Here is a 141,720-nt window from a genome sequence, read left to right on the forward strand (position 1 = left end):
TCGAATCACTGTGGACCGTTCAGGAACTGGTGTAGCTGCGTTTCAGATGGCCCGTTTCCACCTAGATAGCCAAAAATCAGTTTTTCTCAAAAGGATGACATCGGGTTGCAAGGACAGGAAGTTCAGTCCACTAATTCATCTGCCATCTACCACCCCCAGCTCCAAATAGTGAAAATTCAGTTTCCTCTAGCTAAGCATTAAAGTTTTTCCGGCAGGGGAAAAAGAACTAATGGAACAAGCATGGTGAGGCACAACAGCCCATTCTCACGAGAAGCCCGAGATGTCTTATCCACAGACCCTTAGCCTAGCGCCATTACAAGAAGAAGAAGAAGAGTTTGGATTTATATCCCCCCTTTCTCTCCTGTAGGAGACTCAAAGGGGCTTTCAATCTCCTTGCCCTTCCCCCCTCACAACAAACACCCTGTGAAGTAGGTGGGGCTGAGAGAGCTCCGAGAAGCTGTGACTAGCCCAAGGTCACCCAGCTGGCGTGTGTGGGAGTGCCCAGGCTAATCTGAATTCCCCAGATAAGCCTCCACAGCTCAGGCAGCAGAGTGGAGAATCAAACCCGGTTCCTCCAGATTAGATACACGAGCTCTTAACCTCCTACGCCACTGCTGCTGTAGGTAGTCATTGAGGAGGACTGTGGGGTATAAATGAAGTAAATACATACATATGGGTGGCACATTGGGGGTTGATACATATTGCTTTAGGTGTACTTTGGTTGGCAGCCGTGGTGGCTCAAATATTGTGCTCCATTGCAGCTGTGCAGCCATGGAGTTATCCTGGCATAGCTGTGCGGTGATTTTATACTGGTGTAAAAAAAACATACGTTGGCCTTTATTGGCACAATCAGAAAGCAAAATGAATACATCGGTAATAAAAGCAAAAAAAAGCCCCCAAAGGACCATAACAGATACATATTATTTGATACTCGCAGCTATCTCCATAATAAAATTGGAAACCTCTTCACAAAAACCAGGGGCAAAGTTATTCAACAATAAAGATCACCTAATCAGATCTGGCAACCCAGGTTGGAAAAGAGGCATTTTATACTGGTGCTGACCAGCACATCTTTAAGCCAGGGACTTGAAACGGCATATTGGCTTTGCTTCCTGGTCTGTATTTTGTGTCTGGTTGTTGCTAGAACAATATGCGCGACTCTGGCAGCATTAGAAAGCAGAGCAGTTTCACAAGCAATCATACCTTTGTAATGTGATATTTCCCCGCCCCAGTTTGTTTTGCAAGCTTTTAAAGGTCTTGTGAGTGTCCAGTTTGAAATGGAGTAAAAACTACAGCTTTCATGACCTGTGACAACGAGGCTCAAAACATGTTGAGAATATATTTTAATGACTTAAATTGCTGGCTTCTAGGTGGTCTTCCTGGCAGTTGTTTTTAATTAGGTTCTCAAAATAAAGACAAGGAATTAATATGGTATTAAGACCATTACAACCAAGTTGCTCCAGCGCATCGTCATGTGGTGTTGGGGGTGGTGGGGTGTCTGTTATTGTAGCACAGTAGCACAAACCTGTGGATTTGAGCCTTTGATACAAATCGGGGCTATAACACTCACTCGGTATTTACAACCAAAAATATTTAGCAGACCATTTCAGCCTTGGATGGAGCTGTTCAAATGCATGAGAAAACCTGGTCTTGAGTCCTTTACCAATACAGACAGGGTTACGCCCTACACAGGGCCAGTGAGGTGTGGTGACTTTTGGACTAGGATCTGGGAGACCCCGGTTTGAATCCTCACTCTGCCACAGAAGCTCCCTGGTAGCCTTGAGCTGGTTGCATACTTTCAGCCTAACCCACTTCACAGGGTTGTTGTGAGGATAAAATGGGGACCAAGAGAGCCATGTCAGCAGTTTTGGGTCCCCATTGGGGAGAAAGGCACGGTATAAATGAAACAAAAGCACACTTGATAGTAGCGTGCCCTAAAAATGTTTAGAGCCTCACTGAAGTTGAATCATCCTTGACTCCAGGGAGGAGAGTGTCTGTAGAAGTTGTGGACTTGCAATTCAGTGCTGACTATGGAATTTGGGGGGCCCTGAATAAGATCTGCAAAATTCAGAGGGGGAAGTTGCGTAGCAAAAGTAAGTAGCAATTTAAAGAGTTCCTTGAAGGTCTCCCATCCAAATATTATCCACAGTCAGGGCTGAGAATGACTGATTGACCCAAGGACACTCAGCAAGCTTGCTAGTCTTGACACCTAAACCCCTACACCAGCGGTGGAGAACCTATGGCATGCGTGCCAGAGGTGGCACTCAGTGCCCTCTCTGTGGGCACGCATGCACAGAGTTCATCCTGTGGGGGGCAGAAAATCGGGGCCCCCCACACTTCTCTAGGCTTGTCTGGGCCGCTGGGCACAAAGTGCGTGCACCACAGCGAGCAGGGAGGACGCAACTGGCGGACCTGGTGCCTGTGCTCTGGGTGGCCTGATGCCCGAGGTGGGGGCAGAGGCGGCGGAGATGCTAGAGAGGTGCAGAGTGGAGCCAACCGTTTTTTCCTAAACTAAAACCTCAGTATTCAGGTTAAATTGCTGTGTTGGCACTTTGTGATAAATAAGTGGGTTTTGGGTTGCAGTTTGGGCACTCGGTCTCGAACAGGTTCGCCATCACTGCCCTACACCATGCTGGCTCTCAGTTGTTGGCCTACTGATGGGGAAATGAGAGATGCAACAGAAATGCTATTTCTTTCAAAAGTGGAACTTCTATAATGAAGCGACTAAATGCTAACAAATAGGAAGCATCGGCCCCCTTCTTTTCTTTATGTTGAATCGGAAGAAGTCATTACAGCCTGAAGATGGTTCTCCTTTCCTGGACTCCTCCTCCTGCCTATCACAAGAAGCCCTTCTGTCTCTACCGTTGTGAGACTACTGGGGACAGCCTTGGGGGACCACCTTTCTTTTTGTAGTTACAGAGAGTGGCCTTGTTGGTTTGCAGTAGAAGAGCTGCACTCGAGTCCAGAAGCACTGTAGAGACAGGGTTACCAACTTCTAAGCAGTGGCTGGAGATCTTCCACTATTACAACTGATCTGCAGGGAATCAGTTCACCTGGGGAAAATGGCTGGTTGGAAGGTGGCATCTATTGAAGGCCCCCCCCCCCCCCTCAGATTTCACACCTAAAATCTCCAGGTATTTCCCAATTCAGACCTGGTAAAAGTCTTCTAGAGTCAAATCTCCTTTTGTCAGGTATCTCAAAAAGGGAGTTTTGACTCCCAAAAGCTTATAGAGGTCTCCATGATGAAACTGGACTCCAGTCTTGCTCTTAGCTTGTCATGTCTTGTTGCAAACTTTCTCCCCCAATTTCCTACTTGGTGCTACAACCTGCATCATTGCATGAAAGGAAGAGAAAATAAAGCAGCCAAGCAACTAGGCCCGCACCAGCCTTCCCACCGGGCTTTCATTTTTGTATTGTCGAAGGCTTTCACGGCCAGAATCACTGGGGTGCTGTGTGGTTTCCGGGCTGTATGGCCGTGTTCTATCAGCATTCTCTCCTGATGTTTCGCCTGCATCTGTGGCTGGCATCTTCAGAGGATCTGATAGTAGGAAAGCAAGTGGAGTATATATGCCTTTGTTACATTCTCACCCCCGTGACAGGGTGGCGTGTGCTTTACGGTTCCCAACTCCCTTGTATGGAAGCAATTCTCCTTAAACACAGTGGGACTTACTTCTGAGTAAGCACAACCCAGGAATAGGCTGTGGGTTATTCGCTCATGTGAAAACACCACCCACTCTCCTCACATCCTACTGGCGACAGGGCAACTTATGAGGCCTGCAACACTGGCCTATTTTCCTTGGCGGAAGTATCTCTAATAGTGCATTATCGAAGGATTTGCCATGATTGGAGAGGGGTTATTCTAGAACGGGTGTGATTGATGCGAAGGCAAGACCATCACTCCCCACCCCCATATGCATGTATAAGTGTGTGGATATTTATATGTGTGCATATGTATGTATACGTGTACACACATACACATGCACAACACTTACAGGCCAACCAAAAAGACGAACAGTAGCATAAGGCTGGGGGGCGGGGGATACTCCCCCTCCAAAGGGATGGACTATTTTATTTGGTAAAAGGATCTGACGGTGCAATAACCGTCACCACCGTGAAAAAGAGGGGAGGGGCCGCCCTCCCTTTCCCCCAAGAGAGAAGCAGCGAGGCCGGAACTTATTTCTTCCCCCGTCTTCTCCAAACCGAGGGGAGAAAACCCGGCGCGCTCACAGGGCGGCCTCCTCGCCCTCTCCGAAGGGAACCGTGAGGTGGCAGGGCGGCTCCCCGTGGCGGAGGGATCCCCTTCCGGGCCTCCTTTGCGGCGGAGGGATCCATTCGAGGCCCCATCTTGGCTCCGCTGGGGCGGCCGGGCGGGGGGGAGGCTCGGCAGCGGCGGCGGCGGGCATCATCATGGACGAGGCCTACGACGTGATCGTGCTGGGCACCGGCCTGACCGTGAGTCCCACCTGCGGCGCCAGCCCCTCCCCTGCCTTGCCCGGGAGGGTTGGCACCGCCTTTTGCAACCCCCGACCTGCAGCGGTGCAGGCGTCCGTCGCCCCCCGTGCACGGTGCAATGCGCGCTGCATCTCCCGCGGGCCGCCGCGCCCATTTCGCCCCGAGGCGCCGTTCTCTTCTTCCCTCCCGGCCACTTCGGTCCGTGTGGCATCTCCGCTGGTGCAACCCGACGCCATCGGCGGCCCTTCGTGCTGGATGCCCGCATGCCGGGGGTGGGGAGGGGAAGGAGGCAGGAGGCTGGGGTTGCCAGGCAATCGGGTGGGCCCTCCTGCTGCCCCCTCCCCGCTGAATAGCCGTGCATGCAGGTCAAAAAAGACGCTCCTTGCGGGATTCAGGCTGGAGCAGACCGACCTGCCCTGTCACCTTGCCCTGTTGAGTTGCAACCAGACAAGCGGGGGGTGGGGGGGGGGAGGCGAGATGCATTTCTGCCATCTCGCATGCACAGCATGCACACCCTCCCGCAGCATCCCCAGCCGGTGCTGCAGTCCCAGCGCACGCATCCCACCGGTGGTGCTGGGGACAGGGGGTGCAGCAGCAGCGCACGTTGCCTGCCCTTTGTCGCGCCTCCCTGCAGCTGGTGCAGATGTTTGGCTCCTGCCTGTGCAGCTCGGGCTCCCTCCATCAGCGCGACGTCCCCCTGCATGGGAAGGTCTTGTTCCGTCAGCCAGACGTGCTTCTTCTGGGAGAAGACACGGCCCGCGTGGCGTCTTCCTGAGGCCATCCTTGCAGTGTAGGAAGGGCATGGCGTTTCTCCCATGCAGGCGCCCTGAGAGGACAAGATCCTTCTGTTTCTCGCAAGCCTCCTGGCCCGCTCTTCTGGGTCTGTTTCCCTGGACCGGCACAGAACCAAACTAACTTCGCGCTTCTAGCCAGGCTTTCCTTGGTAGGATCTGCCCCGGGGAATGCCAACTGGCTGCAAATCTAGTTGGGTTTGACCCTGTTTCTGCTCTGCCTCCGGAGAGCGGCTCCTTATGCTGGAAACAGACACAAGGGCATCCTTGTTTTTGACAAGGCCTTTTTACACCTTTCCCGGGTTTGTAGCTGAGCGAAATCCCAGTCCTGTAGGAATGTAGCCTGTGTGTCTCTTTATGCTACACTCCGTTTCCTGCCAAGTGCATTCCCTGATCACCATACCCTAGGATTCATGCTCTGTGCTCCTTCGAATTGTAATGGGGGCTGGTGATAGCTGCAGAGTTTTCTGATCCCTTTCACCTCCCTCTTCAGATCTCCTGCCCTGTTGACGGGGGAGGGAGAACTCGCTGGGTTTTTTCACATTTCTGGACCCAGCCCATGTCTGGTTCGAACTGGACATTTGCCCAAGCAGACAGGCCTGGTGGGGTCTGTTTGTCCTTCTGGCTGAAACCCCTCCTTCCCCCATGCTGCAGTCCCAAACCCAATCAGGCTCTGGGGCACTTGGGATCTTTGCTTTGCTGATGTCATGTTTGACTGTGCTGCGTCAGAGACAGATTGAGGGTACCCCAACCCGACTTGTGTGCGGCATAATGTCAAATTTGGGACTGTGTCTTTTGGGGTAATTCTGAAGGTAGGACCAGCTTGGAGATACGGAGCTGACCCATGCTTCTGTTGCTTTACTTTTTTCCTGACCTCTCTTCTAAATCCCAGGTTGTCCATAGGGTCAGTTCACACCTTACATGTTCATTGCCTGTTTTGTCCTGATCTATATCAGGTCAAGCTTGCTTGGAAGTAGAGGAGAGACTGCAATCCTAGCTGATACCCTCTAGAACAGGGTTCCCCAGCGTGGGGTCCCTGGGCACTGTGGCCTGCCAGTATTTTCCCTGGCACCTGCCAGATGCTTCAGAAATCGAGGGGGGCCACTGGACACCAGTACCGATGAATACCATGGGGCCGTGGGCACCACGTTGAGGAACAGTGTTCTAGTCATAGAGTCCAGGAGCCCAGAGAGGAGTTGATTGTTCAGGAGTAGAAGCCCACCTCCTTCTTCTCTAGTCTTGCTTTCCTCCCAGTGACTGGTTCATGCATCCAACTAAAATATATTTTGCTCTGCCTCTTGCAGTAACCATTTTGGCATGATGCTAACCACCCCCTGTCAAAAACCTAAAGGTGCCCACAGGTGGAAGTGGCAGGTCCCTATTCTAGAGAAGACTCATCTCATTCTCTTGGGCCAAGTTGATGGCCCTCGTCTTCTCCATCATTTTCAGCACACTGGCTTTTAACAGCAGATCCACAGCACAAAACGGATTGGTTTCATACCAATTTAACTGTAATGGCTTCCTTACGAAATTCCAGAGGTTAATTTGCTGAAGAGGCTGAGTATTCTGTTAGGGATTTCTAGAGCCCATCATGGAACTGCAGCTACGGGGGATCTTCCATTAACTTTTCTGAGGAAATGCAGTCATTTCTCTAGCCAGCAAGATTTATAGTGATTTGGATTAATGTATAAGAATGTAGTAACACAGGGGTCACAGGAACCTATTGGGTGGGGCTTGTGTCGTCATGGATTACAAATGCCGTGATTGTGTTGTGACTGGTGCTTCGTGTACCAGGTGGGGCTGGCTTCAGGACTTCAACGTTACGGCCGCTTCTTGAATTCCAGGAATAGTGTAATTGTCACATTCCCCCAGGACTCTATCCAGTTCTGGTCCGGGATCAGACAGGGTGACTGAAATAACCTGTAAAGAATGGACTCTGTTGTCCTGACCTTCCTTAGCAGCTAGTGGCAATGACACGGGAGATTCTCAGATGGCTTTTTGCCCACCGCTGTTGCCAGAGTGGTATAAAGGGGGGAAGCCTTATAAGAGTAAGTCCTAAGACTCAAAAGTGTAAGGAAGCAACCCATGAGCTTATAAACACACATTGGGACCCAGTTTGATGATTGCTGGCAAGGCGGGGATGGGGGCCTAAGCCAGACCCTCCTGACCTTTTTGAGCCTACGGGCACCTTAGGGATTTTGACTGGGGTCTGTGGGCCCAAGAACAGAAATGGCTGTCTCAGGAGACAGAAGCAACCACAACAAAAGGTCAAGGATTGAATTACGTATAACTCTTCAGCTGTCATTATTAACATTATTAACATCTGAAACTCAAAAAGCCCCACTTGACCTCACCCATTTAATAGAAACACTTGGGTGCCATTGGATGCCATAGAGCCCACGGGCACTCTGTTGGGGACCTCTGCCCTGAACTCTTGAGACGAAACGGACAGGGGTGTTTTCAGGACGTAACCTGAAATCCAAATTGGGGTTGAGCACCAAGACTTTCTATCAGTAAATTTGAGGTTAGGGTACTATTGACTCGGTAAAGCTGAATCGAGCTGATATCAATTGGTTCTGTTTCACTCCTACTGAAAATATTTAGGGTTTTTAAAAAAAACCAAACCTGAACTTGTGTAAATTATCTCCTCCACTTTCCCAAGCCCGGGGGAGGGGGGTACTTGGGAAAGGGCAGAGGGGAGATATTTGCCCCTGTTGGTGTTTTCCAAGCCCCGGAAGGCTTGAACAGCAGAGGTGGTGGGTAGCATTCTTCTTGTCAGAGGGAGTGCGCTCCCTCCTGCAAGCCGGATCTTGCCCCCCACCCCGCTTTAAAAGGCGGTGGAGCCATGGTCCTGTTCGCAAGAGGGAGGATCGTGCTGCCTTTCAACATCACAAGCCGTGGAAAGTGTGGTGGGGGCTCGATCCTGCTTGCAGGAGGGAGCACACTCCCTCCCACGAGCAAGGTCGTGCTGCCTACCCCCACCCCCAATCTCACAGTCTCTCTCCTGCCTCTGCTGTCCCAACTGGAAAAGGCTGGAGACCGGGGGGATCATAGAGGATCGCAACAGCGTCTCCCCTCCTCCTGCTTGCGCTGTCTAAAAGCCAATAAAATCAAATCACGTTCAGCTTTATTGGCCCCCAGGCTATTTGGATCTTTTATTGGTAAAGTAACTCCCCCCCCAAAAAAGATAATTGGGGGAGGGTTGGTGATTTGAGTTTACCAAATCACCAAGCCTCGCCTAGATAGTTCCAGTGCCACGGACCCTTTCAGTTTCCCTGAACTACATGTTGCCAGAGTCCCAGCCCAGAGGCTGGAAGGCCTGCGAGAAACTGATGTGGACGTCTCCAGGTATTCTCAGGATGACTGAGTTCCAGTTTCTGAACCTGAGCTCTTCTGCGCCAGAGCACACGATGGGGTGATCAGCGAAAACACCAAGTGGCAAAGCGATCGGTCTGTTCTGTAAGCGCTTGAATATCTTGCTATTGTTTTGTCTTTGGGACTGCACAAAGGCAGACTTTGAACCAGTAACCTGGAAAATGCATAATCCTGCCCATCTTCTGTCCTAGGAATGTATCCTTTCGGGCATTATGTCTGTGAATGGCAAGAAGGTCTTGCACATGGACCGGAACCCGTATTATGGGGGCGAGAGCTCGTCGATTACGCCCCTGGATGAGGTGAGAGACCAGCAGCGCCTTGTGTCTGTCAGTTTTTAACACAGATCCAGGACGCAGCATCCATGAATTTGCTAGGTGTTAGTACGCCAGCCAGCCCCAGCCTCTCCCCCCAGGGCTTCCCATTCTGTTGGTCAGAACCCAGAAGTGGGTCACAAAGTTTTTGGAAGTAGGTGGCAGGCCAGCCCGTTACCCCTTTCATTGCTCCGTTATGTGTTTTGGAAACCCAAGATCTGACCCTACAAAATCTGCGTCACACATTAGTTGGTATTTTTTCTGTACACGCTGGTCAAGGAAAACCTGTCCTGATGGTTACTAGAGTGAACTGAATCTTAGCGGGGATAGGAGGGAGCAGTGGAGAAGGAGTGGTTGGTCAAAGGCTGGAATGTGACCTTCCTATGCAAAGGTTGTGAACATCTGAGTGCCACTTGCTAGAGGTTCATAGTGGGGGCAGCTCCACCCTTTGTGAGGTGTTTGTGGGTTTCTCAGAAACAGCTGCTTAGCCACTGTCAATGATGGAATGCTACACTCCATGGGTTTCTCTCATTTCTCTCTGCCTTATCTCTACAGACTCCAGGCAGCTAACAGTGCAAACATTGTGTCTGTAGATTGCAGCAAACCAAAAGAGATGATGTGAATTCTGTCTCCAGGAGGTTGGGATTTCCATAAGCCAGGGGAGGTGTAGCCCTGAGCTTCCCCAAGAGAGCCCCAGCTGATTGCAAGCAGGTTCATGAAAGTGAGGTGATGTTCAGGCTGTTCAGGCCTTTGAAAAATCGAACTTGGCCCTTTGAATTATCCCAGAAACAGTTTGGGAACCAAGGCAACAGATAAAGCCCTGCTGCTGTGTGTTCATCACAGCAAGTTCCAGATCCCAGGCACTGCATTTTGTACCATCTTGCAAATAAAAAATAAATTAGAAACCGACACGCTCCAACGGTAGTTCTACGACAGTGTATTGTGTTTAGGTGGCTAGAGTAGCGTTGGCGACAAACTAGAAACTTTATGGAGCTCAATTAAAGACTTCTTAGCTGGTGGTGAAGGCAGAGAACAGCGCTGTTTCTCAGCCTCTATCGCAGCCGCTGGTTTGCGGCCAGCTGAACTGTTTCGAATAATTGGGCAATTAGCCACTGCTTTTGCAACCTCTTAAGGGTGATAATAATTCAGCCGTTAGCTGTGATTCATTCACGACTTCCTTTGCAGATAAAGTCCCTTTGCTCCACCAGGACTTGGTCAGGCTTGGATCCAGTGGCAAAATGGAGCCTCTGCCTGAACAGTAATCGAGGTAGTAATCGAGGTAGTCAGTAATCGAGGTAGAGGGCCATCTAGTTGCAGCCAGCGTTTGGCTACCTCTCCATAAGGTTTTCAAGGCAAGAGAAGAGCAGAGGTGGTTGCTGTCACCTGCCTCCAGGTATCAACCCAGGAATTCCTTGTGGCTCCCATCAGAATGACCAGGACCGATGCTGCTTAGCTTCGAGATCTGATGAGAGCAGGCTAGAGTGGGCCATTCGGGTCAGGGTAATAATAATAAATAATAATTGTGTGCCTTCAAAAATTGTAACCAACACATGGTGACTCTTAACTCCATGAGGTTTTCAAGGCAAGAGGCAAGCAGAAGTAGTTTGCCATTCCCTGCCTCTCCATAGTAATGGATTTCTTTAGTGATCTTCCATCCAAGATACTAACTATGGCCAACTCTGCGTCGTTTCCAAGACCGTTTCCGCACGAAGGCGGAAATGGCCGGGTCGGCGTTTACGACGCCGACCCGACGACGCTGGGACTGTCCGCATGGACGGTCCTGGGAACAGCTGGGCAGCCGGCGCTGCAGAGCGCTGGCGCCCGGCCGACCCGGCATGTCCCCGGGCCTCCGGCGCATCGCCGAGGCCTGGGGACACGCCCCCTGGCCCTGCGCGCCTGCTCCAGCGGCGCAGGGCGGGGCGGCGTGTTCCCAGGCCTCGGCGACGCGCCGGAGGCCCGGGGACAAGGTAGGTGCCGGGTGGGGGAGGCGCCGTGAAGCCGCTGCCGTTCGCTCTGCAGCGGCTTCACGGCGGCGTTTCCCCAAAAAGAGCGCTGGGAAGCGCTCTGGGGAAACGCCGGCTTCAGGCCGGGCGGGCGGCGCGAGGGCGGCGCAGCTGCGTTGCAGCTGCGCCCCCCGTGCGAATGGCGGCCTGGAGACGGCGTTTTTACCGTCTCCAGGCCGCCATACATTGCCCATGCGGAAACGGCCCAAGATCTGATAAGATTGGCCTAGGCTGGACGATCAGGCTGCTTGTTGCTTTAGCAGGCAGATGGTCCTGAGCTGCCTGATCAGCAAAGTCTCAGTATAGATACTGAGGTCCTTCAGAGCTACAAGTCTGGGAGTTGACACCTGAGATCAGCTCAGGTGGGGAGACTGTTAGGTGGGCGGATGGGCGAAACACCATACCCTTTTCAGGATAAAAGGTGACGCCAGATTTGAGAATTCCATCCGCCGTCTTTGTTCTAGAATGCTCAGTTTGGGCCCTGCTGCCTACCTAGTTCTGACCCCAAAGCACCAGGTCCCAAGCAGAGCATTCTAGAACAAAGACGGGCCAGGAAATGGTGGATGGATTCTCACATCTGGTGTCATCTTTATCCTGAAAAGGGTGTAGCAGTTGTTAAATTTTGGGACCTGTTGAAAAGATGCTTCATGATAGAGGTGGAATCCTGGGGTACTGTGGCAATCAATTTCCCTGGCCTTCTAAAATGTCTGGTCCGCTGTTCTTCTGAGAAACCTGGCAGCCATTTGGAGAAAGTTCCATTCCCCCTTCCTACCTTTAGGAAGATCTCAGTAACTTTAGGAAGATCTCAGATCTGCCAGGCACCTACCCTTTATAGGTTTAGATGCCTGATGAAGAGTTTCCTCTTCTCCCAGGCATTTGGTTAGATTCCCTGGATGCCCCTCTAGGATGCTGCTGGTGTTGGTGGGTGAGGGTGAGGGTTTTAAGTTTTGTATGTTGCAGTGTTTTTAAGATATGATTTTTTTGTATTGGGATATTTTAATGTTGTAACTGCCTAGAGAGCTGTCATATAGTCAGGGGATACATTTTATAAATAAATACATAAATAAAACAACTCACAGTGTGCTGTCATGTTCATGCTGAATTACATCTTGAGCAGTGCTTGCTTTAGCATTTTGCAAATTGGCATTCAGCCACCAAAGACCAGATGGTTTATTGCCAAGGATTGGAAGGGAGGCAAGCTCATGGTTTTAAGTCCTGTGCTCCTAATCTGGCCTGTCCAGTTCCCATCGTGCCACGTTGACCAAGGGTGATCAACCCTTCCGTGTGCATCTTGCACCAAGATGCAGGAACGTACCAGCAGCAGCCGGAATAAAAGTTGAAAGTAGCTTTCTGACGCTTATGAGGCTAGCGTGTGAGGGGACTGTCGGATATGCTTCTGAGCCGAGAGGTGTTAAGAGTCTGGTGCCATCCAGTCCAACCACAGCTGAATGCTGTTGGATGTGGGCTGCTCTTCCTCAATTGTCTCCCACCTGGCTCTCCCCTGTGTGTTGCTTTCCTCAGCACCTGCTTTCCCTGGGATGAAAGGAGGGGGCGGTGCTTTGTCCTTGGCTGCAGTGCTGCTGGGCAGCCCCGAAGAGCTGTTGCCTGTGATATTGCCCTCTTCCAGCAACTCCAAGGAGACCTTCTCACCAAGCCCCAGATGTTCTTCCCCAGTGCTGGCCTTCTGGTAGTGGCTGTAAGACTGGAGGCATCTGGGACGGAGGCAAAGGTTCCAAAGGGCCTTGTGGAAGACCTGGCAGCTGCTCACCAGCTGCTCTTACGTGGCCATTTTCTGCACAGATAACAGGGTTGTACAAAATGGTTCACACACTTACTTGGCTAATATGATTAGGATCCTGTACTGCTGTGTGCAGCTTATTGTAAGTAGGATCCTGCTACGCAGCTCTCGCACTGCTTGAATCCTTATGCTGTGCTTCGGTTCTTTCTGGTGCTTCCAGGTCTTTAAAATCCTAGAGTATTGGTTACTGAATGCCCGTTTCTGTTGATTGTACTAATTCAACAGTGTGCAATTCACCTTGAATTCCTCTGAGAAAGGTGGACTATAAGTAATGTAATAAATCAGGGAAGTAGCTTCAAGTCACTGTAAGGGGGTAACAACATTTCTCTGACCAGCGTATCCGATTTTCTATGGCTATTCTTCTCCTGTATTTGGGAAGCAATGTCAAGTTAGGTGTTGTGTGGTTTCCGGGCTGTATGGCCGTGTTCTAGCAGCATTCTCTCCTGACGTTTCGCCTGCATCTGTGGATCCTCTGAAGATGCCAGCCACAGATGCAGGCGAAACGTCAGGAGAGAATGCTGCTAGAACACGGCCATACAGCCCGGAAACCACACAGCACCCAAGTGATTCCAGCCGTGAAAGCCTTCGACAATACAATGGCAAGTTATTTTATCTCAGTAAGGTGCAGAGTGGTTGGCCACAGTACTGCAGCTTACAGCCAGAGTTCGATCCCAGCAAAATCAGTTTCAGGTAGCTGGGCCAAGTGTGCCAACTGGGGAAGGCTGTGGCAAACCACCCTGTAAACGTAGCTTCCTAGTAAATGTCGTGATGACACCTACCTTAACCTGTTAGGTGTTTCTGAGTGGAAGTGCCCTGTTTGTGTGTATGTGTGTGACCCACTGTCTTTCCTTGGCCACCAGCTCTACAAGCGCTTTGAGATTGCTGAATGCCCCCCTGAATCAATGGGCCGTGGCCGGGACTGGAATGTTGACCTGATCCCTAAATTCCTCATGGCCAACGGTAAGTCCAGCTGGGACTGGTCTCTTGGTCAACTAGCCCTCGAGATAGACAAGGCAGACAAGGATGAACTGGCATGTCTTTAGCAGGATGATGGAGAAGAATGTAGGGAAGATCCGTACTGCACTACCCTAAGATGCATTGGCAGGGTCCAAGGTTTTGCCGGCCATTGGTTAGCCTGATTTCCAGGGTTGCTATGAAGGCAGAATGAAAGAGGAGAGAGCCACATATTCAGCTTTGAATTCCTTGGAAGAAGAGCAGGCCAAAACTCATAACAGACCTGGTGAATTAGTGTCCAGATACGACTTCCTGCAGTGCTTGAGGAGCCGGATTTCAGTCATGTAGCTCCTTAGAGATCAACAAGGTTTTCGCAGTAGGAGCTTTTCGGAGTCAGAACTCCTTTTGTGAGATGTGGGTAGGAATGGAGATATCCGAGTCCTTCTATCCTAGTTGGCAGGTGGATAGGAGTATTGCAGAGAAGGAAGCCAGGTAGAAAAAGTACTAAGCAAAATAGAATCAGCTTCATTAGAGCAGGAAGAAATGCTTAAGGGCAGAAAATTAGCCTCTGTGGTGAGATAAAGAATCCTGTGTCCTGGCTGATGAGGGTTTTGCGGGCTGTGTGGTTGTGATCTGGTAGTTTTTGCTCATCTCACCATGACATGCCTCTGAAAATGTCAGCCATAGATGCGGGCAAAATGTTAGCAGCAAAAACTAACAGACCCCAGCCCGGAAAATCCTTAACAGCTAGTTGTTCCTGGCCATGCAACAGTACAAATCCTATGTCCCTTTTCAGTCCTGGGGAGGGTCTGTTGTTTTGCAGTCCTTGAAGTTTTCTTGCACCCCACAGTTCCTCCTGTACTCTTCCATCCTGACAAACGTCCCGTTTTCCCGAAAATAAGACCTATCCCAAAAATAAGCCCTAGCATGATTTTTTGGGATTTTTGGAGGGTTCTTGAAATATAAACCCTACTCCAAAAAAGAAGCCCTAGTTACAGATTTCCCGGCGCAGCTGATCTGGTCACGTGGGGGGGCGCAGAATCATAGAAAAAAATAAGGCATCCCCGGAAAATAAGCCCTAACACATTTTTTGGAGCAAAAATTAATATAAGACCCTGTCTTATTTTCGGGGAAACGGTATCTGTATAGTGAGCTGATAACTTCATACCTGCTGCTGCCTATGAAAGGGCCTTCATATAATCAAATGTGAGCTTACCTTGCCCATGGAGTAAGAGAGAAGGGATTCAGGGACCCAAACTAGGCTTCTCTTTCCCCCATGCAGGCCAGCTGGTGAAGATGCTGCTGTATACAGAAGTGACACGCTATCTAGACTTCAAAGTGGTGGAGGGCAGCTTCGTCTACAAGGCAGGAAAGATCTACAAGGTGCCGTCTACGGAGACTGAGGCTCTAGCGTCCAGTGAGTGGGCCTGACTTAACATACAGCCCGCCCAGAGTTCTGCTGTGTGACCTCCAAGAGATCTTTGTATTTGTATGCATTGATTTTGTTTTGTCTGTTTGATTTTCAAAGTTTGTATCTTGCTACATAGGCCTGCAGTGGATCCTCTAACTCAGGTGTCAAACTCGCGGCCCTCCAGATGTTCATGAACTACAATTCCCATTGGTCCCTCCCAGCATGAACATTGGCTATACTGGCAAGGGCTGATGGGAACTGTAGTTCATGAACATCTGGAGGGCCATCTAACTTAAAAAAAGGGAGCAAGTATAAAAGCCCAAAGATAGCATTATTAGGAGGACAATCCTAGCACAGATTCTCAGCTTCTTCTATCTGAGGGGCGTTGTGCCCTGAATGAGAATTGGAGACACACTTCATTCTCACACCTGCTCAGGCTTTACTTTTGGAACGTGTAACAAGCTTTCCCTCCCAGGGGAGCCTTCCTTCTCGCTGCGAAGACACTGTAACAGCACAGATAAAGCTATGGTGGGCCAAATGAGCCCACCAGCCCAAAGCCATTTTGCAGCCCTGCTCAGTGAGATCCGTCTCTGTGTCTCCTGTGCCACTGACTCCCTGCCACCCACCCACCCACCCACCCCTCCCCACCGTAATAACTCCAGCCTCCCTTGCTGTCCTGCAGATCTCATGGGTATGTTTGAGAAGCGCCGCTTCCGCAAGTTCCTGGTCTTTGTGGCAAACTTTGACGAGAACGACCCGAAGACGCTGGAAGGAGTGGATCCGCAGAGCACCACCATGCGCGAGGTCTATCGACGCTTTGACCTAGGTCAGGATGTCATTGACTTCACGGGTCATGCGCTGGCGCTCTACCGCACTGACGAGTGAGTGACCTTTGGATTTGTATCCCTGGGGGTTTCGCCCTCCCCTTCTCTCTTTTTCCTCTCGCTCCCGATTTTGCAGACATCCCGGCATTACTCAGCCTTTTCCACCAGCCTCCTGTGACTGAGGCTGGATAGGTTTCCGTGCTCAGTTTTACTTTGGTTTGGTGTCCAAACTGAGCACTGGGGGAGTTAATATCCACTGGACCAGGGGTCTGCAACCTGCAGCTCTCCAGATGTTCACGGACTACAATTCCCATCAGCCCCTGCCAGATGGGATTTGTGGTCCATGAACATCTGGAGAGCCCCAGGTTGCAGACCCCTGCACTGGACGTTGTGCTCCTAACTGTCTACCTTGCTGTGTTCTTTTCCCAAGTCTAGTTTGCTATGATCTTTTTGAAATGACCTCAGTCAGAGTGGGTGCAGGTGCTGTGTGGATGGGAAAGTGTGCTATTCTGCAGGTCGTGCCTTCGTTAGCACCATTTTTCTAGCTTTGGCTCCCATCCCCCATCCCCCCCCGCCCCCCCGGGCAACATTGAAGGATTTTTTGGCACTTGGCATATTGCATTAGCATTATGATAGTGCTTCTGCTAGTTCCTTTGAATTCCTTGCTTTTGTTCTAAAAGGAAAGCAAGTTTCTAGCCCTTTTTGTGGCAGAGGTATGCCTTTCCCTTTATATATCTGAGACAGAAGGGGCTACATACTTTAAAAAGGAAAAGAAAGCTGGGAATTCACAGAATGTGGTAGATAAATTTCTGTAGTGGTATAAAAATGTGTCAATTGTTGATTTTTTAAAAGCCCTCTGTTGCCCTGGGGAGGGGAGTGAAGGGCAACCGTGGGTATGGATACAAGGAGCTTTTCTACCTGGTTTTTTTAATCAGTTCTGGCCCCCAGACTGCTTCTGTTTATTCCCTGATTTTAACATGCATTTTATTGCCTTTAATTTTCACTTTGGTTTGTGATTGGTTTGGTTTTTTATTTTGTTTCTGATTCTTTCCTGGCTCTTTGGAGACCACTTTTACCGCCATGTTTTGTCTGAAAGCTGATTCGGAGCTGGCTTTTTCCCAGGGGCGCAGGTGTTTTCTTGGTTCCACCCCCCCTCCAACCCACTTTTCAATTCTTTGATGGCCGTCATCTTCAAACCACTCATTCTCCCACCATCCTGAAGATGAATGGTTTACATTTTAATTTTTTTTAAAGTCCCTAAAGTATCGACACATTGATGTACTATGGTAATGATTTTCTGAATTCCCACCTTTCATTTTTTAATCAAGCAAGCCTCTAGTTCCGTGGTGGCGAACCTTTGGCACTCCAGATGTTATGGACTACAATTCCCATCAGCCCCTGCCAGCATGGCCAATTGGCATGCATGGCAGGGGCTGATGGGAATTGTGGTCCATAACATCTGGAGTGCCAAAGGTTCGCCACCACTGCTTTAGTTCCTTTTCTGGTGGGGATATGAGCAAAAGGAGATGCCTCTGCAGAGAAAGAGGCTGGAAACTTTCTTTCTAAAAAATGAAAGCTGAGAACATAGGAAACCTGCTTGACCTATCATCACAACACTACAGCAATATATTGGTATCGTAGAGCCATTTATATATATATTTTAAAAAAGTTAAGCAGGTACTTTGATACCACAGATAATTATGCCAATGCTGACAGCACTCAGCCTTGGAAATGCTCATTATTTAAGCCACGTGCAGAAAAAAATAAACTGACTCCACAGCAGTCCAAATGCACAGGAGCCACGCCCATGCTGGGTTCCAGAGCTTGTGGATTGACTGCCACGAAAATCAGGAGTAGCTCCAGCATGTGGAAAAGGTCAAGGAAAGGGTGGGGAAAAAAAACTGGTGCTGGGCTGCTCTGTTGCCATAGTGAACGTCTCTGCATTCACGACAATAATGAAAACTCTTGGACCTCTTCCACACAGGCAGAATAATGCACTTTCAATCCACTTTGCAGCTGGATTTTGCTGTGCGGAATAGCAGAATCCACTTGCAAACAGTTGTGAAAATGGATTGGAAGTGCATCATTCTGCCTGTGCGGAAGGGGCCTTAGAGGATCGTTGCCTGCGGAAGCGGTCCTGGAGCGTCCTGAAAGCTCTTCAGATACCCCTTTGGAAAATTGTTTGGCAGATTTGACGTTTCTTTGAGTCTACCTTATACTGAATGAAAGCTTCAGTCCGTCACAGCTAGTGTTGTGTTCTCAGCCTCCGGGGTCTTTCACATCACCCGCTGCTGCCTGGTCCTTTTGACTGAGAATGTCAGGGGTTGGATCTGGGACCTTCTCCTGCAAAAGCAGGGGGTCTTCCACTGAGCGCCTTCACAGCCCTTGCAAAAGCCCCATTATAACCATCAGGAGTTTTCTTTCTCAGGCCATGAACTGTTAGCCGCCTTGGGCAGGCAAGAGAAAGCCCCAGGCCCCCTCTTAAGAAACATCCAGTTCCCTTGCCTGCCCCTTGCCTACTTTTCTGTTGAGTGGGGCTGAAGTCAACGTTTGTCTCTGCTTCCCAGCTACTTGGATCAGCCCTGCTTGGAGACCATCAACCGCATCAAACTATACAGTGAGTCGCTGGCCCGCTATGGCAAAAGCCCTTACCTCTACCCCCTCTACGGTCTGGGAGAGCTCCCGCAGGGCTTCGCCAGGTACGCCTCTAATGGTTGCGTCTTCTTTTTGTATCTGTGTGCTTGTTACTGGTGTTTGCTTTTTCCCCTCCAGATTTGTTACCAATGAATTCAAATTGTAAATTAATTGGCCAAAAGAGTTTTTTGCAGTTTTTCTGCAAGTAGTGTCTACTTTGTTCTGAGCGTAGAATTGGAGGATTTTGTGACTGTTCCTTGCAAGGGATAAAAGAGCTAGAACAAGGAAAACAAGTACATGAAGGACGAGAGGGGATGTTCTTGCTTTGAGGAGGAGGAGGGCATCTTGGTACTTGGGTGTTTCCCATTGGTCTTCAAGGAGGTAGGACTAAAACTTGTAACTTCCTGACCTCCAGGAGCTGGGGGGGGTGGGGAGCAGGGCGCGCGAGCCAGGCAGGCTCCCAACGAGCCACAGAGACAATGTGGAAGCCAGCAATGAGGTGAAAGGGCGGGTTTTTTAGCCCTGATGAAGAGCAGAAAGGGGATCAAAGGCGGAAGGGGATCAAAGGCAGGGGCAGCGTGGTGAAAGGCAGGAGAGAGAGTGTCTGGAGAAACTGAGCAGAGCGAGTGGGGAGAAGGCGAGGAAAGAGCAAAGGAGTGGGTGTTCAAAGAGGGAGAGCGTGAAGAGAGCGAGGAGGGCAGTGAGAGAAGGGGAGGGGAAGGGACGATAGAGGAGGCTGGTGTTGTAAGTGAGAGGGGGAGTCCCAGAAGAGATGCGGGCAGGAGGGCTTCTCTAGCCGTGCTCCCCAGCTTCTGGCAGTCCTTAGGTAAGCTGTGGGCAGCCTAAGCAAGTTGTGGCTAAAAAGGCTGACTCACTTAGTCCACTCCCCAGAGAACGGAAGTGAGGCCGGAGGTTCCAGCATCCGGGCAGGGGAAGGAGGGCTGGCAACAGGGGCCCCAGCGGGGACCCCTCCTGGGGCGCAGGACATGCAGATAAAAAGTTTTGACTGTGAGGTGGATAATTGTATTTCCAAAACTTGATATGTATATGTGTTATGGATGTTTATGCTTTGAAAAATATTTAGGTGATTCAGTTAGTTTAGCCCAGTTTAGGTGATTCAGTTTGTCTTGAAGGAGGTATTCCGGGTGGTCCAGTTTTTGGACCATATTAACAATATCCACCCAAATATCCAATTTACTATGGAAAAAGAAAACGAGGGAAAACTACCATTTCGAGATGTCTTGGTCATCCACAAACCGAACCAACAATTGGGCCACACAGTATTCAGAAAACCTACTACACACTGATAGATACCTACATAAAAACTCCAATCATCACCCAGGACAGAAAAGGAGCACCATAAAAACTTTGGTAGCTCATGCAAAAAGAACCTGTCAACCTCACCTCTTTCAAAACGAACTGAATCGCCTAAACTGATCACTACAGGCTAATGGTTACTCCACTACAGACATCAGAAGAGCTGCAAGACCAAGAACAAACCACAGGAAGTAAGATAAACAGCCACCCAGAGGAAAAGTGTTCTTACCATACATCAAGGGAATCACTTGATTCATGGAAAACTCCTGAAGAAACATCACCTCAAAACAAAACAGACCCACTAAGAAAATTCAACAAATGCTACATTCAGCAAAGGATAAGAGGGATCCTCTAACTTCTGCAGGAGTCTACCACGTACCGTGCAGCTGTGGACTAGTCTACATAGGGGCCACCAAACACAGCGCCCAGACACAAATCAAAGAACATGAAAGGCACTGCAGACTAATTCAGCCGGAAAAATCAGCAATAGCAGAACATGTGATAAACCAAGTTGAGCACAGAATATTGTTTGAAAATACAGAAATTCTGGACCACTCTGACAACCACTATGTCAGACTACACAGAGAAGCCATTGAAATCCACAAGCACATGGACAATTTCAACAGAAAGGAAGAAACCATGAAAATGAACAAAATTTGGCTACCAGTACTGAAAAACACTAGAATCAAGATGGTGACTAATGAACACCACCCAGACAAAGGATGTTTCTAGGCAGTAAGCAGTCAAAGGGCTAGTGAACACCACCCAGAACACCACCCACCACTCTAGGCAGTAAGCAGTCAAAGGAATCAAAAGGCCAGGCTACTACAATGCAGATGCCCTCACTAATTGATCATACTATCTTCATGGTTACTCACATGCTAAATGGGTGGATCCCACCCAGCACATGCAAATCAAGCTTGCTAATTGCACCCTTTACACTTGTTAACAGGCAAATGGTTCTTTCTCCCACCCTGGACATTCCACAGGTATATGTACTCCACTGGCTTTACTACCATCAGATCCTCTGAAGATGCCAGCCACAGATGCAGGTGAAACGTCAGGAGAAAATGCTACTAGAACATGGCCCTACAGCCTGGCAACCACACAACACCCCAGTGATTCCGGCCGTGAAAGCCTTCGACAATATAAAAATATTTAAGTTGATGGGTTTCACAAGGTCAGCCAAGCAATTAAACTGTGATTTTCAGTTTATAATGAAAAACAATGCACGGACAGTGATTTAAATGGTTTAATTAGGGCTCAGAGTCCCATTCCAGCTGCTCGAGTGGGTGATCTAATGGTCCTTGGCTCAGTTTTGCCAAATTTTCATCCTCGAAGAAGGAGACTTCAGGCCGACTCAAAACGGCTGTCTTCAGACTGGGCGAAACATGTGGCTAACATACAGTTCCCCAACGCTACGAAAAAGCTCTGTTCTTCAGCCCTGCATACTATGGAAATGTTGCAGGTTTTATTTGTGGAGGCCCCCATTGCAACCTTCAGTCTGCAAACCTACGTTTGGAAGATGGAATGGAATCTATAAAGACTCCTGAAATAGAAAAGCGGATTTCACCTCTAGGACATCCCATGAGGTGTTGGCACCCGCTAAAAGAGCAGCGGCCACAGCAGCCCTCATTTTGAGGGCTTCAGTCGTCGGGGCCCAAAAACGGAGTCATCTAATCCCCAGTGACAACAGGAGAGCTATAGAGGGAGCAGATGCATCCTCATCTTCTTAGCAGTGCATCTCTAGACACTTTGACCTTTGTAGCCTGTTGTACAGCTGCAGCAGCTACCATCAGACATGCCCTGTGACTGAGAGAAGCCAACCTTCATTCCAAGTTATTGGTGATACCCTTTCCAAGGCGATAGGCTGTTTGGAGGCAAACCAGATAAAATCCTGGTAGAAACCAGAGGTAAGAAGTCCCTGCCAGGAAATCTGCAGAAAGATGACAGGAAACCCTTGTCGCAGACTTCCTTCCATTCTTACTACACACTACTGTGGTCCAGAACCAAACGGAGAAGAGCCTGGTAGCCATGTAGCAGAGGTCCCTTCCGTGGAGGCGTGGGCTTCAGCAGGTCTGTCCAGTTCCAATCCTGTCAACCTGACAAAAGCAATACATCTATCAAACGGGAATCAGTGACACCAGGCCGGTGAGGGGAATGCTACAACAATTCCAAATTCAGTGGGTACGTACGCAACCAGACCACTGGGTGCAACAAATTATTCAATTCAGTTATGTCGTAGAGTTCACCAGTCTCCTCCCCAGACCAGTTCCTTCCTTTTCCCAGATCTCTCAGGAAGCAAACGTGTGCAGAATCCTAACCTTCTGAAGATAAGAGTGATAAAGTCTCTGCCTCCATGTGAGCGATGCCCAGGGATTGTCTCCATATTCTTCACAGTTCCCAAGAAAAACAGGGACTGGCAAGCCATTCTAGATCTGAAATACCATATATACTTGCATATAAGTCGAATTTTTCAGCACATTTTTTGTGCTGAAAAAGCCCCCCTCGACTTATACGCGAGTCAGGTGTATTTTAAAAAATATTTTAGGGTTTTTACTTTGTCGGCCACCAGCAGGCTCAGTTTTTAGGCTAGCGGCACCAAAATTTCAGGGATTTTTCAAGAGACTCTCCTGATGATACCAGCCAGGTTTGGTAAAGTTTGGTTCAGGGGGTCCAAAGTTATGGACCCCCAAAGGGGGTGCCCCATTTCCCATTGTTTCCAATGGAAGCTAATAGTAGATGGGGCTACATTTTGAGGGTTCATAACTTTGGCCCCCTTGAACCAAACTTCACCAAACCTGGGTGGTATCATCAGGAGGATCTCCTAAAGATACTCTGAAATGTTGGTACTGCTAACATAAACATTCCTCCCCTGTCCAAAAATCCACCCAAAAAAATTTGAAGGATTTTAACTCTTGTGTTTTAGCTTGGTTGCTGATTGAGCTAAGGTTTTTGTTCTTTTAAAGTTCTTGTTGAGACCATATTGTTTTTGTTGACCCTCTTTTCCACTTATAGAGCTAGTTTACTGTTTTTCTTTGAAATAAATATTCAAAAACATTTAACCTACTGATGCCTCAATTAATGTAATTTTATTGGTATCTATTTTTATTTTTGAAATTTACCATTAGCTGCTGCTATTCCCACCCTCAACTTATACGCGAGTCAATACGTTTTCCCAGTTTTTTGTGGTAAAATTAGGTTCCTCGACTTATATGCGGGTCGACTTATACACAAGTATATACAGGTATATCCACAGGTTTGTGGCACAAAGATACTTCTGCATGGAGACCTTCCACTCAATTACCAAAGCCCTCATTCCTGGGACCTTTATGAGCTCTATCGATCTCACAGAGGCAAACCTGCACTTCCCCATTTGCACAGGCCATTAAAGGTTCCTCAGATTCTCATACCAAGATCAACATTTCCACTTTAGATTTATATCCTTTGGGCTGGCTTCGGCTCCTTCAATGTTCTCCAAGATGTTGGTGACATGAGTGGTTCTGGTCTGGAGACAAGGCATCCAAACTCATCCATACCTGGACAATATCCTGATTTGCTCCCCAACCAAGGAGAAAGCTATCAAAGAGACAAGCCAGATTATTCAGATATTGAAAACTTATTACTATCTTGAACAGCAATCATCTCCTGACCCAGAGACTACATCAACTAGAGATCACCATCAACATACAAAAGAACATGCTATTTCTTCCAGAGGAAGAAGTCAACAAGATATCAAGCTTGGCCAAGGCCACCACCACAGTCAAGTCAGAGCAGCTAATGTCTCTGGCCTGCCTGCAGAGACTCATGGTAGTTGATTCATAGGGTCAGTTCCATGGGCTTGTTTGCATTCCAGACCTCTTGGGTGGTTCCTTTGTCCCCACTAGTTTGCCATCTTACAAAAAAGGGACAAGAGATTGACCTTGTCTATGCTGGTAAAAGAAAGCATGATCTGGTGGACCAAGCCCAGATCAAGCGAGGACAACCAGCCTAGTCAGTTGAGGAGCCTCCCCAAGAGAATAGCTAGCCCATATCTGCTTTGTATCGGGAAATGAAGAGCATTCTCTTGTGCGTGGAAGTACACCTGTAATGGATATCTGGATATCTGTAGTATGCATTCATGGATCCCTCAATACGCAAACTGACTGGCTGAGCAGGAAGACCATAGGTGAGAATGAGTGGTCCCTCAACAGAGAGACATTCCAACAAATCACGGACATATTTGGTGCCCTGAGCTTTTCACCTTAACCTCCAGTCATCGAGTACCATGACCTTTTCCAGATATTGTCATCCATGGGCAGAACATGAGGATGCAGTTATCTCTCTATGACTCCAAGGTCTACTCTACGCCTTTCTGCCATTTCCAGTAATCCCAGAGGCATTGAGAAAGATGGATCAAGAATGGGCCTTGGTCATTTTTGTGGCTCCACAGTGGCTTTGTGGGTCCTCGTTCCCATCTCCAGTAGAACCATCAGTACAAGAGCCCTGGCATATTCTAGTGAGATGCAACATGCCACAACAAGGTTTGGTATAATATTGGGACCCAGAGTGGTTTTGTCTGACCATGTGGCTCTTGAGAATTGCTGGCAGTAGGTTATGCCCCAGAGGTGACTGAAGCTATCCTAGCTTCTGCAAAGCCGTCCATTTGACGCACATTCAGCTCCTCGTGGAAAGCCTCTGTGAGGAGGTGTCAGTGCAAAAATGTTGATCCAATAAACTCGAAGTTGGGACAACTGTTACCCTGTTTCCCCTAATATAAGACATTCCTGAAAAATAAGACATAGTAGAGGTTTTGCTGAAGTGCGAAATATAAGGCATCCCCCGAAAGTAAGATGTAGCAAAGTTTTTGTTTGGAAGCATGCCCGACAAACAGAACACAGAAAAATAAGACATCCCCTGAAAATAAGACATAGCGCATCTTTGGGAGCAAAAATTAATATAAGACACTGTAATATAAGACACTGTCTTATATTCGGGGAAACATGGTAGCCTTCCTTCAGAATGGGTTCTATCCACACCTGAAGGTGTTCACACTACGTCATCAGGTAGCGCCCATAGCATCTGTAGTTCCCCAGATTCTGACAAGGCACCCTCACGTCATCTCATTCCTCAAAGGAGACAGTGCAGAGCAGTCATGCCTCTATTTCCCACAGAGAGACTGCATGTAGCATTGTCTGTTCTTACCAAGGCACCCATCGAACTGTCAAAGGAGGTCTCACTGAAGTGGTTGTGCTTGAAGAGTTTATTTTTAAGAGCAGTGACTTCAGCACAAAGGGTGTCAGAGTTGGGAGCTGTCAGCCAGAAAAAGACTCTGTGTTTTCCATAAAGACTGGATCCTGCCTTTATTCCCAGAGTTAACTCTCTGTCCCATGGAAGTCAGGAAGTTCGCTTACTGCCATTCTTCTCATCTCCAAAACATGCCAAAAAGAAAGCTTGGTTCATGTTACATCTGTGAAGGGTGTTAAAGGTATGTATCCAGCATACAGGGACCGTCAGGGAAATGGACCTTTTAGTCATTTTCTTGACAGCTCCAAACAAGGAAAAGAAAATGTTTATGAGAGCAGGAAATGTCATCTGCATGCCTGTGAGGCCTGCAACATGCCTGTACCTCCAGGGGTCATGGCCCATTCCGTCTGAAGCACAGCCACCATCAGGCCTTAGTTGAAGAGATGTGTCAGGCCCCACATGGGTCCTCCACATCGACCATTGTCTGACACTAGAAGCACATCGCGTTCTATTCAGCCAGTGCAGCCTTCGGACACAGAGTATTGCAACATGTGGTGGACAATATCTAATTCGCACATGAATATAAAGGGACACCACTGTTGGATGTCCTGAGCTGCCAGGTGCCCTCCTCCTCCTCAGAGAGAGAACAGAACCTCACGTAATTGTCATGAGTGTTCCTTCTGCTCTGAGGTGAGGAGGGCATCTTGCCCACCTGAAAGGAACGAGAGAAGAACTGATGGATTGGATAAGACTCAGACAGAATGCAGAAGTAAGAGGCAGGACAAGCGTGTGGCTTTGACTGCAGGTGATTATATACCTCAGAACCAAAAAGGGGAAAAGGCTTGATTCGTCTCTTTCTCATGAGCTCTTGCTTCCTGTTATTCACTTTGACAGTGTTGTTTCATCTGTCCCTGTTCATGTTCTGTGTTCGCTGTTCTCCTTCTTGTTCTTATTAGCTTGGAAAGTATTTCAACTGAGCACAGGAGGTTCCACCTGGGGCCAGGAAATTTTAGCCCTGTCTGCCTGAATGACTGGTGGGAAACACCTGAACTCTTAAGAGGCCTACCTTACCTCACAGGAAGTATCCAAGGTTCTGTTTTCCTTAGCATAAAGACACTGCAAGAGAAGAGCACATGCCTTGAGGTCCCCAACATGGTGCCCTAGTGGCATCCACTGAATGTTTTTAGAAAGTAGGTGGAGCTAGACCAACAAGGCTTCTGATTGGCCAATAGAGAATTGATTAACTGGGCATATAATTTTAAAACGTTGCTTTAGCGGCAGCTGCCAACACACCATGCAGATCTTCCCTGAGCAACTGCGAATAAGCCGCAGCAGTGGTTGCATGGTTGGCTGTGCTTAATGCAGCAGCCATTCTTCCACTGAAGAAAAGACACCTTCACGGTGGGTTCCAGTGGGTCTTTTTGTGGCTCAGGTGCCTTCACAGAGGCAGACCAGCTCCAAACATCTCTTACCTTGAGAACCCTACAGGGTCGGCATTAGGCAGAAGCACCCATCATTTTTATTAGTATATTTCAAGTTTAGGGTTTTTTTAACCCAGACATTTGCGGTAGAACCGGCTTTATTCGACTATTGTTGAAAATATTCAGGTTAAAAAACCTGAAACATTTCAGTTCCCCAGCCCTGCCTTTCCAGCATCCTCAGGACTTGGGAAACAACCCAGGGGGGAGGGTGGGGGAGAGCTGCCCTGGCTGGCATTTCCCAAGCCCCAGAGGGCTTGAAAAAAAGCATTGGCAGCGGACAGACCTCCATGCTGTGCTGAGTCTGCCCAGCGCTGCATGGAGATCTGTCTCTCCTCCCCTCTGCTGGATCTCAAGTCCACATGGGCTTGTGAAATGGGAGCGGTGGTGGGGGTGGTGGGATTTAAAAAGCTGAATGTTATTCAGATTTTGCAGCCCCAGGGGTATTTGGCTTTTCAAATACACCTGGTTTTTTTTTTAATCAGTGAAAGAAAAACCTGAAAAAAGTTTATGATTCAGGTTTCCCAAATCACCAAGCCTAGTTCCCATCAGCCAATTGTGACTTGGCAGCAAAATCAAACGCGAGGAAAACATGCTCTTCTTGTGCCCGTGTAATTGGGAGTGCCAGAGGGGCAGAAGCCTTGGGGGATGGTATCCTCTTATGTGTTGGTTTGGCAGAACACTCCCATCTTTGTAGTCAAACCTCTGAGATGTGGATGTTTGGGGTGTGGAGAATAATCTGACAGATGTCTCCTCATTGTCCTGCTTGCCTATAGGCTCAGCGCTATCTACGGTGGCACCTACATGCTCAACAAACCAGTGGATGAGATTGTCATGGAAGGCGGCAAGGTGGTTGGGGTCAAATCAGAAGGAGAGGTGAGGAAAGGGAGTCAGCACTCTTACTCCTGTGTGTTTCCAAAAAGCTGTTGGGGGGAAGTCTTGGGTCACTCTTCGGAGTAATCGTAGGGGGAAGACTGCCTCTGGAATAGACCAAGCACCGCATTTTGGAAAAAAAACATTATTTTATGTTGGAAGAGTTCTTTAAGAGACCATTGGTTGATACATATGCACGCCTCCTTTGTGCCCGGATAGTTCGTGGGAACCGGCTGCAATCAGATCTAGAGTTTAGCCAAGCCGACAAAGAAGGACATTTTAATATTTGGGAAGATCTGATAGTGTCGGATTATAAATCCTTAATTCCTGATGGACCAACAGTTGTTACCTTTGCAGAACTCTCATCTTTAAGTCATTGGCAAATACTCCAGATATCTTTCAGTATTTCCACATTAAAAAGTCTCTTAGAGGCATTATTATGTAAAATGAAATGAGAACCCAATTTGTAAGTTTTGAAAAATTAGCAATTAATGGTGAAAGGAATATATTCTGTAAGCTACACAATCTTCTAACAGATGCTGATACTAAAGGTCAGAAAACGTTGTCAAACTGGACAAAAGATTTGAAAGGCCCAATTAACCCTGGGGTCTGAACATCAGTGTTGAGAAGTGGCCCAAGCTTCATAGCAAACCTCTCTGCAAAAGAAAAGTTCATAAGAATGCTAGATGAGTGGCACGTGTCTCTGTCAGTTAGCAAATATTTATCAAGGAGCTAACATAGATGGTTTGCATTTGGTGGGAGCCTAAGAGAGCAAAAGAGTCTTGGGATATGATCACCACAGCTGTTTCCAAAGCCGTAAGGATAGAGGTGCCATTATGCCCCGAGTGGGTTTCTCTGTTAAATGGTGTAGTTTTCCCTGGTGTAGTTATAATACTATCAACCACATCTTTGCATAACAAGTTCCGCCCAAACACTTACTGACTGGTTCCTCACCCTGGGACATGGACAATATATACCCCAAACATTTCCTTTTCTCTGAACACAGTGTGTGTAACAGACTTCCCTCTGCGATACACCTCTGAAGATGCCAGCCACAGATGCAGGCGAAACGTTAGGAACAAGATCCACCAGACCAGGCCACACAGCCCGGAAAACCCACCACAACTCACCTTCTATAGATGTTTGTAAATTTGTGCTTGATGCTGTAACATGTGCAAGGCTACTTTTTGCTCAGTTTTTAAGAACACATTTTTAAGGACTGGTTAGAGAAATTAACAGAATGTATTTGTCTGTGTAAACTAACTTGTCTACTATGTAGCCAAATGACTGATAAATTTGATGATTCTGTGAAATGTGATCTAGAATGAGGAATCAATTTTAAGCGTATGCATACAGTTCTGTAGTTTGTGTCTTAGGATTTTGTTTGTATCAGTTTCATATTGATATTTTAATAAGTGGTCACCCTGGGGGAGTGCCCCTTCGCAAACCACACGTTCATTCATGTCATGCATGGTGTAGTGGTTAAGAGCAGGTGGATTCTAGTCTAGAGAACTGAGTTTGATTCCCCACTCCTCCACATGTTATTTGGCGAACCAGATTTGTTTCCCCACCCCTGTATTCCTGCTGGGTGACAGTGGGCTAGTCACAGAATTATCTCAGCCCCATCTGCTGCCTCACAAGGTGTCTGCAATGGGGAGAGGAAGGGAAAGGAGTTTGTCACCCCCTTTGAGCTTCCCAACAGGAGAGAAAGGCAGGGTATGAATCCAGGCCCTCCTTCTTCGTAGCTTCATGCTGCTGTTTCCCCAAGATGCCAGGATAGATGAGTCTCCAGCCTTCCTCCAGTTGCCTCTTGGAGCCTGGATTTAGTGGGGAGGGGTGTTGGCTCCGCTTCCTCCCACAAGCCCCTTAGGAAAGGCCCTGGATCTAGCAAGCCTTCCTTCTGAGAGTTCTTTGACTCAAGGAGGGCTGTGGCTCAGTGGCACAGCAGCTGCTTGGCATGCAAAAGGTCTCAGGTTCAACTCCCGGCATTTCCTGTTAGAAGGACCGGGCAGGGGGCGATGTGAAAGGCCTCAGCCTGAGGCCCTGGAGAGCTCCTGCCAGTCTGCGTTGAAAACACGAGCCTGGATGGGCCAACGGTCTGATGTAGCATAAGGCAGCTTTCACGGGTTGTTTTTCTCTCCAGCTAGCTGTCTTCTTGCTCCTGTGGTTTCACCCAGCAAATGGCCCCAAATGCACTGGGATTTATGCATTTGTTTCAGAAAAGAACTCTCTTTTCCTCCTGCCTCCCTTAGTGTAACATCTATGCCTGGTAGGTAGGCCTTTTGTGAGCTCCAGGTTCTCTTCTAGAACCTTGTGGGGTAACATGCAGGACAGGAGGCCGGTTCTGTTGCGTATCCCTCCTGACAACGCCAACCCTTCCGCCCAGGTGGCTCGCTGCAAGCAGTTGATCTGCGACCCCAGCTACGTGCCAGACCGGGTGCGCCCAGCAGGGAAGGTGGTTCGTGTCATCTGTATTTTGAGCCATCCCATCCGAGGCACCAACGATGCCAATTCCTGTCAGATCATCATCCCCCAGAACCAAGTAGGACGCAAATCTGGTGAGTTTGGAGGTGGAGAGTGAGGTGGGAAGGTGGCTGGGATACCGGTGACTGGTCAGCAGGTCTTTGGGGCCACTGCAGTGTCTGGCAGGATGGTGTGCGACATGCCAGCTGCCTCCACGCTTTCTGCCTCTGACCCAGCCAAGGGGTTAGGATGAGCCATGCAGACTTCTGGGGGGGCCAGGAAAGTGAACTTGGGTTTCCAACGTCCCCTCGAAATGCTCGATCCTTCTGACTTTTCTGAGAAGGGACGTTGGCGGCATTTTGAACCTGGCCGGGTACATTCATCAGAGTTTGTGACACTTCCCTTGTTTTCCCCTCGCCCAGATATCTACGTCTGCCTCATCTCCTCTGCCCATAACGTGGCTGCCCAGGGCAAGTACATTGCCATCGCCAGCACTACAGTGGAGACGGACTCTCCCGAGGCTGAAGTGCAGCCGGCCCTCGAACTGCTGGAACCCGTTGACCAAAAGTGAGTTCAGCGGGGCGGACCAGGCTGCCTCATGGCCAGCGTTACCCGAACAGCCACCTCAGCTGCCACAAACTGTAACTGGCCACACGGCACTGCTGCTTGTCAGTGGCAGCCGTTGCCCAAACTGGTGCCGTCGCTACCTGAGCCCAAAGGCTGCCTTCAGAGGCCCCTCCCCAATGGGAGCTGTTGGCCAGGAGCACAGCTCGCCCCTGTTCTCGCCTCCCAAATCGTCTGACCATTTGGGGTGGCCAAATCCTTTTACCCCTCCCCAAGTACGAGAGGGGGCTCCAGATAAAGAGAGTGCCAGAGGGGCAGCCACGTTCGTCTGTTGCAGCAAAACGAAGCACAAATTGAGTGGCACCTGAGTGGCTGGCTTGTACTGCTGATTTCGGAACGTACAGTTCCGATTTCCCATCAAACTCTTTATTTTGACCGTCTGTTTCCAGAATGTGTTAATTTGGCCGTTGTGGCCTGTTCTCTCATTTTGTCTTCCCGGTGTTTAGGTCTCTTAGTTTTTCAGTGGGATACAACTGTTGTTAGTAAATGTCAACATAGTTCATTAAGCTTCTGTGGAAGATTTTCAGGCCTAATAGCCTAGTTTTAGCAGTGAAGGAAAATGTTAAAATATTTTTTGCATTTCCATGTGTACTTCTATCCAATACTCCTAGATTGTTTTTTGCAAGTCCACCCCATGTGAAAGAAAGACCCGACCTCTTATTTTAGTTTCTCTTCTGACATGCTTGTCTACTGCGTGTGGGAACCCACAAGTGTAGCATCAGCTGTGCACAGCGGTGCTGTAGCACTACCCAGTTTATGGCACGTACCACGTGACAGCTAAGCTCAGCCAGCATATCATGGCATCTGTTTTGGGGGTGGCAGGAGGGCCCCTTGGGACATCCAGCTCGAGGGAATCCATTCAGCTGATGGACAGTAGATTCAGGATGGACAAAAGGAAATACTTTCTCTACACAATGAGTGTTTTTAAAAAATGTAAAAAATTGCCTCCATACAATGTAGTGATGGCCAGATTAATGGAGCAGTGGTCCCTCAGCAGCTAAACGGAACTTCCACATTCAGAAACAGTCGACACCTGAGTCTCAGTGCCAGAGGATCTGGCTGGCCACTGTGTGAGACAGGGTACTGGACTAGATGAACCACTGGTCTGATCCAGCGGGGCTCTTTTGGCAGGGAAAGGCCTCGCCCTTTATGCCTTATTGTTGGACCTCCAGAGGATCTGGCTGGCCACTGTGTGAGACAGGATGCTGGCCTAGATGGTCTGATTTGTCAGAGCTCTCCCACCCAGCAGGCCGATTTCAGTGGATCTCTCCCTCCCCTTTTTTGCCATAGTCACAGCAGACTTATGGCGCCCACATAGGGTTTTCAAAGCCAGAGACATTGAGAGGTGGTTTGCAGTTGCTTGGTTCCGCGTCAGGCTCCTGGTATTCCTTGGAGATCTCCCATCCAAATAAGTGCCAGGGTCAAAGGTGAGAATGAGTGACTGGCCAAAGGTCACTCAGAAAGTTTACATGGTTGAGTTGCCCTTTGAGTTTCCCAGGTCCTGTTCCTGTGCCTGAGCTATTAAACCATGCTGGCTGCCAGATCTCCCACACCAACCCAGGGCTGTGTGTTGTTCTGATATTTCTCCTCTCATTCTCTGCAGCCAGATGCTGCTGGGATCCCCAAAACCGCCTCTCGTTAGTGGCAGCCAAGTCAGACGGCCCCGGACCCGAGTGCCACTGCCTTTAGTTCTGAGCCACACCGTAGTGAAGGACTTTCAGGGGCTAGTGCCACCCTGCTCCCTTGTTTTATCGTTATTTTGTACAGTAATCTGCAAGTAGGCAGTAAGTAGGGCAAGTAGGCTTATGCATCCTGAGATCCAACATAGCCTCACCTCGTCAGTGCTTGGCATCTTAAGCAAGGTTGGCCCTGATTGGTGCTTTCATGGGAAACCACCAAGGGAGACCTGGGTCGCTATGCAGAGGGAGACCGTGGCAAACCACCTCTGGACATCTCTTGCCTCGAAAACTCCACAAGGGGCCGCCATATGTCAGCTGTGTCTTGATGGTGCCTAATTATTTTGACTAGGGTTCACAAGGTCAGGCATTGAATCTGGTCTGCACACACTGGGCTGGGCAGATGACAGAAGCAGAAAAGACAGGGGGACCTACAGGGTTCATTTTCTTGCACGCCTTTCTTTCCGTGTAGGTTTGTGGCCATCAGTGACATCTATGAACCGACTGACGATGGGACTGAAAGTCAGGTGAGATCTGGGGAGGGGAAGGGAGCATCACAGCCAGGTCCAGGGAGAGCTCTGGAGAGGGCCTGCGGCTCAGCAGAGGAGTCTTTGCATTCAGTAGGTGCCAGGTTCAGTTCCCGGCATCTGTGGTTGAGACGGACCAGGCAGGAGGAGGTGATGTGGAAGGCCCCCTGCCTGAGACCCCCCAGAAAGCCACTGACCTTGCTGGACCAAAGGTCTGGTTTCAGGGCAAGTCTTCAACACATCCCTCCTGTCTCTGCTCCTCTCCCCATCTCATGTCCCTGGTTTTGTTTTTCTGTCCTCCCGCCACAGGTATTCTGCTCGCGATCGTATGATGCCACCACTCACTTTGAGACGACATGCGATGACATCAAAGACATTTACCGGCGCATGGCGGGGGCCCCCTTTGACTTTGAGAGCATGAAGCGGCGCCAGAACGATGTCTTTGGCGAGGATGAGCAGTGACCACTCCCCATCTTTTCCTTCCCTGTCCTTTCCCTAGTTTTTCCCATGCAAGGGACCACACTCCCACGCTGGACTGGCGCTGTCCCACACATCACCCCAAGACTGACTCTTTCCCCTCCCCCCAAATCCTCATTCAGTGGGGCCAGATTTCTCTCAACTGGGACCAGTCACCTTACATCACCTGGGGGGTGGGGGTGGGGGATGTTTCCAGCTTGCTTTTCTTTCCTGCCTCTCGGAGCCAGACTTCCCAATGGTTGATGTGGGATCAAAGTTGGTAAAATCCTGAATCCTTCTGGGATTCATCTCCTGATGCCCGTTCAGATCCTGTAGGGATTTAGGGCCAGCCCGCACATTTCCTGTTGGCACCTGAATTTAAACCCCAGCAATTCCGCTCCCCCAGTAAAAAAAACCAAGGGTGATTTAGAAGGTGGGGGGTGGGAAAAAAGTAACTTTCCCCAGGATGCTAGCTTTTCAACTTCGACACCCTCCTCCTTGCTCAGTTTTTTCCACACTGGGTTCCAGAAGCTTGTTTTTAAGGACAGTGCCCGTCTCACAAGTAGGTGGGGAAGGGGTGTGTTATGACAGTGGGTAGAGAAAGCATCCCTCTCGCTAAAAAGAGAAATTGCTGGGGATAAACACCCCAGAGAAATGTTATCATTTAGTTCTCACTTCCCCTGCTAATCTAAAACCCCATCATGCCGTCTCCATCTCACCCTCACGCCTGCTGTGCCCTCGACCGTTAAGTACCTCACCATTCCCCCTCCTGAACCGATCCCAGTATCCTGGCTTCTTCCTTTACTGCTGATAAACTCTTTCCGGACCAATGTCTGTATGCTGAGCCTTCTTAACCTTTGTTTATCGTGATCGTGTCACGAGCCTTTGATTCCTCTGCAGCGAGAGGAGACTGGAGTGGCGCCCTCTTTCCTGTGAGGATTTGGGAGCATGAAGAAGCATTTTGGAACATCTCAGCCACACGTGCACCTGAAGCCAGTCCTCCGCCCTGCCCCCCCCCCCCCGCCCCCACCCGTACCACTTCAGGTTCCCTATGTTTGTCTTGCATCCATTTTGTCCCTCTCAATCCCTCCTAGTTCCTTTTAGCCTACAGTGTGAGAAGATTTGTGTGTGTGTGTGTGTATGTGTCTCTCGTGTGCTGGACCATAGGGACAAGGTGGTGGTTCCGTGTGTGTTTCCCCTCCTCCCCCCTTGCTGCCACCTGCTGTAACTTATTGTAACTTATTAATAAAGCAGGTCCAGCTTTCTGTCGACACTCCTTACAATTAACGAGGTGTGGACGGGGGCTCGGCCCTGGCGGGAGCGGAGAAACCTAAGGCATGCTTTCTGCCAGAGGCCTTTTTCCTCCTGAAGCTGGCTTTGTGGTTAACAATCTGTAACTCTAAGGGGACCTGAGGGGGTTATCTCCCTCTACCCCACAGCTGCTCAGTTGTCTCAAGATAATAAATTCACTTAGTCTGTTTCTGGCTTCTTGTGTGGTTATGTTGTCATGGGGGGTGGTCAGCTGGGAAGGAAGGGCTGGGGTTTTCTTGCTCCTTTTATTTCCTTGAAAAAACAAAGAAAAATGTATATAAAGACAATAATGTAAGGGTGGTAGCTTTAGACATCAGTTTCTATGAATGGATTCCAAATATCTAAAATTAAGTCAATGTGCAAGTGCTGTCTATATACCTTGAATTCAAATATTGGCAGAGTTCTAAGGTCCTCAATCCTTTGAGTTGTCAGAGGTGAGCTTTTATCTTTCCAGGATTGTAACATAAGACATGTAATCAGGGCACGGACATCCTCATACATCTGAACATTCTAATACAAAAATTGATAACGAGTAATAACTTCTTCCTAAGGAAACACACCCAAAATATATATTTAAAGGACCCACGGAGTCAGTTATGAAACCAAGAACTAGACTCCTGTTCCTTTGCTAAAGAGTTGCTGGGTTTGAATATGGGGTGGAAGATACTGCCGTCTAGGTGAGTTGTTTGAATATGGGGTGGAAGATACTGCCGTATAGGTGAGTTATAGCCAACACAGCACTGCTGATTCTCTGGAATTAAAAAGTTGTTTCTTGTTGTTAGGCGCAGGGCAAGGCCCTGTCCTCAGAGCTAAGGCTCTGTCCGGTTACTAAAATAACCATCCCAAAAGCTTCTTCAGTGTTCAGAGATTTATTGTTTCAATTCTGCGCAGAAGAGGGAACTCTCCTCTGTTAGCAACAGGGAGGAGGTTCAAAGGGGCTGTTGCTTGTGTAACATAATTTATACCCTCTTACAAACATCCCTCCTTGTCTTCTCACCATTGGCTTGAGTCAAGAAGACGTACAGACCTGGTCATCTCATCCCACCTTTTGCCACACCTTGCCATCCCATATTTGGTGCAACTTAAATTAAAAACATCTTACGCAAAGGTTTCCATAACATTTGGGTGCTGTGTGGTTTCCGGGCTGTATGGCCGTGTTCTAGCAGCATTCTCTCCTGACATTTTGCCTGCATCTGTGGCTGGCATCTTCAGAGCATCTGCCAGCCACAGATGCAGGCGAAGCGTCAGAAGAGAATGCTGCTAGAACACGGCCATACAGCCCGGAAACCACACAGCACCCAAGTGATTCCGGCTGTGAAAGCCTTCGACAATACACGTTTCCATAACAACTATGTTTCTATTTTACTGTTATCTGTATTTGTGAGCTCCTGCTAATTCCTTATCTCCTTAGTGGGGCCCTGTTTTCCCAAACCACCTGAAAAACTCAGTGTCAGGCTGCTCTATGACTTTCGTTTCTTCCAACGAAAGTAAGTTTTTGAAGTGATTGGTACCCAGCGAATTACACTCATATAACTTATATGATTAAATACAATGGCTTAAAACATCATAAACTATATGTTCATATCATTGTGATTCAGATTTTAAATAATGTTTGTTACACCAATGTGAGATGCTGAAAGAAAATACAATTCTTAAAATAGCGGGAGTGATCATTAGAACACGAAACACATAAGAAGGAAAACCCAACCCAAAAATGAAATGGCACAATTTTCACTTTCGGCTGCAGCCTTTGTTGGACTACATTTCCCGCCATCCTTAGAGATTTCAACCTTTCCCCGCCCATTTTGAGTGGGTGACGTAACGGCAATAGGGCCAAAGAGGCCGCAGCAGCCCAAATGCTATCCCAAAGAGAAAAAACAACAAGCCTTCTGTAGAACCCCTTACTTCCGGTTCATGACTGCAGACAGCGGATGGGGATGAATGAAGATTCTCAAAAGTTGCCTCTGGTAGAGTTTTGAAAGGCCAGCTTCAAAAAACGAGGTAAGGTTTAACATTGCGGAGACAGTTTCATCCTAAAGTTTTCACTTTTGAAAACAGGCGACACTTTTACAGCTGCTAATATGCAGGCAGAAATGCAACTGATGGAGAGCTAGTGTGGCATTTAATGACTAGAAGGGGTCTATTTGCTGGTTTAATTCATTTGTACCCTGCCTAAAGCACCTGACAGTCTTCTCCTGCCATCCATTTTATCCTCACAACAACCCTGTGAGGTAGGTAAGGTTGAAAGAGTGTGGATCCCCAAAGTGAACTTCCACGGCACGAGTGGGGATTTCAATCCCAGGTTTCCTTAATTCTAATCCGACACTCTCGACCACTACAACGCACTGAGTACGTTAAACCCCACTTTTTTTATTTTATCATAAATCCTGGACAGCATTGGCTCTCTTTCTTGCACACAAAAGTAGACACGTGCAGAGACAGGAGATACACGCGCTCGCTGTAATGTGTGTACAAGGGCGTGCACTCACATCTTTTTATAAACAGGTTTTCCACCCTGAATTCCCCGTGCGTTTTTCACAATATATCATTCTGTGTCCAAGACAGAAGATGGGGATGGGAAATTAAAAACAAAACTTCGAGTGATTGTCGATTTCTACCGAACGTTGAGGTTGTCTGTAGAACTAACCTATTTTTCCTACCTCTATGTCGCCAAAAGAGGAAAACCGGAAAACAGAAATCAGCGCGCCGTCGCATGTGAATGACGTAGCTGAAGTCAGTGGTGGGATCTGCTACTGGGAGAGGAGCTGCTCGGTTGTCCTTTCTTTAAAGGGGAAAAAATCCTTTATTAGCTAGACCAGGTAAGGACACACACACGTTCTTCCGCGTTTAATTATTCTGGGGAGGGGGGCAGGAGAGGAGAAAGGGGCAGAGTCAAGCCCCCCCGCCCCAATCGCCCCACCCGGGTCTCCTTCCTCTCTCCTGCTGTTACTTGTTAAATTTCAGTAGGGCTGCCCAGTCCAGACTGGGAAATCCCTGGGGGCGGGGCATGGGGAGGGTCCTCAAGTGAGAGGGGGAGAGAGATACATTCTGTAGGGATGCCAGCCTCCAGGTGGCACCTGGGGATCCCTCAGAGCGACAACTGACTGCAGAGATTAGTTCCCATGGAGCAAATGGATGCCCTGGAGGGCGGGTTCCAGGGTCTTGTACCCCGCTGGGGCCCCTGGCCTCCCCACAGTCCATCCCCCCACCTCCAGGAAATTCCCAACCTGGATAGGGCAACTCTACCCCCCTCCCATCCTCCACTGGTTGTCTGGGAGGAACTGGCAACCTTAGCATACAGCCATGGGGGTCCCCCTCCGAAGCCACTGTTTTCTCCCCGGGGAACTGATCTCTGTCAGCTGGAGAGCCCTTGTAATTCCAGGAGATCTTCAGGCCTCACCTGAAGGTTGGCAACTCAAAATCCCACTGTCCATCGTGCCTCAGGACAGTTGACATGACTTCTTGTGGTGTGTGTGTGTGTGGGGGGGGGGTGTTCTGCAAAAGAGGTAAATGGCTACTCCTCTGGACCTACAAGAGCCAGTTGGCAATAATATTTGAAACCACAGCCCATACTATTTTGCAAACAAACCCTGGTTGATACACCAAACTGTGGTCCGTTGCATAATGTGCCCACAGGACTCTATCATAGTCAAAGCCTGAATAGTATGACTTCAACACTCTTCGTGAAAGCAAGCCAGTGTGGAGGAGAAGGCTGGCTGGGGGCTGTATTGCAGGGAGCTGAAGCTGCTGATGAAAGAGAACAAAAGCCAATAGGAGGCCAGCATCTGGATTGAATCTCTACATCGCTGTGGAGATAACAGGGTGACTTCAGGATAGTCACATTCTCTTAGCTTTACCTGTATCACAGGTTGTGGTGAAAATAAAATAGGAGAGAAGGAACCACTTCTAGATACAGATATAGAAGATATATTCCACTCCTACATTCTTGCTGAGTGACCTTGGGCTAGTCACAGTTCTCTCTGAACTCTCTCAGCCCCACCTACCATACAAGGTGTCTGTTGTGGGGAGAGGAAGGGGAAGGGAGTTTGTAAGCTGCCTTGAGTCTCCTTACAGGTGAGAAAGGGGGGTGGGGGAGAACATAAGAAAGAGCCTGCTGGATCAGACCAGAATCCATCTAGTCCAGCACTCTGCTACTCGCAGTGGCCCACCAGGCGCCTTTGGGAGCTCACATGCAGGATGTGAAAGCAAGGGCCTGCTGCTGCTGCTGCTGCTGCTGCTCCCGAGCACCTGATCTGATAAGGCATTTACAACCTCAGATAAAGGAGGATCAAGATTGGTAGCCATAGATCGAGTTCTCCTACATAAATCTGTCCAAGCCCCTTTTAAAGCTATCCAGGTTAGTGGCCATCACTACCTCCTGTGGCAGCAGATTCCAAACACCAATCACACGTTGCATGAAGAAGTGTTTCCTTTTATTAGGTATACATTCAAAATATTCTTCTCTGTGTTTTGGCTTCCCAGATCCACCTGCAGCCATGGCCCAATACAAGGGGGCTGCCAGCGAGGCTGGCCGCGCACTCCAGCTGATGAAGAAGAGAGAGAGGCAGCGGGAACACATGGAGCAGATGCGGCAACGCATTGCAGAGGTGAGGAGGGGCTGCGATTGGGGGAGAAGGATGTTCTGGCAGGAGGCAATGAAGAAGGTGAAAAGAACATCAGGCACATGTGTGAGGAGATATGCATTGGTTGGACGAAAAAGCCCATTTGGGTGGAACAGGAAATAAAGTGGGGGGGGGGTGTTGTAAAGGAGAGCTATGTTCTGCTATGTGTTGCAGCTGAGAGAGGTGGGACTGTTCACTACAAGCACATTAACCAAAAAGACTCTGACCTTTGTAAGTGTAGTCAAGTCACAACTGAGTTGCAACAACCCCGGACAAGGGGCTTTCAAGGCAAGCTAGAGGCTACGGTGGTTTGCCGTCGCCTTCCTCTGGAGAGCTTAGTTTGCCGTCTAGGGGCTGATCTTGCTAAGGTCTGACGGGATCTAACTACACTATACTGCCTTTCCTCTGAAAAGACACTGACTTGTGACAGTTTTCATGCACGACTCTGAGAGGGCCTTTGAGGCTGTGTTCTGTTCTTTTGTATGTACGTGTTGCGTGATTGTGCGTCATGAAGGGCAGGAAACAGAACAAAGACACTTTTAAATCTAATGAACCCTCTGGCAAATAGTTTATATGTCACTGAAGCAGAGATTCTGGACATGCAATCCTTTATTTCCCATGTTCTGTCATCCATAGTAAAGAACGATTGTTTCAGCAAATGCCTTCACATTTGAGTGTGCACTAACAAACAGATGAGGGGAACAGGCCCGGTTAAGACCAGAGGGAGTGGCCATCCTGACTGTCCCGTCAATAAGCCTGCTGGGGGCAGGGTAATGTCCTGAAGGGGGAGGGGTGCCCCACCATCTTTGTGTGGAAGTTTTCCCACATTCGTCTTCATGGTCATGTTTTTTCCCCTCCCTCAAAAGATCCCCTGCGGAATAGCAGGATCCGCACAGAGGGATAGGCCTGGGGAAGGCCAGAGGGAATGAAGTGGCCCCCTCCCCTTGGTGGAGCAGTGCTGGCCGAAGAGGAAGGCAGAGCATCAGCAACTCCTTGTCCTTTCCACGTTCCCCCGAACCCCGCGGCTATTTCTCTGCACAGGGCCTGCAGCATCCCACGAAACAGTCTTTCCGGGGCTCAGGAGGATCTGCAGCCGTTGAGGGGGCTGGGGGGAAACGGCAGTGGGGTGCTCCCCAGCATCTTCTAGACACACCCAGAATGTGGGTCAGTGTTGTCTAGTTTCAGCCCAGTGGAGCTGGGGGCTTTGGGGAGGGTTCAACCGAGAAGGCTGGATTGGAAATTTGGATCAAAATGTTGCCGGCGTCTTTTGTCTCGTGTGGCAGACCCCTCAATCTCCTCTCTCCCGTGGCAGGAGAACATCATGAAATCGAACATCGACAAGAAGTTCTCAGCCCATTACGACGCTGTGGAAGCAGAGCTGAAGTCCAGCACTGTGGGTAAGGGTGGGGAGCCGGGGACTGACACCAAGAGTCCTGCTTGAACAGATGGATCTCACTTCTTGGCACAGCGCTCCACAGATCCACCCCAGGAGATCTGATCCCCGGTGCGTTTCCTTCTGACAGGTCTGGTGACCCTCAACGACATGAAGGCCAAGCAGGAGGCGCTGGTGAAGGAACGGGAGAAGCAGCTGGCCAAGAAGGAACAGTCGAAAGAACTGCAGCTGTGAGTCCTGAGGGTCTGAGGTCTGGTGGGGTGATCTAGAAGTTGTAAGCAGCTGCTGATGCGAATGGCACCTGGCAGCTCCCCTTTTACATTGGAGCACAGCGAGGCCATCAGTTCTCTGCCGTGACAGTTTGACAATGTGATTGTGGTCTTATGGCTGAAAGGCCTGGGGATGTTTAGTCTGGAAAAGGGGAGGTTGAGGTGGGGGGACTCTCTTGGACGTACTTGAAGGGCTGTCACTTAGAGGAGGGCAGGGAGGGGTTCCTGTTGGCAGCAGATAACTGGATTTGCAATAATGGGTATAAATTATGGGTGGGGAGGTACCCATCAGGAGAGGAGTCCAGCGGTGGAGCCGGCTGCCTGGGGAGGTGGTGAGCTCCCTCTCTGGCAGTCTTCATGCAGCAGTTGGACAAACACTTTCCAGACGTGCTCTAGTACCGTGTTTCCCCGAATATAAGACAGTGTCTTATATTAATTTTTGCTCCCAAAGATGCGCTATGTCTTATTTTCAAGGGATGTCTTATTTTTCTGTGTTCTGTTCATCGGGCATGCTTCCAAACAAAAACTTTGCTATGTCTTACTTTCGGGGGATGCCTTATATTTCGCACTTCAGCAAAACCTCTACTATGTCTTATTTTTAGGGGATGTCTTATATTCGGGGAAACAGGGTATAATCTTGCTTTGAGCAGGGGATTGACTAGATGGCCTGCACGGCCCCTTCCCACTTCCTCATTCTGTGGATGTGCTATGCTTTCGACACAACGGCAAAGATCTTGTGGCAAAGAGGCTTGTACGGTTTTGGAATAAATACAGCAAATTAGCAGTCGAGCAAACACAAATCCTTGTTTGTGCAAGGCATGATTAACTTCAGTATTTGTTTATGTACGAGATTTATCTCCCACCTTTCTGTCCTTACAAGGGCAGCCAAGGCAGTGACCGTACGTGATAAAAATGATCTTATAAAACTGTTAAAATCAAACTCTCTCGCAAACATGCCTCACTAAAATGACTTGTAGGAGAGTTAAAAAACAAGGGGTCTTTCTTCCAATCCCATCCAAGCACCAGGCACCGAGTGAAAGACACTCCCCACCACTGAGAAGCCTCTTTGGACCTCAGTGGACCTATGCTGCCAAAAAGGTGGCTTCAGCCTGAGGAGCGGTCCACCAGAGTAATGCTGGCAAAGTTCAGGAGGAAGCCATCTGATGTTGGCTCCTCCCCTGGCCACACCCCGACCTGCCTCCACTATGCCAGCAGTGGCGGGGCCTCGGGATGCTGGCGGGGCATTCAGCGCAGGGTTCCAGTGCTGGGGGTGTGTGTGCAGTGGTGGCCACACACCAGCAGGGTCACCCCTCTGCCAGGGTAAGTGCCCAGGGAGGGCAAATCTGGGGGCATGGGGCTCCCAAGAGTGGATTTGCCCCCCCCCCTTTCGATGGGGCTCTTTCTGGGATATGATACCTAAGAAAGTACAAAAGATGCTGAAGAAAACAATTTTGAAATAACATAGAGCCTTTTTGTTGGGAATCATGAGAGGGGACTTTTCTAAGCAACACGTGGACTCCTGTTTCTGCACGTGGCAACTGCAGCAAGGACTGGATATGTGCAGAAATAGAGAGGTCATGAGATGCCAACAAAAGGGGGCTGAATTCTGAAAGTTACAGAATGTTCAGAAATGGCGAAGCTGGCAGCACTACTGAGAGACATTTTTTTAGAAAGCTGGAAACCTTCCATGGAATCCCTTTTGAAAACCTGTTCAGCTAGAGAAGTAGTGGCAGGGTTTGAAATCTAAAGAAAACAGTAGATTGGAACCACTAGAATACACTTAAGAAACAACTATTGAACTAGCGTTTTCGTTGTGTTTTTGAATCTAGAGTTAATCAATGATGAGATAGCTGAAAGTCAAACATATGATGTGTAATGGATTGTGGGGTTTTTATGTTCATGTTTTGTTTGTTTTATGTGTGAGAATTTTTTTAAAAAAATTAAAAGAGAGTTGGAAACAGTTCAATTACATACTGAACAAAATACAAAACACTTTAAAAAAAACCTTGGCTAGGAAGGAGGGAGCATTCAGGGAATGCCAAATGAAGCAAAGATGGCTTCACCTGCTGGGAGAAGACAGCAGCAGAAGGGAACAGGTGAATCCCCTCGGGGAGAGAGTTCCAGAGCTTTGGTGCCACGACCAAGAAGTCCCTCTCCACCTGCCTAATCCACAGGCGGTGGCACTCGAAGCTGATCTCCCAAAGATAACTGAAACTGTTGAGAATTCACTTCTGCACTCTGTGGGGAGAGCTACTCACCTAAAAAGGAAGGGCAGAACAAAATTTTAGAGCATAGATCTGTTGATTAGTGAAGTGCCTCCATGTTCAGAGGCAGTGAATGCACCCCAGAGAGGGCTGTTGTGTTTTCTTTTCCTGCTTGCATGAGCTTGCCCGCAGCCTCTGGTTGGCCACTGCTAGGAACAGGAAGATGGGCAACATCTGTCTCCTAGCAGGACACAGGAGCGTCATCTTTATGGGTTATGAACTCTTCGGGTGATCTTTCAGCCCCTCCCCCCCATCTGCATGAAGGAAGCAACAACACCAGTCTGCTTTGCAGGGCTGTTTTAAAAATTACTGAGCCAATATAAGCAGAGACACCTTGCTCTGAAGCATCTTGGGAAACCATCGTATTGGGGCAGCATTGCAGGTTTTGGCTCTGCTTCCCAAGCAGCACAGCTCTGCTGTGAATGTAAGGTCCCCTTTTGTAGGTTTCTTGGTTTCAGAGTTCTGACCTTAAATGCATGGAATGTTCCAGTATTAGTCGGCCTTTCCCTTCTCATTGATGTTTCATAGCTCTCTGCTGCTCTTCAAGATATGGGAATAGTTTATTCCTGTCCCCCCTCCCCAGAGCATGTATGCCTGCTGGCAGGTTTAATGGTTAAGAGCAGGGGGACTCTAGTCTGGAGATACAGGTTTGATTCCCCACTCCTCCACATGAGCAGCAGAGTCTTACCTAGTGAACTGGATTTGTTTTCCCGCTCCTACTTTCCTGCTGGATGACCTTGGCCTAGTCACAGTTCTCTCAGAACTCTCTCAGCCCCGCCTGCTTCACAAGGTGTCTGTTATGGGGAGAGGAAGGGAAAGGAGCTTGTAAGCCCCCTTGAGTCTCCTTACAGAAGCGAAAGGTGGGGTATAAATCCGAAGTCTTCTTCAGAGTCAATGTAGTGGTTAGAGCAGGGGTGGGCAATTATTTTTAACATGGGGCCGCATAAGAAACAGAAAATATTGTGGAGGGCCGGGCCAAAAGGCTGAACTCAATTCTGCATAATAGGGGCTGATAAGTGACAGACAGGTGCACAGATCAACTTGGAATCAGTGGCAACAGTTCTGCATACAACACTATTTGGCACAAAGAATCACAGGCTTAACCTACCTGCATAGTTGTCCACTGTGACAATCAAGCAAGTGGGGAGACTTAAGTCCCTTGACCTACTTTTTTCATCGACTGGTACTTTTGAAAGCCCCGCAGAAGCCAGTTGCCAGCTTCTGCGGGGCTGTGTTGTTTTGCTCCCAGCAAGGCGGGGGCAGTCAGGGTCATCCAGCAGGCTGGATGTGGCCCGCGGGCCGTATAATGCCCAGGTCTGGGTTAGAGTGTATGGCTCAGATCTGAGAGACCAAATCACCTTGTCTATCACAAAATTCCCTGGATGACTATTTAAATGTTTAAATCCTGCTTTTCCTCGAGCTTCAAGGCAGCTTACAGTAATAACTTTGGGTCAGTCATTCTCCTTCAGTCCAATCACAGGATTGTTGTGAAGAGCAAATGGGGAAAGGGAGATCCAGGTAACAGGAATTTCAGAAAATGGGCGGGAGAGAAGCGTAGAGTTATCTGTTCTACATCACGACTTTCCTGTAGCAGTTTTGATGTATCACAGGTCATCATAAGACATTAAATGGGAATTTTTTGGGAATTTTTTCAGATGACACGCAAAGGCCAGCAGACGACACAGAAGAGTTTTTAAAACTCAGCAATGCATAAAATATTCATATTGTATTGTATAATATCAACATATTTTATCTTTTAAAACCGTAAATATACCCAATTTATTTTTAAAAGTTAAATAAAAGAAAAAGAAAAAAATCCAGCTTCTTCTCTGGTACAAAGGGAGGGTAAAAAACTATTACGCAGATTTCCAGATTGCGGGGGGTGCTGCCCCCCCCCCCGGGCCCCAGCGATGTGGGAGGGATAACTGCATTAGACAGACAGAGGGTCTCCTCTCCGCAGGAAGCTGGAGCGGATGCGTGAGCGAGAACGCAAACAGGAGCAGAAGCGCAAGATCTCCAGCTTGTCCTTCACTCTGGATGAGGAAGAGGAAGACGATGAAGGAGAGGAAGAGGAGGAGGAGCTGGAGCTGGAGCGGGAAGGTGAGGAACAGGGGGTTGAGCGATGGCGGGTGGGAGTCTACCGTGGGGGCACTGGTGGAAGGGGTGGGGTGAATGGAAAAGCTGGCTGTCAAGATCCAGGATTGGGTTTCTGGGACAGCACAGACTGCTGGAAAAAGGTAAAAGCAAGGCGTGTCAAAGCAACGTCTGATCAGCAAAATCTAAATGACAGATTGCCACATGACACAGCCTCTTTCTGGACTAATTGGAAGGGAACTCTGATTGGTTAGTGAATCATATATAAGTCAGCACTGTGCTTTGTATTGTGAGACTCCTGTCTTCGCGTCGTCTGGCGAAGCACTTTGTCTGAGAGAGCAACTTTCTGTGAACTAAATAAAGTAGGACCGCGAAGCTGATATTGCTGTGTGCGTCTCAGTTCTGGCTGTGAGTTCCAGCGTGTGTGTTGCGCAACTCTGCTATTTGGGGATTGAACCCCACTTCAGTACCGCACCCCTCAACAAGGCATACCTGCCAAGAGGTTGGTGTAGTACAGGGGTCTGCAACCTGCGGCTCTCCAGATTTTGTGTATTGTGGTGGAATATTGTGGAGTATTGTGGTGGAAAGTGCTGTCAATTCTCAGCCGACTTATGTCGACCCTGTCAACTTGCAGAGAGGTTTTTCCAGTGCTGACCTCCACGGGGCGACCTCAGACTTCCTTGGTGGTCTCCCATCCAAATAGTAATCATGGCTGACCCTGATCAGCTTCCAGATCTTGGGTCATCCTGGGCACACCAAGCAGAGGAGTTCTGTTCTAACACTGAAATCTAGGTTTTAAAAATTCCATGTTGAGTGCCTTTTGCAAAGGGTTGACCCTAAACCCGTGGTGGCGAACCTTTGGCACTTTGGCCATGCTGGCAGGGGCTGATGGGAATTGTAGTCCATAACATCTGGAGTGCCAAAGGTTCGCCACCACTGCCCTAAACTGTAGCTTATGTAGCTTATATGCAAATCTGGCTTTGGTGACCCCCCCCCCCCCCCCCGCTTCCACCCCTAGAGCTGCCCACCAAGAAGAGGAAACTGGGGAAGAATCCTGACGTGGACACCAGCTTCCTGCCTGACCGGGACCGTGAGGTATGGTGCTCAGCTGCCCACAATGGCCCTCTCCCTCCTCCGTCCTCAGATTTATTTCAGAAACTTGTTTGCTGCCTCTTGAGAGACTGGCTATTGATTCTAATAATTTTAAAAGGGGGAGGGATTCACAGTTCATATGAAAATATCCCCTATGTAAAGCTAACCTCACTAGCATTAAAATCCTCCCAACTGAACAGCTGTAAAACCGACAGTTACCTCAGCTATGTTGGAAGTTGGAATAAATGTCAAATGGATGGGATATACCTGGATAAAGGCTAGAAGATCAGGGGAAAAAATAAAATAGACCACTAAAATGTGTGGCCAATGTTAACCCGAAGTTAGGAGGTGCCAGGGTGCCCTCGAGGGTTTTTTTTTCTAAAAACGGCGTTGCACCCGTGAGGAAGTTCCCGGTTGGATCCAGGGCTGCCCTTCTGCTGGCTGTTGCTCCGGCAGAGGGGCACTTCTGTTGACAGCCTGAGGAAAGGTGATTTCTACCAATTTCTTTCCTGCCACCACGGACCTCCATTTTGTTTTCCCACGCTGCATTTGAAGGTTCCCTGTTCAGGGAGCTCAGAGAGCGGAGACGTGGCCGCTGGGAACTGCCGTTCTGCCAGCTTCACTCTTGCTTGGCAGCAATTCACGTGTAGCCAGGTCCTCCATCCCCTCAAGTGGCCAGCTCCACCCTGCCCAGCTCCGCTTCCTGTCCTCAAAGCCATGCCTGAACGCCTTTCCTCTCCCGCCAAATTGCCGTTCAGGAAGAAGAGAACCGTCTTCGAGAAGAGCTGCGCCAGGAGTGGGAGGCTAAGCAGGAGAAAATCAAAAGTAAGTGGGAAGGAACTCCGTTCTCGAGATCCTGCCCAGATTCTGAGGGAAGGGTGGGGGAGGGAGGGATTTACAGGAAGGCCCTGCAGGTTATCACACTGAGTCGGGATTCAAGACATTTTGGCCTCTTAACCCTTCAATCTCTGGGCAGGCGAAGAAATTGAAATCACCTTCAGCTATTGGGACGGCTCTGGACACCGCCGGACAGTCAAGGTGAGCTTTGCTTCCCTCCAAGCTGTGGGGAGGAGATGCCATGGGGCAGTGAGGAGGAGCTCATGGAACCAGGGAAGGGGGCTTTGGGCCGAGAGTGTGGGACAACCCAAAACAAGTGGTCCTGTCTGATTTTTCCCACTGGGGCCAGGAGAGACTTCTTTAGAGTTGGCAGCCCCCTTTTGACTCGCTGAACTTTTCCCTAATCCCAAGGAGTGGGGCAGAAGGGATGGTCCTGTTCAGGGCCTCCTGGAAGGAAAGGAGAGAGGAGGGGGGGGGCAGGCATGTGTGAGGAGCAGCCCTCTGCAGCCATGGCGAAGAGCTGGGCACAGACCGCTGCAGCAGATGCCCAAGATGAAGGGTTTGTTTCATGTCTCAAGCTTCCTGATCTACTCCTCTCTGCACCTGGCCCAGGGGGACATTTCTGTCCTGTGTTTGAGACAAGCCTGTTCTCCCCGCCGCCGTGCTCCTGATGTCGAGGGTGTGTGGAAGAAGACTCAGCAGGTCCTTCCCCTTTTTGGGTTAGGATTTTATATTTAACACACACTCAGAGAAAATTTGTCCTTAAAACTGTTTTATTAGGTTCTGTTTGCACGCAGCATTCAGAATGTATTAGCAGGCTCACATTCACAGAATGGCCAGCCACTTTAAAAGCCATACAAAGCACTACACAGTGCGTCACTTTCAAACTTAGCAAGCTTAATGATTACTCCTAGCTCTAACGAAACCACCACTCTTCTAATCACCTATCGGCTCCTCTTGAAGGAAGGGAAATCTTCCTTTTATATCTCCACTAATCAGCAATCTCCCTCAACCAACCAGGAGTCGAATTTAACTAAAAGGAATCTTCAATAGACTCATTATACTAAATGAATGCGTAGGTTAACATTCTTTAAGACTTCCACAATTTACAACTTCAAACCGCTGGTGATCGCCTTCAGCCGATTACTTTTCAATTCCAGGACAGGCCAGCTGGAGAAAAGCCCAAACAGTTAACACTTTAAAACATGACACAAAACTTACGGGAAGAATCATGCTGGTGCAGCTACAATTAAACCCAGATAAGTTTTTTCTCCACCGGGTGCCACAAAGTTTTCTACAGACTCTGCCATGCATGGGCGTGGGCCATAGAATCATAATGTTGGAAGAGACCCCAAGGGCGATCAAGTCCAACCCCCTGCCATGCAGGAACACATAATCAAAGCACCCCAGCCTCTGTTTAAAAACCTCCAAAGAAGGAGACTCCACCACACTCCGAGGTAGCGCGTTCCACTATCGAACAGCCCTTATTGTGAGGAAGTTTTTCCTGATGTTTAGGTGGAATCTCTTTTCCTTCATCTTGAACCCATGACTCCTGGTCTGAGTCTCTGGAGCGGCAGAAAACAAGCTTGCTCCCTCACCAACATGACATCCCTTCAGATATCTAAACATGGCTATCGTGTCACCTCTTTACCTTCTCTTCACCAAATTAAACATACCCAGCTCCCTAAGCCTCTTGTTGTAGGACATGGACTCCAGACCTTTGACCATTTTTGTCGCCCTCCCCTCTGGACCCGTTCCAGCTTGTCAGTATCCTTCTTGAATTGCGGTGCCCAGAACTGTACACAATATTCCAGGTGAGGTCTAACCAATGCAGAACAGAGAGGTACAATGACATCCCTCGATCTGGACACTATACTCCTACTGATACAGCCCAAAATCACATTGCCTTCCTTGGCTGCCGCATCACACTGCCGACTCATGTTCAGTTTGTGTAATGCGGCGGCCAAGAAAGCCAATGTGATTTTGGGCTGTATCAATAGGAGTATAGTAAGGGACATCACTGGGAGTAAGCTCAGCAAGGCTGTATCAATAGGAGTATAGTAAGGGACAATTACATCCCTGGGAGTAAGCTCAGTTGCTGGCAATGGGGCTTACTTCTGAGTAAACCCTCCTAGGGTCATGATTCACCTGTTCGAAGTGTTGTACGGTTGCTTCACCAAGCTTACTCCCGAGTAACATGCACCTCGGAGCCAACCTTTTTTTCTAAACTGAAACCTCAGTATTCAGGTGAAATTGCCGTGTTGGCACTTTGTGATAAATAAGTGGGTTTTAGGTTGCGATTTGGGCACTCGGTCTCAAAAAGTTTCGCCATCACTGCTCTAGATGCTTGGTCAGAAGTCTTTATTGAACGCAGCGAGTGCCTGGCTCTTGGAAAGCCAGTTCTGCCGGGCTACGGGAATACGATCACATTTATCCCCTCAGAATTCCCGCCATTAAACCCCCTCCCTGTTTCCCATGGAATGTGAGCACAACAGAATGGAAAGAAAGATGTTTGGGAGTCGAGCATCTCAAGGACAGTGCAGTGATCCTGCCCGGCCACCCGCCCCCTCCCCCTGCTAGGTGGGCGCCAGGATCGCTCCTAGTTCAGCTGCAGTTACAAGCTCCAAAGAAAATGAAAGAACAGGAAAGATCCATTAACATACCAGAGGTGAAGACAGCTCCCCTGCTCCCCGCAGGCAGGCGTGAGTCCTTGCCCCTAAGCCCCATTTGATGTCAGGCCCCATCCTGACACTGACCTGGATGACCCAGGCTGGCCAGATCTCATCAGCTCTCAGAAGCTACGTAGTGGGGTCGATTTGGATGGGAGACCACCAAGGAAGTCCAGGGACATTATGTCGAGGAGTCAGGCAACAGCAAACCACCTCTAAACTGCTCTTGCCTTGAAAACCCCATGAAGGGTACCATAACTCAGTTGGGACTTGATAAATAGATGACTGACTGACCAATGCCCCTCCCGCACAGGCCGAATAATGCACTTTCAATGCACTTTGCAGCTGGATTTTTACTGTGTGAAACAGCAAAATTCACTTGCAAACAATTTTGACAGTGGATTGAAAGTGATTTCTTCGGCCTGTGCGGGAGGGGCCCAACAGACTTTATTTCACGGCCACTGGGCAGAGGCAAAACCAAATATGCCCTCCATCCTCCTCTTCCTTGCTTCTTGTTCTTCCTTCTTGTCTTGGATACTTACATGTGAAAGAGTCCCAACCAAATTTGGGTCCCAACCCACAGTTTTAGAGAAGAAGAAAAGTTTTGGATTCATACCCTGCCTGTAACGAACCAGTAAAGTCCAGTCAAAAGCAACTGTATTAAGTTCTTTATTGAGCTGGCATTCTAAGTCAGTAACAGGCAATGCAGGAACTAACTCCCCCACACACAAGCAGCCGCTTTTACGGGCTTCAGAGACGTTCCCGCCAAGAGCAAGAAGACAGTAAACAATTTAGGTTCTCACACAGAAACTCACCCAGACAGTTTCACCCAGACAAGAAAGCATCAACTGATAACTATTCCGGGCGCCCCGCCAGAACCTACAGCAGGAGCCACCTCAAGGTTGAAACGCAACCTTACACTGCCTTTCTGTCCTGTAAGGAGTCTAAAGGCAACTTACAAGCTCCTTCCCTTCCTCTCCCCACAACAGACACCTTGAGAGAGTTCTGAGAGAACTGTGGCCAGCCCACGGTCCCCCAGCAGGCTTCACGTGCAGGAGTGGGGAAACAAATCCAGTTAAGAGTTTGCCGCTCATGCAGAGGAGCGGGGAATCAAACCCAGTTCTCCAGATTGAGTCGACCTGCTCTTAACCACTACAGCCTGCTGGCTTAAGGGCGGCTTCCCTGAATCTGACATTGATTAACACACCAACTGATGCTGAAAGCTCTAAGAATGCATCCATTTCATCCATGAATTCTTGAGCTTGGCCATTTATGGCTTTCTTTTTGAGTTGAGTGTGATCTGCGGAGGTGTGGGGGGGGGCGGGGAGGGAGGGAATACCACACTGGGCGCGTGCAAGAGAAATCCATGCCGGCCTGACTGTTTTTTCCCCCGTAGTGCAGATGAAGAAGGGAAACACCATTCAGCAATTCCTTCAAAAGGCGCTGGAGATCTTGCGGAAGGACTTCAGCGAACTCCGGTAAAGGGCTTGGCAAAGGAGGGTTTGGGAAAGAGGGGAGAAGGAAGCGATTTTTGCAGGGGTGCCCCTCTGCCTTCATTTGCGCAGTACTCATTTTGGAATTGTAAGATCCTATCATTGTAAGCCCCTATACCAGGGGTCTGCAACCTGTGGCTTTCCAAATGTTCATGGACTACACTTCCCATCAGTCCCTGCCAGCATGGCCAATTGATGGGAATTGTAGTCCATGAACATCTGGAGAGCCACAGGTTGCAGACCCCTGCCCGATGCCATTGGGCATCGGAAATGACCCCGGTAGCTCAGGATTTGTGCAGATCCCTTCTTCCCAGCCCCCATCTATAAAATAGGAATAATAGTGCCCTGGTCCTCTGGCAAGAGAGGCTTCGACGGCCAGCTGGCATGCGTCAACTGAAGTTGCACAAACAGGCATTGAGAGAATCTACCTCGTGCATCTTCATCCTGTCTGTTCTCCAGTTTGTTTGAAATATTCTGTCGCCGCCTTTCCACCTGATCGAGCGGCAAATGTAAACAGACGTTAAAATGTTTGAGCAATTCAGAATCCACTAAAAAGTATAAAAGAATTCAGCTAAAAATACATAAGTGTATAACATCAGAAGGAGGGTCGGTAACTGTTATTGAACGTACGCTGGATTAAGCAAAACTGTTTGCACCTGTCGGCGAAATACATTCTTCAAAGGAGACAGACTAACCTCTCTGGGGAGGGAGTTCCGAAACCTTGGTGCCGTTCCTTGAGTTGGCACCCATCTAGCTTCGGGGGGGGGGGGGGGCGGCAATCAAACCAGGGCCTCCAAAGGTGACCGGAGTGAGTGGGCCAGGGAGGCGGTGAACCTTAAGAGAAGTTGATCTCAAGCCTTACTGGGGGAGGGCGGTATAAAAGTGGAACAAACAAACAAACAAACAAACAAACAAATAAATTACAGGGCTTTAAAGGTTAATACCCTCCAAGGCACCTGGGCAGCACACGTGCTTCTCCCTTCTGCATTTAATTTACACGACCCCCCTGAGAGGAAGGTTAGGCCCAGTCATCCAGTGAGCTTCACCACAATGCGAAGATTTGAATCCAGATCCTTATCCTGTGTTATCCCCAATGGTCCCTAATGGGATGCCAGAGGGCCCCTGTGTCTAAGGAGCCTGTGCTTTCCCCCAACTCGCTGGAGGAAGGGGCTGTTCCCAAGAACTCAGGAAGCATCTGGGCCTGTAGGGAGCACTCATGCAGACACAGCCGACTCCTTCATAGAATTCTACTTGGCCAGCAGCCCCCCCGCATTTGGCCTTTGGCCTTGTACCCCGGGCAGTAGGCAGACATTTTGTGGTGATGTCTGTACTTGAAATCCCATAAGCACCCACAGGCACGGTGGGATTGGGGATCCTAAGTCTAATTGCTGGTGGCTCTCCCATGTGAATTCATCTATATACTCTGTCTCAGATAAAGATGTTAGTACAGGCTGTTGAGGTCCAAGGAAATTGCATGCTTCTACATTAGAATATAGTCCTGAAGAATATGATAATTATCGTTCACTTTTATGCGCTGCTTTTGTCAAAACCATTATTTTGTGCATAACTGAACACAGTACTTTGATACAAGTGCATTTATAGTTAATTGAACAACTATCATCAGATTTCCAAATAGATGGGGGGGTGGGGGAGAGCAAGTCTAGGCAGGCACTAGGACCCAGGCAGAGCATTATACAACAAAGAAGGTCCTGTGTGTTGAGTTCTGTCATGGAGGAATATACAGTCTACTTATGCCTTTTTGTAAGACAGAGTGTAGCTGTCGCATTTCGATGGGGGCTTCGACAGATTTCCAGATGAGGAGGAAATAATATTTATTTATTCATTGATACCCCCCCCCCCCGCACCTTCCTCTCCGATGGGGACCCAAAGCAGCTTATATCTTGTCTCTATTTCATCCTCACAACAATCTTGTTAGGTCGGTTGGGCTGGGAGGCAGTGGCTAGCCTCAGGTGATCTCGGGAGCTTCCGTGGCAGAGGTGGATTTGAGCCTGCGACTCACAGTGCGACTCCAGCACTTTAAGCTCTGCACCACTTTAGACTGTGATTGTATCTCTCCTCTCCCCCTTCCTCCAGGTCTGCTGGTGTGGAGCAGCTCATGTACATAAAGGAGGATTTGATCATCCCACACGTGAGTTCCTTCTCCCTGCTCTCTCATCTTGAGAACATAAGAACATAAGAACAAGCCAGCTGGATCAGACCAGAGTCCATCTAGTCCAGCTCTCTGCTACTCGCAGTGGCCCACCAGGTGCCTTTGGGAGCTCACATGCAGGATGTAAAAGCAATGGCCTTCTGTGGCTGTTGCTCCCGAGCACCTGGACTGTTAAGGCATTTGCAATCTCAGATCAAGATTGGTAGCCAGAGATGGACTTCTCCTCCATAAATCTGTCCAAGCCCCTTTTAAAGCTATCCAGGTTAGTGGCCATCACCACCTCCTCTGGCAGCAGATTCCAAACACCAATCACACGTTGCGTGAAGAAGTGTTTCCTTTTATTAGTCTTAATTCTTCCCCCCAGCATTTTCAATGGATGCCCCCTGGTTCTAGTATTGTGAGAAAGAGAGAAAAATTTCTCTCTGTCAACATTTTCTACCCCATGCATAATTTTATAACTTCAATCATATCCCCCCTCAGCCGTCTCCTCCCCAAACTAAAGAGTCCCAAACGCTGCAGCCTCTCCTCATAAAGAAGGTGCTCCAGTCCCTCAATCATCCTTGTTGCCCTTCTCTGCACTTTTTCTATCTCCTCAATATCCTTTTTGAGATGCGGCGATCAGAACTGGACACAGGACTCCAAGTGCGGTCGCACCACTGCTTTATATAAGGGCATGACAGTCTTTGCAGTTTTATTATCAATTCCTTTTCTAATGATCCCCAGCATAAAGTTTGCCTTTTATCTTGCCCGGTGCCTCTGTCTAAAAGGCCCCCAGAGCCTCAAGCAGAAGCTCTGCGTCTTTGTCCCAGCTGTCCAGACTCTGTTTCAAATAAAGAAGTTAGCTTGTTCAGTGGAGGTGCAGCGGTTGAGAAAGTTGTATGCTTCCACATTAGAATATAGTCCCGAACGAATATGAGAATTATCAATCATTTTTACGTGCTGCCTTTTTCCAAACCATTATTTTATGCGTTATTGGACATGGTACTTTGATAGAAGCGCGTTTATGCCAAAATGTATGTTTACTTTTAAACTTTCGGGGGGGGGGGGGGGGGCAGGTCTGAGTATGCACTAGAACCCAGGCACAGCAGTCTACAATAAAGAAGGTCTGGCATGCTTTATTCTGTGGTGGAGGAATATACAATCTACTAACATCTTTATGTGAAACAGAGTCTAGCTGCCTATGGGCACCTTCCTCATGGGCAACGCCTCCAGGTCCTCAGCCCCTGCTCCACATTCACTCCCCAGGGTCTCCCAGGGGTAGGCACAGAGAGTGCTCTCTCTGTTTCCATTCTAACAAACGCTCCTCCTCACCTCTGCACAGCGATCGCCTTCTGATTCCCCTGGACCATCTGTTGACCGTGAGCATGGTGGCAGCCTGCAGTGAGCATGAGCAGCTGGTAATGCTGGGAGTCGGAGGACTCCGACCCCTCCCTGGTCTCAGCATATCACCGGATTGCCGTTGCTCGTCGGCACCGGCACTCTTGACATCAGGACGTCTCAGCATTGGGACGAACATGCCAGGTTGGCAGTGAACCCCTCGGTGCTGTCAGGAGTGAATGTGGATCGTGCTGTAACTGCTCTCTCTCCGCCTTGACTTGGGCTGCTGGTGTGGCAGGGATAAGGAGACCCAACTGGCACCTTCAGCATCAGGCATGTGAAGAAAGTCCATATAGATCAGCCCAGCTCATAGAGTTGCTGTGGACACTCTGACATTGCTCCCTGTTCTCCCAGGAGGGATGTCAGTGTCTCACCTAGGACCACTGTACCATTTGGGCAAAACTCAGTAGTTTAACCGTAGAGTTTTGCCCAGAAAGGTTGGAGTGTCTCCAGCATGACCTGGTGACATGCTGATGTCCCTTTTGGGAGCACGGAGGGTGATGTCATTGTGTCACTAGCAACCCTGTGTGGGGCTGATCGTGGGACTCCCATCTTCAGCGGCATGTACTTGAAGGGAGACAGTCTCACGAGCAGAGGTCTTCAAACTATGGCCCTCCAGATGTTCAGGAACTACAATTCCCATCAGCCTCTGCCAGCATGGCCAAGTAGCAGGGCTGATGGGAATTGTAGTTCCTGAACATCTGGAGGGCCATAGTTTGAAGACCCCTGCTCATGAGCAATTCCACGTAGGGTCCTGATACCATGCTTCCAGTAGGGACATCGGTGCATCACTGGGGACACTCTGGCATTTGGGCAAAACTCGGTGGTTTTACCATAGAGTTTTGCCCAAATGCCAGAGTGTCTGAAGCATCTCCTGGCAATTCACTTGATGCCACTTCCGGATGCACACAGAGTGATATCAGTGTGCCCAGACGCAAATAACATCTTCTCCCCCATTTTCCCCGCCATTATTTCCCCTGCCACCTGGCAGGCTAGTCCCACAGGATTTTCCTTTTCCTGGATTATACCTTTCTTCTGTTCCAACGTGCTGTAGAAATTGTCGTTGGTCAAAATGTAGTCGTTCCACCAGGTGGAGTCCCAGGTGTGGTTTGGGGAATATTTCCAGGAGGCTTTGAAAAAACAACAGCTTGTTTTGTTTTGTTTTCATTTGTCTCCATGTAGCATCACAGCTTCTATGACTTCATTGTCACTAAAGCCCGGGGGAAAAGTGGTAAGTCATCTCTACCCTTCCTGGGTCCTGTCTTGCTTTCCAGGGGCAGAGGGGAGGGCAGAGGGCAGAAGGGAGGGCTCCTTCCTGGGCCTGGAGTTGCTATGCCGAGCTGAACTAAAGCCCAATCTGGAGAACTAGGTTTGATTCCTCGCTCCTCCACCTGAGCAGCAGACACTTATCTGCTGAATTAGATTTGTTTCCTCACTCCTACGTTCCTGCTGGACGACTTTGGGCCGGTCACGGTTCTTTCGGAACTCTCTCAATCCCACCTATCTCACAAGGGAGAGGAAGGGAAAAGGAGTTTGTAAGCCGCCTTGAGTCTCCTTCCAGGAGAGAAAAGTGGGGTATCAATCCAAACTCGTCTTCTTTTCAAGCATTAAACTTCTGGCACTCCGATCCCACACATCAGGAGAGCCGTGGCTCAGTGGAAGAGCCCCTGCTTTGCACTCAGCAGGGTCCCGGTTCCGTCTCTGACCTGTACAATTACAGGAACCAGGCGGGAGAGCGGAAAGCCCTGAGCCTGAGACCCTGAAGAGCTGCTGCCAACTGGAGTCGCCAGCCCTGAGCCTGATGGGCAAAGGAGGTCTGAATCGATACAAGGCAGCTATGCTTGAGCATTCCATTCAGGGGAGGGGCCGTGGCTCAGTGGCAGAGCATCTGCTTGGCATGCAGGCGGTCCCAGGTTCAATTCCCGGCATCTCCAGTTATAAGGGCTACTGTTTATTGTTATAAGGCTTACTGGATTAGTGTTAACCCTGATTTGATCCTCCACCTGGAGCCAATGCAGCTGGTAGAGTGCAGATCAGATCTTTATACGAGCGCTCCATGGTGTCCCTGTAAGGAACCGTGCAGCTGCCCAGATGATCCGGAAACGCCAACTGGTGCAAAATGCAGCTGCACGGTTCCTTACAGGGACACCATGGAACGCTCGTATAAAGATCTGATCTGCGCTCTACCAGCTGCATTGGCTCCAGGCGGAGGATCAAATCAGGTTCAAGGTTAGCATGGGCATTTAAAGCCCTAAACGGTCTGGGACCATCACACCTGTGGGACCGCCTCTCTCAATATGTTTCCCTGAAAGCATTACGCTCTGCTAGTAATAATCTGCTGGTGATCCCTGGAATGAAAAGAGTCTGGCTGTCCTTGACTAGAGCCGGAGGCTTTTCGGCTCGGGGCCTGGCCTGGCGGAATACTCCCATCTAATGAGACCAGGGCCCTGTAGGATGTAGCTCTGTCCCGCAGGGTTTCCAAGATGGAGCTGTTCCGCCAGGCCTATAGCTGAGGGCAGCAATGGGGTTGTGGTCCATCTTGGCTGACCTCCCTCCCCTTCCCCTTGATTCTAGCATGTTTGCGTGGGAGAGGGGTTTTAATTATTCCATTATGGTTGAATTTTCAGGTGCTGCAATGTATTGTATATGCTTTTATTGTTCTATATGTTTTTATTGAATGCATTGAAAGCTGCTCTGCCCAGGCCACGTCAGGGCGAGTAGATTAAAAATCGAAGGGAGGGAGGGAGGAGGGAAGGAGGGGGGAGGGACGGAGGAAGGACGGAGGGACGGAGGAAGTGATGTGAAAGACCTTCCCAACTGAGACCCTAGAGAGCCTCTGACAGTCTCAGTAGTCAAGATTGATCTTGATCCACCAAGAGTCTGATCCGGTGTAAGATCGCTTCATGTCTGTTTACACTATGATCAGACTAGGAATATGTGCTGTCTCCATTTCATCTGAAAAGGGACACAGGCATATTTGCACAAACGTGTGCATACAATAATCCAGCTTCCAGGTAGCTTGTACCATATCTGCAAAATGTTCGTATTGCCCTTTTAGGGGGAAAAATGGTGATCATGCATACCAAGATAATAGCGCATCGTGCGCTTCTGTGGTGCCAGGGATCCAAGCGGCAGAAACGTAGCACCTGAGAAGGGCCAGAGTAACAGTGGGCCCAGGCTGCCTGCTGGCAGAGGACAGGATGCTTGGAGTGGAAGAAAAGGGGAGGGGGTCAGGTGTTGAAGAGGGAGGGTCCTGTTTTTGGAGAGGGAGCATGATGGGGTTAGTCCCATGGCATGAGGCGGTTAGACTGACCAAAGCACTCTTGTAAGAGGGGGAGATCAGACAGAGCAGAATATTTGGGAATGATGCATCGGCTCAGGGTGAATGGTGGAAAATGGCATTCAGACTCCGTGGGAAGCATTTTGCTAGCCTGCCTCTCTCATGCACTTTCCAATCCAGGGCCACTCTTCAATTTCGATGTCCACGATGACGTTCGGCTTCTGAGCGATGCAACAGTGGAAAAAGACGAGGTGAGGTGGGAAGGGGGTGTGACCCAGCTTACCGGGGGCCCGGGCTTTACCGGTGGAAAGAACGGTACCATTGTCTTGGACGGCAGCACCAGGCAGCTGCATGGCCCTGCACGGTTCTCTTCACCTTGACAAATCGAAGAGGTGGTTACTGACCTCTCTATGCCAGGCCGAGGGCTCCCTTATTCCACCCCGAGCACTCACTGCTGTTGCAAGTGGTTACCCTACCCGCTCCCACCCCTTCTGAGCTGACTGAGGAAACTGGGGTAAGAAAGGACTCCTGTCCCGCACGTGGCTGACCTGTTTCTCATCCCCCTCCCTCAGTCTCATGCCGGGAAGGTGGTGCTGCGCAGCTGGTACGAGAAGAACAAGCACATTTTCCCTGCAAGCCGGTGGGAGCCCTACGACCCCGAGAAGAAATGGGACAAGTATACGGTGAGGAAGGGGTAGGGGGGGCGGGAATCCAGAAGCAAGAGAAAGCCACGTAAGGGTTCATATGAATGACTGGAATCTGGCGTGGAGGGGGTGTTTCCAGACTTGTGGCAACGTGCGCAGAATCAAAAATATACACAAGGCCGGTGTGGTGGAAACTTAGTAAGCCAAAACACAAGAACCTACCACACAATGACTGCAAACAATGCAGAACCATACAGTGTGCAATAATGTGCTTATTTAATCAATCTTCCTCTGCTGGTAAGCACTGTGGCCATGAATGACTTTGTGGTTGGAGCTCATAACCAGATCAGTGGCAGGAAGGGCCTGTCGGCAAACGTGCTTGCGCAGAGCCCATGGGAAGCCCCCAGCTTTCTGTTGGGTTGGGGCCTTCTTCACCTCAATACAGGAGAACAGCCCGGGGGGTCTTGCCCGGGGGGTCTTGCCTATTCTGCACTATAACAAAATGTAAACCTGATTCCTGCCAGGCTTTTCAGAAAGTGGGGGGGGGGGGGGCATTGCCAGGCAAGCCTTCTTACTGGCTGCCCTTGTTCATCCACAGGAGGAGGAAGAGGAGGGTCAGGAAGCGTCTGAGCTTTCCTTAGTTGGCGGTTCCATCTCCCCTTCAAGATTTCCTCCTTTCCTGGAAGTATGAGGAGAAAAGTATTCCATTTAGCTCCGCTTCCTAAGGCAGCCATTTTGTGTTTGACTCCTCCTCTTGCGGCAGCCATTTTAGGTGGCAGCCACCAAGACCCCCTCAAAATTCCAAAGGTGCCCGCAGGCTCAAAAAGACTGAGGATCCCTTAGGCCCCTTCCGCACATGCGGGATAATGCACTTTCAGTCCACTTTCACAATTGTTTGCAAGTGGATTTTGCTATTCCACACTTCTGCAAAGTGGATTGAAAGTGCATTATTCTGCATGTGCGGAAGGGGCCTTAGAGTGTTGGATTAGGATTGTGGAGGCTCAGGTTTAAATCCTTACTCTACAACAGAATCTGGGTGACTTCCCTTGGGCCCCTTTCTCTCAGCCTACTTCACAGGGTTGTTGTGAGAAGAAAGTGGAGGATGCAGGTGGTCCTGAGTGCCTTGGAGGAAGGATGAAATCTAATGGACTGAATGAATGAATTAGAGAGTAAAGAATAACAGTTGCTCCCAGAAGACCCCAGTGGCCCCACAAACCCCATTGCAGCTCTTAAAACAGATTTTCGCACACAGTCACGCGACGGCCGTGCCTGCTGCCATCTGGGTAGGAAGGGAAGCAAATTATTTCCTTCGATGTCCAGATGGCAGGTCTGTTCCAAGTACCTTCCAGTTGTTTACTTGCCTGGAATGTTTACAGCCCAAATCTGAAGGTGTCTTGCCACACTAATTAAAACTGTAAAAACCTGGAAAAATAACAAAATGGCAAAAACTGGCAGCTGCTCTCCAGAGGACTTTGACATCACATCCTTCTTGGTGGAGATGCCAGGGATTGAACTTGGAGACCTGCCGGCCACGCAGAGGCTCTGTCGCTAAGCCACGGCCCCTCCCCAAATGCACTGAATCAGACACTTGGTCCATCCATGCCAGTATTGTCGGCTCAGGCTGGCAGCTGCTCTCCCGGCTCCCGGGCTGAGGCGTCTTCCACGTTGCCTGCTGCTTGATCCTTCAGAGCAGAAATGTCAGGGGTTGAACCCGGGACCTTCGGCCCACCGAGCCACGGGAGAAGGTTCTCAGAGCACATTGGAATTTCCACAGGAGGTGCCGTCTCCCTCTGAGCCCCAGGCGGCCAGCAACAAGCAGGACGGGCCACCTCTTTTCTTGGCCTGCTGGTCAGTTCCCAGAGGCATCTGCCTGAATGCCATTGCTGGAATCCAAGAGCCTGGGGAGATCTGGGTCCCCTCTGCAAGGAAACTCTCTTGCCTCTTGCTCTGGGGTTTCATGATGCGAGGAACGAGTTGATGGGCCAAATCTGACAGGGCACCCAGCTGCCCGCATCTCTTCCCCAGCGTTTTCTCTCTGTAAGTTATAGCAGAGGCAACCGGAGGGGCCGTTTTTGGCTGTTTTCTTTTCTGGCTGATTTCTGTGTGAAAACCTTTCCCCGAAGGTTGGCGAAAGAGCTTTGAGGGGGGCAGGGGGGTTGAACAGGAAAATGGCAGGAGGGGGAGGGGGAAATAACCTACTCTGCTCCTGTTGAAGCGCAGCCTTGCAAAAAGGAAAATAACAGGCAAAAACATGAGTCTTTCCTAGGGACTGCTGGCACATCGTGCAGAGGGGTGCCGTGGGTGCACGGGGGGGGGGCGCACTAGCATCTACAGCTGTAAAAGGGGCTGGAGAGGTTCCGAGAGGAGCATTACACCAGCAACTACTGGCCACGGGGACTCAAAGGAACCTCCGCAGGGCCAGGTGGCAACGTCAGGGGAAGGCCGTGGCCTGCATGCCGTGTTGTTGACAACTGATTCACCGCTGTATGAGACAGGACCTTGGATGAAGTGGACCGCTGCTTTGATGGCGTGTTCCTGCCTGGCAGGGGGCTGGACTTGATGGCCCTTCTGGTCTCTTCCAACTCTGTGATTCTATGACTGTGAATCCAGCAGGGCTCTTCTTATATTCTTACGAAGGCCTCTGCCTCTGTGCCATGTTAGCTGGATCCCCTTAGGTTGAAGGATTCGTATTTTGGAGTTCCTTGGGTCGCTTCATTCCGTTGAGGCTACCACCAGGCTGTCACTGTGTCGGTCTGCAGCAGGACAGATAGACTCGAGGCTGGTGGTACCTTAGGTTTTCCAGGTACGAGCAACATCTTCAGGGAATGAGCGCGGGAGAGTCAGAGCTCTGTCATCGTTCCACGGGTGACTTGCCGTGATCAAACGAGGCCTCTTCTCGCTTTCCACTGCTGTCTCCTGCCGAGCTTTTTTTCCAGCAGCCTTTCCAGCCGCTAAGCAAAAGTGATGATTCCCTCTGCCCACAAGACCACGGCCTTGTCCATTATTAAATTCCTCTCATCGCTGTGGTCCGTGAGATCATACACATTAATCTCACATAACTCTCCAGGGAGTTTACTTTCTGCGGTCCTCATAAGCGCAAAGAAAATACCTTTTGGGTTGATCTCGGCCCAAGTTCCTGTCTGTTTGCTGGGACCCCTGCTCTGCCACACTTGAGTTATTGGGTGGACTGGGGTGGGGGGTGGGGGTTGTGCAGAATGATGCTTATGATGCTTAACTGAGACCAGAAATAACTCCCACCTTCTTTTTCCTCCACGCAGATCCGCTGAGCAGCTGTTGGGTGTTTTCTGTGTCGTTCCTGGCTGCTCCTCGCCTCCCTGATCCTGCTGTCGCATCTTTTTAGATGGAGTCAATCACCCCAGCCTTTGCAGCTGAAACACACACCCACACCCACACACACACCCACACACCCCAACTGTATCAGTCTTTGGTGAAATAAAATCTGCTTCACCCAGCCTGGAGTTTCTCATTATACAAACCCCCAGCAGCTTTGTTCTACTTGTGGTTCATATTATAAATCCATTCCATTGGAACAGAGTTTCCGCCAGAGGTGAGCATCAGAGTCAGCTTTCGGGGTCAGGCCTGCAGTTCTAAATCACAGGTAGTTATCGTGTCTATTGAGCAACTGCAGGCTTCATGTGGAGGAGTGGGGAACAAATCCAGTTTGCCAAAAAAAAGAGTCTGCTGCTTGTGTGGAGGAGTGGGGAATCAAACCTGGCTCTCCAGATTAGAGTACTCTGCTCTTAACCACGACACGATGTTGCTGCGGCAGTACCAACCAAAGTCTTTCCTTGCTGCCAGCAAATCCTCCCATCAGTTGCCCTATCAGTTGCTAAGAGGGACCTACTGGTGGCCAAAGGAACTGGGGCAGAGAAACTGCCAGGAGACCCACCCTATGGAAACCCACTTGTTTATGCTTTTCTCCTCAGTTGGGACTCAAAGCAGCTGAGAACATTCCTCCATTTTCCCAGAAGCCCCACCTGTGAGGCAGGCCAGACTGCGAGATCAATGAACCCAGGGTCGCCTGGCATGCTTCTGTAGAAGAAGTGGAGATTCGAACCCGGGTGACTCAGGGTCCTAGTCTGCCCTCTTACTACACCGCTCTGGTCCTCACAGTTTTACCACAATTTGCCTCCCCCTCAGCCAAGAGTAGAGGTCCATTCTCTTGGGTCCGTTTCTATCACTTAACCTCTTCATTTAAAAATTAAGCGCTGGAGCTCTGGACAGTTCCCATTGTGATAAATCAGCTTAATAAACTCCACGTTGCCTCTGGCTAAGAGGCTGGGCTCCCTTCCTGGGATTTGCCATGCATAGGAAGGCCGGGCTCTCTAAACAAACCTCCTCTGTCACTTAGAGTAGCCATGTATGTAAGTCAACAAAAGAACCAGCCTGCCAATATTTTGCTAGCCCTCCAGCCCTGCAAATACTTTATGTTATTTAATGCACGTTAACGGCCTGACCCAGCGTGCCTGCTTCCTTCAAGCTTACAGAATCTCCTGTTCTTGGTTAGCTGAAACCGATCCTTCCCTCCAGCGACCACTGGAGGGAAGGGCGACTTCCAGTTTTCAAGCCCAATCTGGGCTGTGTCTGCACTGCTTATCTGGTTCAACGCTGTGAGACCTTTTTATTCACTTACCTCCTTCAGAAGAGAGCTTTGGGCTCAAAAAGCCCCTGAGGGAGCTGGCAAAATAAAACCAATTCACGTAGACACACATCAAAGTCTAGGGATTGTAGTTCCAGGAAGGAGAATAGAAGCCCCCTGCTGGGGTTGCCATCAGTCTTGTGACTTGATGAGCAAAATTCTCACGTAAGCCCTGCTCTGGGTGGTCCAGGTTAGCCTGACCTCTTCGCATCTTGAAAGCTAAGCAGGGTTGGCCCTGGTTAATACTTGGATGGGAGACCACTCAGGAAGTCCAGAATTGCTACATGGGGACAGACAGTGGCCCACCACCTCTGTTCATGACCCGCACGTCTCAGATTGACCTGATCTCATCAGGTTTCTGAAGCTGAGCAGACTCAGCCCTGGTCAGGAGTTGGATGGGAGACCACCAAGGGAAGAAGAAGAAGAAGAGTTTGGATTTATATCCCCCCTTTCTCTCCTGCAGGAGACTTAAAGGGACTGACAAGCTCCTTGCCCTTCCCCCCTCACAACAAACACCCTGTGAGGTAGGTGGGGCTGAGAGAGCTCCGAGAAGCTGTGACTAGCCCCAGGTCACCCAGCTGGCGTGTGTGGGAGTGTACAGGCTAATCTGAATTCCCCAGATAAGCCTCCACAGCTCAGGCGGCAGAGCTGGGAATCAAACCCGGTTCCTCCAGATTAGATACACGAGCTCTTAACCTCCTACGCCACTGCTGCTCCTAGGGTTGCGACACAGAGGCAGGCAATGGCCATCCTTTGCCTTGAAAACCATATAAGTCAACTGCAGCTTTAAAGCACTTTCCACCGCCAGCCATAACCATCTCATAGGGTGCCTTGAAGGGAGCCATGACACACTTCAAAAACGACTTGATCAGTGACAAGACTCACATAGGTAGCCGCTATCATCACAACAGCCCACAGAAGCAGATCGTGCGTTTCCCTGCTACACAGCTTGAGTTGTGACTGAGTCAAGTTACACATTTAGAGGAATCGTATGTGGCACGGGCCCTCCCGATTTATCCCTGCATCATGCCAAACAGTTCAGGAAAAAAAGGGTTCTAGCTTAACTGTGACGGTTGGTTTTTTGTGTGCAACTTGATTGCAACACAAAGCCGGAGTTAGTTTCAGCTGATGCATGAAGGGCTATCATTCAGCTGACAAAGATATGTGGGCCCAAAGCAACACACAGCAGAGGTGTGAAGGAAGAGTTCTGCAAGACAAAAACAGAAGGCCCAGTTTCCCAGATGTTCAGAACACAAATGAAAGCAAGATCTGAGAAAACAATATCCATATTGGGTGGGTTTGAAGAAGCAAAGTTAGGAAACCGTAGCCTTCTCCATCTTACTGAACTGGAGACAGAATTCATGGGCTTCTGATATTGAATCCCTTTGGTTACCTTTGTAATCAGATGAGGGGGCATCCATTGAAAATGCTGGGGGGAAGAGTTAGGACTAATAAAAGGAAACATTTCTTCATGCAGCGCGTGATTGGTGTTTGGAATCTGCTGCCACAGCAGGTGGTGATGGCTGCTAACCTGGATAGCTTTAAAAGGGACTTGGATAGATTTATGGAAGAGGAGAAGTCGATGTATGGCTACCAATCTTGATCCTCCTTGATCTGAGGTTGCAAATGACTTAGCAGACCAGGTGCTCAGGAGGAGCAGCAACAGAAGGCCATTGCTTTCACATCCTGCATGTGAGCTCCCAAAGGCACCTGGTGGGCCACTGCGAGTAGCAGAATGCTGGACTAGATGGACTCTGGTCTGATCCAGCAGGCTAGTTCTTATGTTCTTATGTTCTTAATTCCCATCAGCCCCTTCCAACATGGCCAATTGGCCATGCTGGAAGGGGCTGATGGGAATTGTAGTCCATAACATCTGGAGTGCCAAAGGTTCGCCACCACTGGCCCCAATCTCAACAGATCTCTGAAGCTAAGAAGTCAGCCGTGGTAATTATTCAGATGGGAGACCACCAAGGATCACCAGGGTTAGGGCATTTTTAAAGGTGGAAAAACGCTCTTTCATTAGCAGCACTTCCCTTCCTGGACACCAGGTGGCACTGGCATGTCACAGTCCACTTCCGAAACAGAAAACTGATCATTTGTGCCGTTCACCTCAGATGTTGCCAAAATGCTATGTTCAAAAGGAGGGTGACTCCCTTCCCAATTGGACAGTTTGTCCAGTCTAGACACCTGTTGTTTTACATCCTCTATCATTCCCCCATCTTAGATTTGTATCCAGAAATCTCCAAATGTGGGGTAGAAAAATGTCCTTTACAAAAAAAACCAAACCAAACAAGTCTTTCTTTCCTGCTGATTGAACCTTTATTCCCAGTTGGATGCAGACAGTGCATGGTAAGTTGTGCATACTTAGAAGAAGAGGAGTTTGGATTTATACACTGCTTTTCTCAACCGCAAGAAGTCTAAAAAATGGCTTACAAACTCCTTCCCTTTCTCTCCCCACAACAGATACCTTGCGTGGTGGGGGTGGTGGGGGTGGGGGGGGTGAGAAAATTCTGAGAGAACTGTGACTCGCCCAAGGTCATTCACCAGGCTTCATGTGTAGGAGCAGGGAAACATCCAGTTCACCAGAGAAGCGTCCACTACTCACGTGTAGGAATGGGGAAACAAGCTTGGTTCACCAGGCAAGAGTCCACCGCTTAGGTGGAAGAATGGGGAATCAACCCCAGTTCTCCAAATCAGAGACCACTGCTCTTCACCACTACACCACACTGTCATGTACCTTCTGCATATGCCCACTGGTGGCACACACATTCTCACCTGCTCTTATGCATTTTGCTGCCTCCCAGCCTTCTACTGGCTCCTTTGCAAATGCACCCATGCACGCCTGCTCAGAAATACATCTCATGTTGTCAGTCTGTTCTCACACAAGTGGGATTAAATACCTAAAAGGTCAAAAAAAATTAAATAAATAGGCCACTAAATATAAAATTGCTAAGTATCAAAAACACATATGTATTTACTACAAATTAAAATAACCTACATTTATAAAAGCCCCATTAACAGCCTGCCTTATGCACACAGTATCATATTAGCGATACACATTTTTTGACCCTTAAAAACAGCCGTGTTTGGGCCAGTTGGCCTTCCTCAGTTGTCAGCAGTAATACACAGTGTATTGTCAAAGGCTTTCACGGCCGGATTCAACTGAGAGTTCTAGGAAGGTCACAGGAGAGGTTAGACTGAGGGATCTACCTTCCTAACATTTCGCCTGCATCTGTGGCTGGCATCTTCAGAGGTTTATCACAGAGGGAAGTCTGTTACACAATGTGTCCCTTCTCACTGGCTTCCCCCTGTGATACACCTCTGAAGATGCCAGCCCAGATGCAGGCGAAATGTTAGGAACAAGATCCACCAGACCACGGCCACACAGCCCAGGAAACCCACCAGAATTGATAACACAGTGTTTATATTCCAGAGTACAAATTACAATTATAAAATTTTTATGACTGAGACCAATTGTCTATCAACAAAAACAAAGGAAAAGAAGAAGAAAATGTAATTAGCCAATTTGATATAAAACTTTCGATAGTGATAAAGATGTGATACTTAGCAGTTTTATATTTAGTGCCCTCTTTAACAATTTCTTGACCTTTTAGCCACTCAGTTCTAGCCACTGGCGTATCTTGGGGGGACGGGGATGGGGGTCATTTTTACCCAGTCCGCATTCACCTGGGTCATGTGAGGGGTGAATTTTGCCCCTCTGCATCTTTCCCTCTCTGCCACGCCTTCCCGCCCACTGGCACATGAAAAGTAGCGCTGTACAAGACTTCCTAGAAGAGGAGCAGCAGCAGCAGCAGCAGCAGCAGCAGCAGCAGCAGCGACATCCTCCTCCAGGTAGCCTCTCAGAGTGGTCCTTCAGCTCCTCCCTCCCTGCCTGCTTGCCCACTGGAGTGCCAGGCCCAGGCCCTCACAGCTACACTGCCAACACACCACCTCCTCCAGGCTGCTGTGCCTTGCTAGCATCCGCCTCTTGGGCTGCTGCCACCGCCACTGGGGGACCTGGGGGGAATTTGGCCGGGGGCTGGGCACGGGGGCACAGCCTGTAGTGCTTCTCCTGGGCTCTTTCTATAGGTACAACTTGGTTCTGTAAAGTTTTGTGTAACGTCTACCGCTTGTTCCCCTTTTTTTTGTTGGTGCCTCTAACTGAGGGGGTACTCAGCTTCCAACGGCAGGTAATTGTTTGCAGTGCTGGAGGACAACTCACTTTAAGCCTGTGCTATGCTTATCTAGAAAACAAGGCACGGTCTAAAGCGGCTGCAGATGGAAAAGCCATTTATGAAGGGTGAGGGAACCAATTGCTGAGGCTTAGGATTCCAGGCAGCAGAGTCCGTCTGTACAGAGAAATCAATGGTCCATATATTAATGCCATATTGTAGCTGTTGGAAATTTGAAGGAAAAACTCCCTTTAGGTCTGCCATGTTGAACACACCCAGCTTTCTGATTTGGGGCTGGGGCGAATGAGTCTGGTCCTAAGGCAGAAACGTTTGCTGTAGGGTTGCCAACTCTGGTGGTTTGGGAAATTCCTAGATATTTTTTGGGGTAAAGACTGAGGGAGGGCAGTTTTGGAGAGACGACACAAAGCTACAAAGCCCACCCTCCAAAGTTGTACTGGTGAACCCCCAGAATTTCTTAAAATATATTTTAGTTGATCCTGACCCTTCTGACATATATAAATGTATGGGCATTTTTTTAAGTTTCCCATGAAGGATTTGTTTAAGTTTCCCATGAAGCCAACCCACGCATCTGCCAGGGAGAATGTAAGTGTTTAGATATAGAAATAAGAATATTATTCATTTAACTCTTTTCTTCTTCTTTATTTTTGATATATGTATACCTTAGATACATTGCAGATTCCTTATTGTTTCTGTTTGTAATATTACCTTGCTTTGAGACAGAGTTTTGTAGGGTCAGCCAGGATATGTAACTGGACAACACCCTCCTGTCACTTGCCTGGCAGGTAAACCCAACAACATAAAACAAAAGACCTTTTTGATCTCTACAAGTGATGGGATTAAGGTGTGCTCTTGGCACGCTTTGAAGACGCCACCCTACTTCCCATTGGACTATTTGAACTTTCCACTGACAGAATCTCAAGACTCCATTGGATTATTTGAACTTTCCACTAACAGGATCTCTCAAGTCCCATTGACAATTTGAATTTTCTGGACAGAATCCCAAGGAACTAGCCTCAGGTAAGAAGATGCAGCCTTTCTTTCGGGACTTCATCCCACCAGCAAAAGCAAAAAAGACTGTCTCTCCTCCCTCTCTTTGTTTTAGATTGTTTCTGTATTATGTGGCAGGGGACTGCCCCCTTATTTGTTTGTCCTATGGGGATGGGCACTGCCCCCTTTCCCCTCTGATTGGGTGAAAAAACTGTATAAAAGGTCTGTGCTGGGCCCAGCACAGTCTAGCCTGGAAAGAGCTTGAAATCACGATAAAGAACCTCTGCTCTAAAGGCAGCCTGCCTCTGCATTCGCTCATTGCCACCAAAGCTGAAATCACTCTGAAATCACTATAAAAGTTACCAGGGGCGGCAGGGGCTGATGGGAATTGTAGTTCCTGAACATCTGGAGAGCCGCAGGTTCCCTACCCCTGGTTCAGGAGAACAGCAGGCTTCACCTGGGGACTAGCAACCCTAGTTCTGCAGGATGAGGCAAAACGACAACAAGATGGCAGCTGGGAGGGGTCTCTCTCAGAAACGACTCAGCAAAAGATACCTTCTTCTGCTGTGCCTGTCCAAATGCTCCACGATTTCCCATTTTTATCAATATTCCACACACAGTATTAAGCAACCAAGAGAACAAGGCCTTGCTCAGTTGGGGAGGAGGGTGATGAAACTTGACCCAGAGAAAACCCAGGAGTTGTGTGCCAGAAAGAAAGGAAGAACAGGTGAGTCACTTATTTTAGGCCAGGCTGTATCCTGCTTGAAGGAACAGGTATGCAGTCGAGGGACTTTGCCTAACATTCTAGTGCAGTGGTTCCCAATCCGGAGCACGCATGTTACCCGCAATAAAATAAAAGAAGCACAATTTTTATGTTATATTATTCCCTGCTTATTTAGTCATAAAATGTTTTTTTTGGTCTCTATCATCATGTAATTTGGAGAGTTGAAGGCATCCAGGCCCTTGTGGACGTTACACCCCTCCGCTTCCAATGTTCCTACGATTTGAAACATAAAGAGACTCATGAACCATCACAGAGGGTGCAGGTCTTGTGACTGTCTTTATCAATTGCACCCCGGAAGAACGCCAATAGGGTTGGCCACCACCTTTGTCCCTTGAGCCTTGGCCCACCGATGAAGTCATCACAGCAAGGAACTCCTCTGCCCCACCTCCGGATCGCCTTCAACAAATGCAAATAAGGACTTTTTACTAGTTGCCCATATACTTTGAACCCACCCACCCCCCATAAATTGCTGTACATGTGCTTTTGGGGGCGCATTCATTTTAGTAAAGTGTTCCTGCATTTGAGATTCTTGTGTCTGTCGTCATTTCCACTGAGAAAACCCTGCCTTCTGGCCGGGCCGGGCTTGCAGCTGCCCAGTTGCTGCTGTTTCAGTTTGGCACGATCAATTGTTACTTTGGCAGTGGTAACATGCCTGCCCCCAGGGATGTGCACCAGAGTGTTTGGAGGGCTCACAGAAAAAAAAAGGACCTAGTGGATTTGCTAATATGGGGGTACAATTTCAGGAAAATGGGTTGCCAAAGAATACGTGAGTGAAAAAAGGTTGAGAACCACTGCTCTAGTGCATTTCTGTCCAAGAAGCTGAGGGCTCTTTCTTCCTCACACACCTGGCTGATACAGAGCGACCGGGCCAGGCATCTTTCACAGCTGAGTAGGATTTGAACTCCGGTCCTCAAGCTCCCACTCAAACACGCTGCTTCCTCAGTTCCATGTGTTCCTTGCTGCCTCCACTGGCAAAATTTGGTTGGAGCGCCTATCCCAAACATTGGCTGCTTTGGTCATCACGGTCAGCTGACTTAGCAACCATCACATGAGCCTTGGTAATAGCCATAGGATTTTCTGAAATAAGTTGCAACCCTGCTGATAGGGCTGCCCCTTGAAGACAATTCAGAATCACCCTCTAGTATTAGTAGGGAGCACTCTTATGCGCATCTAGATGTTATGGACTACACCTTTATCAGTTCTCCCTGCCAGCATGGCCAATTGGCCATGCTGGCAGGGGTTGATGGGAATTGTAGTCCATAACATCTGGAGTGCCAAAGGTTTGCCACCACGGCCTTAGTACAAAATACCACACAGTGCAGTTTTTTTTTACTACTTCAGTAGCTTCTGGACTCAATTCAGATCTCCAGCACCAGTCTTCCTGGGGTCCAAGATCAGCGGACTTCACTGGAACCTGGTTGTCCAAGTCAAGATTAAGGGGGTCTTACAGCAGGGCCTTATTAGTCACTGCCCCAGGCTGTGGAACTCTCGTTCCTTCCCAGTAACCACAGGGCCTCCTGGAGAAAACTGAACACATCCCTTTGATCAGACTGACTGGAAGAGCCCTGCCTGCTTTTATTGTACTGCACATATGATTCTAGGATAGTCTTTTGATACTCAAGATGTTAATGTTTGCATATTGCTTTTCCTGGTTGCCATTATACACCTTGCAAGGGCCCAAAAGCAGCACACCAATTACCTAAATAAATAAATGATAGGACTACTTGAGAAATGCCATAGCATTAATATGTTCAGGGGCCCTTCTTATTGGAACAAAGAAGTGTGCAACATGAAATTCTGGGCATAGGATCGAGGAGGAAACAATTAGCAATGCCAGAATAAAAACATTGCAGAGTGAACAATCTCTGACATCTACATCTGTGAATATAAAATAAAAGCACTGATAAATGCTTGCGTAGTTGGCCTTTTTCTGTTAGCAAACCCCGGCGGGCAAAATCATCATTACCGGTAGTCCTTCTCCAAAGTGTGGTGGGAGGTTTCTGTCTTACACTGGTGAAGTAAACAACTCCCTCATCAGCTTCCTATGGATCCGCTAAAAAAAGTACTCTTGATCAATTGACTCCATTGACTGGGATCTGGGGGAACAGGACAACTGCATCTGGGCATTTCGCTCACCGCGACATGGTAAACTTCAGGACAATGTTCTTTCTTGTAGGGTCTAGTGATGTCAAGGGAAAGTCGCGGCTTGAAGACTTCTCCTTGACACACTGGATCTTCGTGGGGAGTTTTATTTTATTTTGGACTGAGAAGCAGAAGAGCTCCTTTGAGAAAGCGGCTTATGGGCCACACTGTTAGATGGGCTTGAAATTTCAGCTCCCTGCACAATGAGAAAAGAAGGATCTTCCACAGATGCTTTGAGACCTTTGGTTGTTGACAGAATTGCCTCCCGGAGGCGGAGGGGCAGCAGAAAGAGCTGGTTCCCATTTTGAGTGCGATATACGGAGGATGAAACAAAATTTCATACTTTGACCGCCAAGATATGGAAACTGATTAAACCATCCATTCTTGGGGGAGAAAAGTGTATTATCCCCATACACACACTGAGGCGTACACTAGGTTTTATAGGGGGGGGGAGGTTGTAATGCTAATAATTGTATGAGCTTTTGTAAAAAAAATTGCAGTGCTAATAATTGTAGGGCAGAAGCATTTCCTTTTCTCCAGATCGCTGCTCTGGTTTTTCGATTCTTTTCCCCCTTCTTTTTCCGTTTGATCCCGCAGTGGCGTAGGAGGTTAAGAGCTCGTGGTGCATCTAATCTGGAGGAACCGGGGTTTGATTCCCAGCTCTGCACGCCTGGAGCTGTGGAGGCTTTATCTGGGGAATTCAGATTAGTCTCAGCACTCCCCACTCACGCCTAGCCAAGTGACCTTGGGCTAGCCACAGCTCGAGCTCTCTCTCAGCTCCCACCCACCTCACAGGGTGTTTGTTGTGAGGGGGGAAGGGCAAGGAGATTGTAAGCCCCTTTGAGTCTCCCGCAGGAGAGAAAAGTGGGGATATAAATCCAAACCTTCTTCTCTTCAACCTGCTAGTTTGGGCAGGATCTTTCTTAACAACAAAACAGGTGGCTGTGGTGGGCTTCGGGCTGTGTGGTCACTGGTCTGGTGGATCTTGTTCCTAACGTTTCGCTCTGCATCTGTGGTTGGTATCTCTAGAGGTGTATCACAGAGCCAAGTCTGTTACACACACTCACCACCAATGGCAGGGAGCCAGCGCAGGGCTCCAGGGTTCTTGTGGAAATTCCTGGAGATTGGGAGGTGGATTCTGGGGAGGGCAGCAGGGGTTGGGATGGGGAGGGTCTTCTGCAGGTGCAGGGCTGTAGAGACCCACTTCCAAAGCAGCCGTTTTCTCCAAGGGAACTGATCTCTGTAGTTTAGAGATCAGCAGTAAATCTGGGGGATCGCCCGGCTGAACCTTGAGGTTGGCAACCCTCCTCCACAGTCCAGTTCCGGGTTGTGAGTTGGGAAATTCCTGGAGATTTTTTTTTTGAGGGGGGGGGGGGGAGTCTGAGGTTTAGGGAGGGTCTTCAGAGCGGCACAATGCCATAGAGTCCACCTTCCAGAGCAGCCCTTTCCCCCAAGGGGAGATCAGCCCTGTCATGTGGAGATCTGTTTTAATTCCAGGAGATCTCCAGCCACCACCAGGAGGTTGGCATCCTTTGTTGGCCCCTCGGAGGCAGCAGCAGGAGAGAGGCAGGCATTCTAGTTCATTGGGGTTGGTGTTCAGAGACCTGGAGCAAACTCTGCCCCCCCCCCCCTCTCCCGCCCGGGGCCAGTCCCGACCACCCTGCACGCCCTCTCTCCCTCGGCCGCTGCTCGCGAGTCGACCCACCGCCTCGGAGCCTGGCCCGGCACACCCGAAGGCCTCTCCAGCGGCGGCGGCCCACGTGGCCCTGGCCAGTAGCTGCCAACCAAGGCCCATCTGGTTCCCATTAGAGGGCGGGGGGCGTGTGGAGTCTCGGCGCTTTGTGGGCGCCCGCCGGGCCAGGCAGCACCCGAGCCCCACTCGGATCCCTGCCCGGGATGGGACGACCACGAGGCTGCAACCCCGCTACACACACACACACGGCGGTGTGACTCATCAGGAGGAGCGCATGGCTGCTGACCCCGGGGGAGAAGGACAAGACCGCACACATCAGCCGGTATCGGGCTGAGTGGTCGTGCGTGAACTGGCCACTGCCATCTATTTTCCTCTGCCTCGCCCTGGGCTGGCTCCGGCTCGGCACCCAGGGCAGCCTCCCACCCGTGCCTGTCCTCCTCCCTCCTTCCCCCCACACACCCTCGGGATCCACCTTCCACCCTGGCTCTCTCTCTCCACATCTTCCTCCTCCCCCCCCCCCGCCACCTCTGGGGCGTCCATCATCTCTCATCTCCTGGCTCCCGTTGCCATGACAACGTGCCCTGGATGGTACAGCGACGGCAGCAGCCTGCCTGGGCGAGCGGCCGGGAGGGGGGGGGGGGAGCAGAGATAGGGGGTCGTCACGGGGAAGGTTGGGGGAGTGCAGTCTGATGCGGGGGGAGGCCCGGGGGTGGGGGGGGGGGGCCGGGGATGAAGGCAGGCCTGGCGGTCCCGGCGAGCAACCGGTGTCTTTTTTGGACCAGCATCTTTTCTCCGGTCCGTCACTAGAGGGCGCGCGATGCACGGCACCAGTACCCCCAGGACTGCTTGCGTTGGGTCTGGGGGTGCAACTGGGAATTTATAAACGGGGGGGGGGGTATCCAACCGTGGACCGCTCCTCTTCCCGGGCATAGCTGCATCCCGCGGGTTTCTTATCGGAGCCCCCCCCCCCCGGCATCCCCCCCATTAAAAGGGACTCCACCAGCCGCCAGAGGTGTGTTGATGACCCAGAGAACCGCTGCCCGCATCCGTATCCTCGCCCCGCGAACTCCCCCCCCCCCGCCCCCATGGTCGTCCCGCAGCTCCTCTCGCTTCGGTGCCCGGGGATCGCGCGGGAGACACCCGCCGGCTGGCAAGCAAAAGTGTGGCAGGAAGAGTGGGGCGTGGGAGGGGGTTGCCATGCCCAGCCCTGGGGCGGGGGGCGAGTCTTCCTTCAGCCGGGCTGCGCTTCTGCTCCCCCGAGCCCCTCCGCCGGCGCTCCCGCGACCCGCCAGCCCGTTCCCCAGAAGCCCCCTGTTGCAAAAACCCCGGACTCTCCGGCGGGCCCCGCTGCCAGGCAAGGTCTGGATGAATGAGTGCCCGGCCGGAACCATTGCGGGGGCCGGGAGGGGGGAGGACGAGGGCCGGGGGGGATATTTGGGGGAGGGGGCTCCTGCCGCCCGGAGGCGGCCAGCGAGGTGAGGACTCGGGGGGAAAAACGAGGTGGGGGCGGAGCCAGAGGGAGACACCGCCGCTCCTTCTCTCTCGCCGCTCCTCCCCCCCCCGAGCCTCCCTTTTCCTTCTCCCCACTGCCTTCCGCAATGGTTCCGGCCGCGTTTAAAGGGCTCAGAGCGGCCGGGGCGGGAGCAGACGCCGAACGGCGGCGGCTGGAGGAGGCGGCGGAGGGGGGGCGCGCGGAGCGGGCGGCAGGTAGGGGCAGGAGCCGGGCATTTTGCAAAAAAGGATCGGGGATAAGGGCGGGGGGTCATGCACACACACACCCCGCAGCAGCGGCAGCAGCCCCCTCCCCGGGAGGGTGCATTTGAATGCACTCAGGAGAGAGGAGCTCTGGTCAGTAGCAGACCCCCCCTCTTACCTCGGAGGGTTTTGCACCCCGAGCAGGCGCGCCCCAACTGGCCCCCTTCCCTTTTAAAGCCTGCGGCACTTTGATGGTAAAGCCCCCCTTTAATATTAGATCACTTATTCGAGGAGAGTTCCAGCTTGCTAGGATTTCGTTGCACAGGAAGGAAACGGGGGAGGGGGGAGAACAGGTAATGCCATGTAATATTGGGGAGGGGGGAGTGTAAAGCGTGTGGAGCCTGGGGGGTTGGGGAGAGGGGGAAACCAACTCTTTCATTCCCCTCCCCTCCCCACAATGGCTTGGCTCCTTACCCTGGGAGAACCCAAGCTGGGGTGGGGAAAGCGAGCTAACGCCCACCAGGCTCCGACGGGGGTTGATCTCTTAGGGGAGGGGGCGAGAGGGTGAGTAGATGACACCCACCCGTCCCCCTGCCTCTCCCCCCACCCCAGATCTTGTGGTAGGGGACGATTTCTCCCTGGCTTCCGTTTGTTTGTGTTTGCAATTTCGCCTTTGGCTTTTGTAGCAATCCTTCCCAAGTGGGAAACCGAAATCCAGCTTCTCCAAACATGCTGCCTTGGCGGGGGGGGGGGGCGTTGCTGAGATCTGCCTGGGTCCAGGGAGTGGGGCGGTTGGTGCTGGGCCCTAGAATCCTCCTTCCTGTATCCTTTTCACCCTGGGGTGTATGTGGGGTCTGGGGTGTAGGATCTGAGCCTTTACAGGAGGGGGGGTGTCTCCTAGCTCTGGGAACTGGGTCAGCGTGATTGATGGGGGTGCCTGCTTGGAAAGTTTTCTCCTTGCACCGGGTGGATGGACTGCTGGCACCCCCCCCCCCCCGCCCTCTTGCTTTGCTTTGCTTTGGGAGGCAAATCTGACCCAGCTCATTTTCCAGATGGGGAATACAGAGGCTGAGATCCTCCTGTTGAACTAGTGACTGGGGATGGTTTGGAACTCGGGTCCCCGAGACTCCAGGCTGGGGCTGTAATCTGATGGATCTCAACCCCCCCCCCCCGTGTGTGTGTGTGTGTGTGTGTGTGGTGTGTGTGTGTATATATATATATATATAACAGGTTGGTCTCTTACAGTATGAGCAGAGAGATTCGGCTGCTTCTCGCATATGCTCCCCCCTTCCTCGTTGAGTGCATTTGGGGTGTCTGATCTTGCAGTATTCCACTCGGCGTGCAGCTCAGCTGTGGTTTTTCCAGGTCTTTCTAGGAGGGGTCTGTTTATCATTCATGTCTGCTTTGGAGGAACAAGCGAATGGAAGCCACTATGGGGAACCTCTCTCCCCAAAGTGGGATCTTTTTGGAGGGAGGGATGGAGATGTGGGGGGAACAGTGTCTTGTGCAGGGGCTGCTGGGTCTGTAGGGACTCGTTCCTTGGCATGCATGACAAGCTGGGCAGCCTGTATTGGATATGGGCTGCATTGGTCAGCAAAGGTTGGGGGAATCACATGGGCAGATATGCCTGCTCTGATGGTGGAGAAAGAAGCACAGAAGCCGAGGCTTAAAAACTGAAGAAGAGCCCCGCTGAATCTTCCCAGCAGCCTGCCTGGCTTGGCGTCCTGCCTCTCACACAGTGGTCAACCAGCCCCGTGTGAACTGATGTCATCGCTTGCAAGCAGTGGGCAGAGGATGGGAAGGCAAGGCAGGGTGTCAGTTGCAGGAGGAAACGTTGTCACCCCGCTCTGTGTGTGTGTGCGTAAGGCAGGCAGCGCTGCTGTGACAACGTGAGCTCTGGTTTAGCCATAAGGTAGATGCAAAAGCGCCGCACGGACCTTATTTTAGAAACGCTCGTTCCAAAGGCTCTCCCGGAGCCCTCCTTGTGGAAAACCGCACAATAGAGTGTGCCATCCTTGCCAACAGCTCTGGGCTCTTCCTTATTTTCAAATGTCGCTTTCAGTTCTGTGGCAGACCGCGTGCCGTGCGGACAGTGCCAGGGCGGGGTTCTGTCCCCACATCCCTGGTCAGAAGCTCTTTGGAAGCAGGTTCTCCATAAGAGGCCCTGCAGGGCAGGTGACAGAGAGAGGCAGCTCCAGGAGAAACTGCCCGTCGGTCTGGCTGATCACATCCAGTCTGTGGGTCGTGTGAGCTGGGCAGGGTGCGGCTGAGCACTGAACATATAATTTGGGATATGGAAACTACATAGGGCGGTTCTTGGTGAAGTTGGAGCAAGACGAAGCCCGTTTTCGGCAGGAGCATGACACTTATATCTAGATAAAGATGGACTATAATTCCCATCGAAAGCTCCTGCCAGCATGGCCAATTGGCCATGCTGGCAAGGGCTGATGGGAATTGTAGTCCATAACATCTGGAGTGCCAAAGATTCGCCACCACGGACCTAAGCTGTGTCCCTCTTTGGTATTCACAGGGCTCCTTTATTCTCCAGCCAGGACTCTGTGACAGAAATCTCCAAGTAACAGTTGACTAAGGGCAGGAACACAATTTTAATCCTAAAAGAATAGAAGGTGATCTGGCATAGCTCTTCCTTGCCATTTGCAACGGCATCATTTTCTCCTCCGTGGAACTGAGCAAAATGTTTGCCGTGCCTCCAGTCGCGATTTCAAAGGTTCCCGGGGGCCAGGCGAAGTGGTTTAATCTGTTAAATTTTTATCCCATAACATGAACGCACGAAGCCGCCTGATGCGGAATCGGATCCTGCGTCCGTCAAAGTCAGTGGTGCCTCATCCTGATTACATTTGGCCCGAGGGAAATCGGCAGTCTTTCCTTTTTTAAAAAATGTAGCTTTTTTTGGTGTTCTTGGTCATTTCTTTTGTTTGTCTTTTTAAAAAGCCCATCACCCTCCACAGCAGATGACAAGGCCCAGCCCAAAGGTGATGTTGGCACAGTGCCCCACAGGTAGGGTTGCCAGGTCTGAGTTGGGAAATTCCTCTGTGGGACTTTGATGCCGTGGAGTCCACTTTCCAAAGCAGCAATTTCCTCCAGGGGCACAGGTCTCTTATTGACTGGGAACCAATTGTAATTTCAGGGGCTCTCCAGCCTTGACCTGGAGCTGGCAGCCCTGCCCACAGGTGAGCTTCACCTGCTTGTGTCGTGTTTAAGTCGGACCAAGGCTATTTGCCATAAGGCGGCTTTGTCAAGAATGCCTGTTTGGAGCATCTGCCTGGGGAAGCGCTCCAAGAGCTGGAACACAGTTAACCGCTCTTGCGTCCGCCATCTTTGTTCCTCTTGGGTGACAGGTGGCCACTTTCCTGTGCTGTTGCGGGTGTGTGTGTGGGGAGGGTGTGAAGATGTGTTTGCTTCTCAGTCTTGCAGGTGCAAATCCATGCAGTATACTTGTGGGAAGCTGGGAAAGGTGTGGGAAGAATAAGCGGAAGGAGAAACTCTGCTCTCAGGAGGTTTCTCCTCTCTCTTTTGAAGGACTGTAGATTTCAGCTAAGCCTTGGGAGAAATGGTGGGAACGTCAAGCATTTTGGAAGCCAGAACTGTGTAGCTTTACTCTTTCAAAACAAACCGTTTTCCGCAGGAGGCTGGCTTTGTTGAGCAATAAACAGCTAAATGTGCTCTGGAACCTTACACCCCTGCTTGTTTGCTTAGGAGTTCACCAAACCAATGGGGCTTATTCCAAAATATAAACGCCACAGTTTGACATTTTAGAGCCTGACCAGTTTGCTTTTCTGCCGTTTGCTAAAGGCAGGGTTCACCGACCTCTTTGAGCCTATAAGCACATTTGGAACGATGGGGGGGTGGGGAGATTCCCACTTCAAAAATGGCTTCCACAAGAGGTGGAGCCAACCCCCAAATGGTTTCTGTGGGAGGCGAAGCCAAATGGAATACCTCGGTTCTCACGTCTCCTAGGGGAAAGGAAATTTGGAGGGTAGAATGGGCCCACGCACTGACTTAAGGCTCATTCCGCACATGCAGAATAATGCACTTTCAAACTGCTTTCAGTGCTCTTTGAAGCTGTGCGGAATGGCAAAATCCACTTGCAAACAGTTGTGAAAGTGGTTTGAAAATGCATTATTTTGCGTGTGCGGAAGGGGCCTTTAGAAAAGCTCAGCCGCCGACCAATTCTCCTCTGGATCTTCCAGTCTAAACCCCTTTCATCTAAATGAAGGCAGCCAATAACAAGTCCTGCTTTACAGTGACCACGCCCACTTCCCCGAGAAGCTTGGTGCACACCAGGTGAAGCACTGACAAGCGTCATGGCCCCCGCGGGCATCACATTGGGGAACCCTGTTCTGAGGTTTCGCAGAACTGTTTGTCTCTTCATCATGTGAGGTTTAGAATGTCCCTACATCACCTTTTTGCATTTCCCTTTTTTACAGGCTGGATGAACTGCCTCTGCCTGGCTGGGCCGGGCCCCAGGCGACTAGCTGGTTATCATGTGGCAGCTGCCGCTCGCTGTCACCTCTGTTGCTTCAGTTCTCCTGTCCTTGTTGCTGCCGCTGTCAGGCACCTTACCTGCACGTGCCACCTTCACCGTCTCAGACGTGGGCCTCAGCCACCTGGCGGTTCACCATGACACAGGTGAGGTCTACCTTGGTGCCAATGTAATCGCATTTACAAGCTCTCAGCCAACTTGACCCTGCTAGTTGCGACGTGATGCTACAGAGCCCGGTGCCCGGGATGACCCCCGTTGCCATACTCCTCCTCGTGGCGTAAGGGAGCCTATGCTGCGTTCACCAGCTATCTCCTGCTGATAACGTCAATAAGTTGCTGCTGATTGACTATGCTGGCAGTCGGCTGGTTGCGTGTGGCAGCGTCTGGCAGGGAGTGTGCCAGCTCTTGCGGCTCGAAGATTTGGCCAAACTGGGTGAGCCACACCAGCGAAAAGAGCACTATTTATCTGGCGGGCGTGAGCCAGATGCCATGGTTGGCGTGATCGTGGAGAAACCGGGGCAGCCCAGCCGCTTCTTTGTAGGCACGTCCATCGGAGGGCGCTCGGAATATTTCCCTACCCTTTCCAGCCGGCGCTTGACCCCCGATTCCACCAGCCCCGAGATGTTCAGCCTCGTTTATCAGGATGAGTTTGTTTCCTCCCAAATCAAGGTGCCTTCCGACGACACCTTCCCTCGCTTGCACTCGACCTTCGACGATATCTACCACGCAATGTCTGCGCTTTGTGTCCCGGAGGGTTTCGTGTGTATTTCCTGACTTTGTGTTGCGACCTTATCGCTCCAGACACCCCTAGAGCCAGCGGGCGGCTCAGTGGGCCCCGGAGTGTCTGGGGGAGAGAGGTTCTTCTCATCCAAAATTGTGCGTCTTTGTGCCAATGACACCGAGTTCTACTCTTACGTGGAGTTTCCCCTGGGCTGTTCCAAGGATGGTGTGGAATATCGCCTTGTGCAGGCCGCACAGCTGGCTAAAGCGGGCCGCCAGTTGGCCCGGTCCCTGGGCATCGCTGAGGGGCAGGATGTACTCTATGCTGCCTTCTCGCAAGGCCAGAAGAACCGGGCCACCCCGCCCCGGGAGAGCCTCCTCTGCCTCTTCACGCTGGACGAGGTTAATCAACGCATCCGGGAACGTATCCAGTCGTGCTACCGTGGCGAAGGACGCCTCTCTCTGCCGTGGCTTCTGAACAAAGAGCTGCCTTGCATCAACACGGTACAATTTCTCTGTCCCCTCATCATTTCCATTGCGGGCTGGAGGTATGCAGGGACAGTGAGACAGCTCTGAAGAAAGTTGAGCTGAGTTGACTTGGGCACTGTGGGCGCTGCCCGCTCCACTCAGCTGTGAGCCTCAGTTACAGTGAAAATATGGCCTACGTGGCTTCAGGGCTGTCCCCCCCCCTCCCACACACACAGAAAGGTTTCCCACCAGCTTAAAAGTCCTTGCCGATTTTTACTTGGTGGTTTCCACTTGTCCAACATAGTGATTCCCAACGTTTTTTTACTCGTGTACCCCTTTTGGCAACCCATTTCCCTAATATTGTACCCCCCATGTTAGCAAACCCAGTTCGTAATTTTTATGTACCCCCAAATGCTGTGGTGCATACCTCCAGGGGTACGCGTCCCCCAGGTTGGGAACCACTGGTCCAACAGGTAGAACCAGGGTACTTTAAGACCCTTAAATCCTGCCCAGTGGTCCTTGTTTTGGCTGTTGTGATCAAAATCATGGCTACCCTCTCCTCCTCCTTACCTAACACTGGCAACTGGGAGATATGCCTAGCAGGGCTCGCATTTTTTGGGGATAAAATGCCCCCATGTGTTGTCCTTGTAATCCAGAAAGAGGGAACATGATCCCTTTCCGTGCTGATCCTTACACCCCGCCCCCATCTTCCCTTCTTTCCAGCCCATGCAGATCAATGGGAATTTCTGTGGGCTGGTGCTAAACCAGCCCTTGGGGGGCCTGCGGGTCATCGAAGGGCGCCCCCTGCTGGAAGAGAAGACTGAAGGCATGGCCAGCGTCACTGCGTACACCTACCGTGGCCACTCGGTTGTGTTCATAGGAACTCGCGCTGGCAATCTCAAGAAGGTGAGATGGTCTTGTTGGGTGTGGGAGGGCGAGGCAGTAGCCGACGCCATGGCCCTTCCTGCTTTATGCACTCCTGCCATGGGAAATTGAAAGAAAAGCCGCCGTCTCCCTTCTTAGCCGGCGATGGAGGATTTTACATCTCCCGTAGCACCCTTGTGGTCCCAACGGTGATAACCAGGTTAGAAATAAATTGGTGTGGGGGCAAAGTTTCCTATTGGGGTTGGAAGCACCATTTCCTGGTTGTGCCAAAGGTTCTGTTACTCGTATGTTGACCATTGTTCCTGCGTCGAATGCTTGAAAAGGCCCCCCGGTGGCCCTCTCTGTTGAGCAAGGGAGGGGGCATTTCCCCCTTAGTGAGGCATTTGCTCCCCCTCATCCCCTGTGAGCCCCACCTGTGCCTACAAATGCATTGTTCATCGATCCTTCCTGACCCCGTTCAGTTAAAGTATTCTAATCTGAGCCAGGCCTGCAGAATATTAATTCATTGGTCTTAGAAATGTTTCCTGAAGTGAGACCATTCCCCATGGACAATTGCTGCCATTTCCTCTAGAAAACAGTTTTTCTTACCAAGATAATGTGCTACCCTTTGACCCCCACCCCCCACCCCCACCCAGGGGAATGAAATGCGATGGTTCAACTAGACTTACAAATCTGGATCCCTCTCTGCAAGATGGGATGTCGGGTTCTGAGGTCTAAATTCAGGTGGGATTTGCCCGAAAGTATTTTGGCTGCAATTCAAAGTCATCATAGCATTGGCTCTCGTTAAGCCTGTATATCTTTTCTTCACATTTTGTGTAAAGAAACTGGTGTCTGTGATCTTGCCTTCCCTTCATCACTGAACCTGCAGAGCTGAAGCCTGCATACCCAGAGTCGGGCATGGTTCCCAAGAAATCTTAGAGCAGCAGTGGCATAGTGGCTAAGAGCAGTGGCTAAGAGCAGGTGCACTCTGATCTGGAGAGGAACCGGGTTTGATTCCCAGCTCTGCCGCTTGAGTTGTGGAGGCTTATCTGGGGAATTCAGATTAGCCTGTACACTCCCACCACACGCCAGCTTCTAGGGTGGACTCTTGGGCTGGGCTGCTAGCCACAGTTTCTTTTTCAGGAGCTTCCTCTCAGTCTCCCCACCCCACTTTGCACAGGGTGTTTGTTGTGATGGGGAAGGCGCAAAGGAGAGTGTAAGCCCTTTGAGTCTCCCCTGCAGGAGAGAAAGGGGGGATATAAATCCAAACTCTTCTTCTCTTCTTCTTCTTGGTGTGTGTGTTTGTAATGAATTTCGTATTTAGGCTCCTGCATCCTCTGTTTATTGTGCTGTGGACTTGATTTGGTTTGGAGGCTTAATTTCAGGTGGGGCCTTCTTTAGAGTATTTTGCTAAGAGTTGCAGAGTCACAGCATGCCTTGGCTAAGCCTGTATATCTTATCTTCCTGTTTTGGGCAAAGAAACTGGTGTCTGTGATCTTGCCTTCTTTTCTTCTCTGAATCTCCAGAGCTGAACCCCTCATACCCAGAGGGGGGCATGGTTCCCAAGAAATCTTAGACCTTGGTGTGTTTGTTTGTAATGAATTTCATATTTTGGCTCCTGCATCCTCCGTTTATTGTGCTGTGGGCTGGGCAGGAAAGTACCAACATTTTTCTATGCTAGGAGCTGTATGCTCCAGAATTGGGCCATGCCCCACGGGAAAACCTCCAGCCTTCCCCACACATCACCTCTAATCACGCTGATAGATAAGGAAAGATCCAGCTACAGGACGGGATCGCCCTCTCATCTGGTGTGTCGTGGCTCAGTGGGGGGGGAAGCAGATGGGGGAGGAATTGCCACAAGTCACAGCTGACTTCTCGATGACCCCGCAGGGTTTTCCAAGCTAGAGACCTCCAGAGGAGCGTTGCCTGCCCCTATGTAGGGACCCTGGTGATCCTTGGTGGTCTCCCATCTGAATAATTACCACGGCTGACTTCTTAGCTTCAGAGATCTGTTGAGATTGGGGCCAGTGGTGGCTTAACCTTTGGCACTCCAGATGTTATGGACTACAATTCCCATCAGCCCCTTCCAGCATGGCCAATTGGCCATGTTGGAAGGGGCTGATGGGAATTAAGAACATAAGAACATAAGAACAAGCCAGCTGGATCAGACCAGAGTCCATCTAGTCCAGCTCTCTGCTACTCGCAGTGGCCCACCAGGTGCCTTTGGGAGCTGACATGTAGGATGTGTGAGCAATGGCCTTCGCTGCTGCCATGTTGCTGCTTCTGCTGCTGCTCCTGAGCACCTGGTCTGTAAGGCATTTGACGAAATTTGCACCCTAAGATTGGGCAGTGATCAAGATTGGGAGCCATAGATTCGACTTCTCCTCCATAAAATCTGTCCAAGCCCTTTTTAAAGCTATCATCCCAAGCTTAGTGGTCATCACCACCTCCTGTGGTAGCATATTCCAAACACCAATCACACGCTATGGAAGAAGTGTTTCCTTTTATTAGTCCCAATTCTTTCCCCCAGCATTTTCAATGAATGCCCCCCTTGGTTCTAGTATTGTGTGAGAAAGAGAGAAAATTTCTCTCTCTGTCAACATTTTCTACCCCATGCATAATTTTACTCAGACTTCCAATTATATCCCCCCTCAGATCGCCTCTCTCTCTCCAAACTAAAGAGTCCCAAACGCTGCAGCCTCTCCTCATAAGGAAGGTGCTTCAATCCTTCAATCATCCTCATTGCCCTTCTGTGCACTTTTTCTATCTCTTCGATATCCTTTTTGAGATGTGGCGACCAGAACTGAACACAGGACTCCAAGTGCGGTCGCACCACTGCTTTATATAAGGGCATGACAATCCTTGCAGTTTTATTCTCAATTCCTTTCCTAATTATCCCCAGCATAGAGTTTGCCTTTTTCACAGCTGCCATGCATTGAGTTGAATTGTAGTACATAACATCTGGAGTGCCAAAGGTTCGCCACCACGGGGCTAGGCTGAGCTATCCAGAGAGGTAAACAAAGGTGGCTTGCTGTTGCCTACCTCTGCATAGCAACTGTGGACTTCCTTGGTGGGCTCCCATCCAAGTGCTAACTAAGGCCACTCTACTTAGCGGTGACGGCACATATGCCGCCGGTGCAACCTGTCCGCTGCTTCCAATGCAGCTTCAGCCTCCACCCCTTTTGGATTGCACAGTAATTCTGGTTTCTTCCCCCCATATGTACGGCTAAATACTTGGGGTGGCGGGGTGGGGATATGCAGAGGGGATATATCTGCCCAGGCGTGAGAAACCTTCTCTTTTTTTCAGCTGACTGCCCTTAAATGAATGTTGCCTTCCGTGCAGTAGGGTGGGAGAGAAATCCCTGTTACTGACAGCCGCACCTCTACGCCCCCCCCACCCCGCCTATTCCCATTAGTTACCCCTCTGCAGAGGGGGCTGCCCAGCAGACTCGTTAAATTAAATATTTAACTGGGCAGCAAATGAGCTGGCACTCCCCTCTTCCATCCCACTGTGTGGGTGTGGGTGGGGGGGGGATAGAACTTGTGAGCCCCCTTCCCACAGGAATGGAGGTGGGTCCGGATATCGGGGCTACAATTCGGGGGCGTTCTGGGTAATGGTTGATGGAGCATGCAGGCACCCCAGGAATTATATTTCTCTCCCACCCCAACCTCTTCCTTCCAGACACATTTTTGTTCTGAACTCAGCATTTTTCTGCTTGGGTTTTTTTCTCCTCTCCTGCTCTTTGAAATGTGTCTATTAAGCTGATCTGTGAGGATAGTGAATGGCAGGAGTGGCCAGTGGAAGGAAGAAGGGGGGGGAATGTGGGCGAACGCTTTGGGAAGGGTTCGCCATTCATTTAATTCATTTGTACCCCACTTTTCTCTCCAGTGGGGACCTCAAGCCCCTTACGTTGTTCCCCTCACCTGCATCCTATCCTCACAACAACCCTGTGAGGTAGGTTAGGCTGAGAGAGTGTGACGGTTCCAAGGTCACCCAGTCAGCTTCCATGGCGTGAGTGGGGATTCGAACCCAGGTCTCTCCGGCACTAGTCTTGGCCGTGGACACCATTAATGGTAATTTGCTTCAAGGGTTCTCACCCGGCCTCTGCTTGTTCCGCATCTAAGATGGCGTTTCGGAGGGTGGGGCTCCATTTCAGTTGGCCGTGGAGGAGAGGACTCATAAGAACGGGTTTAAACTCCTGGCGGAGGAATCCTGGTATCAGCAGGATATTGAGGAAAACGTTGTTACGATCAGGGCTGTCCAGTGGAGGAATCTGTTGCCCAGGGATTTTGTGGGCCCTCCCTCCGTGGAGGTGTTTAGACGAAGATTGGACTTTTATTGGTCAGGGATGCTTAAGGTCACCCTACATGGCGCGGGGGGTGACACTAGATGATGAAGAAGAAGAGTTTGGATTTATATCCCCCCTTTCTCTCCTGTAGGAGACTCAAAGGGGCTGACAATCTCCTTGCCCTTCCTCCCTCACAACAAACACCCTGTGAGGTGGGTGGAGACTGAGAGGGGCTCTCAGAAGAACTGTGAGCTAGGCCCAAGGTCACCCAGCTGGCATGTGTGGGAGTGTACAGGCTAATCTGAATTCCCCAGATAAGCCTCCACAACTCAAGTGGCAGAGCTGGGAATCAAACCTGGTTCCTCCAGATCAGAATGCACCTGCTCTTAGCCACTACGCCACTGCTGCTCCTTTGGCCTCTTCCAGCTTCTTAATGCTATTATTCTTTGACTGGTCCCCAGAACCCGCTAAGCCTCCTGCTCCTGCCTTTCTAATGAATTCAGTTTAATTAAGGAAGAGTGCCTCGGACTGCAGAGCACTCTTGCTCCTTCCCAGAATTAAGTCCCTTCGTAAGCACCAAGTCATTACTGGCCCATGGGGTGATGTCACCTCCCGACGATTACAAGGCAGACTATGTTTTCGGGGTGGTTTACCATGGCCTCCCCCAGTTGTCTCCACTTTACCCACCACAAGCAGGGTACTCATTTTTACAACCGAGGAAGGATAGACGGCTGAGTCAGCCTGGAGCCGGCTCCCTGAAACCTACTTCTGTCGGGATCAAACCCGGGTTGTGAACCGAGATCGGATTTCAGTGCTGCAGGTTACCACCTGAACTGAAGAAGATGATAAATCAAAACTCTGGGACCCTGTTGTGGTTCAGTGGTTAGAATGTCACACTAGACTACAACTCCAAATTACATGACTTTGGGCCAGTCACTTTCTCTCAGGACTACCTCACAGGGTTGTTGTGGGTGGCTTCAGGAGGAGGGGAGAATCAGGTATGCCATCCTGTGCTTCTTGGAGAAGGGGGCAGGGTAAAAATGTGACCGGCGGGTAATGCCCTCACCCTCGGCGCCAAGCATGCTGAATTTGGGGGAACGATCAGGAGAAGGGACTTCATACAGCTTAGCTCCACCTTTTCTCTGTTTGGGGGGGGGGGTTTCCTTGCTTCAGCTGGTGCAGGAGCTAAAGGATTTGAGGGGGCTTCTTTTTGACCAGGCTGGATAGTTTTCCAGAAGCAGCAAAGCAATCCCATGGCCTCCTGATTCCCCCCTTCCAACAGAAGAGGGGAGCATGTGTGCGCGGTGGGGGCGGGGTAATCCCAGGAGCTCCTGGTATCTGGTCTTCGCCTGCATAGGTGAACCCAGTTTAGAAGTGGCAGTGGCGGGTGGGGGAGGAGGGGGCAAGAAATGCTGTTTAAACTCTTGAACCCCTAGCAGGGGGCAGGAGGGGAGGTCATGACCCCCTTCTGTTCCCCATGCCAAGGTGGTGATTCAATTAGAGAGCCAGGAGGCCGGGAGGTAGCCGAAGCCAAGAGTCGTCGGGCAGCAGCACCGCTCCCAGATCTCTAGGACTATACTTAATGGCCTTGTTGGCCCAGATTGCCTGGAGATTCTCACTCTTGGGGTGACCTCCTGAGGGGGGGCACAGAGGGAAATGTGGCGACTCTGAAAAGGGCCATTATGATCCCACCCGTGTGGAGCAGGGAGGGGGGCTCTGTCTCTCGATCCCTGGGACTACAGCGGCACTGACCCCCGGGGCCTGGTTGGTTTGTGGGGAGGTTCAATGGGGCTTTGTTGGCTCAGATGAAAGACCCTTTGAGTTTTTTTTTTTTCTGGGGCATGCCTGTGTGTGGTGCCCTTCCTTCCGAAGATGGGGGGGTACCTCCTCCGGAAGATGGGGGAAGGAGCCGATGATGCTGTTCTGGGGTTTAGGGATGCCCAGCCTCAGGGTGGGACCTGGGGATTCCTTTGGGATGACAGCTGATCCCCTTGTGACCATTAGAGATCAGCTCCCCACCTGGAGAGGGTGGAGCGCTTATGGCAGTGCATGCCGCCAAGGTCCTCCCCAGTCTACCCCCAAATCTCCAGGGGTTTCCTGGGCTGGATCTGGCCACCCTATCCCAATCCCCAGTCCCCTGCTGGTGGCCGGGGGGGGGGGGGATGACCTAGAAACCCTCTCTAGATTCCACCTCAATCTTGCAGTGACTGGATGGTTCAGAGTAGGGGTCGCATTGCCAGCTTCCAGGTGGCAGCTGAAGATTTCTTGGCGTTACAGCTGAACACCACAGAGATCACTTCTGCTGGAGGGAACATCAGCTTTGGAGGGTAGATTCTATGGAAACTTATCCCCCAAATATTCCTTCCTGTACCCAAATTCCACTTTCCCAGGATCCACCCTCAAATATCCAGAAAGTTCCCAAACCAGGGCTGGTAACCCTAAGGGGAAGGGGGCCGTTATCCATCGCTTGTCTTGGGTCACTGGCTTCTGGTGAGGCCTGAAGATCTTCCAAAATTATAGCTCCTCTCCAGACACCACTGGCTGGTTCCCCTGAGGAAAATGGCTGTGTGATGCGGCGCATGTGGTATCGTGTCTCCCCATTGAGGGTGCAGGGATTTCCCAACTCCATCTTTTGACAAACTCTAAAGCGCTTTGAAATCATGAACTGGGTTTCCTTCCTCCGGCTCTCAGCTCTTTCCTGCTGTTTCCCATCCATCCTAGGGCAGAGTATGAACTGGTAGCGGCTTCCTCTGGGCGGCGGTTCTTCCAAAGCCCGAGGCGGACAGTGGGAGCCCACTTCCCCCCTGTGGCTGGTTGTCATGTTCAACCACTGCCTGTCAGCCTGCTGTTAGCTTTCACCAGTCCGCACGTGTCTTCCCAGCATTGTGGGCTGATGCTCGCCTGCCTCATCTTCTTCCTCATCTTCCTCCTCCTCCTCCTCCTCTTCGACCTTCTCCTCCACGATGACGACTGCAACGGTCGCTGAGCCCCCCCCCCCCCCCCATCCCGCCTCCCCACCATCAGGGCATGACTTTCAAACTAGGCTCTTGGTAAACTCAGAAACCATTTTTTTCTGTGTTTTGGTGTGTGTTGGTAGGTGAGAGTTTAAAGATTCATGAAATGTAGGGTTGCCAACTTCCAGGCGCGGCTGGAGATCTCCTGGAATTACAGCTGATTTCCAGACTACATAAACTACTTTTTGTGACTTTGTTTAAAATATTTATTCCACTTCATGGAGAAAATGGATTCTTTGGAAGGTGGATCCCATGGCATTATACCGTACCTCCCATCCCTAAACCTCAGGCTCCACATCAGAGGCATATCTAGGCAAACTGGAGCCTGGGATTAAAAACCAGAGCCACTAGCTTCTCTGTATGGGCTACGGCCACCCTCAACCCACCACGACCAAACAATGATTTTTTGCACCAGCTCACAAAATACCTCCCACCCCCAGCAAAACATACATAGCTCTCTCCCCACCAACTCTCTTTCCTAATTTTGTCCTCACACCAACCCTATGAGGTAGGTTGTTAGCCTGAGAAACAGCTCCAAGCCAGTGCAAGTGGATATTAAGCATGTAAATCTCTCACAAATCACCCCCAGCAAGCAAAATATATTTACCTAACAAATGTCAGCTAACATCTCTCACAAACACACCTCCAGTGGAATCCACCCCAAACAGCATCACTTTCAATGGTGTTTTAAATTTGGGAGCTCAAATTCTTTCTTTTAAATCCAATCTTTAAAGGGAGAATCTTTGGGTCCCCTAGTTAAAGTTTACATTGAAAGTGATGCTGTTTTGGGTGGATTATCCCCCCACTCTGGGAAACAGCATCACTTTCTAATGTTTAAAGGTAAGGGGGGATCAAAGATTCCTCCCTTTAAATCCCATGCCTAAGGGGGGTGGATTTAAAAGGAGTATCTGGGGAGATTTGGGGGGTGCCAGCTGTCAGAGGTGCAATTGTTAAGCTAGTAGCACCAAACTTTCAGGGTATCGTTAGGAGACTCTCCTGATGATGCCAGCCAGGTTTGGTAAAGTTTGGTTCCAGGGGTCCAAAGTTATGAACCCTCAAAGGTGTAGCCCCCATCTCCTATTGGTTCCCATTGGAAACAATGGGGGATGGGCACCCCCTTTGGGAGTCCATAACCTTGTATCCCCTGAACCAAATCTCATCAAACCTGAGTGGTATCACTACCAGTGAGAGTCTCCGAAAACTTCCCTGAAATTTTGGTGTGCTGCTAGCCCCAAAACTGGGTGCCTCTGCAGTCCACATACAAACTGAAAAAATGATAAAAAGGAAACACAAAAACACACAAATGAATTTTTGTGGCCCCCCCCCCACGTGACCAAATGGGGGCATCCACGGACATTTGACTCCCCATGTCCCAATGGCAGATACGTCCCTGCTCCACCCTAAAATGTCCAGTGTTTCTGAACCCAGAGTTGACAGCTCTAATGAACTGGTGAAAGTACTTTCTACTGTTTCTCTCCCATATGTGCCTGCTGTCTCTGGTGGATACCACACAGCAGATGTGTAACAAGTTGCAGTTGTTATAAGGGAACCCATTTTTCCTTTTCCCCGTTCACACGTGTGCCCTTCACCCACTCAGGCAGCAATTGGAGCCCATGGAAACAACCCGGGTTGCTTTCGCGCCTTCACACGGAGATGCTTCTCTTTAAAAAAAATTTTCCTACAACTGTGCAGGCATACAGAAATTTATTCCCGCAGCCATGCCGATCGTCCCACCTGCAGAGTTGTGCCTGTGCAACACGCGGAAGAAAAGAAAACGGGGTCTCCCTGGGTCAAATAGGTGGGGGCACCGATGAAGGTGTTGCTGTAGATTTGTCATTCTCGCTGCCACAGGGAGAAAATGTGCTCGGGGAACTTTGTGCCCTGTCGGGTGACCAAGACCTCCTGGGCGACCTGCACAGAATGGTGGGTGGGCGGAGTCTCCCTGACGGTGGACGGGGCAGAACCTAAAGTGAACCACTGGATTGTAACCCCTGGATGGAAATAATCCATCTCCTGACTGCTGTGTTCTCATGGGAGGGCCTCCAGCCCGGGATTGTGCAAAAGGATCACTGGTGTAGCGATTTGAAAATATCCCGGGTTTAGGAGAATACAGCGGGCCAAACTCATTTTGGGAACAGGATCTGTGCAAAGTTCCCACCTACCCACCGATTTATGTAATGTCCCACGCGTTATATTCGGGACCATTATTATTCCCCATATGTCCCTACTGGACAATTTGCTTTGGGACCGTGATACCCCATATGTCCCTACCTTCGGGACACATAATACTCCCATATGTTCCTACTGCCCCTGTGCTCAGTAGAGTCCACCTTGTTGGTGGTTCCTGGCCCCTCAATGATGCGAATTGGCCTCCACTCGGGCCAGGGACTCTTTGAGTTCTGGCTCCTGCCTGGTGGAACACTCCCTCTCCAGCTGTCCTGGGACCTCGCGGGCATGGGACCTTAGTGAGATTCTGCAGGGCCTGTAAGACTGAGATTGTTCTGCCGGCTTTTGGAGTGTCCAGTCAAGCTGAGAGTGCCCCCCCTTTTATTCCCTCCTATTTGAGCTCCAATTATCAATCTATAGGGACTCCACTTATTTTTTGCTTCCCCCCTGGGAAGGTTTTAATTGGAGGTAATAGCGGGACGTCATCTTTGTTAATTTATGGCTGCTGTGTTTTAATTCCACTTTTAATGGGGTTGTTTATATAGGTTTATTGTACACTGTGTAGAGGAAATTATGTTGTACACCGCTCAGAGCCCTCTGGGGGTAGAGCGGTATAAAAAACATAAATAAATAAAAATAATAAATAAATAAATATTTGGCCTGCGCAGAATCCACCTCTGTCTTCCTCCCTCAGGAGTGACATTTCAGATAGATACCTGTGCCAGAATGTTAAAGGGTCGCCCCAGCCCCATCCTGGGACCTCCTTTAACTTTGCATTTAAGGTTTCAGCCTTTAACTTCTTTTAATTTGGGTTTCTCAACAGAAAACAAGCAAAATATTAAGGACATTAAATTTTACTCTATATTTTAATTGTAAGATTATCAATATGCACCATCGAATAGACCAGCAGTTCCCAACCTTTTTTTTCACTCTGGCCAAGCTAAGCAAACCCGCTTCCCCTAAAACTGTGTATTTTCGCTGTTTTGTATTTTCGTTGTGTGGACACAAGGCACAATGTGTGTGCACAATGACATTCAAGTTATTCTATTCCATTCTAACTATGCCCCCATATCAGCAAATCCATGTTGTATTTTTTTTTCGCATATCCCCAAATGCTCTGGTGCGTACATACCGACCACTGAAATATGTGTGTCTGTTCTGTACATATTTCTAGTTCTTGTTTCTATGCTGGTGTAACATTGGGGTAAATCAGGAGTACAGCAAATTGATAGAATTTCTGCTCTCCTCTCTTCCAGCCAGGGACATCTTAAGGAAAATTTATAGTTTGCACAGGTTTCAGAAGTGCTGTTTCATAGTTCTAACCTGCATAGTTGGGCTGTAAGAAAATAATTTAGGGTAGGCAGGAGATGGCCCCTTTCCATCCAGTGGTTACAAACAGAGAGGCAGAGCAAAGGGAAGGAGTGAGCACAGACAACGCAATCCTACAGAGATGTCCTGGAAATGGAGAGAAACATATCGTACTGCCTCCAAAGATGCCAGTCATAGATGCAGGCAATATGTTAGCAGCAAGAGCTCCCAGAGCATGGCTACACAGCCCAGAAAACCCACAACAGCCAATCCTAAAGAGAAACACTCAAATATAAACCCATTAATTGTAGTGGGCTTCGCCTGGTGTGACTTTTCGTAGGATTGCACCGTAAGAGACATATTTCAGGTTCATGTTTCTGAAAAGGTGTGATGCTGCAGTTCCATTCTAGCAATCGTGATTTTGATGTTTAAAAAAACATTTTAAGAATCACCACAACAGGAATCAAAATGTGTATGTCTTGCTGAATATTTGAAAAATGACATCGTGGAATGTAATGGCCTAAAACTTAAATTGCAAATGCGATAATTTCTCCTCTCCCCACCCCAACCAAAAAATCAGCATATTGCAATTACACACCAGCTTTAACCACACCTCTTTTTGTGCCAAAGCCGTGTTGATTAGCTTCTATCACCGATTCTTCGCCTCCTTTCGCCGTGCCTCCACTGCAACTATTTTTTTGAATTCTGTGTGCCAGAAGCTGGAATTACTTAGTTTCGGGCTGCAAAGACCAAATTTCAATAGAGTAGAATATCACGGCTTCACTAAAAATAATAATCTCCCCATCAAATAGAAAATGTAAAAATAGATAAATGGCTTCACTCATCCCCCACCACACCCTGTGATCTTCCAGTATTAAGTCCCATTGTCATTTCCACTGTTCCCTGCAAATGCCAATCTTGCTATTGTGTTGGCGCAGAGGGATCTAAATCTAGCTGCCGGGCGCCAATCCCTGTTTTCTGAGTGGGTGTGAAGTGGGTTAAAAGCGGTGACTTCTAATCTTAGAAAAAAAGATTCCCACGTTTGATTCTCCTACTCCTCCACATGAGCGGCGGACTCTTATCCTGGTGGAACTTTGGATTTGTTACTCCCCACTCCTCCACACATTACGCCTACTGGGGTGACCTTTGGACCAGTCACAGTCTCTCTCAGAACTCTCTCAGCCTCCCACCTACCCTGCTACAAAGTGTCGGCTATGGAGGAGGAAGGGAAGGAGTTTGAAGCTGCTTTGAGGAGCTCCTGCACAGGAGCAAGAAAGGCATGGCTATAAATCCAGCTCTCTTCATCTTCTTGAATTCTAGTCTCCCTTCCTTGAGAAATGTGGATGCCTGGAGAAAAATGGATTAGCTTTGGAGCAGGGATTCCCCAAACTACGTCTGGCCGGGGCCAAATCTACAGCCCCCCCTGAAGGCATTTCTATCCGAGCCCGCCCAGGTATGCTGCGCGTATCAATGGCTCCATTCATGTGTGCAGTGGGGGTCGGAGTGGGTAGGAGGAACCCGGCCCCAACGGCTGTTGGATTGTGCCAGTTACATGGTAAGGCACCCCCCAAATCTCCATGAATTTTTCATTTGGACCCAGAGTTGGAAACCTTACATGGCAGTTCCGTAACTCCGCTCCCTTGCCCTCTCAGCTACTCCATGTGTTGCTCTCTTAGGCTTTCTGTTCAGCCTCACTCCCATTGGCATCAATGAGCTAGGGTTGGATAATCGATCACAAGCTGTGCCTGCTAGGAGGGAAGAATCCTGGTAAAGATACCTGATCCTGGGTTAGATGGAATGTTCGCATTGGGGAAAGTTCTGCTTTTTTTTTTTTTTACAGGGGAAGGTATTCCACAGCCTCCCCAACAATATTTGGAGCCCACCCTGTACTTGACATACTTTGAGTCACTGTCTAAAATAGACCATGACAGAAAGGCTGAAAGGTGAAATCAAACATTTTACAATCATTTGTGCATAGGAATTTGTTCATAGTTTTTTTTAGTCCGGCCCTCCAACAGTCTGAGGGACAGTGAACTGGCTCCCTGTTTAAAAAGTTTGGGGACCCCTGCTTTGGAGGGTTGACTCAATGGCATTGCACCCCTTTGTTGTGTCTGTCTTCCCCAGATTCCACCCCCAAATTTACAACCTCCGCATCAGCCCCACCTACCTCACAAGGTGTTTACTGTGGGGAGAGGAAGGAAAAAAGAGTTTTTAAGCCCTTACTGGAGAGAAAGGCAGGGTATAAATCCAAACTCCTCCTCCTCCTCCTCCTCCTTCTCTTCTAATTCCCCAACCTAGAGCTGCCAACCCTAAACTTCCAGTCCTCCACCAGCAGAACAGCAGGGACTTGGCAACCCTACCCCTATTCCTGGTCCCATTTTGGGCTTATGACACATTGTGCCAGATCGAAAGCCATGTTCTCCTACCACCTGTGGCCTCTAGCCTTCTTCTTGAGTTACTGTCCCACCCCTGATATGTCAACATAACCCCCCCTCAAATGTGTCTCAAGCACGTGATGGTTCAGTGGGAGCAGGATCAAGGGCAGTTTGCATAATGAAGAAGGGGAGGGCAAAGCCGCTCATGCAGTCGTATTCCCCGCAGGTACGTGTGGACAACCCGGACGAGGCTCATCTGTACGAATCTGTACCCGTGATGCCCGGAGAGCCCGTCCTGCGAGACATGGTCCTGAGCCCTGACCAACAACACCTCTATTTGCTCAGTCAAAGACAGGTCAGTCTGAGCATGACGCTGGTCCTGGTTGCCAATTGCCTGTTTTATTATGCCTGTTCCTGTCTTCAGGTGTGGTTTTTTTGCTGTAAATGCAGCAGGAGAAAGCTGGCCGTGGATTTGGGCCATGTCAGTGGGGAAGAGAAGGTTGGCATTTCCCCACCCAAAAGTGCATGCGTTGGCTGCTTTTGGCCACAGTAACAAAACCATCTGTTTGGCCTGCAGAATGTCACAGGCTCAATTCCTGGCATCTCCAGTCGAAAGAATCTGGTCACGAAGCATGTGAGAGTTGATGTCAGCATGGGGAGACACCGGCCCTTTCTGCTCAGAATTGAATTTCCTGATTTGGATCAAGACCATTGGGGGTGGGGGGAGGCTATCCCCACCCCCGCATGCCTTTTTCATGAGCTAAAATCCCTGGGGAGTTTTTCGCTCAGCTACTGTGCCACACACGTACTCATTGGGTGATAGGAATTTTTCCTATTGGGCCAACCAGTGGTTTTCCCGGGCTGTTTCTGGTCAGGAAACTGTGGCCCAAGCTGGGGGGGAGTTTGAAGCCCCCTCCAAATCAGGCCCCTGCATTCCGGTGCATGTCTGGTGGGCCTAGGGTTGCCAATCTCCAGGCAAGGCCTAGAGTTCTCTTGTAACTAAAAGTGATATCCAGGTGACAGATATTGGATCACCTGCAAAGAAAACAGGTGCTTGAGAGCCCAACTCATTGGTATACCATAGATTCTAGGGTGAAATCTTGCCCCCAGATTCGACCCTTCACAGGCTCCAAATCTCCACAAGTTTCCTAGGCCAGAATTTTCAACCCTGGTTGCCAACTTCCAGGTGAGGTGTGAAGATCTGGAATTACAGCCAGTCTCCGGGTGACAGATATAAGCTTCCTTGGAGAAAAAGTCTGCTTTGGAAGGTGGACTGTATGGCATTAAACCCCACTGAGATCGCTCCCCTCTGCAGTTCTGCCCTCCCCAGGCTGCAGCCCAGGAATCTCCCAACCGTTGTTGTCAACTAGACTATGGCAGGTGGAAGGACCCTAAGTACAAGATAGCACACAGGTAGTCTTTTGGCGAATTCCTTTCCTCCAGAACAGGGGTCTGCCACCTGTGGCTCTCCAGATGTTCATGGACCACAATCCATGCTGGCAGGGGCTGATGGGGATTGTAGTCCATGAACATCTGGAGAGCCACAGGTGGCAGACCCCTGCTCCAGAATAACCACTAGCAATCGCAGCCTGCATTTCCGCAGGTCAGAAAGCTTTTCTCGTGAGAAAGCGTCAATTCAGGCAGTTGTGAGCCGGGGCCTTTTGTCTCCCTTCAGGAGCGAAAGCAAGATCTTTGGACCCCAGCACGTTCCTTTTCTTTTGCTATTTACATTTATTTCCCGCCCTTTACCGCAATCTCATGGGGAGGTAGCAAAGCCTGGGTTTGCTAACCTACCAAACTTCATCACTGCCCAGATGCATCTGAGCTTTTGGGGAGGTGCGTGCAAAGTTTCGACTTTGCGAGGCAAAGGGCAATTTGACTCTGCATATATTTCAGTGTGCTAAGATATGACAACGAATGCATGTCGCTTATGTTATTTCTTTAAGCAGAAGGGCAAAGTCCTTGCCGCTGTTTTGGGAATGAGGAGGCTGAGGAGTCAGAAAGCAACGTTGGGGGACGGGAATCAGGAATGGTCTTATGGGGCCTAATCCTGCGAGGAAATGCCAGAGTTGCTTTTTCATTGTTGTGAGAGTTGGGGGAGGGGGTTTACCCCCTAAAACTATATACTGGGGTTCTCAAGGATGTGATTCCTGAAGGGAATGATTGAGGGGGGTTGGGCTAAAACCTTCTGGGGAAATGGGTGAGGGTTACCTTTACCACTCCCACCCACGACAGGTTTCTGGTGCCTTTAGCAATTGCATAGCAGGCAGAAATCCAGCCGGTAAAGCCTTCCCCATCACCACATATCTCTATTACAAAGCTGTGACTGTTGCATTTCTGTTCCAGCACAGGCGTTTTGTATATGGGGACCAGCAAAGGACAGGGAAAAAAACATTTTGTCGCCGCCCCCAAACTACTAACATTTGCCTTCCCACAGGTGGTGCGGCTTCCTGTGGAAAACTGTGAACAGTATTTGACTTGTCCTGAGTGCTTGGGCTCCAGAGACCCCCACTGTGGCTGGTGCGTCCTGCACAACAGGTGAGATCACCTCCCTCTGGCCCCCCTGCACTTTTAGAAAAGGTGGGGAGAGAATCTGTGACCTTTCACTAGCCCCGTGTTTCTCCCGCCCTCAGAGGTAACCAGCTGTGATGTTCTCCCCTCCCTTCCCCTACAGTTCTGCGCCCCCCCCTCCTTATCTGGACTCTGCAGGATCTTTAATCCTATTAAATCTGCCAGCGCTGAGCTGGCTAAGAGGGGGAAATTGTGTGTGTGTGGGGGGGGGAGTTGGAGGTATAGAGGAAGAGATGGAAGCCGCGGTTCCGCTGAGTTGAAAAAGACGTGGGAGGTGGTACGGCTCTTCTCTTCTCCCTTAAATTCATCTCTAGCTGTATTGTGGGGTGGGGGATCTTATGAAAGATCTTTGGTCTTTGCTGGAATGCGAGGCTGGGTTTCCCCTCCCTGCAACCGTATCCCTTGTACATCTTTTTCGGCTCAGCAGGGCGGCAGAGGGCAGCCGGGGAGGGGTCCGGAGTGTCAGAGAACAGCTTCCTCCTGATACGTGTCTCCATCAGCAGATGTTTTGCTTCTTTTCCAGGCCACCTCCCTGTCTCCTATCACTGTCTCAGCACCTGGCACCAGTAGCTGACACCTCCTGGCTTAATATAGAACTATGTGATAATATTGGGGGGGGGGAGTGAAAATGGAGGTGACACCCTCCTTTTACAGTGTGTGTGTGTGTGGTGGGGGTGTATAGAGGGAAAGCCGAGAGGTGCAAATCTTCTGCATTCTTGTGCAAAATCTTTTCCTCCTGTTGCAACCTCAGGTTCTTGGCATCCATCTCCCCCTCTCGCCATCTCCCCCTCTGGGCCCCTAACAGTGGCTTTGTGTACCCCGCTCTTTTTCCTAGCAGCAATGTTGTCATTTTTTGGTTTTTCCGTTGTGCGGCTGCATCTCATTCTTGCTTATCCCCATCTCCCCAGGCGTCCTCACATCTAGAGCTAACAAGCCTCCAGGGTCCGGGAGTGGAAGCCACAGGCCCGCAAGGCAGTCCCCAGATGGATTTTTCTCCCCCCCCCCCCCCCGCCCCACATGCATGCGCGTACATAGACGCACGCGTGGCTTTGTTGTGGATCTCACTGTTGCCTTCCCCTATCTCTTGCCTTGATGTCTTCTTTGGGACTGAGGTTCCAGGTTTGGGTCCACTGGTCTGAAGCAAAATCCAGAAACAAAAAAAGGCACATCCTATCTTTTCTTAAGACCAACTGAAGCTACACAAAACTGTGCGCAAGGTTCCAGGTTCTACAGAATTCTTTGCTAGGCTGGGTGTTAACAAACAAGGGAGGGGAGAAAAGATATTTAATGATCTTGAGGCCCTTTTGAAAGCGTCCTGTATAGCAGAGGTCTCCGAACTTTTTGAGTCTGTGGTATACCTTTCAAACTTCGACATGACATGGTGAGTGCAGCCACAAAATGGCTGGCTCAAAATGGCTGCTGCAGGAGGTGGAGACAGTCACAAAATGGACGCCACAGTTTATCAGTCACGCAGTGACGATCCTTGTGGTTGGGGTCAGCTGTTGCTGAAGCAAGTGTGCGCAGCCAATCAGAAGCCTTGCTGAGTAATAGCCCCACCTGGCACCGTCCACTTTCTAAAAACACTCAGCCAGAGCCAAGAAAGATATTACCTGGCAATCTGGCACCCATGAGTGCCAGGCTGCGGACCTCTGGTCTATTTCTAGGCTTCTTCTCCAATCAGCTGGCAATAGTTTGTGTGCGGAGGGTTGTGAGCACCCCTCTGCAGACCACCCCTGCAAGGTAGGCCATCTTGGCCTCATAGAGACTCAGCTACCCTTCCAAAACAACCAAGAAGTGACCCTGGCTTCTGTTTATACGTTCTTTATTTCAATCAGGCAGTTAACGGAGAGTCCTGCAATCCTGAGCTCATATACCATACTTCTTCCTTCTTGTCCTGCCTCCCTTTCTTCCCTCGCAGGAGGTTCCCTCCCTTCTGGCAGCTCCCTGGTACAGCCTTCTAGTGGCTAGCGAGCTGTCTGTTGAGCCCTGCCAGCCTAGGATGGGCTCTTTAGCTTTTCTGGTCCTCCTCCTTGATTGTAGCCTGGCTGGGGTTGTGTTGGACCTGCCCCACATTCTAAGACTGCAGAAAAACTGCTAATTGCAGCTTGGCTAGGGTTGTGCTGCCTCCACCCTGTTACCTGGAACTGTAGAGGCCTGCTGTTGTTACTTAGACCTCCTGCAATTTCTCTGCAGTTTCTGGCTTTCTGGAGGCCCCTGCTCCTTTTGGTAAGTCCAGGGGCAGGGTTACAAGTTGTGGTGTTCTCCAGGATCCCTGGTGGGTATTTGTGACAAGAAAGGGGGTGGAACAGATTGCCAGGTGCTGGGAGGCAGCCCTGTCCCTGGACAAGGGGGGTGTTATTGATCAGGGCTTCAGCAAAGACTTCATTTCCATTCCAACCCCTCCTTGTTTCTCCACCTTCAGGTGTTGTAGGGAAAGCGAGTGCCCTCACGCAGCAGAGCCTCACCACTTCACGTCGACACTGAGCCAGTGTGTGAAGCTGATCGTAGAACCGAATAATGTCTCTGTCACAGACCCCAGCATCTTGGTGAGTCCTGGGTCCCTCACATTCACATCCCCTCCCCTGCATGCCACCCTCCCTCCCCCTCCCCCCGCTAGGGTGGGTGGGCCATGTCCAGATGCCCAGTGTGGGGGTTGTGGAGTCTGATGATGCATTTCCTGGGGCCCACTTGCTTCTCCTTCCCCAAATCAGAGAGCCAGTCCTGACTTTTCTGGACCATATTGGAGCCAGAGGTGTTTCAGAAATGCCCAAGAGGAGGTTCCATGGACCCTCTATCTATCACAGGAGGGCATCTGGCTCAGAACCTCCCAATATTTTGTGAGTGGCCCCCACTCGCCATGGCACCTATTGTTTAGTTGGATCCTCCCCCCACCCCACAGCAGCCATTCAAATCCCAACATGGGCCATAAAAGCTCGCTGGGTGATCTACGTCCAGTCTCCTTCTCTCAGCCTAACCTACCTCACAGGGTTGTTGTGAGGCTAAAGCAGAGGAGACGGTGCTTTGAGTCCCCACTGCGCAGAAAGACAAGGCATAAATCAATAAAATAAAAAGTTTCCTCCAAAGTGTAAAAATGCAGAAAGGGAAATGTGAATGTATGATAAACGGCAAGTGAGGAGAGCCGTCCCTGTGCCAATAGTATGTGTCGGTGTGTATACGTTACACAGGTCAAAGCATGTACAATAAATCCTATTCTATGAATGAAGTAATTAATTAACGATGTTGTAATACTGTTTGTACAAAATGATAAGTGGTAATTCTCCCAGTGCTGCTGGCCTGTCATTTGTCCCTGGCGTGAGTGAATTTATGTTCCTCTTCTGTCTTTGTTTGTTCTTCCTGGGTGGTTAGGTCATGGTTATTTATATGCTTGCCTGCAGAATCTAAGTCTCTAAGAATCTCAGCTTTTTCTTTCTTTCCTCAAGGCAACTTTCGAGCCCTTATTGATGCTTTTAAGGGTCATTTCTAATTGGCTGTTGACCCCTCTCCTCCTTGTGTGGACGATCCTGGTTGGAACCTAACTCTGGTTGCTGATATTCTGGGTAACTGGAGTTAGTTTTCTGAACCAGACAGGCTTAGAATACCTGTTTGGGTTAGACTGGAGTATAACTCTGATCATCCTGTCTGCCTGCATTTGTATCCCATGACTGGCCAAAGTTAGCTTTCAGTTGGATTCTTTGTGTGAGAAGGGAATGAAGGAAGTATGTGAGCTCAGCAACGAATTGGAGTTGTGTGTATGCTGGTTTAAAGCAAAGTTAAAAGTGACGTGGGCTGGAACGGGGCTGTTGGACATCATCTTGTGAAATGAGACGCGCTGCTGGAGACGATTTCCCGTGCTCAGAACTTCCGGACTTTTGCTTGCCCCTTCCGCGACTAGCGTGTTTTTCTCCCATCAAGTCTCGGTCGACTTATGGGGGACCTGTTGGAGTTTTCGAGACAAGAGATATGTTCAGAGGTGGTTTGCCTCTGTGCAGTGTACCCCGGACTTCCTTGGTGGTCTCCCATCTAAATGCTAACCAGGGGCAGCCTTGCTTAGCTTCTGAGATCTGACGAGAACAGAGCCATCCAAGGCAGGGCATGGCTATCATAGACCCAATTAATTTTCCAACACAGTAAATATTGCCGAATCAATCATTCTAAGAGATATTCTGGAAATGTCTTTTAATTTCTGTAGCAAGTTTGTGTGTGTACATATGCATACACCTGTGCACACGTATGTATGTATGTATTTTATGGGAACTCCATGGGTTGTTGCTTAGAATATTGATTCTGTATTATATATCTAATAGCAATTGGTGACCCTGATAAGCAAATTTTAAAAATTGGCAAGGTGAGACCTACCAGGTTTGAAATTATTTGGGAAAAACGGGGATTTTACCTCCCAGAGGACCGCACAGAACTCTGTTAAAAAGTGACACCTTCCGTTGCCTAGCAACCCCAAAAGCTACGGAAAAATTTCAAAGGGCTGGGAAATGTGGTGGTTGGCCAGGGGTGGTGGTAAACTTTGGACTCATGGGCAAAGGTAAGAGGAGGGAAAAAGGCCTGGAAATGGACGGCAGGACAGGTGGATGGGACGGGAACTGTGTGGTTGGAGTGGGGCAACAGAAATTGGTGGAGGGATGTTGAGGGGTGAAATGAGAATCGCGGGAAGAGGAGAGGAAGTGAGAGCCAGCAAGGAAAAGGGTGGCGTTCCCCACCCCCTGTGAATCTTCACTCCACTTGCATATAATGTGAATCTTTATGTGTTCTCCACTTACAGATAATGTAACGTACAAGAAGACCCCGTTTTGCTTGCTGCAGAGCAGCAGGAGAATCACGGGGCCTTCTTTTCTTGCTCCAGAGTGACATGCGAATCCTCTCAATCGAGTGACTTTCCTCTCTTGGGGTCTGTTCCCAGCTTCAGATGACTGTCCACAACGTCCCAGATCTGACGGCCGGGGTGATTTGCTCCTTTGAGAGCCTCGGAGAGAGCGAGGGGCAGCTGCAGATAGATGGGGGAATCCGCTGCCTTTCTCCTACCTTGCGGGACGAGCCGCCCGGGGAGCATGGTTAGTGCTGCGAGGGGGGGGCGGGGGCGGGGGGCAGCATCGTGACTCTGAGAGGCTGAACAATGAGTGGAAACTGGTTTTGCCATGAACTCACTCGGAGCCCATGAGGTCGTAATACTGACCTACCTTGCAGGATAGTTTGCAAGGACTGCAGAAAGAGATCATGGCCCAGAGAACGGTTGGCACCCGTTGAATGGAATTCTCACAACGGCCTGCCATGCTGTTTTTGTGCGGTGTGTTAAAGGATTAGACTGAGATGTGTGAAGCCCAGGTTCAAACCCTCAATCTTTCATAGAACTAGAGTTGTCAGGGAAGGGAGGGGGGAGGGTAGGATTGTCAGAGACCGTCTGGGAAACTACTGGAGAGTTGGGGGTAGATGCTGGGAGGGCAGGGGCACCTCAGTGGGATACAAGGCCACAGAGTCCACTCTCCAAAGCATTCGTTTTCTTCAGGCGATCTGATCTCCTTAGTCTAAAGATAAGCTGTGATTGCAGGGATGGGCCACCTGGAGGTTGGCATCTGTCCCTTTCAGCATCGTCTTCCTCCCAGAGTGGACATTCTGTGCCTAAAACAGAGCAGGGCAGAACAATGTTGTGAGCTGCTCTGAATCCTCCTTGGGCAGATAAGCAGCGTAGGAATGCGTAAGCAACAAAGTAAGGTTGCTTTGGGCTATCCTCACTGAAGCAACTTTCTTCTTAGAGAGCCAGCGTGGGGCAGTGGTTAAGAGCGGTGGACTCTAATCTGGAGAGCCTGGTATGATTCCCCACTCCTCCACGTGAGCAGACACTCTTATCTGGTGAACTGGATTTGTTTCCCCGCTCCTTTAAGAACATAAGAACAAGCCAGCTGGATCAGACCAGAGTCCATCTAGTCCAGCTCTCTGCTACTCGCAGTGGCCCACCAGGTGCCTTTGGGAGCTCATATGCAGGATGTGAAAGCAATGGCCTTCTGCGGCTGTTGCTCCCGAGCACCTGGACTGTTAAGGCATTTTCAATCTCAGATCAAAGAGATGAAGCCTGCTGGGTGACCTTGGGCCAGTCACAGTTCTCTCAGAACTTTCTCAGCCCCACCTGCCTCACAAAGTGTCTGTTGTGGGGAGAGGAAGGGAAAAGGCGTTTGCAAGCTACCCTGAGTCTCTTTACAGGAGAGAAAGGCAGGGTATAAATCCAAGCTCTTCATAAATCTTCGTCTTCTTTCCTTTCCACCGTTATTTCAGGTGATGTCCGTACTGTGAGGCTCCGCCTTCTCTCCATAGAGACTGGGGTAGAATTTGCCAGCACCAATTTTGTCTTCTATGACTGCAGCCTTCTGCGCACGTGAGTTTCAGCAATCTGGTGACTTCCCTGTTCCTCAGTCCTCAAATATTGCTCCAACTTTGAAGCCCAGCACTGCCAAATATTAATTCCTGAGCTCTCCTTTTCATTCACAATTTAGCTCATGTACCTTTATTTAGCATGTTAAACCCCGACAAAGTGTTTGAAGAGGACAACTCTCATACAGGGGCATGTCAAAGGGTTTGGGTGTTGCCTCCCTGCCCAAGAGACATCTGGTTTCACAGCTAGGGCTCCAAAGACCAGATTTTATTATTATTTATTTTTGTATGCAGGGGATTGGGGTGTTAAAACAGCCCTGGAGTGCTCTACATCAGAGGCCTTCGTAGGGGATGCTTTTGAGCTCCCCTGAGCAGGGGTCTTCAAACTATGGCCCTCCAGATGTTCATGGACTACAATTCCCATCAGCCCCTGCCAGCATGGCCAAGTGAGTAGGAGGCTCATAGGGGTGTAGTCTATGGCTATCTGGAAGGCTCATAGTTCGACAGATCCTACCAGTAGTCATACCAGATGATTTTTTTGGGAAGGACTTTTCAGGCCAAAGATTGCGAAATAATTGTGTGAACATGCGCCCAAAATGGCTAAGTGAAAGCAGAGGGGCTTTGCCTTTATGGCAGCCAGGGCTGTCGTATCAGGAGTTATGAGAAAGGGGATTTTGAGGCCAGAAGGTGAGAGCAGATAAGGTGAGCGTGGCCTTGCCATCTGTCCTTTTAGAAACCGACGGACTGACGTGACTCGGCAGCCCTACGGCTGCTATGCGGCCTAATTTTTTCTCTCAGGATTTAGCACGCATCCTGTTTGCTATTTTTGATAGTTCAAAAAAAAATAAAAATCAGAAATCACATGCCATCTCAGCTTAACGTTGCAGTAGAACAGTGTTTCCCAACCTGAGGTGCGCGTGTCCCCAGAGTGTTTGGGGGCTTATGTGAAAAAGTTACACAATGGGTTTGCTAAGATGGGGTACAGTTTTAGGGTTGCCAAGGGATAAATGAGTGAGAAAAATGCTTGGGAACCATTGCAGTAGGATCTTCCTTTCTCACTTGAGGAGCATCGAGGCGTACGCCGTGCCGTCTACTCCGTTTGTGGCATTGGCTTCAGTCAACGTCCCCTCAGGGCTTGTCTCTGCAGCCAGCAGATGGCTTTGGCAGGGACTTCGGGAGCTGATTCAGCCAGCCTCTCTCTCTCTCTCTCCCCTCCCTGAGTTCCATACCCCCAGGCGTAAGAATGGGAACAAGGGAATAAAGGTAGCCCGGGGAGGGAGCGTAATTTGCGCGGGGGTGGGGGGGCTGTTTGGGTGTCCTTCAGGGCATGATTCTGTGGGGAATCTCTCTGTGTGCGCGTCACCTCTCCTTATCGAATATATATATATATATATATATGCTTATTTCCCTCGCCTCTGCAGGTGTCTGTCATGCGTGAGCAGCCGGTACCCTTGCCACTGGTGTAAATATAGACACGCTTGCACCCACAACGTTGCCAAGTGCTACTTTGTGGAGGGACGAGTGAACACTACTGAGGTGAGAAGACTTCTTGCTACGTAGGGATTTTTCCTCCCTTCACATGCACGGTCCGGGTCCTGGACAGTCCCCTTGAGAGAAGTTCTGGGGTACCAAACTCCCAACCCCCCAGCCACAAATCGGTCATGCGCTTCCCTATTCGCGCTGCTCAAATTGATCCCCTGTAAAGGGTCCCCCCGCCCTTTCACGGCTGGGGAAATCTGCAGGGAGCTCCCTGAGGCATAAACCGTTAGGCTGGAATTACTGCTCCCCCTGCCGAGTTTTGCAGGGTGGGGGCTTCAGAAGCTCGGCCTCTGACTGCGCTTCTCCTCCTTGCCTCTCTCAAGGGCTCTGTTATTCCAGTTTAACAGCAATAATAGTTGCAGTCTTTCCCCTCCCCCAGGGTATTTCAGAGGGCACTAAAAGCCCAGCAAGAAATTATTTGTTCCACTTTTAGATTGATGGAAGTCACGTGACCTTTAACTGTTTACACTTAAAAAATCTATTGCAATATTTTGGGATCATGAAGAATAAAGAATTTACAAGTGAATCCCTTCGAATGCTCAACTGTGCCTTTGTGATTAAGGCTCTAGTCCCTGCGTCTCTGTTTTGTAGCTAGAGTCAGATTTGAAGGATCTGCCTCTTTCATAGACAGGGGGTCAGGCTATCCAGGAGTAGAAGATCTGTGTGCCATTATTCTTGCTGGCGAAAAGGCACATATTGCTTCCCCACATTCTTTAATGTAGCCACTGAGACTAGCTCTTGCGTACTGAGAGAGCTCTGATAGCCAAGATTGTTCAAGTACAGGTCATTTGTTTTGATGACTGAATTACTGAAAGGTCTGTTGTCTGTATAATAAAGAGGTTGATGATGGGAATGTATTTCTTTGGTGTGGCAAGAAAAAAAGAGGGTTCGGTAGGGAATAGGACCTGTCAGAAGAGACAGTGACTTGCAGGATACCGTAGCTCTCTGATTCTCATGTCCCCAAGTGGGGAACCAGTCAGTAAGTGTTTGGGTGGAACTTGCTAAAAAACCCACCTGCAATTCTATACTATCAACCATACCTTTGCACAGCAAATTCCACCCAAACACTTACTGATTGGTTCCCTACCTGGGGACATGACAATTTATACCCTCACTGGACACAGCATGTAACAGACTTCCCTCTGTGATACACCTCTGAAGATGCCAGCCACAGATGCAGGCGAAACGTTAGGAGCAAGATCCACCAGACCACGGCCACACAGCCCCCCAGAAAACACACCAAAACCAGCCAGATCACCTTGTACAAAGGATCCCCTTATAAATGTGTGTTTGTCCTCAGACTGAGAAATTCTAAGGAGTCAGAGGGGGAGAGTCAGCAGGTGGCGGGTCGACAACATTTAGTGCTATAATTTGCTCCCAGAGTGCCTGTGTGGGGCGGGGGACAGAATCGATATGTGGTGGGGGGATGCTTTGCTGGTAGCGAGGGCCAGTTGCTCATGATCAATCGTCTGGTCGGGGCAGCGGGATCAATAGCTCTGGAGACGCCCAGGGGCTCTTTGTGGGCAGGTAATTGATAGCAGCTCCCTTCGAGGGGCCGGCGTTTGGGTTGTGGTCAGATGCGGCTGCGGCTGGAGGGCAGCAGGGGCAGCGAAGAGACTCTTGAGGTGCAGAAAACATGTCCTCTTCAAATTGTGGGGGGCCGAGGGGCTCTGTCAAGATTGGGTGCGCTTAGGATGAAGGAAAGAAGGGGGTGCGTATTGGGAATGGGAGGGGGCTTGGGAAATTCAGCCCCCCCCCTCCCCACACACCCTGCAGCCTTCTCATCAGTGGCTACCGCCCCGCCTGCTTGCTAGCCGTGTAAATAGAACTGCCAGACCAACACACCTCCCCCCCCCCACCATTCCTTTTGGTACCAAAGAGCAATTAACCAGGCTCTGGTTTCCATGGCAACTCGGAGCGCCCAGCAGTTCCTTTCATCTCCATCTCTCTCGTGTGGCCGCTCTGGGCAAGAGGAGGAGCTGGAAGCTCCGGGGGTTTTATTCCTCCCGTGTTCAGGATAGGGCCTGGGGAGCACGGAAGGTCATGTGGCTGCATGTCTTACAGAGGAGGAGGAGGAACCTTGTACCAGACTCCTGAGAGAAAGGGGAGGGTCATATCCTGTCCCCAGCAGTGACTAAAGCCAGACTCAGAAGTATCGCCCTCGTCACTTGGTTTGTCTTCTGAGTAATCATCGACAGCCTGAGCTGTAAAGGCGGATTTTATGTCATTCCAGTATCCATTAATTCAACTACAGCGCCTTTGTTAGGAATTCACACATGCAGGGAAGAGAAAGTCCAAGTGTTGTGGCTTAGCTATTATCAAGAGTTAGGCAGGGATTAGAAGAAGAGGAAGAGGAGGAGTAGGAGGAGTTTGGATTTATATCCCCCCTTTCCAGTGGTGGGATCCAAAAATTTTAGTAACAGGTTCCCATGGTGGTGGGATTCAAACTGTGCCATAACGCCAATGGGGCTGGGTGGGGCATGACGGGGGCGTGGCCAGGCATTCAGGAGCCGGGGCATTCCTGGGCAGGGCTGTGGTAAGGATGCAGCCGCTGCGCCGGTCCTTGGGCGGGAAACGAATGCACGCAGGCACAGGCTGCCATGCACGCCGGTGCACCTCCTGCTAGACTGCTTCAAGTTCTGCACACTACTGCTGAGAGGAGGGGCGTAACTAAGGCAAAAATCACGTGGCAAAATCACCAATTAGTAACCCCCTCTCGGCACACACAAACAATTAGTAACCTACTCTCGGGAACCTGTGAGAACCTGCTGGATCCCACCTCTGCCCCTTTCTCTCCTGCAGGAGACTCAAAAGGGCTCACAATCTCCTTGACCTTCCCCCCTCACAACAAACACCCTGTGAGGTGGGTGGGGCTGAGAGAGCTCCGAGAAGCTGTGACTAGCCCAAGGTCACCCAGCTGGCGTGTGTGGGAGTGCACAGGCTAATCTGAATTCCCCAGATAAGCCTCCACAGCTCAGGCGACAGAGCTGGGAACCAAACCCCGCAAAGCTGGGAACCAAACCCGGTTCCTCCAGATTAGGTACACGAGCTCTTAGCCTCCTACGCCACTGCTGCTCCAGTGGACTGCCACCTTCCAGGCTGGAGAACCCCCAGATTTTGATTGCTCTCCAGGCTATGGAGAGGTCTTCCCCTGTAGATAATGGCTATTTTTGGAAGGTGGACAAGCTGAAGTTCCTCCCCTCTTCAAACTCCACCCCCCAAAATCTCTGGGATTTCCCCAGCCTGGAGCTGGCAACGCTCTGCAACATGCGTGTTGTTCTGCAGTCCTTCCCCAGGGTGCCCATCGGCTGCCGTGCTCAGCTTCATGGCCTCGGATGCCCCCCTCTGCGAGAGCGCCTCCCTCCTTACGCTCTGCCGTGACGGCTTTGCTCATCTGAACAGGACCGTACGCAGGTGCCAACCTGTAAGTGGGCAAGATCAACCTCTGCTTGTGCGTGCCCCTCCCCTGCTTTGTGAAACAGCCGGCCCAAGGAGGTCAGGAAGACTCTCGCCAGGCTGGCTTTCCACAAACTGTGCAAAACTGAATTGTCCAACAGGGTTTTTCGACCCAGGCAAGAGAGTTGCCCGGTACAAAATGATTCACAAGGTTACTTGGAATAAATTGTTTGGGACTACGGTCTATACCAGTGGTGGCGAACCTTTGGCACTCCAGATGTTATGGACTACAATTCCCATCAGCCCCTGCTAGCATGGCCAATTGGCCATGCTGGAAGGGGCTGATGGGAACTGTAGTCCATAACATCTGGAGTGCCAAAGGTTCGCCACCACGGGTCTATACTGTTGTGTAGGACTTGCTGAGAATAGAAACATAGAGCTGGATGGGACCTCAAGGATCATCTAGTGGAGCTCCCTGCACAATGCAGTAAATTCACAAGTACCTTCCCCTCCTCCCCTCGTGACCCCTGCTCTGTGCCCAGAAGAAGGCAGCAATAGGAGCCTGCTTGATAATTTTTGCGTTATTCAATGTGTCATGTTAATACTTATGCTTTGCTTTAACAGCCCCAATCTTAGTGCGCTGTTCACTGGATGTCCTATCCTGTTGATTATATTGCCTTGCTCTGTGTAAAGCCTTCCTTCCAGCTGGGAGTCAAGTCAACTATAAATACCATAAATAAAAACTTGGCTTGTCTTCTGAGAGATCATGGATAGGACTGATCTGAAAAAGTACATTTTATGTACCACCAGCATCCATTAATTCAACTGTAATTCCTAGGTGACCTAGAAGCTCAACATGCAGACGTGGGAAAGTCTACGCTCGTGCCGTGGCATGTGTGAATAAGACTGGTGTCTCTTCCTCTGTCTTCTAGGGCTGCCCAGAGCTGCTTCTTGGTGGAGAGATCTTGATTCCAGTGGGGGTGTTGCAACCTATTACTCTGCGGGCCAAGAACCTTCCACAACCTCAGTCGGGCCAGAAGAACTACGAATGCGTTTTGGGTATCCAGGGTCGGCAGCAGCGGGTCCCAGCCGTACGCTTCAATTCGAGCAGCGTGCAGTGCCAGAATACATCGGTGAGAGCTGGGCTGTAATTATTCATTAACAAACTAGCGGGCCCGGCCACGCATTGCTGTGGCTGAGTCTGGTGAAGTGGAAAAGAAAGAAAAGGGGAAGCAAACGGTTCGAACATGTGTCATTGCACAATGATTGATTTACCCAGGGAGGGGAGGGCAAGGGGCCCCTCGCTCCCCTCCCTCTCTCCTGTTCCCTTGCATGGCAACCCGTCCCGTCCCTCCCAAATGTTCCCCTTCCTCTGCTAGGGTGGGTGGGCCATGTGCAGGTGGCTGGCCCTGTCCCTTTCACTCCCTTCACTTGCAGGCGAATTATCTAGCGTAAAACACGCTGGGAGGCATGAGCTACGTTGTGTTCAAATTTCAGAGTGTTTTGTCCAGCAAACCCCCGGACCCTCCCTCCACCTTCCCTTTCCTCCGGCTAGGGTTGGGTGGGCCATGTGCAGATGGCCCACCCCATCCCTTTCACTCCAGATGGCAGAGGTTTTCAAGGAAGGCATGGTTGTTTCCCTTGTATCAGAGGGTGTTGCTTTGATGGCCAGCAGATGGCTGTTGTGGGGGGAGACAGAACTGTGGTTCCAACTGTCACAGGTGGGGAATGTACACACTAACTGGCACAGTTGTGTCATGTACACAACAGGCGGGGTGGAAACAGTATGGAAACCGGGCCGCATCACGAAATCGCGACGTTATTAGTGAAAATTTCAAAGCAATCGGTCCAGTAGTTTGGGAGATTACCTGTCAGCAGAAAAATGCACTGATAGATGTTTATATATATAGATTGTGTGTCCTGATTTTTTTTTTGTAGTGAAAAGTATTTGAAAGTTAAAAGTAATCCAGTGTGCAAGCATCATTACTGACCCAGGGGAGGATGTCCTATCACAATATTTACTAGGCAGACTGTGTTTACAGGGTGGTTTGCCATGGCTCTTCCCAGTCCTCATTTTACTGACCTCGGAAAGATGGACGGCTGAGTCACCCTGAAGCTGGCTCCCAGAAACTGACTTCTGTCAGGACTGAAATGTCATGAGCAGAACTTGGACTGCGGTACCGCTCTGCACCATGGACTCTCATCAAGAATATTTAGGGCTGCGTTACAAAACAAATCAAAAACAAGTACTAAAAGCTACACCAAGCAAATCTCAAATAGTTTATAATGAAGGACTTAAAACGGCATTCAGATTTCACAACATCGTTAAGCCCCAGTAAAAAGAAAAAAAGTAAGACACTAATAGAAAACTCCGAGCTAATAAAACTAATAGTTAATAATAACTTAGCCGTGATAAAATCAGCTGGCGACAGTAAAGACCGCCAGGGCTGATTAAAGAGCCGTCAGATAAAAAGCCGGAGCAAAATTGCATTAGAAGCCCTCTGGAATAAACAGATCTTTGGAAAGCCGGGCATGCCGCGGTGGTGGTGGATGGGGCGGGGCGGGGCGGGGCAGAGGGGCTGACAGTAGCTCCCGGGACAAGGATTTCTGCAGTCTGGGGACAACAGCTGACAAATCCCTGCCACACATGTCCACTAGCCCCATTTTGGTTAATATAAGTATGGGAAGCCAGACACCCGAGGCTGATCCGAAAGGTCATTCAAAATAGGGTGAGTTATGTTTTGTTCACTGCACTCCGCACAAAAAAGGGCTAGAAACTTTTTTAAAAACTTCTCAGTTTCAGTCTTTAGTAGCTGCCACCAGCGTTGCTTCGCTGCAATAAGGCTCTCTTCTCTGATCCCTGCCAGTGACGTAGGTATACATTTTTATGGGGTGGGTTTGGGGGGGCGGGGCTCAGGGGCGGGGCCACACCCCCACCTGCCCCTGGGGGTGTGGCCACATCACCCCAAGGCCCACCCCTGTCAGCTCCCCTCGCCAGCCCCCTCCTGAAGACAGAGGCTCCGCGCTCACCTGGCTTCATCCCTTGCCCTGACCCGCCCACCGGCTGGGCTTTCAGCTGGTCGGGGGGGTCAAGTGGGGGGGGGAGGAGGAGCTTCGGAGCTTCAAAGCTTCAGACGTATAATGAGGGGGTTGAACCCGAGAACCCCCCTTACCTAAGAACATAAGAACATAAGAACAAGCCAGCTGGATCAGACCAGAGTCCATCTAGTCCAGCTCTCTGCTACTCGCAGTGTGGCCCCTGCCAAGGTGCCTTTGGGAGTTCACATGTAAGGATGTAATGAAAGCAATGGCCTTCTGCGGCTGTTGCTCCCGAGCACCTGGACTGTTAAGGCATTTGCAATCTCAGATCCAAAGAGGATCAAGATTGGTAGCCATAAATTGACTTCTCCTCCATAAATCTGTCCAAGCCCCTTTTAAAGCTATCCAGGTTAGTGGCCATCACCACCTCCTGTGGCAGCATATTCCAAACACCAATCACACCTGCGTTAGCATTGAAGAAGTGTTTTCCTTTTATTAGTTCTAATTCTTCCCCCCAGCATTTTCAATGAATGCCCCCTGGTTCTAGTATTGTGAGAAAGAGAGAAAAATTTCTCTCTGTCAACATTTTCTACCCCATGCATAATTTTATAGACTTCAATCCATATCCCCCTCAGGCGTCTCCTCTCCAAACTAAAAAAAAAGAGTCCCAAAGCGCTGCAGCCTTTCCTGCATCGCCAGGAAGGTGCTCAGTCCCTCAATCATCCTCGTTGCCCTTCTCTGCACTTTTTTCTATCTCTTCAATATCCTTTTTTGAGATGTGGTGATTAGAACTGAACACAGTTACTCAAGTGTGAGTAGCACCACATCTTTATATAAGGGCATGACAATCTTTGCAGTTTTATTATCAATTCCTTTCCTGATTATCCCCAGCATAGAGTTTGCCTTTTTCACAGCTGCCATACATTGAGTTGACATTCCCATGGAACTATCAATTAAGACACCCAAATCCCTTTCCTGGTCTGTGACTGATAGCACCTACGTCCTTGATCCCTGCGATTGTCAGATGCCTTTTTGCATGCCCACAGTGAGTCTGTGTTTCCACAGCGAAGACTGGGACCCACCCCGCCCACTGCTTTGCCGGGACTGGGCACTTGGCCTCTGGCTTGTGCTGTTGGTTTGCTTGGAAAGTGATAGGTCAGTTGTTGATTTCCAGCCTCAGTTACTCATCTACGAAATGGGTCTACTGGCCTGGTTTCACCTGTAAGGGGTGAATGAATTGGGAACTGTAAAGAACTGTGCACACTCAAAAGAACACAGTGGATTTCTGCATTCTAGCTTCCATTTGTCACCATATCTCCTGATGTATAAGAAAGTCAATTTTTACGCACACCGAAAAGATCTCTCCAAATTTAGATTTAAGGGCTGCCCAATGGATAGCACTCATCTGATCTCTACTGGAAAAGGTAAATGACACTAAAATGACTAAGGATTTGGGGTATGGGGAAGTGGTATGAAAGAGGCTAAGGGATACAGAAAGGAACATTTCTCATCTCTGAATCATTCAGCAAATGCTGGTTCAGGATGGACAAAAGGAAGTAGTCTTTATGGAACGTGTGACTAACTTTTATAGAGCTCTTCACCATGAGGAATGGCGATGGGCGCTTAGCTTCTGGGGCCTTCCAGGAGCTGAGCCAGATCCAGGAAGGGGAAGTCCAGATGTTCATTGCCAGTACGGCCAGGAGGCTGATGCTTGTGGACAGTGCGCAGCTGTCACCTTCGGCTCCCTCATGCAAATGTTGGAAATAAAGCATTGGGGTCAGTCAGGCTCAGGCTGGATCCAGCAACACAATTCCTATGTTTTGAGGTTCAGAAGAGTGAGGCTGAAGGAGGACTATGAAAAATCAGAGGTGTTTTTTGAATTAAGATGTATGGGTTCAACTTCCCACAATCCTTTGCACCAGGAGGTGTGGGAACTGAACCAGCTGGGCCAGACTCAACCACTTCATTTCTGAATGGTGACTCTTAACTGGGCTCTGCTTGCTTGTGGCTTCCGTTGGGTGTTTCACTCAGACCGCCCTCTGCTGCTCACACCTAAGATTGCATCTGGTGATCTCAGACCCAGGGTTGCCCTCTGCTATAAATAGCGGTCTCTGGCCGAATCCTCACCGGGAAATTCAATCTAGATCAAACCAAGTTTGAAAATAAACTGCACCTTTTCATCGAGGTTTCAACCTCCCCACTGCAGTATGTTTCCAGTGAAGACATCTAGGCCTATCTCGGATTCAAGAAATGTAACAATCCCCACTACCACGCGATCGGCAGGTCTCTCCTGATTGGCTGTCGGACCGTATTGGGGCAGGACCTTTTTTTCCTCCTGCAAAAAAGTGCTCATGTTATGACGTCAGAGCGTCATCACATCTCCCCCACCCAAGTTTCTGGTTGGTTATCGTTCTCTCATGCTCTCGCGAGAACAGTACTGAGTGTGCTGATTGGTTGTAAGGCATTTGCGTCACGTTCCACGACAGGAAATTTGAACCATGATTAGACCCCCGATCCTCTACTCCAAACTGGATCGAAGACGTGTTGTTTTTTTTTAAAGGTAGTACTTTCAAGCAGGTTCAGCAAAGACGCGAGATAAGGGGGAGAATGAGCGCCAGAACCAGGATGAATCCTTGTTCGTCGATCAGGCAGTGGGGAGTTCTTCCTGAATCCTTGATATTTCGCATGAGTATCACGCGATTAATTGACCATGGGGAATCGGCCTCTCTATCTCTCATGTCTCAGAGGGTAGCTGTGGTGGGAGCCTGCAGTATCCTCACAACAGCCCTGTGAAATGGGTTAGGCTGAGCGGTTTGCCTGGCCCGAGGTCTCTCAGCGCTGGAGTTCATAAATTAGTAGGAGCAATATCAATAAGAACAAATCTTAATGCTGAAGAGCTTGGATGACTGGACATCTTCCCCTTCTATAGTTCTCTCTTGTCCTTAGTGCTGAGCTGATACTAATCTTCCAGTCACCGTGGCGGTGATGTGGGGTGGAAAATTTTCCAACTCTGTGTTTTCCACTGAAAATCTTTCCACCCCATGTGTGTAAACATAGTCTGTTTCTTTCCTCACAAAGCACCGGGCTTTTGGGGGAGCTGGCTGCTGAGTAGCTGCCCTTCTCGATGCCCATGTACCATCTGCTGATCCCCTCCCAGGGTTGGGACCGGTTGCCATCTACCAAGTGGTAGATGGGTCATACTGCTGCTATTTTAATTAATGGATTTCATGGGTTTTTAAAAAAATTTTATTGTATAGAATATTATTATATTGTTACATTCAATATGTTTGTTCCAACTATACATTTTTCCTTTTTCACCCCCTCCTCCCCTCTTTTCCATTGATTATTTCAAGCAAGCAGCAGAAGGTTCATTCTTCTTATTCTCTTATTCCATAGTGCTTCGTTAAATCTGGCTTCTTCCATCCATTTTTCATACAATGTCCATAGCTTCATAATATCTTCTAGTTTCTCTTGCCATAGTGTATTTTTTGCCAGTCTCTCAAAAATCTCTAACTGAATTTGTTCCCAAATATATTCCAACCATTTTGAGACTGTCCATTTCTTGTTATCTTTCCAGCCCAACGCCAACACTGCGTGTGCTGCTCTAATCATTATTTTATACATTGGTTCCAAATTTCTGTTCACTCTTATATCATCTATTATCCCCGCAATTAATAAATCATTGTTTACATCAATTTTTACTTTTACTAACTGTTCTACATATTTCAAAATATTCTCCTAAAACTTTTTTACCACTTTACATTCTATCCACATATGAGTGTAATATGCTCCTTTTTCTCCACAATGCCAACATTTTGGGCTTAGTCCTTTGATCATGTAGGCTAGTTGTATTGGGGTTCTGTACCATTTGAGTAACACCTTTCTTTCCAATTCCACGTATTTTTCAATCTTTATCTTCGTCATACTATCCATAATTCTTTCTATTTTTTCTTCTTCTAAAAAGGATTCCGTGGTTTTTAATGATTGTTCGATTGTCTTGTGCACTGGGTTTTATGGTTTTATTCTTTTGTTTACATGTATACCGCTCTGAGCCCTTCGGGGGTTGAGTGGTTAAGAAATCGAATAAATAATAATAAAATGTTTCTAAAACGTTTTCAGTCCCCAGCCTTAATACAGTGTATGTTTGTACTCACCCCCTTGAAATGATCCATGGCTGCCAGTATGTGATTTCCCCTTTTTTCTGACTTTGTTGTCAAATCAGTGCTTCCTGGGCTTTGCAGCCTCATTTTGTGATTCTCTGCACCTCCAAGATTCGCCCCCAACATTTCAAAAACTCACAGAAGCACTCCAGAAACAGGCAAACAGGTATGGAGAGTCAGCTCACAAAATGGTGCCCAGGAAGCAGTTGAAGGAAGGCAGAGAGGGTTCTTCAAGAGATCTGCAGCTCAGTCGCCATGCGGGATGGGTCAGATGTGGGGGTAGGAAGCCCAGACAAACCCAGTGCTTGTAGACTGGCTTGTACATGGTATATCAGTGATGGAGAACCTTTTTGAGACCGAGGGCCCAAATTGCAACCCAAACTCCACTTATTTATCGCAAAGTGCCAACCCGGCAATTTAACCTGAATGCTGAGGTTTTAGTTTAGAAAAAAAACTGGTTGGCTCCCCCTTCCTCCGCCCCACCTGCTTGAGCAGGGGCCAGCCTGCTGTAGCCTCCAGCAAGTCCCGGGCGCACCGCTCTGTGCCTCTCTAGCATCTCTGCCTCCTCTGCACCCCCCCCCTCGGGCAGCAGCCACCTGGAGCACAGGCACCAGGCCCACCAGCCGAGTCCTCCCTGCTCACCGCAGTGCTTGCACGTCATGCTCAGTGGCCCAGGCCAGCCTAGATGTGTGTGTGTGTGGGAGGGTGATTTTCTGCCTCCCATATAACAAACTCTGTGTGCACGTGCCCACAGAGAGGGCTCCGAGAGCCACCTCTGGCACCCGTGCCAAAGGTTTGCCATCACTGTGGTATATTATGCAGGCATGGTTTAAATGTTGATAAAGTGCACCCAAACCTTGGAGACCGATTTTCAGGGTTTGAGCTTTCGAGAGTCAAAGCTCTCTTCGTCAGATACAAGAGCCTGGACTCTAGAAAGCTTCTATCCCAAAAATCTTGTTGGTTTCTAAGGTGCTCCAGGCCTCAAATCTAGCAGTTCAATGCAGACTGACCCAGCTGTCCGCTGAAATTTTGTCCGCTATTTAAATCTGAGTTGCTTTTTTGTGTGGAAGGCCCACATAACTGGCCATAGGGAACATTAGAAAGTGTAAGAGGTCCCTGGATAAGTCTGTTCTTGCTGCCCTTGAAAAGACTATTTAAGATTTTTTTTTAAAGACAGGCACTACCTTTCTGGATCAGGTCAAGGGGCCATCTGGTCCAGCATTCTGTTCTCATCTCCAGCCAGCAAGATACCCTCTGGGAGCTGCAGACGGGGTGTGAAGGTGATGCGCTTCCTCTGCTTATTTGCAGAATCTAATGCTGGGAAGCATCCTGCCCGTTCACATTTTGCTATTTTGGCCAAGAGAGAAGTGGGACCCAGAAAGGTTTGAAATATTTTGCCAGAAAAAGGAAGGGCTCATGCTGCCACTGGCCCGTTCTAAGCCAATTTCCTAAGGGAAATGCCTGTGTTGTAATGGCACATTTTATTAAGTTAGTGATGGGAAGAAGACCTTCACCTGTCTGTCCTGAAATGACTCCCAATCATGAAAACAGTTTCAGAGGGTAGCCATCTTGGTCTTCAGTAGAACGCCAAGGTTTGAGTCCAGTAACACCGTAGAGACCAAGTCGTTTTGGGAGATAGAAAGCATTTGAGAGTCAAAACTCCCTTTGTCAGATCTGAGTTGGAACTGAGGTCTCCAAGTCCTTATATCTCAGTCAGAAGATGGGAGGGGTGCAGAGGTACGACGTGTATGTTTTTCTGCCCCTCAGCCAGAGGTGGGATCCAGCAGGTTCCCACCAGTTCCCGAGAGTGGGTTACTAATCATTTGTGTGAGCTGAGAGGGGGTTACTAATTGGGTCCGCTTTTCCATCTCCACGCCCTCGCCTCCCCGAGAGGCATACTGCCTTTGAACGTGAAGGCTCCATATAGCAATTGCGACTAATAATGTAACTCCCTGAACTGGGTTAATCCCTTTCCGGTACTGCAGTTCATTGATTCTCAGCCTTTCATACCTTTTATCTCACCAGTCTCACCAGGTTTGCCTAGGTACGCCTCTGCCCCCTTTGCTGAGGGGGGGCTGGCGAGGGAACCTGTTACTAAAATTTTTGGATCCCACCACTGCCCTCAGCATTTCTCCTCTGCTCTTATACAACCTGAATTCCTTCTTTGCTGCACTCCAGAGATGGGATCCAGCAGGTTCTCACCAGTTCCCGAGAGTAGGTTACTGATTATTTGTGTGTGCCGAGAGGGGCTTACTAATTGGGTCTGCTTTTCCGTTAGAAATCCCATTAGGTCCAAAAATCATGAAGTCCTGTTGTTTCCTATGTGGCTGGTTAGCGAAGGTAGAAAACGGGATAATTCTCCCTGGTGGGCTGTTTTAAAAACATGTTTTAGAAATATGGTAAGGTTCCTGGTTTAAGGAAAGTCTCCTTCTTTTGATTTGTAGAAACAAAATTAAGTATTTGAAAGTATTAAGTATTTGACAGGCAGTCAATTAGAGGAGAAGTAGTTGTTTCTGTTGGCAGTAGACGATAGGACTTGCTGTAATGAGTTTAAATTATGGACAGAAAAATACTAGCTGGAAATTGGGAACTTTTTTTTTTACAGTAAGAGTTTTTTTCAGTAACAGAGAAATTAATGCCCCGCCCTCCGGAATGCCCAGCCACGCCCCTGTCGTGCCCCGCCCAGCCCCATTGGCGCTACGCCACTGTTTGAATCCCACCACCATGGGAACCTGTTACTAAAATTTTTGGATCCCACCACTGCCGCACTCCTCCCACCTTCTGATGGGGATATAAGGACTCCGATCTCCATTCTGAATCATATCTGACGAAGGGACCTTTGACTCCCAAAAGCTCATACTGTGCAAATCTTGTTGGTCTCTGACTTGGACACAAATCGAGCTGTACTATTTCAAAGGACAATGCCAAAGTCTGTTAATATTTTTTCATGTCCTTTACTGTTCTCACAGTGCAGCGTAACTATTACGTGCACCCACCTGATGGTACTATTTGAGCATCCAGAAAGGCATGAGGAGGCCAAGATGTTCTGGAGCAGGGGTCGGCAACCTTTAACACCCAAAGAGCCATGGGGGTGTGGCCCCACCTCCACAAGCCCTGCCCCTGCCCTCCTCAAGCCCCGCCTTCAGCCTCTTGGGTGGGATAGACAGCAGCGGCAACACCAACAACGGCAAGTTGCACTTTGGACGCGGCGAGCGCGCTTCCTTCCTTCCTTCCTTCCTTCCTTCCTTCCTTCCTTCCTTCCTCCCTCCCTCCCTCCCTCCCTCCCTCCCTCCCTCCCTTTCTTCCTTCCTTTGGCATCCTTTCCCCTCCTTCCCAAGCACCAGACGAGGGAGCCGCAGTACAAGGACAAAAGAACCACATGCGGCTCTGGAGCCACGGGTTGCCGACCCCTGTTCTGGAGGAACTGGGTTTGATTCCCTGCTCTGCCGCTTGAGCTGTGGAGGCTTATCTGGGGAATTCAGATTAGCCTGTGCATTCCCACACACGCCAGCTGGGTGACCTTGGGCTAGTCATGGTTCTTCGGAGCTCTCTCAGCCCCACCTTCCCCACAGGGTGTTTGCTGTGAGGGAGGATGGGAAAGGAGTTTGTCAGCCCCTTTGAGTCTCCTACAGGAGAGAAAGAGGGGATATAAATCCATCCTCTTGTTCTTCTTATACGTTGTCATACACAGAGAGAGAGAGAATTAGAGAACGTCCCCTTTCTGGCGTTTTACCCACCGGTGCTCTGGTGCGCAGTGAAATCTTGTCCTGACATGCTTCCTCTTTGTGGCACACTGAAGGAGAAGGCACTTCAGGGCAAGATTTCTTGTCCCGACACGCTTCCCCTCGCCCCGCGCACGTTTCTTGCTTTCTGCGAAGAAAGCAAGAGCTCTTCTGGTGCGACTTTTCATGGCATAGCAGGGTGAGGGCAGGGAACAGCCAGCAGTGGAGAATTGGCCTCTGGGTGTCATTTAACCTCCCCGAAACCAGTGTTTTGGCTGTCTGATTTGTGGCACTTTCAAAACAAAACCCCCACAATTCTGTCGCAGGTTCTGTGAGGTTGCACAAACCAGGCCGCTGGATATTTCATAAAAGGACACTTGGCTTTCCAACTTGAACTTTTAGCAGAAATGCTTGCTGATGCGTCTTAATCCCTGCTTGCTGGAAGAAATGTTTTTTTACGAGCCTGACAAAGTCTTCCCACTGGCGTTGTCTTCATTGAGTTGCTTCCATGCGGTCGGCTGCCGTCGCTCGGCAGTTTCTCTTTTCCCCAACTTTGGTATTTGGCAGGCGTCGCCTTACCTCACTCTTTTGCATTTTGTTGTAGTGAGGTTATCGACTTGCTTTTCGTGAGGTTTTGCTCTGTTCTTTGCAGTGAGTCACACAGTTCGGCTGGAGCTGCTGATGTAGCAGTTCCAGCCCCAGGAATGACAATCAAGCCGAGTGGCTTTATGTGCGTTATTGCATTTGGGGCTCGGTTTTTTTGATCCTGGAGCGCCTTTGCAGCCCAGGGAATGGGGGCCGCTTGGGTTCCAAGAGGATTGGTGGGAAACAGGCTCCGTTCTGGCAGTCGGCCCACTGCTATTGGTTTTCCTGTTCGTGGGGAGAGAGAGAGGTTCAGGGGAGGAATTGGGATTCGATTGTCGGATGGAATCTGGTACGGATCTTGTCTCCAGCTGGGCCTTATTTGTGCCTTCTTGTGGCTGCTGCTGCTGCTTCAACACGCGTCTTAAGTTATGGTCTGCTGAGTCCTGCACGGAGGCCCTGTTAGACTTGCCAACTCTTGGCTTTGAAATACGTGGCAGCAGTTTGAGGGATGGAGCCTGGCAGAAGGACGTTTAGGGGAGGAGGGGGGTGGGTGGTATGTAATGCCACACAGTTTACTTTCCAAAACAGCCATTTTCTCCAGGAAAAGTGGGACAAACATTCTAAATCTGTGGTGGCGGACCTTTGGCACTCCAGATGTTATGGACTACAATTCCCATCAGCCCCTGCCAGCATGGCCAATTGGCCATGCTGGCAGGGGCTGATGGGAATTGTAGTCCATAACATCTGGAGTGCCAAAGGTTCGCCACCACTGTTCTAAATGAATGAGTGATGAATGTGAGTTGTGTCATCTAGAGATCAGTTGTAATTCAGGAAGATATCCAGTCCTTACCTGGAAGTTGGCAACCTGGAGCCAGCGTTGCATAGCAGTTCAGAGTGGTGAAACTCTAATCTGGAGAACTGGATTTGATTCCCCACTCCTCCACATGAGCAGCTGACTCTGATCTGGTGAACTGGATTTGTTTTCCCACTCCTACACGTGAAGCCTGCTGGGTGGCCTTGGGCCAGTCACAGTTCTCTCAGAACTCTTTCAGTCCCACCTGCCTCACAAGGTGTCGGTTGTGGGGAAAGGAAGGGAAAGGCGTTCATAATCCGCTTTGAGACTCCTTATAGGAGAGAGAAGCAGGATGTAAATCCAAACTCTTCTTCTGCTACAGTCAGACGTTTGGGCCCATTTTTCAGTGCTTTGGAAGTGTGTCCACTGAGCACTGTGTGAAACAACAGGTGGTGTGATCCCTGATTTGCACATGCAATTAACTCAATAGTGCACAGTTGGTTTCCCCCCCTCCTCCACACAGCAATAAAAGGGGTATTCACATGCAGCAAGCAGCGCACCCAACTGACTTTGCATGCAATGCAATTTGGCGCAGAAGGTCCACGTGGGAACCACGGTGCAGTTTTTTCACGACATGGTCCAATCTGAATGCAGGGAGGTTTTCACAAGGCCACGCAGGCCCACACGGCCACTGAGACAGGGAAGGAGACACTGTCTGTAGAAAGCAGTGCATGAATCTACCCATCGGTAGCAAGCGAGGAAGAGACTTCCTTCCCTTTGTAACCTCCCTGAGAACTGCAGCGTGCATCCTTCATCCGCTCCTTGTGAGTCACTTGCTTGATTTAACCTGAGCTGTTTGCTCTATGGCAGGGGTCTGCAACCTGCGGCTTTCCAGATGTTCATGGACTACATGGAATTGTAGTCCATGAACATCTGGAGAGCCGCAGGTTGCAGACCCCTGCTCTACGGGCACTTTGCTGGGTTTCATTTCAAACGCAACTCCAAATTCTACAAAGTAGGAAGGAGAGCAACAGTTGGGGAGAAGTGGGGTCCTGTGTGGTTTCCGGGCTGTGTGCCCATGTTCTAGCAGCATTCTCTCCTGACGTTTCGCCTGCATCTGTGGCTGGCATCTTCAGAGGATCTGAGTTGGGGAGAAGGTTTTCTTGTGGGCCCACTCCAGGCTAATGAGTCGGTGGTCCACGGCAGGAGCAACCTGGGATGCTCCTGGACTTGCTTCCTCTCCCCCCCCCCCCATTGTTAGTTGATGCCGCTGCCCCTTGACTTGCTCACTGAGGCTGGGGCACTGATGGAATGGAACGTAGGATTCCGTGTTGCCTTCAAGAAGGATTAAAGGGACTTAGATTGTCTAGAAATAAGCAGCACAAGTGTCTGGAGATCTGTGAGTAGTTGTTTACTTTTAACATCCATTAATGATGTGAGAAATGATGCATCGACTCGGAAAGGAGGGAGGGGGGGGTCAGATTTTTGCAGGCTGTGCAAATTATTCCAGCTGGCAGTCTGCAAGGGGGGCTGGAAGGGAGCTAATGGGAGAGGAAGTGTCAGAAAGCCACCCACCCTCCTCAGCCAAACGTCTGGTGACTCTGACTTGTCAATGCCAGTGCAAATGAATGCGCACAGCAGGGGAGGAGGCAAGACTTGGATGGCCGCAGCGGATCTTGCCGGAAAACCATGCTGCGAGTGGAACGGGTTTAGGATCCCTGCCCTGCTGTGTTCTCACAGCTGCCTCTGGGTTGGCTAGAGGGTGTGGTGCACAGATTTAGGGTCACCAGTTGCTGAAGCAAAGGAGAGTAGCGGGGAGTGGTGGTAATAGAAGGAGGAGGAGGAGTTTGGATTTATATCCCCCTTTCTCTCCTGTAGGAGACTCAAAGGGGCTGACAAACTCCTTGCCCTTCCCCCCTCACAACAAACACCTTATGAGGCAGGTGGTGCTGAGAGAGCTCCGAAGAACTGTGACTAGCCCAAGGTCACCAAGCTGGCGTGTGAGGGAGTGCACAGGCTAATCTGAATTCCCCAGATAAGCCTCCACAGCTCAAGCGGCAGAGCGGGGAATCAAACCTCCACCTGCTCTTCACCACTACGCCACTGCTAGAGACCGGTAGCAAAGTTGCCCAGGGCTGCTGTGCCCCCGCAGATTAGGGATGCCAGCCTTCAGGGGAAACCTGGGGACCCCGCAGAATTGCAGTTCATCCCCAAACTACAGAGATCAGTTTCCTTGGAGAAAATGGAGTCTGTGGCATTGCACCTGGCAGAGGCACCTGTCCTCCCTAAGATCCATCCCCAAATCTCCCGGAGTTTCCCAACCTGCATCTGGCCATCCTACCCCCATTCCCAGCCGGGTGAACCTGACAGTCTTGGTCTCCGGGAGGATCTGTGCCCCCAGACTTCGTTCTCCCCCCCCCCCCGACCCATCCCCCAGCAGTCTTAGGAAAGGTTAAAAAATGATCTTCGTGAGTGTCATAGTTGATGAACTGCTAAACCTCAAATCCTCTGTGAGTATGTGATCCTGACCGCCATATTTTCGGAAGGGCGGAGGAGCCGTTGTTAGCCTTCCAACTTGATCAAAGCAAATGCCTTTAAGTCGAGGGGAAAAAACCCACTGTTTGCATTCCCTGAAATGAAAGTAACATGCAACACAGATGGCTGGTCTGGCAGATGTGTGCTCTCGTGGCCGTGGCCCAGGGGAAAGCAGATCGCAAATTCAGTACAAGGCGCAATGGAGAATGCATCATCCTAAAAGGCGCAAAATGATTCCCGCAGGTTCCCGGGGTTTGTTTATATTTCTTTGTCTGAAACATTCTCGCACTGCTTTCCCACCCAATAAGGCTTCCAAGGCGGCGAATGTAAAAAAATCATTAAAACATTTGGACAGCTAAAAATACATTCCAAATTATTAAATAATTCATTAAAGAACATAAATAAACAACACTGGAACCAGGAAGGAGGGCTGGTAATTGTTTTTCTGGGGTGTGTGAGATGAAACAAAGACAGTCTTCACTTGCTGGCGAAGGAGGGAGACCGACAAATTTGCCTGAGGAGTGAGTGGTGCTGAGACAGAGAAGGCCCTTCCCCAGTTTGCTACTTGTCCAGCCTCAAATGGTGGGGGCAGCCAAAGCAAGGCGCCAGAACATGACTAGAGTGCAGTTGCATAGCTATGGGGTGTGAGGAAGCTGGAGCCCCCTGCGGCACTTCCTGGGGCACTTTATAGAGCTGGCTCCCTCGCAACTGTGCCCTGGTTTTGAACCCTGCGGAGCTTGTGGGAGTTCGCGGCAGAGCGAGCAGGCCTCCCCCGCTCCCAATCCCCACGTGGAGATCAGGAGCGGGGCCGGCCAAACTTGCCCCCCCGCCCCCCGGTCTCCATGTAGAGGTACGGAGCAGCAGGGGCCCATTTGAGCCTTTCTTCAGTGAGGCCAGACTCAGACTGAGCAAGGTGGGCTGTCGGCTCTACCTTCATACTATTGGCTCCACCCTCAAGCTCCATTGGCTCCGCCCCCTGTCGCGTAGGAATAGGTTGATGGGGAAGAAGTTCATGATCTAACAATACTTGGCAAGCAGACCACCCCTTGGACTTCCTGGAATGGACAAATAAGCTGAAAAGAATATTCAACAGTGGTGACCCTCCGCTGAGTATGAGAGAGACCGGAGAGCTTTTCTGGGGTATATAAATCAATGACTTGGATAATTAGAGATAATAATGATTATCTGGATAAGGATAAACTATTGATTGGAATTTAAGATGCTGTAAAATTGGATTGTAACAGATGTAAGCAAGTTCCACATGTTATATAATTTATGATTGATTTTAATCTTATGGAATTTTTAAAAAAATGTTCCAGAAAAAAATGCTATAGCAATAGAGGGGCGCCCATGGTTGGGATTTTTGGCTCCTAGTCCAGTTAGGATGGCACACAATCTGATTGCAGAACTGCTCCGATGCCTCTGCCGTGACCACTGGTCTTCCCACCCCATGCACCAGCGGCACTGAAGCAGTGATGTCCGTGCTGATGCAGTGTGTCTTGCCTTAAATGTGTCACTCAGCCGTGACAATCCCAATATTGAGAGCCTTGCCGCCCCTCAATTGCAAATGTGTTGCGGTACCTACTTGGATGGCTTAGAGCGCGCATTGTCAGATACACCAGGAGAAAGCAGTCTCTTGTCCACAGAAGCTTTAAGCCAGGAGAAATTGGTTCACCTGTTAATGCTTGTGGCCAGAGGTGGGATCCAGCAGGTTCTCACAGGTTCCCGAGAGTAGGTTACTAATTGTTTGTGTGTGCCGAGAGGGGGTTACTAATTGGTGATTTTGCCACGTGATTTTTGCCTTAGTTACGCCCCTCCTCTCAGCAGTAGCGCGCAGAACTTGAAGCAGTCTAGCAGGAGGTGCACCGGGATGCGTGGAAGCCTGTGCCTGCGTGCAGTCATTCCTTGCCCAAGGACCGGTGCACAGCGTCCTTGCCACAGCCCCGCCCAGGAATGCCCCGCCCCCGGAATGCCCGGCCACGCCCCCGTCGTGCCCCGCCCAGCCCCATTGGCGCTACGCCACAGTTTGAATCCCACCACCATGGGAACCTGTTACTAAAATGTTTGGATCCCACCACTGCTTGTGGCAGAGAGTCCCATGGGCACTTTAAGCATTGTACTTTCTACACCTGCACAATCTGGGAGAAGGGAGCAGGGGTCCCCGGTTTCCAAAGTTTGCCAAATCTGGTCTGAGAAATTCCTGGAATTTTGTGGACAGGCAGGGCAGGCAGGCAGGGAGGGAGGGAGGGAGGGAGGGGAATTTGTAGAGGGGAAAGAGCCAGACACGGAGCCGGAGGATGAACCCTCCAGAGCTACCCTTTCCTGAAAGGGAGTTGATTTCTGTCATCTGGAGATCAGTTGTAATTCCAGGAGAATGACAGGGCCCACGCAGGGGCGGGACAGCACCCAGCCGTTTTGCCCAGTCATGTGGCGGATGTGTTGCCAAGACCCCCCCCCCCCATCTGCATTCTACCCCGAACTCCAGTTTTTTGGGGGGCGGGGGGGCTCTTTTTAGTTTATTATTATGGCCTTTAGGCCAGCCAGTCATTTAAAGTCAGCTTGTATATAAGTGCATAGCATTCCATTTGTACAAAAAATCCAAAATATAAAATCCAATATGAAATCTGTTCATTAATAACATTAAAAATATTGACTTCAGGTATTATTACGATCATCATCACACAATGCAGCTGTCTGTCTTAATAATGATCTATGCGTATTGTATACCAGAATACAAAATTTGGCTACCTTCTGTAATGTAGAGGGAACACGATCTTCTAGTAGCAATCTGGCAAAGTTTGTGTCTGAATTGTCTATAATTGAATATGCATGATGAGCCGTTCGTGCCCCCATGTGACCTGACCAAGCAGTCCCAGGGCTCCAGCCTCTCTGGGGGCCCCATCATTACGCCACTGGTCCCGCAGGGAGGTTATTTATTTATTTATTGGATTTTGTTTGTTTATACTTCCTATTTATTATACTTCCCACCTCCGAAGGGCTCTGGGCGGTTTACAGCTTAAAACCATAGATAAAATGCATCAACACTGATAATACCATACACCAGAACACAAATCACCAGGACCTAAAAACGTTCATAAGGTGGCAACCCTATGAACTTTCCCCATTACTCAGTCATCACCTGGCAGGAATCGGCTGGGGAAGAAGTGAAAGGGCAGAGCAGCCAGGAGAGAACTGGACTCATTCCTTCCTCTTCCGCCTGACACCTATTTATGTGTGTGCGGACAGTATATGAGACGCATTGAGGAGTATGTGCCTTTTCCCATCCCTGTGGAGGCCACCTGGCGTGCTGAGAGCCCAGGAGCCACTTCAGATATAAAAGAGGGGGGCCAACATGAAAGAGTTTGTAAACTCTCAATCTATTCTAAGTTGAGTAAATTGGCATATGTTTCCTTTTAGTCTGCGATCTGCAGGAGCGCTTATTCATACTTAGGGGGGAGTGAGCCTGTTCGGTGGTATCTGTATCTACCTAGTACATTTTTAGCCTGCTTTCCTTTCCAGGTGCTCTTGGAAGCATGCAAGGGTCCCCCTTCCCCATTTTATTCTCACAAGAGCCCTGTGAGGTAGGCTAGGATTTGGACCTGAATCTTGGCAGATCCTGCTTCCACACTCTCACCACTGTGTGGCCCTGGATATGTGGCGGAAGAGGAAAGGTCTGAAGTGAGGGTCGTTGGCAGACTACACCGACGACGGTCGACTGGATGGTTTTGAGGTGCTTGGGTGTTCTCTCCACAGAAGGAAGGAAGAAGAGCAGAGTTTGGCTGTTCTCCCCACAACAGACACCTCGTGAGGCAGGTGGGACTAAGAGAGCCCTGACAGAACTGTGACTGGCCCAAGGTCACCCTGCAGGCTTCACATGGAGGAGCAGGGAAAACAAATCCGGTTTACCAGCTAAGAGTCTTCTGCTCGTAAGGACGAGCGGGGAATCAAACCTGGTTCTCCGGATTAGAGTCCACTACCCACGCCGGCTCTATTCAGACCGTTCCTAACTGGCAACCCATCTCTTTCCTCAGTATTGGTACGAGGGAGAGGAAGTGGGGGAGCTGCCGCTGGACTTCGACGTGATTTGGGATGGAGACTTTGCCATTGACAAGCCACCCGGGTTCAAAGGTACTATTCTCAGGAGCGTCCTTGCGCTTGATTTCTGATCTTTCTTTCTTTGCTGTAAGGATTAGGGTTTATGGAAACAGGGGGGGTTTATGGAAAGTGTCCCCAAGTTGCAGCTGTTTTATTTATTTATTTATTTATTTATTTATTATTATTATTATTATTATTATTATTATTATTATTATTATTATTATTATTATTATTATACACATAACAACACAGCACAAGTGTCTGGAATGCATCTCTGAATATCGAGTCCTTCCCAAGGACCTAGGATATTAGAGGTATTTGCGTAGAATATGTGCAGTTCCTAGAAGTGCTGCTTTCTGCAGCATGTGGACTGATGTTCTGTCCAAGTTTAGGCTTTCCAGATGTTTTATTATTTATTATTTATTATATTTATAAACCGCCCTCCCCCAGAGGGCTCAGGTTTTATGGTGCCCCCCCCCCCCTTGAGCCTTGCTAGCAAAAGCCCCACCTGGCCCTAACCCATTTTCAAAACACTTGGTGGGCACCAGGGAAGGTGTTGACGGGCACCACGATACCCTCCGGGCACTACGGTGGGACCCCGATCTGCGGTGAATAGCAGGTGACCGGTTTTGCTCAGGAGAATGGGGTGGGGGGTCCTAGTGCTTTGTCACCGGCCTGTTCCTTCTCTCTCCCCAGCTCTGCTGTACAAGTGTTCAGCCCAGCGTTCTAGCTGCGGGCTCTGCCTCAAGTCCGAGCCCCGCTACGAGTGTGGCTGGTGTGTCCCTGAGCATCGCTGCCTCCTGCGCCCTCACTGTCCTGCTCCCCGGCAGAACTGGGTGCCGCCTGGCCGAAGGGGTGCCCGCTGTGCCCACCCCCGCATCACCCAGGTAAGGAAAACCTGGCCTGCCTATTTCTCATCCTATACAGTCGCTTCCTATTCTTTCTATCTTTGGAATGGAGGACAAGATCCCATCCTGGAATAAGATGTGTTCCCCCCCCCCAAAAAAAAACCAAGGCAGCATCTCCACCTGGCTCTTCCCTGCAGATGTGGCTGCAAATTGGGAACATCTGCATTCCCATACTAGCGCTCTAGATCAGTGGTGGTGAACCTTTGGCACTCCAGATGTTGTGGACTACAATTCCCATCAGCCTCTGCCAGCATGGCCAATTGACCATGCTGGCAGGGGCTGATGGAAATTGTAGTCCATAACATCTGGAGTGCCAAAGGTTCGCCACCACAGCTCTAGATAGACTCTGCATGTCAAGGGCAAGCTTGCATGTTGAGGAGTGCGGGATCATACCTGTTCCAGGTCCCCTACTCCCACCTCAAAGATGTGCATTATGTTTACATAGCAGCCGTGGATGTACAGCTCACCTCCCATAGCTCTGTACAGGTCAAAATGGGATCCCGTGGGAGTCAGTGTAACATAGTCACTAAGAGCAGTGGATTCTAATCTGGAGAACAGGGTTTGATTCCCCACTCCTCCGCATCTGTGGCAGACTCTTATCTGGCCAATTGGAATCGTTTCCCTGCTCCCCCACATGAAACCTACTGGGTGACCTTGGGCCAGTCACAGTTCTCTCAGAACTCTCTCAGCCCCACCTACCTCACATAGTGTCTGTTGTGGAAAGGGGAAGGGAAAGGAGTTTGTAAGCCGCCCTGGGTCTCCTTACAGGAGAGAAAGGCAGGGTATGAATCCAAACTCTTCTTCCGATGCTTTCTGAGTGTTGGTCCTTTTGCCAGCTTGAAATCCCAAGCTGGGTGACTCAATTCCAGTTCTCCAGCGTGTAGGGCTTCATTTCCTGCCATTTAGGCAGCCATGAAGAAAAGAAGAAAACTCAACGGTGCACAGGAAGAATTTAGTCTTTACGTTCAATTGCCCCAGCATGGTGCCCCAGCACTTTATGCTATATAGCCGTGGTGGCGAACCTTTGGCACTCCAGATGTTATGGACTACAATTCCCACCAGCCCCTGCCAGTATGGCCAATTGGCAGGGGCTGATGGGAATTGTAGTCCACAACATCTGGAGTGTCAAAGGTTTGCCACCCCTTCTATATAGGTTCCGGCATCTCTTCCATTGGAGTCTGTTTGCTTGCTGACGGATTCTCTGAAGGGTGGCTTTTGCTAGAGGGTGGGATTTCTCTCTCGCCGTGTTCCCTGTCAGCAGGGGGTTTTAAGCCGTCCTTGGGCTTTTCGTACAGATGCAGTTTAATCTGGGAGCACTGCCACGGCACTTCCAGGTCTACAATATATACCACCCAATGATGGCAAGTTTTTAAATTGTTTATCAAAAGTGTTTATACTCCTCCTTTCTATAGTCATGCTCAAAGCAGCTTACAAAATACAATAAAATAAAAAATAATTTGGTAATCTGTACACTACCCACTGAATGTGGAGAACCTCCCCTTTTCTTTCCTCTTTTATTTTTCCACCTCTAGCCCCGATATAGATATATTTAATATTTCAACATTTAATTTTTGGTGTGTTTTTGAGCCCCAGTGCAACAGACATTTTTTCTGGAGCACCACCAGCTTCACCCAACGCTCATGATGAATACTTTGGTGGCTTCCTTCCACTGCATGTGGAAAAAACAAATCCGTGGATTATAAATTGTAGAAATGTATGCATCTTTATAAGAAATCTTTATTTGAGGCATCAACTTTGTTCTCTGTCCAAAGTTCTCCACATTGGAACACGGGAGTATGGCTGCTGCCCCCCCCCCCCCCAAATGAATGCTGTTTCTCCTTTTCTGTTTCCTTCTTCTTTCTGCAGGTGTCACCCCTGACTGGCCCCAAGGAAGGGGGAACACGGGTGACAATTTGGGGCGAGAACTTGGGGCTTCATTTCTACGAGGTGGGGGTTCGTGTGGCTGGCGTGAGGTGTAGTTCCCTTCCTGCTGAATACGTTGGTGCCGAGAGGTGGGTGCTGGCTGGGTGGAGGGCAGGCTGAGAATTGGGAGCGTCGTGCCACAGAGAGCAGGTCAAGGCACAGGGCAGGGAATGAGAGAGGAAGCAGACATTTCTAGAACGAGCAGGGTATACAGTTGCAGGCTGAACCTGGGTGAGCCGAGGTGAGCATCAAACAGGTCCCAACAGGCCCCCATCTCCACATGGCCGGTCCCACTCTCCACCTCCACGTGGAGATGTGCCGGGTAGGGTGGGCTGGGCTGGCCCTGCTCCTAATCTCCACGTGGAGCTCAGAGGCGGGATGCAGCATCTAGGGTTAGCCCTGGCACCACTTTATAAAGCTACACCCCTGAATGGAGGGTGCTTTTGGGAATGGGTGTGGAGAGCTGTGGGAGGGGGGGCATCAGTGAGGGGAGGGGGGCCTGACCTCTCACTCCCTCCACAGGCTGGTGTGTGAACTGGAGCCGTCGCTGCTGCCCGACCCTTCCCCTGGGCCCGTGGAGCTCTGCGTAGGTGACTGCAGTGCTGATTACCGGACCCAGTCGGACACACTGTTCACATTCGTGGTAATTTGGGCTGCTGGTGGATTCCATATTTAACTGGTGTGTGCATGTGCATGTGCGTGCGTGCGTTAAGTGCCTTCAAGCCACTTCCAACTTACGGCAAACCTATGAATTAATGACCTCCACGATGTCCTGTCAGGAACAGCCTTGCTCAGGCCTTGCACACTGAAGGCTGTGGCCTCCTTCATTGAGTCAAGCAGTCTCAGCCAGTGTGGTGTAGTGGTTAAGCGCAGGTATACTCTAATCTGGAGAACCAGGTTTGATCCCTCACTCCTCTACGTGAGCGGCTGATTCTAATCTGATGAACCAAGTTTGTTTCCCCACTCCTCCACATGAAGCCTGCTGGGTGACCTTGGGCCATTCACAGTTTTTTCAGCTCTCGGCCTCACCTACGTCACAAGGGGGAGAGGAAGGGAAAGGAGTTTGTAAGCCCTTGAAGTCTCCTTATAGCAGAGAAAGGGGAATATAAATCCAAACTCCTCCTCCTCCTCCTCCTCCTCCTCCTCTTCTTCTTCTTCTTCTTCTTCTTCTTCTTCTTCTTCTTCTTCTTCTTCTTCTTCTTCTTCTTCTTCTTCTTCTTCTTCTTCTTCTTCTTCTTCTTCTTCTTCTTCTTCTTCTCCTTCTTCTTCTTCTTCTTCGGTTGATGATGGAGCCAAGGAATAGAAAACTTTGAGCAATTTCAATTTCTTCATTATTGACTTTAAAGTTATGAATCCCCCAGCAGCCACTGTTTTTGTCCTCTTAATATGTGTCAAACTCCGGTGAAAGAAACAACACCTTGTAGAGAACAGAAGTTTATTCATACATCCAGAGAGTCGCTTGGAAAAGCCAAAATTGCCTTTTCCGCACGCAAACATCAGTAATATGACATGTGAAGATACCCCTCCCCCCATGAGAACAGACTATGAAATATGCAGTCAGTTTGATAAGAGCAAAAGTCCGTCGGAGCTGACCTTGGCCAGCACCTGCTGGTATGAGCTGCAAGAAATGACACACAGAATACAGTTCCCATCCCGCTGTAGGCCCAAGGTGCTAAGCAGCCCCAGCAGCCCAGAAGCATCCTGACAATATGAGACACATGTAAATACTCGACAGCAGTTACCGCCGTGCATTTGAGCGAGTTTTGAGGAGGAGACAAGTCTGTAGGGTCTACCCCCTCCCCCCCATTAGTTAATTCCTGTTTGGGACAGTGAAAGTTTACGTGTCTGCTTGAACAGTGTGTCTTAGCAGGTGATCGGTTACTGATTTCTTTCTGTTCCCCTGTTCAGAACCCCAGTTTTTATGGGGTGGATCCAGAACGAGGCCCTGCCTCAGGTGGTACTAGAATCACCCTCCTAGGAACCCACCTGGATGCTGGGAGCAACGTCAGCATTGCAATCCGGGGAGCGCCGTGTCGGCTGGTCAGGTACTTTTAGGGGCTGCCTTTTGATTTGGAGGAGGGTTGGAGTATGAGGAACAGCAGAAGGGCCCAGACAGTGAAGGTGCACTCTTGGATACACACTCAATGACAAACGGCAAGCAAGCAATGAAAAAGCATTTTCATACTATAGATACCAATCTCACTTATATTGAGTCACACTACTGGGTCCAGAAGCTTCTGAATTGTCTGTTTGACTGGCAACTGCTCTCCGTGGAGTATTCTGATTGGCAGCAGCTCTCCAGGAAGGGATATTCCACGCCACGCACTACCTGATTCTTTTTTAACCGGAGATGCAGAGATGTGAACCCGGAGCCCTCTGCATGCAGGACCCACGCTCTATCACTGAGCCACACAGTCTGCCTCAAAAGCCTGGTGTAGAGGAGAGGATGTTGGAGTTCGGGTTAGGGTTAGAACTGGGAAACCCAGATTTGAATTCCTGTTCTGTCGTGGAAGACTGCCAGGTGACCTTAAGGTCACTCACTCTCAGCTTAGCCTACCTCACAGGACTGTTACAAGGATACCACAGAGGAGAACAGTGTAAGCCTCTGGGTCCCCATGGGGGATAAAGGCAAGGTACAAACAAACAAATAAATGCCACAGCAGTACATGCCGCAAGTAGACAGTAAGACCTAAAATACAGTGCTTTGGTCCACAGTCCTGTTCCTCACACCTTCTGAACCAGCCTGTTATAGTATGACCCTGTTACCTTCGTAGAAGTACTTTCCTGAATAACTCTGCTATGTGGACGATGTAGTTAATTCTGCTATGTGGACGATGTCATGGAGTACTCATAGAGCTGGAGTTTATTCTGGTTACAAACGGAACAAAAATAAGACTGGGATTTTGACACTCCATATGACAAGAAGGAGAATTAGGGATGATAGCAGAGTGCACCGTGACTGAAAAGGTAGTCCAATATTTGGGAATAAATGTAACTGGTCCAAAAGAGAATTGTCAAAAGGTTTGGACAAGTCGAAATGAAGATCTACAGAGATGGGAGAAGTGGAAAATGTCATGGTTAGGAAGATTATCCACAGTAGAATTAATATTCTGCAAATGCTCCCAATTCATTTGTTAAATGTGAAAAGCATGAGAGCCTCCCCAACCTCCTCAGACAGGCCATTCCACAAGATGGGGGCCACAGCAGAGAAAGCCCCGTGGGTGGGCAGCTGTTGATCTTACCGGATTGTCGTGTGACACCCACAGAAGGCTCTGATCAGATAAGCAAAGCAGGAGAGACAATCCGGCAGATACGAGAGTCCCAGGATGTGGAGGGTTTTGTCAGTACCTCGAACTGAACCTGGTGACTGATGGGCAGCCAATGGAACGACTGCAGAGCGGGTGTGATATTCTTGCTCTATTTACCTCCAGATGATAATCAAGCTGTGGCATGCGATCATAATCCAGGTTGCTAGAAAGATCCAGGTTGCTAGAAAGATCCAGGTTGCTAGAAAGATCCAGGTTGCTAGAAAGAAGTGTTACCAACAGAGTGTCATCAATGGAGGTCAAACAGACTCCTATTTGTTTTCTTTGGAAGCCTCTCAGCCCATTTAATTGCTCTCTGTAGTTCCTCGGGGCAGAGGACCCACAAGCTAACCAGAAATTTGGGGGCTCCTGAAGCATAACCGTTGTCTTGAAATGGTGGAGGCAGCAAAGCGCAGTGGGAGTAGAGCACCGATCCCTGACCTTTTTGAGCCTGCGAGCACATTTGGAATCCTGATATTGGGGGGGGGGCAGCACAGAGGCGTAGCTTCCATGGGGACATCCGGGGACAAGTACCCTGGGCGCCCCCTTGCGGTGGGCACAAAAATTGCAGGTTTGTTTGTGGTTTTTTCTATTTTTTAGGGTTTTTTCCATTTTTGGACTGCAGGGGGCGCAGCTTTTAGGCTAGCAGCACCAAAATTTGTCAGGTGACTCTCCTGATGATACCAGCCAAGTTTGGTAAAGTTTGGTTCAGGGGGTCCAAAGTTATGGAACCTCAAAAGGGGTGACCCCATCCTCCATTGTTTCCAATGGGAGCTAATGGTAATGGGGCTACCCTTTTGAGGGTCCCCATGAACCAAACTTCACTAAACCTGGGTGGTTTCATCAGGAGAGTCTCCTGAAGATAGCCTAAAATTTTGGTACTGTTAGCTTAAACCAGGGGTAGGGAACCTGCGGCTCTCCAGATGTTCAGGAACTACAATTCCCATCAGCCTCTGTCAGCATGGCCAATTGGCCATGCTGGTAGGGGCTGATGGGAATTGTAGTTCCTGAACATCTGGAGAGCCGCAGGTTCCCTTCCCCTGGCTTAAACATTGCTCCCCTGACAGGCACCCTCAAAATTTCCCCAGGTTCTCTCTTTAAATCTACCCCCTTTGGAGTGGATTTAAAGGGAGAATCTGGGCTCCCTAGATTAAAAAAAAACATTGAAAGTATTGTTGAAGGCTTTCACAACCAGATTCAACTGGTTGTTGTGGGTTTTACAGGCTGTGTGGCCGTGGTCTGGTAGATCTTGTTCCTAACGTTTCGCCTGCATTTATGGCTGGCATCTTCAGAGGTGTATCACAGAGAGAAGTCTGTTATAAGAGAAGTCTGGACACAGTGTATAACAGACTTCTCTCTGTGATACACCTCTGAAGATACCAGCCACGGGTGCAGGTGAAACATTAGGAACAAGATCTACCAGACCACGGCCACGCAGCCCAGAGAACCCATGATAACCAACATTGAAAATGATGCTGTTGGGGGGGGGGGATCTACCCTGAAACAGCATCACTTTCAATGTTGTTTAAACTAGGGAGCCCAGATTCTCCCTTTAAGGTGGATTTAAAAGAAGAATCTGGGCTCTCTAGTTTAAACAACATTAAAAGTGATGCTGTTTCAGGGTGGATTCCCCCCCTTCAAAAAATAGCATCACTTTCAATGTTGTTTAAACTAGGGAGCCCTGGGTGTGTTCAGATTTGTGTGTTGGGGCATGTTCTATAACAGTGGTGGCGAACCTATGGCACGGGTGCCAGAGGTGGCACTCAGAGCCCTCTCTGTGGGCACGCACAAACAGAGTTCCCCCCACACACACACATCTAGGCTGGCCTAGGCTCGATTGTTAGCATTAAACCTAAGACCTAGGCCCTTTCCGCACGGGCCAATAACAGCGCCCTAGGGACGGCAAAAACGCTGTCCCTAGGGAGCTGTTTGCATGGAGGGCGCAGCTGCATCGCAGCAGCGCCGCCCTCGCTCCCCCCCAGCAGCGCAAAGCCGCTGTTTCCCAACCTTGCTCCCCGAGCGAGGTTTTCTGGAAACAGCTGTGCGAACGGCAGCGGCTGGAAGGCGCCATCCCCCCCTTTCCCGAACAACATACCTTCTCTGCAACCTTCCAGCGCGTCGCCCAGGCCTGGGGACACGCCCCCCTGCCCTGCGACTCCAGAGCTGTCACGCAGGGCAGGGGGGGCATGTCCCCTGGCCTGGGCAATGAGCCTGAAGGTCACAGGGAAGGTACGTCGTTCAGGCAACGGCGCAGCGCTGCGCCATCTTCCCTGCCCCTACCGGGACCGTTCGCACGAACGGTCCCGGTGTGTGTGTGTGTGTGTGTGCGTCGGCGTTATATACGCCGACGCACCCCCGAGCGTGGCCATGCAGAAACGGCCCTAGTTTTGGGGAAGCAGTGCAGGTAACCCTGTTAAGCGCTGTTAAACCCCACTGGTTTTCATGGAATCCTTTACCTGGGAATAGGCTTGGTTGCTGGCAATGGGGCTTGCTTCTGAGTAAACCCTCCTAGGGTTGTGATTCACCCGTTGGAAGAGTTGCAGGGTTGCTTCAAAGCAAAGCCACCAACTACCACCAAGCTTACTCCTGAGTAATGCATGCCTTGGAGCCAACTGTTTTTTCTAAACGAAAACTAAAATTCAGGTTAAATTGCCGTGTTGGCACTTTGCGATAAATAAGTGGGTTTTGGGTTGCAATTTGGGCACTCGGTCTCGAAAAGGTTCGCCATCACTGTTCTATAATGTGATGGTGACTTTGAGATGACCTGGTGCAAAAAATGTTGTTTGGTTGTGGTGGGGGAGGGACGCTGCCCATATGGGGGGCCCCCCCACAAAACTCAGATTTTGCCCCGGGCTCCATTTTCCCTAGCTACGCCCCTGGGGCAGCGACAAAACAGCTGCTACAAAATGGCAGCTGCAGGAGACAGCCCCAGCCCCAAAACGATTGCCAAGGCCCAGCTTTAGTAGCACAGCGTGGATCCTTGTGCTGGGGTGGCAGCTGCTACCAGAGCAGCATATTTTAAAAATCTGCACAGCCAATCAGAAGCCTTGCTGGGCAAAAGCCCTGCCCGACCCCACCCACTTCCTAAAAACACTTGGTGGGGGACAGTGTTGGGGACCCCTGGAGTAGAGGGTGCCCGTGAAGGTGTAGGGGAAGGTCTTTGGCAGGGAGGTTGTCCTCTTTGGGATGAAATTATTCCCTGTCTTTTTATGGGCAGTGATTTTAACTCTCCTCTCCTCTCCTCCCCCATCCCCGATCCCTGTTCTTGCCAAGGCGAAGCGCAGGGGAGATTGCCTGCCTGTCTCCCTCTTCGGTGGTGGGGCCAGGCCCCGCAAATATTAGCCTCCGCATCGACCGCGCAAGCATCAGCATCAACAGCACCGTCTTCTTCCGCTACAGTCCCGACCCGGTCGTCACAGCGGTAGAGCCCGCCTGGAGCATTGCCAAGTAAGAAACCAGCCTGTGGCTGCCACAGTGCTCCCATTCACACTTCCAGGTGGAGCATTTGTCATTCCCATTGGATGGTCTATTGGCCTAGGTCCATGGTGGCGAACCTTTGGCACTCCAGATGTTATGGACTACAATTCCCATCAGCCCCTGCCAGCATGGCCAATTGGCCATGCTGGCAGGGGCTGATGGGAATTGTAGTCCATAACATCTGGAGTGCCAAAGGTTCGCCACCATGGACCTAGGTGCTGGGGTGTGCAGGATAACTGCAGGAATGGAGCTCTGTTTCAAAGATCACGAGGGCTCCTTTCCTCCTTTCCCTCCACTCATACTGTTGGCTGACAGAAATACTGACGCTTCTTCTACACCTCTGCCCCTAAACCAGTGGCCCCCAACCTTTTTCTGACTCGCTTCTCCTTTGGCAACCCATTTCCCTAAAATTGTATTCCTATATTAGCAAATCCATTACATAGTGTGTGTGTGTGTGTGTCCCTGACCACTGCCCTAAAGTAATATGAAAATCTGCTCTCCATCCTAAAGTAATATGAAAATCTGCTCTCCATCCTAAGTAGCCTTTTAATATCTTGCTGGTGGGGCGTAAGGGATTGGATGCACCTGCTTGATTTTCTGCTTCATTTTGTTCAGTTCCCTTCATCATCATCATCATCATCATCATCATCATCATCATCATCATCATCATTATTATTAATTTGATTTAATATACCGCCCTATCCCCGAGGGGCTCAGGGCGTTTTACAGTATAAAATATCATATAAAATCATACATACAGTTTAAAACAGCAGTTATATCCTAAAATAGCGACCCACAAAACCCTTACACAACCCTCCCGAAAAAGAATAGTGGGTCCCGATGGCATTTGGGACCCATATGGAGCAAAGGGGGAGGGGGCACCCTCAGCGGCTGGTCTCTCCAAAGGCCCGGTGGAACAACTCGGTCGTACAGGCCCTGCGGAATTCTCCAAGGTCCCGCAGGGCCCAGATGGTAGATGGTAGAGTGTTCCACCAGGCCGGCGCCAGAGCCGTAAAGGCCCTGGCCCGAGTGGAGGCCAGCTGCGTCATCGAGGGGCCAGGGACCTCCAGTAAATTGGCCTCTGCTGAACGCAGAGGTCGGGCTGGGACATATGGGGTAATGCGGTCCCGAAGGTACGAGGGTCCCAGGCCGCGTAAGGCCTTAAAGGTCAACACCCACACCTTGAAGATGATTCGGAATTCAACTGACATCCAGGTGGAGTGGACATATTCTAATCATACTGCTGTTATCGTGAGTCAATCCTGTACATTTGTGTGAGTATGAATTATATAAAATATGTGTAAACGTCCTTCTATATCTCTTCCCATCTGTCTCCATGCTCTTTAACTTACAATATGTTGCACAGAACTATCTACCAATTATTTCTAATTATAGTATTTTTGTCAGAGGAACAGAGGGAAGAGATATAGAAGGACGTTTACACATATTTTATATAATTCTATAATTCACACCAAATGTACAGTGATTGACTCCACCACGACTAACAGCAGTATGGATTAGGATATGGTCCACTCCACCTGGGATGTCAGGTTGAATTCCGAATCATCTCTCAAGGTGTGGGTGTTGACCTTTAAGGCCTTGACAGCGGCCTGGGACCCCTCGTGATTCCTTCGGGACCGCAGATACCTCCGTATGTCCCAGCCCGACCCTCATGCGTTCAGCAGAGGCCACTTCATTGGAGGTCCCTGGCCCTCGGATGACGCAGCTGGCCTCCACTTTCGGGCCAGGGCGCTTCTACGACTCTTGGCTGCCTCGGCCTGAGTGGGAACACTCTACTCATCTACCATCTGAGCACCTGCGGGACCTTGGAGAATTCCGCAGGAGCCTGTACGACCGAAGTTGTTCCTAACCGGGCCTTTGGAGAGATACCAGCCGCTGAGGGTGCCCCCTCCCCCTTTGCTCCATATGGGTCCCAAATGCCATCGGGACCCACTATTCTTTTTCGGGAGGGTTGTGTAAGGGTTTTGTGGGTCGCTATTTTAGGATATAACTGCTGTTTTAAACTGTATGTATGATTTTATATGATATTTTATACTGTAAAACGCCCTGAGCCCCTCGGGGATAGGGCGGTATATTAAATCAAATTAATGATGATGATGATGATGATGATGATGATGATGATGATGATGATGATGATGATGATGATGATGATGATGATGATGATGATGATGATGATGATGATGATGATGATGATGATGATGATGATGATGTCTGCAGTGCCAAGAGGAGGCACAAATGCTTGGAGGCTACAGCTGGGAAATGCAGAAAACTCCACATTTCCAACTTCTCCCTCCACTTCTTTGCAAAGGACCATTTTCATCACCCATGTGCAGGTGTGTCCCTGGACTGGCTTGTCGTGGGAGCGCACCTGGTAGCTGCCACCATGAGATGAAAACAGACAGACTTGATGTAGCATGCGTCACCTGACCCACGATTTCTCTTCTTTGGCATTTTCTCCCCGCAGTTCATACCTGCGTGTTTGTGGATTGATTTTTGCACCTTGCTTCTCTTCTTCTTACAGTGGTAGTACTAGTCTGACAGTGAGTGGGACCCACCTGCAGACAATCCAGGAACCGCGAGTTCGGGCTTCTTACGGGGGAATCGAAACAATCAATGTGAGTTCCCCGTGGAGATTGTGGGAACTGAGGATACATCATAATGCAGCTGCACGTCTGCTCACAGGCAGTGCCATCTGGGATCATATCCAGCCTGTGTTGCACCAGCTGCATTGGCTCCCAGTGGAGTTCCGAATCATCTTCAAGGTGTTGGTGTTGACCTTTAAGGCCTTACGCGGCCTGGGACCCTCGTACCTTTGGGACCGTGACATTCCCATATGTCCTTTGTGCCTTCCACCTTCAGCCTAAAGTAGAGGGGCTACTTACTGGAGATCCCTGGCTCTCAATGATGGGCTGGCCTCCATCATTAGGGCCTCATTGCTCTGGCCCCTGCCCAGGGAACACTCTACTCACTCAGCTGTCCTCCAAGGGACCCTTGAGAGTCTCCAGGGCCTGCAAGACAATTGTTCCACTGGCCTCTCGAGAGACCAGCCGCTAAGGGTGCCTCTGCTTTCATCCTCCCCTGCTGTATAGGGTCCCCACACATCATCGGGACCCACTACTCTTCTGGGAGGGTTGCATATGGGTTCGTGGGATACTGTTTTAGAATGAAAATTTTAAACTTTTATATATTTATGTTTATATATGCTTTTATATTGTTCACCGCCCTGAGCCCTTTGGGGATAGGGCGGTATACGAAATCAAATAATAAATAAATAAATAAATAAATAAATATTCTGCAGGGGGGGAGGAAGGAGGAAAATAGATGAAGAGTAATAAAAAGCCAAAGCTGTGACCCTGCCCCAAGATGGCCCTCTTTCTGCCACCCTCCCATCCCCTGTATTAAGAAAGCTGCCACTCTATGAAAGAAATCTTAGTTGATTAAAGTTGTATTAATTGATTCATTAAATGTGTGTGTGAAATTTAGTTTTTTGGGGGGCAGTGTTGTTCTTTGGTGTATAGATGACAGAGGACGGGCCAAAGCAGGAGCCATCTTGGAAGAGGCATTGGAAGGAGCAGCAGTGGCGTAGTAGGTTAAGAGCTTGTGTATCTAATCTGGAGGAACCGGGTTTGATTCCCAGCTCTGCCGCCTGAGCTGTGGAGGCTTATCTGGGGAATTCAGATTAGCCTGTACACTCCCACACACACCAGCTGGGTGACCTTGGGCTAGTCACAGCTTTTCGGAGCTCTCTCAGCCCCACCTACCTCACAGGGTGTTTGTTGTGAGGGGGAAGGGCAAGGAGATTGTAAGCCCCTTTGAGTCTCCTGCAAGAGAGAAAGGGGGGATATAAATCCAAACTCCTCCTCTTCCTCCTCCTCCTCCTCCTCCTCCTCCTCTTCTTCTTCTTCTTCTTCTACTCCTCCTCCTCCTCCTCCTCCTCCTCCGTGAAAGAGAAGGTGGGGATGCCTCTTCTCAGTGTAAGGTTGCCTGTCAATAGGCATGGACCAGACTCTGATATTGATAATGGTAGTCTTTCTTGAAGGTCTATACAAGGCAATGTACCATACTTTTCCATAGCCAGATCTGAGAAATGTGAAAGAGCCAAAGGAGATATAATTTGAGCAGTTCCACCCCCCCCCCCCTTTGCAGCTGGTGGGAAAAGCAAGGACAGTTAGAGTGTTTACATCTAGCTAGGTGATTTGCATTATCTGGTTGCCCAACACTACGGGGTTGTGGAATGTGGGGACCGGATGAGCCTGAGAGAGTCTGAGAAGCAAGGCCAGCCACAGATTAGAGTCAGGCGACTCAAACTGAACGATGCAATTCCTATATGATCAGGCTTTGGGGTCCCAAGCTCCCCACAATACGCTGTCAACAGGAACAGGTGTTTAGTAGCTGAAACGGTAAGAGCGCTTGGGTGAGAAGTAATTGACCGGGACTGACGCCCAGATGGTAGCTGCTCATTGTGGTTTTTGTGAATGCTTGCCTTAAAAATACAGGCTGCTGCCCAATCAATAGAGGGCACGAGTGAAACGTGGACCATTTACGGGTTGGAGGAAGAAATGCAGCCCTCCCAGTGGGTTCTAGCTGAGACTTGGAATACTGGATCAAGAGTTTCTTGGGCTGTACCATTTAAGAAGAACCTGCGATTGGTGGAGCGGTTAAGAGCCGCGGACTCCAATCTGGAGAACCATGTTTGATTCTTCCATA

The 141,720-nt window shown here is 49.8% G+C and overlaps 3 protein-coding genes across 3 annotated transcripts in view; all 3 read left to right on the top strand.

Moving 5' to 3' along the window:
- Positions 1–4,218: 4,218 nt before the first annotated feature.
- Positions 4,219–34,673, top strand: GDI1 (GDP dissociation inhibitor 1). Its single transcript, XM_048488499.1, has 11 exons — positions 4,219–4,452; positions 8,810–8,917; positions 13,591–13,690; positions 14,967–15,101; positions 15,778–15,976; positions 18,487–18,618; positions 27,351–27,450; positions 29,834–30,005; positions 30,333–30,477; positions 32,683–32,737; positions 33,047–34,673. The coding sequence occupies exons 1-11, from the start codon at positions 4,408–4,410 to the stop codon at positions 33,197–33,199; spliced, it is 1,344 nt and encodes a 447-aa protein (XP_048344456.1). The 5' UTR covers positions 4,219–4,407; the 3' UTR covers positions 33,200–34,673.
- Positions 34,674–36,389: 1,716 nt separating this feature from the next.
- On the top strand, positions 36,390–62,180 carry FAM50A (family with sequence similarity 50 member A). Its single transcript, XM_048491474.1, has 15 exons — positions 36,390–36,505; positions 37,182–37,323; positions 38,987–39,111; positions 40,439–40,523; positions 40,650–40,749; positions 45,013–45,152; positions 46,165–46,241; positions 46,997–47,063; positions 47,215–47,276; positions 51,146–51,222; positions 53,332–53,386; positions 55,967–56,015; positions 58,245–58,315; positions 58,637–58,747; positions 61,987–62,180. The coding sequence occupies exons 3-15, from the start codon at positions 39,001–39,003 to the stop codon at positions 61,993–61,995; spliced, it is 1,014 nt and encodes a 337-aa protein (XP_048347431.1). The 5' UTR covers positions 36,390–36,505; positions 37,182–37,323; positions 38,987–39,000; the 3' UTR covers positions 61,996–62,180.
- A 12,580-nt stretch (positions 62,181–74,760) lies between these two features.
- LOC125428040 (plexin-A3-like) overlaps positions 74,761–141,720 on the top strand; it is an 88,382-nt gene continuing 21,422 nt past the window's right edge. The window contains 18 exon segments of the mRNA XM_048487616.1: positions 74,761–74,874; positions 79,311–79,649; positions 79,651–80,589; positions 81,277–81,459; positions 94,796–94,924; positions 97,007–97,107; positions 99,563–99,686; positions 102,053–102,203; positions 103,420–103,519; positions 104,937–105,051; positions 109,383–109,583; positions 127,316–127,412; positions 128,076–128,266; positions 130,154–130,299; positions 130,733–130,853; positions 132,119–132,255; positions 136,789–136,962; positions 139,535–139,628. Of these exon segments, the coding sequence (XP_048343573.1) occupies positions 79,368–79,649; positions 79,651–80,589; positions 81,277–81,459; positions 94,796–94,924; positions 97,007–97,107; positions 99,563–99,686; positions 102,053–102,203; positions 103,420–103,519; positions 104,937–105,051; positions 109,383–109,583; positions 127,316–127,412; positions 128,076–128,266; positions 130,154–130,299; positions 130,733–130,853; positions 132,119–132,255; positions 136,789–136,962; positions 139,535–139,628 (3,285 nt within the window). The 5' untranslated portion in view covers positions 74,761–74,874; positions 79,311–79,367.

The sequence above is a fragment of the Sphaerodactylus townsendi genome, linkage group LG03, assembly GCF_021028975.2.
Source record: "Sphaerodactylus townsendi isolate TG3544 linkage group LG03, MPM_Stown_v2.3, whole genome shotgun sequence".
Taxonomy (NCBI): Eukaryota; Metazoa; Chordata; class Lepidosauria; order Squamata; family Sphaerodactylidae; genus Sphaerodactylus; species Sphaerodactylus townsendi.

Excerpts from the sequence above, each read along its gene's own strand:
- GDI1 (XM_048488499.1), top strand. The coding sequence starts at position 4,408 with ATGGACGAGGCCTACGACGTGATCGTGCTGGGCACCGGCCTGACC. Across the intron at positions 18,619-27,350 it reads CTCCCGCAGGGCTTCGCCAG|GCTCAGCGCTATCTACGGTG; the intron begins GTACGCCTCTAA and ends GCTTGCCTATAG. Across the intron at positions 30,006-30,332 it reads CCAAGTAGGACGCAAATCTG|ATATCTACGTCTGCCTCATC; the intron begins GTGAGTTTGGAG and ends CCCCTCGCCCAG.
- FAM50A (XM_048491474.1), top strand. The coding sequence starts at position 39,001 with ATGGCCCAATACAAGGGGGCTGCCAGCGAGGCTGGCCGCGCACTCCAG. Across the intron at positions 45,153-46,164 it reads GCTGGAGCTGGAGCGGGAAG|AGCTGCCCACCAAGAAGAGG; the intron begins GTGAGGAACAGG and ends TTCCACCCCTAG. Across the intron at positions 46,242-46,996 it reads TGCCTGACCGGGACCGTGAG|GAAGAAGAGAACCGTCTTCG; the intron begins GTATGGTGCTCA and ends ATTGCCGTTCAG.